The sequence below is a fragment of the Anopheles ziemanni genome, unplaced genomic scaffold (genome assembly GCF_943734765.1).
Source record: "Anopheles ziemanni unplaced genomic scaffold, idAnoZiCoDA_A2_x.2 scaffold_25_ctg1, whole genome shotgun sequence".
NCBI lineage: Eukaryota > Metazoa > Arthropoda > Insecta > Diptera > Culicidae > Anopheles > Anopheles ziemanni.
This window is the reverse complement of record NW_026690067.1, coordinates 384,982-525,550: the sequence shown is the minus strand read 5'-3', so window position 1 is coordinate 525,550 and position 140,569 is coordinate 384,982.

The window sequence follows — 140,569 nt, the reverse complement described above, 5'->3', positions numbered from 1 at the left end:
CGTTTCAATGTTGCTTCCATGTCATTGAAACTACCAAGGAAGTGCTTCGGAGTCGTTTCAAAGTTGCTTCCATGTCATTGAAACTACCAAGGAAGTGCTTCGGAGTCGTTTCAAAGTTGCTTCCATGTCATTGAAACTACCAAGGAAGTGCTTCGGAGTCGTTTCAAAGTTGCTTCTATGTCATTGAAACTACCTAGGAAGTGCTTCGAAGTCGTTTCAAAGTTGCTTCCATGTCATTGAAACTATCTAGGAAGTGCTTCGGAGTCGTTTCAAAGTTGCTTCCATGTCATTGAAACTACCAAGGAAGTGCTTCGGAGTCGTTTCAAAGTTGCTTCCATGTCATTGAAACTACCAAGGAAGTGCTTCGGAGTCGTTTCAAAGTTGCTTCCATGTCATTGAAACTACCAAGGAAGTGCTTCGGAGTCGTTTCAATGGTGCTTCCATGTCATTGAAACTACCAAGGAAGTGCTTCGGAGTCGTTTCAATGGTGCTTCCATGTCATTGAAACTACCAAGGAAGTGCTTCGGAGTCGTTTCAAAGTTGCTTCTATGTCATTGAAACTACCAAGGAAGTGCTTCGGAGTCGTTTCAAAGTTGCTTCTATGTCATTGAAACTACCAAGGAAGTGCTTCGGAGTCGTTTCAAAGTTGCTTCTATGTCATTGAAACTACCTAGGAAGTGCTTCGAAGTCGTTTCAAAGTTGCTTCCATGTCATTGAAACTACCAAGGACGTGCTTCGCAGTCGTTTCAAAGTTGCTTCCATGTCATTGAAACTACCTAGGAAGTGCTTTGGAGTCGTTTCAAAGTTGCTTCCATGTCATTAAAACTGCCAAGGAAGTGCTTCGGAGTCGTTTCAAAGTTGCTTCCATGTCATTGAAACTACCTAGGAAGTGCTTCGGAGTCGTTTCAAAGTTGCTTCTATGTCATTGAAACTACCTAGGAAGTGCTTCGGAGTCGTTTCAAAGTTGCTTCCATGTCATTGAAACTACCAAGGAAGTGCTTCGGAGTCGTTTCAATGTTGCTTCCATGTCATTGAAACTACCAAGGAAGTGCTTCGGAGTCGTTTCAATGTTGCTTCCATGTCATTGAAACTACCAAGGAAGTGCTTCGGAGTCGTTTCAAAGTTGCTTCCATGTCATTGAAACTACCAAGGACGTGCTTCGCAGTCGTTTCAAAGTTGCTTCCATGTCATTGAAACTACCAAGGAAGTGCTTCGGAGTCGTTTCAAAGTTGTTTCCATGTCATTGAAACTACCAAGGAAGTGCTTCGGAGTCGTTTCAAAGTTGCTTCTATGTCATTGAAACTATCTAGGAAGTACTTTGGAGTCGTTTCAAAGTTGCTTCTATGTCATTGAAACTATCTAGGAAGTGCTTCGGAGTCGTTTCAAAGTTGCTTCCATGTCATTGAAACTACCAAGGAAGTGTTCCGGAGTCGTTTCAAAGTTGCTTCGATGTCATTTAAAATACCAAGGAAGTGCTTCGGAGTCGTTTCAATGTTGCTTCCATGTCATTGAAACTACCAAGGAAGTGCTTCGGAGTCGTTTCAAAGTTGCTTCCATGTCATTGAAACAACCAAGGAAGTGCTTCGGAGTCGTTTCAAAGTTGCTTCCATGTCATTGAAACTACCAAGGAAGTGCTTCGGAGTCGTTTCAAAGTTGCTTCTATGTCATTGAAACTACCTAGGAAGTGCTTCGAAGTCGTTTCAAAGTTGCTTCCATGTCATTGAAACTATCTAGGAAGTGCTTCGGAGTCGTTTCAAAGTTGCTTCCATGTCATTGAAACTACCAAGGAAGTGCTTCGGAGTCGTTTCAAAGTTGCTTCCATGTCATTGAAACTACCAAGGAAGTGCTTCGGAGTCGTTTCAAAGTTGCTTCTATGTCATTGAAACTACCAAGGAAGTGCTTCGGAGTCGTTTCAAAGTTGCTTCCATGTCATTGAAACTACCAAGGAAGTGCTTCGGAGTCGTTTCAATGGTGCTTCCATGTCATTGAAACTACCAAGGAAGTGCTTCGGAGTCGTTTCAAAGTTGCTTCTATGTCATTGAAACTACCAAGGAAGTGCTTCGGAGTCGTTTCAAAGTTGCTTCCATGTCATTGAAACTACCAAGGAAGTGCTTCGGAGTCGTTTCAAAGTTGCTTCTATGTCATTGAAACTACCTAGGAAGTGCTTCGAAGTCGTTTCAAAGTTGCTTCCATGTCATTGAAACTATCTAGGAAGTGCTTCGGAGTCGTTTCAAAGTTGCTTCCATGTCATTGAAACTACCAAGGAAGTGCTTCGGAGTCGTTTCAAAGTTGCTTCCATGTCATTGAAACTACCAAGGAAGTGCTTCGGAGTCGTTTCAAAGTTGCTTCCATGTCATTGAAACTACCAAGGAAGTGCTTCGGAGTCGTTTCAAAGTTGCTTCTATGTCATTGAAACTACCTAGGAAGTGCTTCGAAGTCGTTTCAAAGTTGCTTCCATGTCATTGAAACTATCTAGGAAGTGCTTCGGAGTCGTTTCAAAGTTGCTTCCATGTCATTGAAACTACCAAGGAAGTGCTTCGGAGTCGTTTCAAAGTTGCTTCCATGTCATTGAAACTACCAAGGAAGTGCTTCGGAGTCGTTTCAAAGTTGCTTCCATGTCATTGAAACTACCAAGGAAGTGCTTCGGAGTCGTTTCAAAGTTGCTTCCATGTCATTGAAACTACCAAGGAAGTGCTTCGGAGTCGTTTCAACGTTGCTTCCATGTCATTGAAACTACCAAGGAAGTGCTTCGGAGTCGTTTCAAAGTTGCTTCTATGTCATTGAAACTACCAAGGAAGTGCCTCGGAGTCGTTTCAAAGTTGCTTCTATGTCATTGAAACTATCTAGGAAGTGCTTCGGAGTCGTTTCAAAGTTGCTTCCATGTCATTGAAACTACCAAGGAAGTGCTTCGGAGTCGTTTCAATGTTGCTTCCATGTCATTGAAACTATCTAGGAAGTGCTTCGGAGTCGTTTCAAAGTTGCTTCCATGTCATTGAAACTACCAAGGAAGTGCTTCGGAGTCGTTTCAAAGTTGCTTCTATGTCATTGAAACTACCAAGGAAGTGCTTCGGAGTCGTTTCAACGTTGCTTCCATGTCATTGAAACTACCAAGGAAGTGCTTCGGAGTCGTTTCAAAGTTGCTTCCATGTCATTGAAACTACCAAGGAAGTGCTTCGGAGTCGTTTCAATGGTGCTTCCATGTCATTGAAACTACCTAGGAAGTGCTTCGAAGTCGTTTCAAAGTTGCTTCCATGTCATTGAAACTACCAAGGAAGTGCTTCGGAGTCGTTTCAAAGTTGCTTCCATGTCATTGAAACTACCAAGGACGTGCTTCGCAGTCGTTTCAAAGTTGCTTCCATGTCATTGAAACTACCAAGGAAGTGCTTCGGAGTCGTTTCAAAGTTGCTTCTATGTCATTGAAACTACCTAGGAAGTGCTTCGGAGTCGTTTCAATGTTGCTTCTATGTCATTGAAACTATCTAGTAAGTGCTTCGGAGTCGTTTCAAAGTTGCTTCCATGTCATTGAAACTATCTAGGAAGTGCTTCGGAGTCGTTTCAAAGTTGCTTCCATGTCATTGAAACTACCAAGGAAGTGTTCCGGAGTCGTTTCAAAGTTGCTTCCATGTCATTGAAACTACCAAGGAAGTGTTCCGGAGTCGTTTCAAAGTTGCTTCTATGTCATTGAAACTACCAAGGAAGTGCTTCGGAGTCGTTTCAATGGTGCTTCCATGTCATTGAAACTACCTAGGAAGTGCTTCGAAGTCGTTTCAAAGTTGCTTCCATGTCATTGAAACTACCAAGGAAGTGCCTCGGAGTCGTTTCAAAGTTGCTTCTATGTCATTGAAACTATCTAGGAAGTGCTTCGGAGTCGTTTCAAAGTTGCTTCCATGTCATTGAAACTACCAAGGAAGTGCTTCGGAGTCGTTTCAATGTTGCTTCCATGTCATTGAAACTACCAAGGAAGTGCTTCGGAGTCGTTTGAAAGTAGCTTCCATGTCATTGAAACTACCAAGGAAGTGTTCCGGAGTCGTTTCAAAGTTGCTTCTATGTCATTGAAACTACCAAGGAAGTGCTTCGGAGTCGTTTCAATGTTGCTTCCATGTCATTGAAACTACCAAGGAAGTGCTTCGGAGTCGTTTCAACGTTGCTTCCATGTCATTGAAACTACCAAGGAAGTGCTTCGGAGTCGTTTCAATGTTGCTTCCATGTCATTGAAACTACCAAGGAAGTGCTTCGGAGTCGTTTCAATGTTGCTTCCATGTCATTGAAACTACCAAGGAAGTGCTTCGGAGTCGTTTCAAAGTTGCTTCCATGTCATTGAAACTACCTAGGAAGTGCTTCGAAGTCGTTTCAAAGTTGCTTCCATGTCATTGAAACTACCAAGGAAGTGCTTCGGAGTCGTTTCAAAGTTGCTTCTATGTCATTGAAACTATCTGGGAAGTGCTTCGGAGTCGTTTCAACGTTGCTTCCATGTCATTGAAACTACCTAGGAAGTGCTTCGGAGTCGTTTCAAAGTTGCTTCCATGTCATTGAAACTACCTAGGAAGTGCTTCGAAGTCGTTTCAAAGTTGCTTCCATGTCATTGAAACTACCAAGGAAGTGCTTCGGAGTCGTTTCAAAGTTGCTTCTATGTCATTGAAACTATCTAGGAAGTGCTTCGGAGTCGTTTCAAAGTTGCTTCCATGTCATTGAAACTACCAAGGAAGTGCTTCGGAGTCGTTTCAAAGTTGCTTCTATGTCATTGAAACTACCAAGGAAGTGCTTCGGAGTCGTTTCAACGTTGCTTCCATGTCATTGAAACTACCAAGGAAGTGCTTCGGAGTCGTTTCAAAGTTGCTTCCATGTCATTGAAACTACCTAGGAAGTGCTTCGGAGTCGTTTCAAAGTTGCTTCTATGTCATTGAAACTATCTAGGAAGTGCTTCGGAGTCGTTTCAAAGTTGCTTCCATGTCATTGAAACTACCAAGGAAGTGTTCCGGAGTCGTTTCAAAGTTGCTTCTATGTCATTGAAACTACCAAGGAAGTGCTTCGGAGTCGTTTCAAAGTTGCTTCCATGTCATTGAAACTACCAAGGAAGTGCTTCGGAGTCGTTTGAAAGTTGCTTTCATGTCATTGAAACTACCTAGGAAGTGCTTCGAAGTCGTTTCAAAGTTGCTTCCATGTCATTGAAACTACCAAGGAAGTGCTTCGGAGTCGTTTCAAAGTTGCTTCTATGTCATTGAAACTATCTAGGAAGTGCTTCGGAGTCGTTTCAACGTTGCTTCCATGTCATTGAAACTACCAAGGAAGTGCTTCGGAGTCGTTTCAAAGTTGCTTCTATGTCATTGAAACTATCTAGGAAGTGCTTCGGAGTCGTTTCAAAGTTGCTTCCATGTCATTGAAACTACCAAGGAAGTGCTTCGGAGTCGTTTCAATGTTGCTTCCATGTCATTGAAACTACCAAGGAAGTGCTTCGGAGTCGTTTCAAAGTTGCTTCCATGTCATTGAAACTACCAAGGAAGTGCTTCGGAGTCGTTTCAATGTTGCTTCCATGTCATTGAAACTATCTAGGAAGTGCTTCGGAGTCGTTTCAAAGTTGCTTCTATGTCATTGAAACTACCAAGGAAGTGCTTCGGAGTCGTTTCAACGTTGCTTCCATGTCATTGAAACTACCAAGGAAGTGCTTCGGAGTCGTTTCAATGTTGCTTCCATGTCATTGAAACTACCAAGGAAGTGCTTCGGAGTCGTTTCAATGTTGCTTCCATGTCATTGAAACTACCAAGGAAGTGCTTCGGAGTCGTTTGAAAGTTGCTTTCATGTCATTGAAACTACCTAGGAAGTGCTTCGAAGTCGTTTCAAAGTTGCTTCCATGTCATTGAAACTACCAAGGAAGTGCTTCGGAGTCGTTTCAAAGTTGCTTCTATGTCATTGAAACTATCTAGGAAGTGCTTCGGAGTCGTTTCAACGTTGCTTCCATGTCATTGAAACTACCTAGGAAGTGCTTCGGAGTCGTTTCAAAGTTGCTTCTATGTCATTGAAACTACCTAGGAAGTGCTTCGGAGTCGTTTCAAAGTTGCTTCTATGTCATTGAAACTATCTAGGAAGTGCTTCGGAGTCGTTTCAAAGTTGCTTCCATGTCATTGAAACTACCAAGGAAGTGCTTCGGAGTCGTTTCAATGTTGCTTCCATGTCATTGAAACTACCAAGGAAGTGCTTCGGAGTCGTTTCAAAGTTGCTTCCATGTCATTGAAACTACCAAGGACGTGCTTCGCAGTCGTTTCAAAGTTGCTTCCATGTCATTGAAACTACCAAGGAAGTGCTTCGGAGTCGTTTCAAAGTTGCTTCTATGTCATTGAAACTACCTAGGAAGTGCTTCGGAGTCGTTTCAAAGTTGCTTCCATGTCATTGAAACTACCAAGGAAGTGCTTCGGAGTCGTTTCAATGTTGCTTCCATGTCATTGAAACTACCAAGGAAGTGCTTCGGAGTCGTTTCAATGTTGCTTCCATGTCATTGAAACTACCAAGGAAGTGCTTCGGAGTCGTTTCAAAGTTGCTTCCATGTCATTGAAACTAGCAAGGACGTGCTTCGCAGTCGTTTCAAAGTTGCTTCCATGTCATTGAAACTACCAAGGAAGTGCTTCGGAGTCGTTTCAAAGTTGTTTCCATGTCATTGAAACTACCAAGGAAGTGCTTCGGAGTCGTTTCAAAGTTGCTTCTATGTCATTGAAACTATCTAGGAAGTACTTTGGAGTCGTTTCAAAGTTGCTTCTATGTCATTGAAACTATCTAGGAAGTGCTTCGGAGTCGTTTCAAAGTTGCTTCCATGTCATTGAAACTACCAAGGAAGTGTTCCGGAGTCGTTTCAAAGTTGCTTCTATGTCATTGAAACTACCAAGGAAGTGCTTCGGAGTCGTTTCAATGTTGCTTCCATGTCATTGAAACTACCAAAGAAGTGCTTCGGAGTCGTTTCAAAGTTGCTTCCATGTCATTGAAACTACCAAGGAAGTGCTTCGGAGTCGTTTCAAAGTTGCTTCCATGTCATTGAAACTACCAAGGAAGTGCTTCGGAGTCGTTTCAAAGTTGCTTCTATGTCATTGAAACTACCTAGGAAGTGCTTCGAAGTCGTTTCAAAGTTGCTTCCATGTCATTGAAACTATCTAGGAAGTGCTTCGGAGTCGTTTCAAAGTTGCTTCCATGTCATTGAAACTACCAAGGAAGTGCTTCGGAGTCGTTTCAAAGTTGCTTCCATGTCATTGAAACTACCAAGGAAGTGCTTCGGAGTCGTTTCAAAGTTGCTTCCATGTCATTGAAACTACCAAGGAAGTGCTTCGGAGTCGTTTCAAAGTTGCTTCTATGTCATTGAAACTACCTAGGAAGTGCTTCGGAGTCGTTTCAAAGTTGCTTCTATGTCATTGAAACTACCTAGGAAGTGCTTCGAAGTCGTTTCAAAGTTGCTTCCATGTCATTGAAACTACCAAGGAAGTGCTTCGGAGTCGTTTCAAAGTTGCTTCCATGTCATTGAAACTACCAAGGAAGTGCTTCGGAGTCGTTTCAAAGTTGCTTCCATGTCATTGAAACTACCAAGGAAGTGCTTCGGAGTCGTTTCAAAGTTGCTTCTATGTCATTGAAACTACCTAGGAAGTGCTTCGAAGTCGTTTCAAAGTTGCTTCCATGTCATTGAAACTATCTATGAAGTGCTTCGGAGTCGTTTCAAAGTTGCTTCCATGTCATTGAAACTACCAAGGAAGTGCTTCGGAGTCGTTTCAAAGTTGCTTCCATGTCATTGAAACTACCAAGGAAGTGCTTCGGAGTCGTTTCAAAGTTGCTTCCATGTCATTGAAACTACCAAGGAAGTGCTTCGGAGTCGTTTCAAAGTTGCTTCCATGTCATTGAAACTACCAAGGAAGTGTTCCGGAGTCGTTTCAAAGTTGCTTCTATGTCATTGAAACTACCAAGGAAGTGCTTCGGAGTCGTTTCAAAGTTGCTTCCATGTCATTGAAACTACCAAGGAAGTGCTTCGGAGTCGTTTCAAAGTTGCTTCCATGTCATTGAAACTACCAAGGAAGTGCTTCGGAGTCGCTTGAAAGTTGCTTCCATGTCATTGAAACTACCAAGGAAGTGCTTCGGAGTCGTTTCAAAGTTGCTTCTATGTCATTGAAACTACCTAGGAAGTGCTTCGAAGTCGTTTCAAAGTTGCTTCCATGTCATTGAAACTATCTATGAAGTGCTTCGGAGTCGTTTCAAAGTTGCTTCCATGTCATTGAAACTACCAAGGAAGTGCTTCGGAGTCGTTTCAAAGTTGCTTCCATGTCATTGAAACTACCAAGGAAGTGCTTCGGAGTCGTTTCAAAGTTGCTTCCATGTCATTGAAACTACCAAGGAAGTGCTTTGGAGTCGTTTCAAAGTTGCTTCCATGTCATTGAAATTGCCAAGGACGTGCTTCGCAGTCGTTTCAATGTTGCTTCCTTGTCATTGAAACTACCTAGGAAGTGCTTCGGAGTCGTTTCAAAGTTGCTTCCATGTCATTGAAACTACCAAGGAAGTGCTTCGGAGTCGTTTCAAAGTTGCTTTCATGTCATTGAAACTACCTAGGAAGTGCTTCGGAGTCGTTTCAAAGTTGCTTCCATGTCATTGAAACTACCAAGGAAGTGCTTCGGAGTCGTTTCAAAGTTGCTTCCATGTCATTGAAACTATCTAGGAAGTGCTTCGGAGTCGTTTCAAAGTTGCTTCCATGTCATTGAAACTACCTAGGAAGTGCTTCGGAGTCGTTTCAAAGTTGCTTCCATGTCATTGAAACTACCTAGGAAGTGCTTCGGAGTCGTTTCAAAGTTGCTTCCATGTCATTGAAACTACCTAGGAAGTGCTTCGGAGTCGTTTCAAAGTTGCTTCCATGTCATTGAAACTACCTAGGAAGTGCTTCGGAGTCGTTTCAAAGTTGCTTCCATGTCATTGAAACTAGCTAGGAAGTGCTTCGGAGTCGTTCCAAAGTTGCTTCCATGTCATTGAAACTACCAAGGAAGTGCTTCGGAGTCGTTTCAAAGTTGCTTCCATGTCATTGAAACTACCAAGGAAGTGCTTCGGAGTCGTTTCAATGTTGCTTCCATGTCATTGAAACTACCTAGGAAGTGCTTCGGAGTCGTTTCAAAGTTGCTTCCATGTCATTGAAACTACCAAGGAAGTGCTTCGGAGTCGTTTCAAAGTTGCTTCCATGTCATTGAAATTGCCAAGGACGTGCTTCGCAGTCGTTTCAATGTTGCTTCCTTGTCATTGAAACTACCTAGGAAGTGCTTCGGAGTCGTTTCAAAGTTGCTTCCATGTCATTGAAACTACCAAGGAAGTGCTTCGGAGTCGTTTCAAAGTTTCTTTCATGTCATTGAAACTACCTAGGAAGTGCTTCGGAGTCGTTTCAAAGTTGCTTCCATGTCATTGAAACTACCAAGGAAGTGCTTCGGAGTCGTTTCAAAGTTGCTTCCATGTCATTGAAACTATCTAGGAAGTGCTTCGCAGTCGTTTCAATGTTGCTTCCTTGTCATTGAAACTACCTAGGAAGTGCTTCGGAGTCGTTTCAAAGTTGCTTCCATGTCATTGAAACTACCTAGGAAGTGCTTCGGAGTCGTTTCAAAGTTGCTTCCATGTCATTGAAACTACCTAGGAAGTGCTTCGGAGTCGTTTCAAAGTTGCTTCCATGTCATTGAAACTACCTAGGAAGTGCTTCGGAGTCGTTTCAAAGTTGCTTCCATGTCATTGAAACTACCTAGGAAGTGCTTCGGAGTCGTTCCAAAGTTGCTTCCATGTCATTGAAACTACCAAGGAAGTGCTTCGGAGTCGTTTCAAAGTTGCTTCCATGTCATTGAAACTACCAAGGAAGTGCTTCGGAGTCGTTTCAATGTTGCTTCCATGTCATTGAAACTACCTAGGAAGTGCTTCGGAGTCGTTTCAAAGTTGCTTCCATGTCATTGAAACTACCAAGGAAGTGCTTCGGAGTCGTTTCAAAGTTGCTTCCATGTCATTGAAACTACCTAGGAAGTGCTTCGAAGTCGTTTAAATGTTGCTTCCATGTCATTGAAACTACCAAGGAAGTGCTTCGGAGTCGTTTCAAAGTTGCTTCCATGTCATTGAAACTACCTAGGAAGTGCTTCGGAGTCGTTCCAAAGTTGCTTCCATGTCATTGAAACTACCAAGGAAGTGCTTCGGAGTCGTTTCAAAGTTGCTTCCATGTCATTGAAGCTACCAAGGAAGTGCTTCGGAGTCGTTCCAAAGTTGCTTCCATGTCATTGAAACTACCAAGGAAGTGCTTCGGAGTCGTTCCAAAGTTGCTTTCATGTCATTGAAACTACCAAGGAAGTGCTTCGGAGTCGTTTCAATGTTGCTTCCATGTCATTGAAACTACCAAGGAAGTGCTTCGGAGTCGTTTCAATGTTGCTTCCATGTCATTGAAACTACCTAGGAAGTGCTTCGGAGTCGTTCCAAAGTTGCTTCCATGTCATTGAAACTACCAAGGAAGTGCTTCGGAGTCGTTTCAAAGTTGCTTCCATGTCATTGAAACTACCTAGGAAGTGCTTCGGAGTCGTTTCAAAGTTGCTTCCATGTCATTGAAACTACCAAGGAAGTGCTTCGGAGTCGTTTCAATGTTGCTTCCATGTCATTGAATCTACCAAGGAAGTGCTTCGGAGTCGCTTGAAAGTTGCTTCCATGTCATTGAAGCTACCAAGGAAGTGCTTCGGAGTCGTTCCAAAGTTGCTTCCATGTCATTGAAACTACCAAGGAAGTGCTTCGGAGTCGTTTCAATGTTGCTTCCATGTCATTGAAACTACCTAGGAAGTGCTTCGGAGTCGTTTCAAAGTTGCTTCCATGTCATTGAAACTACCAAGGAAGTGCTTCGGAGTCGTTTCAAAGTTGCTTCCATGTCATTGAAACTACCTAGGAAGTGCTTCGGAGTCGTTCCAAAGTTGCTTCCATGTCATTGAAACTACCAAGGAAGTGCTTCGGAGTCGTTTCAATGTTGCTTCCATGTCATTGAAGCTACCAAGGAAGTGCTTCGGAGTCGCTTGAAAGTTGCTTCCATGTCATTGAAGCTACCAAGGAAGTGCTTCGGAGTCGTTCCAAAGTTGCTTCCATGTCATTGAAACTACCAAGGAAGTGCTTCGGAGTCGTTTCAATGTTGCTTCCATGTCATTGAAACTACCTAGGAAGTGCTTCGGAGTCGTTTCAAAGTTGCTTCCATGTCATTGAAACTACCAAGGAAGTGCTTCGGAGTCGTTTCAAAGTTGCTTCCATGTCATTGAAACTACCTAGGAAGTGCTTCGGAGTCGTTTAAATGTTGCTTCCATGTCATTGAAGCTACCAAGGAAGTGCTTCGGAGTCGCTTGAAAGTTGCTTCCATGTCATTGAAGCTACCAAGGAAGTGCTTCGGAGTCGTTCCAAAGTTGCTTCCATGTCATTGAAACTACCAAGGAAGTGCTTCGGAGTCGTTCCAAAGTTGCTTCCATGTCATTGAAACTACCAAGGAAGTGCTTCGGAGTCGTTTCAATGTTGCTTCCATGTCATTGAAACTACCAAGGAAGTGCTTCGGAGTCGTTCCAAAGTTGCTTCCATGTCATTGAAACTACCAAGGAAGTGCTTCGGAGTCGTTTCAAAGTTGCTTCCATGTCATTGAAACTACCAAGGACGTGCTTCGCAGTCGTTTCAATGTTGCTTCCATGTCATTGAAACTACCTAGGAAGTGCTTCGAAGTCGTTTCAAAGTTGCTTCCATGTCATTGAAACTACCAAGGAAGTGCTTCGGAGTCGTTTCAAAGTTGCTTCCATGTCATTGAAACTACCTAGGAAGTGCTTCGGAGTCGTTTAAATGTTGCTTCCATGTCATTGAAGCTACCAAGGAAGTGCTTCGGAGTCGCTTGAAAGTTGCTTCCATGTCATTGAAGCTACCAAGGAAGTGCTTCGGAGTCGTTCCAAAGTTGCTTCCATGTCATTGAAACTACCAAGGAAGTGCTTCGGAGTCGTTTCAATGTTGCTTCCATGTCATTGAAACTACCAAGGAAGTGCTTCGGAGTCGTTTCAATGTTGCTTCCATGTCATTGAAACTACCAAGGAAGTGCTTCGGAGTCGTTTCAATGTTGCTTCCATGTCATTGAAACTACCTAGGAAGTGCTTCGGAGTCGTTCCAAAGTTGCTTCCATGTCATTGAAACTACCAAGGAAGTGCTTCGGAGTCGTTTAAATGTTGCTTCCATGTCATTGAAGCTACCAAGGAAGTGCTTCGGAGTCGTTCCAAAGTTGCTTCCATGTCATTGAAACTACCGAGGAAGTGCTTCGGAGTCGTTTCAATGTTGCTTCCATGTCATTGAAGCTACCAAGGAAGTGCTTCGGAGTCGTTTCAAAGTTGCTTCCATGTCATTGAAACTACCAAGGAAGTGCTTCGGAGTCGTTTCAATGTTGCTTCCATGTCATTGAAACTACCAAGGAAGTGCTTCGGAGTCGTTTCAAAGTTGCTTCCATGTCATTGAAACTACCAAGGAAGTGCTTCGGAGTCGTTTCAAAGTTGCTTCCATGTCATTGAAACTACCTAGGAAGTGCTTCGGAGTCGTTTAAATGTTGCTTCCATGTCATTGAAGCTACCAAGGAAGTGCTTCGGAGTCGTTTCAAAGTTGCTTCCATGTCATTGAAACTACCTAGGAAGTGCTTCGGAGTCGTTTCAATGTTGCTTCCATGTCATTGAAACTACCTAGGAAGTGCTTCGGAGTCGTTTCAAAGTTGCTTCCATGTCATTGAAACTACCAAGGAAGTGCTTCGGAGTCGTTTCAAAGTTGCTTCCATGTCATTGAAACTACCTAGGAAGTGCTTCGGAGTCGTTTAAATGTTGCTTCCATGTCATTGAAACTACCTAGGAAGTGCTTCGGAGTCGTTCCAAAGTTGCTTCCATGTCATTGAAACTACCTAGGAAGTGCTTCGGAGTCGTTTAAATGTTGCTTCCATGTCATTGAAACTACCAAGGAAGTGCTTCGGAGTCGTTTCAAAGTTGCTTCCATGTCATTGAAACTACCTAGGAAGTGCTTCGAAGTCGTTTCAAAGTTGCTTCCATGTCATTGAAACTACCTAGGAAGTGCTTCGGAGTCGTTTAAATGTTGCTTCCATGTCATTGAAGCTACCAAGGAAGTGCTTCGGAGTCGTTTCAAAGTTGCTTCCATGTCATTGAAACTACCAAGGAAGTGCTTCGGAGTCGTTTCAATGTTGCTTCCATGTCATTGAAACTACCTAGGAAGTGCTTCGGAGTCGTTTCAATGTTGCTTCCATGTCATTGAAACTACCTAGGAAGTGCTTCGGAGTCGTTCCAAAGTTGCTTCCATGTCATTGAAACTACCAAGGAAGTGCTTCGGAGTCGTTTCAATGTTGCTTCCATGTCATTGAAGCTACCAAGGAAGTGCTTCGGAGTCGCTTGAAAGTTGCTTCCATGTCATTGAAGCTACCAAGGAAGTGCTTCGGAGTCGTTCCAAAGTTGCTTCCATGTCATTGAAACTACCAAGGAAGTGCATCGGAGTCGTTTCAATGTTGCTTCCATGTCATTGAAACTACCTAGGAAGTGCTTCGGAGTCGTTTCAAAGTTGCTTACATGTCATTGAAACTACCAAGGAAGTGCTTCGGAGTCGTTTCAAAGTTGCTTCCATGTCATTGAAACTACCTAGGAAGTGCTTCGGAGTCGTTCCAAAGTTGCTTCCATGTCATTGAAACTACCAAGGAAGTGCTTCGGAGTCGTTTAAATGTTGCTTCCATGTCATTGAAGCTACCAAGGAAGTGCTTCGGAGTCGTTTCAAAGTTGCTTCCATGTCATTGAAACTACCAAGGAAGTGCTTCGGAGTCGTTTCAATGTTGCTTCCATGTCATTGAAACTACCTAGGAAGTGCTTCGGAGTCGTTTCAATGTTGCTTCCATGTCATTGAAACTACCTAGGAAGTGCTTCGGAGTCGTTCCAAAGTTGCTTCCATGTCATTGAAACTACCAAGGAAGTGCATCGGAGTCGTTTCAATGTTGCTTCCATGTCATTGAAACTACCTAGGAAGTGCTTCGGAGTCGTTTCAAAGTTGCTTCCATGTCATTGAAACTACCAAGGAAGTGCTTCGGAGTCGTTTCAAAGTTGCTTCCATGTCATTGAAACTACCTAGGAAGTGCTTCGGAGTCGTTCCAAAGTTGCTTCCATGTCATTGAAACTACCAAGGAAGTGCTTCGGAGTCGTTTAAATGTTGCTTCCATGTCATTGAAGCTACCAAGGAAGTGCTTCGGAGTCGTTTCAAAGTTGCTTCCATGTCATTGAAACTACCAAGGAAGTGCTTCGGAGTCGTTTCAAAGTTGCTTCCATGTCATTGAAGCTACCAAGGAAGTGCTTCGGAGGCGTTTCAAAGTTGCTTCCATGTCATTGAAACTACCTAGGAAGTGCTTCGGAGTCGTTTGAAAGTTGCTTCCTTGTCATTGAAACTACCTAGGAAATGCTTCGAAGTCGTTTGAAAGTTGCTTCCATGTCATTGAAAACACCTAGGAAGTGCTTCGGAGTCGTTTGAAAGTTGCTTCCATGTCATTGAAACTACCTAGGAAGTGCTTCGGAGTCATTTCAAAGTTGCTTCCATGTCATTGAAACTATCTAGGAAGTGCTTCGGAGTCGTTTCAAAGTTGCTTCCATGTCATTGAAACTATCTAGGAAGTGCTTCGGAGTCATTTCAAAGTTGCTTCCATGTCATTGAAACTATCTAGGAAGTGCTTTGGAGTCGTTTCAAAGTTGCTTCCATGTCATTGAAACTACCTAGGAAGTGCTTCGAAGTCGTTTGAAAGTTGCTTCCATGTCATTGAAACTATCTAGGAAGTGCTTTGGAGTCGTTTCAAAGTTGCTTCCATGTCATTGAAACTATCTAGGAAGTGCTTCGAAGTCGTTTCAAAGTTGCTTCCATGTCATTGAAACTATCTAGAAAGTGCTTCGGAGTCATTTCAAAGTTGCTTCCATGTCATTGAAACTACCTAGGAAGTGCTTCGAAGTCGTTTGAAAGTAGCTTCCATGTCATTGAAACTATCTAGGAAGTGCTTCGAAGTCGTTTCAAAGTTGCTTCCATGTCATTGAAACTACCTAGGAAGTGCTTCGGAGTCGTTTCAAAGTTGCTTCCATGTCATTGAAACTATCTAGGAAGTGCTTCGAAGTCGTTTCAAAGTTGCTTCCATGTCATTGAAACTATCTAGGAAGTGCTTCGAAGTCGTTTCAAAGTTGCTTCCATGTTATTGAAACTACCTAGGAAGTACTTCGGAGTCGTTTCAAAGTTGCTTCCATGTCATTGAAACTATCTAGGAAGTGCTTCGGAGTTGTTTCAAAGTTGCTTCCATGTCATTGAAACTATCTAGGAAGTGCTTCGAAGTCGTTTCAAAGTTGCTTCCATGTCATTGAAACTATCTAGGAAGTGCTTCGTAGTCGTTTGAAAGTTGCTTCCATGTCATTGAAACTATCTAGGAAGTGCTTCGAAGTCGTTTCAAAGTTGCTTCCATGTCATTGAAACTATCTAGGAAGTACTTCGGAGTCGTTTCAAAGTTGCTTCCATGTCATTGAAACTACCTAGGAAGTGCTTCGGAGTCGTTTCAAAGTTGCTTCCATGTCATTGAAACTATCTAGGAAGTGCTTCGAAGTCGTTTCAAAGTTGCTTCCATGTCATTGAAACTATCTAGGAAGTGCTTCGAAGTCGTTTCAAAGTTGCTTTCATGTCATTGAAACTATCTAGGAAGTGCTTCGGAGTCATTTCAAAGTTGCTTCCATGTCATTGAAACTATCTAGGAAGTGCTTTGGAGTCGTTTCAAAGTTGCTTCCATGTCATTGAAACTATCTAGGAAGTGCTTCGAAGTCGTTTCAAAGTTGCTTCCATGTTATTGAAACTACCTAGGAAGTACTTCGGAGTCGTTTCAAAGTTGCTTCCATGTCATTGAAACTATCTAGGAAGTGCTTCGGAGTCGTTTCAAAGTTGCTTCCATGTCATTGAAACTACCTAGGAAGTGCTTCGAAGTCGTTTCAAAGTTGCTTCCATGTCATTGAAACTATCTAGGAAGTGCTTCGTAGTCGTTTGAAAGTTGCTTCCATGTCATTGAAACTATCTAGGAAGTGCTTCGAAGTCGTTTCAAAGTTGCTTCCATGTCATTGAAACTATCTAGGAAGTACTTCGGAGTCGTTTCAAAGTTGCTTCCATGTCATTGAAACTACCTAGGAAGTGCTTCGGAGTCGTTTCAAAGTTGCTTCCATGTCATTGAAACTACCTAGGAAGTGCTTCGAAGTCGTTTCAAAGTTGCTTCCATGTCATTGAAACTATCTAGGAAGTGCTTCGTAGTCGTTTGAAAGTTGCTTCCATGTCATTGAAACTATCTAGGAAGTGCTTCGAAGTCGTTTCAAAGTTGCTTCCATGTCATTGAAACTATCTAGGAAGTACTTCGGAGTCGTTTCAAAGTTGCTTCCATGTCATTGAAACTACCTAGGAAGTGCTTCGGAGTCGTTTCAAAGTTGCTTCCATGTCATTGAAACTATCTAGGAAGTGCTTCGAAGTCGTTTCAAAGTTGCTTCCATGTCATTGAAACTATCTAGGAAGTGCTTCGAAGTCGTTTCAAAGTTGCTTTCATGTCATTGAAACTATCTAGGAAGTGCTTCGGAGTCATTTCAAAGTTGCTTCCATGTCATTGAAACTATCTAGAAAGTGCTTTGGAGTCGTTTCAAAGTTGCTTCCATGTCATTGAAACTATCTAGGAAGTGCTTCGAAGTCGTTTCAAAGTTGCTTCCATGTCATTGAAACTATCTAGGAAGTGCTTCGGAGTCATTTCAAAGTTGCTTCCATGTCATTGAAACTATCTAGGAAGTGCTTCGAAGTCGTTTGAAAGTAGCTTCCATGTCATTGAAACTATCTAGGAAGTGCTTCGGAGTCGTTTCAAAGTTGCTTCCATGTCATTGAAACTATCTAGGAAGTGCTTCGGAGTCATTTCAAAGTTGCTTCCATGTCATTGAAACTATCTAGGAAGTGCTTCGTAGTCGTTTGAAAGTTGCTTCCATGTCATTGAAACTATCTAGGAAGTGCTTCGGAGTCGTTTCAAAGTTGCTTCCATGTCATTGAAACTACCTAGGAAGTGCTTCGAAGTCGTTTCAAAGTTGCTTCCATGTCATTGAAACTATCTAGGAAGTGCTTCGTAGTCGTTTGAAAGTTGCTTCCATGTCATTGAAACTATCTAGGAAGTGCTTCGGAGTCGTTTCAAAGTTGCTTCCATGTCATTGAAACTATCTAGGAAGTGCTTCGGAGTCATTTCAAAGTTGCTTCCATGTCATTGAAACTATCTAGGAAGTGCTTCGGAGTCGTTTCAAAGTTGCTTCCATGTTATTGAAACTATCTAGGAAGTGCTTCGTAGTCGTTTCAAAGTTGCTTCCATGTCATTGAAACTATCTAGGAAGTGCTTCGGAGTCATTTCAAAGTTGCTTCCATGTCATTGAAACTATCTAGAAAGTGCTTCGGAGTCGTTTCAAAGTTGCTTCCATGTCATTGAAACTATCTAGGAAGTGCTTCGAAGTCGTTTCAAAGTTGCTTCCATGTCATTGAAACTACCTAGGAAGTGCTTCGGAGTCGTTTCAAAGTTGCTTCCATGTCATTGAAACTATCTAGGAAGTGCTTCGTAGTCGTTTGAAAGTTGCTTCCATGTCATTGAAACTATCTAGGAAGTGCTTCGGAGTCGTTTCAAAGTTGCTTCCATGTCATTGAAACTATCTAGGAAGTGCTTCGAAGTCGTTTCAAAGTTGCTTCCATGTCATTGAAACTATCTAGGAAGTGCTTCGAAGTCGTTTCAAAGTTGCTTCCATGTTATTGAAACTACCTAGGAAGTGCTTCGTAGTCGTTACAAAGTTGCTTCCATGTCATTGAAACTATCTAGGAAGTGCTTCGTAGTCGTTTCAAAGTTGCTTCCATGTTATTGAAACTACCTAGGAAGTGCTGCGGAGTCGTTTCAAAGTTGCTTCCATGTCATTGTAACTACCTGGAAAGTGCTTCGAAGTCGTTTGAAAGTAGCTTCCATGTCATTGAAACTATCTAGGAAGTGCTTCGGAGTCGTTTCAAAGTTGCTTCCATGTCATTGAAACTATCTAGGAAGTGCTTCGGAGTCATTTCAAAGTTGCTTCCATGTCATTGAAACTATCTAGGAAGTGCTTCGAAGTCGTTTCAAAGTTGCTTCCATGTTATTGAAACTACCTAGGAAGTGCTTCGTAGTCGTTACAAAGTTGCTTCCATGTCATTGAAACTATCTAGGAAGTGCTTCGTAGTCGTTTCAAAGTTGCTTCCATGTTATTGAAACTACCTAGGAAGTGCTGCGGAGTCGTTTCAAAGTTGCTTCCATGTCATTGTAACTACCTGGAAAGTGCTTCGAAGTCGTTTGAAAGTAGCTTCCATGTCATTGAAACTATCTAGGAAGTGCTTCGGAGTCGTTTCAAAGTTGCTTCCATGTCATTGAAACTATCTAGGAAGTGCTTCGGAGTCATTTCAAAGTTGCTTCCATGTCATTGAAACTATCTAGGAAGTGCTTCGGAGTCGTTTCAAAGTTGCTTCCATGTCATTGAAACTACCTAGGAAGTGCTTCGAAGTCGTTTGAAAGTAGCTTCCATGTCATTGAAACTACCTAGGAAGTGCTTCGAAGTCGTTTGAAAGTAGCTTCCATGTCATTGAAACTACCTAGGAAGTGCTTTGAAGTCGCTTGAAAGTTGCTTCCATGTCATTGAAACTACCTAGGAAGTGCTTCGAAGTCGTTTGAAAGTAGCTTCCAAGTCATTGAAACTACCTAGGAAGTGCTTCGAAGTCATTTGAAAGTAGCTTCCATGTCATTGAAACTACCTAGGAAGTGCTTCGAAGTCGTTTGAAAGTAGCTTCCATGTCATTGAAACTACCTAGGAAGTGCTTCGGAGTCGTTTGAAAATAGCTTCCATGTCATTGAAACTACCTAGGAAGTGCTTCGAAGTCGTTTGAAAGTAGCTTCCATGTCATTGAAACTACCTAGGAAGTGCTTCGGAGTCGTTTGAAAGTTGCTTCCATGTCATTGAAACTACCTAGGAAGTGCTTCGAAGTCATTTGAAAGTAGCTTCCATGTCATTGAAACTACCTAGGAAGTGCTTCGAAGTCGTTTGAAAGTAGCTTCCATGTCATTGAAACTACCTAGGAAGTGCTTCGAAGTCATTTGAAAGTTGCTTCCATGTCATTGAAACTACCTAGGAAGTGCTTCGGAGTCGTTTTAAAATAGCTTCCATGTCATTGAAACTACCTAGGAAGTGCTTCGGAGTCGTTTGAAAGTTGCTTCCATGTCATTGAAACTACCTAGGAAGTGCTTCGGAGTCGTTTCAAAGTTGCTTCCATGTCATTGAAACCACCTAGGAAGTGCTTCGGAGTCGTTTCAAAGTTGCTTCAATGTCATTGAAACCACCTAGGAAGTGCTTCGGAGTCGTTTCAAAGTTGCTTCCATGTCATTGAAACCACCTAGGAAGTGCTTCGGAGTCGTTTCAAAGTTGCTTCAATGTCATTGAAACCACCTAGGAAGTGCTTCGGAGTCGTTTCAAAGTTGCTTCCATGTCATTGAAACCACCTAGGAAGTGCTTCGGAGTCGTTTCAAAGTTGCTTCCATGTCATTGAAACTACCTAGGAAGTGCTTCGAAGTCGTTTGAAAGTAGCTTCCATGTCATTGAAACTACCTAGGAAGTGCTTCGGAGTCGTTTGAAAATAGCTTCCATGTCATTGAAACTACCTAGGAAGTGCTTCGGAGTCGTTTGAAAGTTGCTTTCATGTCATTGAAACTACCTAGGAAGTGCTTCGGAGTCGTTTCAAAGTTGCTTCCATGTCATTGAAACTATCTAGGAAGTGCTTCGGAGTCGTTTGAAAGTTGCTTCCATGTCATTAAAACTGCCAAGGAAGTGCTTCGGAGTCGTTTCAAAGTTGCTTCCATGTAATTGAAACTACCTAGGAAGTGCTTTGGAGTCGTTTCAAAGTTGCTTCCATGTCATTGAAACTACCTAGGAAGTGCTTCGAAGTCGTTTGAAAGTTGCTTACATGTCATTGAAACCACCTAGGAAGTGCTTCGGAGTCGTTTGAAAATAGCTTCCATGTCATTGAAACTACCTAGGAAGTGCTTCGAAGTCGTTTGAAAGTAGCTTCCATGTCATTGAAACTACCTAGGAAGTGCTTCGGAGTCGTTTGAAAGTTGCTTCCATGTCATTGAAACTACCTAGGAAGTGCTTCGGAGTCGTATCAAAGTTGCTTCCATGTCATTGAAACTACCTAGGAAGTGCTTCGGAGGCGTTTGAAAGTTGCTTCCATGTCATTGAAACTACCTAGGAAGTGCTTCGGAGTCGTTTGAAAGTTGCTTCCATGTCATTGAAACTACCTAGGAAGTGCTTCGGAGTCGTATCAAAGTTGCTTCCATGTCATTGAAACTACCTAGGAAGTGCTTCGGAGTCGTTTGAAAGTTGCTTCCATGTCATTGAAACTACCTAGGAAGTGCTTCGGAGTCGTTTCAAAGTTGCTTCCATGTCATTGAAACTATCTAGGAAGTGCTTCGGAGTCATTTCAAAGTTGCTTCCATGTCATTGAAACTATCTAGGAAGTGCTTCGGAGTCGTTTGAAAGTTGCTTTCATGTCATTGAAACTACCTAGGAAGTGCTTCGGAGTCGTTTGAAAGTTGCTTTCATGTCATTGAAACTACCTAGGAAGTGCTTCGAAGTCGCTTGAAAGTTGCTTCTATGTCATTGAAACTACCTAGGAAGTGCTTTGGAGTCGTTTCAAAGTTGCTTCCATGTCATTGAAACTACCTAGGAAGTGCTTCGAAGTCGTTTGAAAGTTGCTTACATGTCATTGAAACTACCTAGGAAGTGCTTCGAAGTCGTTTGAAAGTAGCTTCCATGTCATTGAAACTACCTAGGAAGTGCTTCGAAGTCATTTGAAAGTTGCTTCCATGTCATTGAAACTACCTAGGAAGTGCTTCGGAGTCGTTTTAAAATAGCTTCCATGTCATTGAAACTACCTAGGAAGTGCTTCGGAGTCGTTTGAAAGTTGCTTCCATGTCATTGAAACTACCTAGGAAGTGCTTCGGAGTCGTTTCAAAGTTGCTTCCATGTCATTGAAACCACCTAGGAAGTGCTTTGGAGTCGTTTCAAAGTTGCTTCCATGTCATTGAAACTACCTAGGAAGTGCTTCGAAGTCGTTTGAAAGTAGCTTCCATGTCATTGAAACTACCTAGGAAGTGCTTCGAAGTCATTTGAAAGTTGCTTCCATGTCATTGAAACTACCTAGGAAGTGCTTCGGAGTCGTTTTAAAATAGCTTCCATGTCATTGAAACTACCTAGGAAGTGCTTCGGAGTCGTTTGAAAGTTGCTTCCATGTCATTGAAACTACCTAGGAAGTGCTTCGGAGTCGTTTGAAAGTTGCTTCCATGTCATTGAAACTACCTAGGAAGTGCTTCGGAGTCGTTTCAAAGTTGCTTCAATGTCATTGAAACCACCTAGGAAGTGCTTCGGAGTCGTTTCAAAGTTGCTTCCATGTCATTGAAACCACCTAGGAAGTGCTTCGGAGTCGTTTCAAAGTTGCTTCAATGTCATTGAAACCACCTAGGAAGTGCTTCGGAGTCGTTTCAAAGTTGCTTCCATGTCATTGAAACCACCTAGGAAGTGCTTCGGAGTCGTTTCAAAGTTGCTTCCATGTCATTGAAACTACCTAGGAAGTGCTTCGAAGTCGTTTGAAAGTAGCTTCCATGTCATTGAAACTACCTAGGAAGTGCTTCGAAGTCGTTTGAAAGTAGCTTCCATGTCATTGAAACTACCTAGGAAGTGCTTCGGAGTCGTTTGAAAGTTGCTTCCATGTCATTGAAACTACCTAGGAAGTGCTTCGGAGTCGTTTGAAAGTTGCTTTCATGTCATTGAAACTACCTAGGAAGTGCTTCGGAGTCGTTTCAAAGTTGCTTCCATGTCATTGAAACTATCCAGGAAGTGCTTCGGAGTCGTTTGAAAGTTGCTTCCATGTCATTAAAACTGCCAAGGAAGTGCTTCGGAGTCGTTTCAAAGTTGCTTCCATGTCATTGAAACTACCTAGGAAGTGCTTTGGAGTCGTTTCAAAGTTGCTTCCATGTCATTGAAACTACCTAGGAAGTGCTTCGAAGTCGTTTGAAAGTTGCTTACATGTCATTGAAACCACCTAGGAAGTGCTTCGGAGTCGTTTGAAAATAGCTTCCATGTCATTGAAACTACCTAGGAAGTGCTTCGAAGTCGTTTGAAAGTAGCTTCCATGTCATTGAAACTACCTAGGAAGTGCTTCGGAGTCGTTTGAAAGTTGCTTCCATGTCATTGAAACTACCTAGGAAGTGCTTCGGAGTCGTTTGAAAGTTGCTTTCATGTCATTGAAACTACCTAGGAAGTGCTTCGAAGTCGTATGAAAGTAGCTCAAATGTCATTGAAACTACCTAGGAAGTGCTTCGGAGTCGTTTCAAAGTTGCTTCAATGTCATTGAAACCACCTAGGAAGTGCTTCGGAGTCGTTTGAAAGTTGCTTCCATGTCATTGAAACTACCTAGGAAGTGCTTCGGAGTCGTTTGAAAATAGCTTCCATGTCATTGAAACCACCTAGGAAGTGCTTCGGAGTCGTTTCAAAGTTGCTTCAATGTCATTGAAACCACCTAGGAAGTGCTTCGGAGTCGTTTCAAAGTTGCTTCCATGTCATTGAAACCACCTAGGAAGTGCTTCGGAGTCGTTTCAAAGTTGCTTCAATGTCATTGAAACCACCTAGGAAGTGCTTCGGAGTCGTTTCAAAGTTGCTTCCATGTCATTGAAACCACCTAGGAAGTGCTTCGGAGTCGTTTCAAAGTTGCTTCAATGTCATTGAAACCACCTAGGAAGTGCTTCGGAGTCGTTTCAAAGTTGCTTCCATGTCATTGAAACCACCTAGGAAGTGCTTCGGAGTCGTTTCAAAGTTGCTTCCATGTCATTGAAACTACCTAGGAAGTGCTTCGGAGTCGTTTGAAAGTTGCTTCCTTGTCATTGAAACTACCTAGGAAGTGCTTCGGAGTCGTTTCAAAGTTGCTTCCATGTCATTGAAACTACCAAGAAAGTGCTTCGGAGTCGTTTCAAAGTTGCTTCCATGTCATTGAAACCACCTAGGAAGTGCTTCGGAGTCGTTTCAAAGTTGCTTCAATGTCATTGAAACCACCTAGGAAGTGCTTCGGAGTCGTTTCAAAGTTGCTTCCATGTCATTGAAACCACCTAGGAAGTGCTTCGGAGTCGTTTCAAAGTTGCTTCAATGTCATTGAAACCACCTAGGAAGTGCTTCGGAGTCGTTTCAAAGTTGCTTCCATGTCATTGAAACCACCTAGGAAGTGCTTCGGAGTCGTTTCAAAGTTGCTTCCATGTCATTGAAACTACCTAGGAAGTGCTTCGAAGTCGTTTGAAAGTAGCTTCCATGTCATTGAATCTACCTAGGAAGTGCTTCGGAGTCGTTTGAAAGTTGCTTTCATGTCATTGAAACTACCTAGGAAGTGCTTCGGAGTCGTTTGAAAGTTGCTTCTATGTCATTGAAACTACCTAGGAAGTGCTTCGGAGTCGTTTCAAAGTTGCTTCCATGTCATTGAAACTACCAAGAAAGTGCTTCGGAGTCGTTTCAAAGTTGCTTCCATGTCATTGAAACCACCTAGGAAGTGCTTCGGAGTCGTTTCAAAGTTGCTTCAATGTCATTGAAACCAGCTAGGAAGTGCTTCGGAGTCGTTTCAAAGTTGCTTCCATGTCATTGAAACCACCTAGGAAGTGCTTCGGAGTCGTTTCAAAGTTGCTTCCATGTCATTGAAACTATCTAGGAAGTGCTTCGGAGTCGTTTGAAAGTTTCTTCCATGTCAATGAAACTACCAAGGAAGTGCTTCGAAATCGTTTGAAAACTGCTTCCATGTCATTGAAACTACCTAGGAAGTGCTTCGAAATCGTTTGAAAGTTGCTTCCATGTCATTAAAACTACCTAGGAAGTGCTTTGGAGTCGTTTCAAAGTTGCTTCCATGTCATTAAAACTGCCAAGGAAGTGCTTCGGAGTCGTTTCAAAGTTGCTTCCATGTCATTGAAACTACCTAGGAAGTGCTTCGGAGTCATTTGAAAGTTGCTTCTATGTCATTGAAACTACCTAGGAAGTGCTTTGGAGTCGTTTCAAAGTTGCTTCCATGTCATTAAAACTGCCAAGGAAGTGCTTCGGAGTCGTTTCAAAGTTGCTTCCATGTCATTGAAACTACCTAGGAAGTGCTTCGGAGTCATTTGAAAGTTGCTTCTATGTCATTGAAACTACCTAGGAAGTGCTTTGGAGTCGTTTCAAAGTTGCTTCCATGTCATTAAAACTGCCAAGGAAGTGCTTCGGAGTCGTTTCAAAGTTGCTTCCATGTCATTGAAACTACCTAGGAAGTGCTTCGGAGTCATTTGAAAGTTGCTTCTATGTCATTGAAACCAGCTAGGAAGTGCTTCGGAGTCGTTTCAAAGTTGCTTCCATGTTATTGAAACTACCTAGGAAGTGCTTCGGAATCGTTTCAAAGTTGCTTCCATGTCATTGAAACTACCAAGGAAGTGCTTCGAAGTCGTTTCAAAGTTGCTTCCATGTCATTGAAACTACCTAGGAAGTGCTTCGGAGTCGTTTCAGAGTTGCTTCCATGTCATTGAAACTATCTAGGAAGTGCTTCGGAGTCGTTTCAAAGTTGCTTCCATGTCATTGAAACTATCTAGGAAGTGCTTCGGAGGCGTTTCAAAGTTGCTTCCATGTTATTGAAACTACCTAGGAAGTGCTTCGGAGTCGTTTCAAAAATGCTTCCATGTCATTGAAACTACCTAGGAAGTGCTTATGAATCGTTTGAAAGTTGCTTCCATGTCATTGAAACTACCTAGGAAGTGCTTCGGAGTCATTTGAAAGTTGCTTCCATGTCATTGAAACTACCTAGGAAGTGCTTCGGAGTCGTTTCAAAGTTGCTTCCATGTCATTGAAACTATCTAGGAAGTGCTTCGGAGTCGTTTGAAAGTTGCTTCCATGTCATTGAAACTACCTAGGAAGTGCTTTGGAGTCGTTTCAAAGTTGCTTCCATGTCATTAAAACTGCCAAGGAAGTGCTTAGGAGTCGTTTCAAAGTTGCTTCCATGTCATTGAAACTATCTAGGAAGTGCTTATGAGTCGTTTGAAAGTTGCTTCCATGTCATTGAAACTACCTAGGAAGTGCTTCGAAGTCGTTTGAAAGTTGCTTCTATGTCATTGAAACTACCTAGGAAGTGCTTCGGAGGCGTTTCAAAGTTGCTTCCATGTTATTGAAACTACCTAGGAAGTGCTTCGGAGTCGTTTCAAAGTTGCTTCCATGTCATTGAAACTACCTAGGAAGTGCTTATGAGTCGTTTGAAAGTTGCTTCCATGTCATTGAAACTACCTAGGAAGTGCTTCGGAGTCATTTGAAAGTTGCTTCCATGTAATTGAAACTACCTAGGAAGTGCTTCGGAGTCGTTTCAAAGTTGCTTCCATGTCATTGAAACTATCTAGGAAGTGCTTCGGAGTCGTTTGAAAGTTGCTTCCATGTCATTGAAACTACCTAGGAAGTGCTTTGGAGTCGTTTCAAAGTTGCTTCCATGTCATTAAAACTGCCAAGGAAGTGCTTCGGAGTCGTTTCAAAGTTGCTTCCATGTCATTGAAACTATCTAGGAAGTGCTTATGAGTCGTTTGAAAGTTGCTTCCATGTCATTGAAACTACCTAGGAAGTGCTTCGAAGTCGTTTGAAAGTTGCTTCTATGTCATTGAAATTACCTAGGAAGTGCTTCGGAGTCGTTTGAAAGTTGCTTCCATGTCATTAAAACTGCCAAGGAAGTGCTTCGGAGTCGTTTCAAAGTTGCTTCCATGTCATTGAAACTACCAAGGAAGTGCTTCGGAGTCGTTTCAAAGTTGCTTCCATGTCATTGAAACTACCTAGGAAGTGCTTCGGAGTCGTTTCAAAGTTGCTTCCATGTCATTGAAACTACCTAGGAAGTGCTTCGGAGTCGTTTGAAAGTTGCTTCCACGTCATTGAAACTACCTAGAGAGTGCTTCGGAGTCGTTTGAAAGTTGCTTCCATGTCATTGAAACTACCTTGGAAGCGCTTCGGAGTCGTTTCAAAGTAGCTTCCATGTCATTGAAACTACCTAGGAAGTGCTCCGGAGTCGTTTCAAAGTTGCTTCCATGTCATTGAAACTCTCTAAGAAGTGCTTCGGAGTCGTTTCAAAGTTGCTTCCATGTCGTTGAAACTACCTAGGAAGTGCTTCGGAGTCGTTTGAAAGTTGCTTCCATGTCATTGAAACTATCTAGGAAGTGCTTCGGAGTCGTTTCAAAGTTGCTTCCATGTCATTAAAACTGCCAAGGAAGTGCTTCGGAGTCGTTTCAAAGTTGCTTCCATGTCATTGAAACTACCTAGGAAGTGCTTCGGAGTCGTTTGAAAGTTGCTTCCATGTCATTGAAACTACCTAGGAAGTGCTTCGGAGTCGTATCAAAGTTGCTTCCATGTCATTGAAACTACCTAGGAAGTGCTTCGGAGTCGTTTGAAAGTTGCTTCAATGTCATTAAAACTGCCAAGGAAGTGCTTCGGAGTCGTTTCAAAGTTGCTTCCATGTCATTGAAACTATCTAGGAAGTGCTTCGGAGTCGTTTGAAAGCTGCTTCCATGTCATTAAAACTGCCAAGGAAGTGCTTCGGAGTCGTTTCAAAGTTGCTTACATGTTATTGAAACTACCAAGGAAGTGCTTCGAAGTCGTTTTGAAGTTGCTTCCATGTCATTGAAACTACCTAGGAAGTGCTTCGGAGTCGTTTGAAAGTTGCTTCCATGTCATTGAAACTACCAAGGAAGTGCTTCGGAGTCGTTTCAAAGTTGCTTCCATGTCATTGAAACTATCTAGGAAGTGCTTCGGAGTCGTTTCAAAGTTGCTTACATGTTATTGAAACTACCAAGGAAGTGCTTCGGAGTCGTTTCAATGTTGCTTCCATGTCATTGAAACTACCTAGGAAGTGCTTCGGAGTCGTTTCAAAGTTGCTTCCATGTCATTGAAACTACCAAGTAAGTGCTTCGGAGTCGTTTCAAAGTTGCTTCCATATCATTGAAACTACCTAGGAAGTGCTTCGGAGTCGTTTCAAAGTTGCTTCCATGTCATTGAAACTACCTAGGAAGTGCTTCGGAGTCGCTTGAAAGTTGCTTCCATGTCATTGAAACTACCTAGGAAGTGCTTTGGAGTCGTTTCAAAGTTGCTTCCATGTCATTAAAACTGCCAAGGAAGTGCTTCGGAGTCGTTTCAAAGTTGCTTCCATGTCATTGAAACTACCTAGGAAGTGCTTCGGAGTCGTTTCAAAGTTGCTTCCATGTCATTGAAACTACCTAGGAAGTGCTTCGGAGTCGTTTCAAAGTTGCTTCCATGTCATTGAAACTATCTAGGAAGTGCTTCGGAGGCGTTTCAAAGTTGCTTCCATGTTATTGAAACTACCTAGGAAGTGCTTCGGAGTCGTTTGAAAGTTGCTTCCATGTCATTGAAACTACCTAGGAAGTGCTTTGGAGTCGTTTCAAAGTTGCTTCCATGTCATTGAAACTACCTAGGAAGTGCTTCGGAGTCGTTTCAAAGTTGCTTCAATGTCATTAAAACTGCCAAGGAAGTGCTTCGGAGTCGTTTCAAAGTTGCTTCCATGTCATTGAAACTACCAAGGAAGTGCTTCGGAGTCGTTTGAAAGTTGCTTCCATGTGCTTGAAACTACCAAGGAAGTGCTTTGGAGTCGTTTCAAAGTTGCTTCCATGTCATTAAAACTGCCAAGGAAGTGCTTCGGAGTCGTTTCAAAGTTGCTTCCATGTCATTGAAACTACCTAGGAAGTGCTTCGGAGTCGTTTCAAAGTTGCTTCCATGTCATTGAAACTACCAAGGAAGTGCTTCGGAGTCGTTTGAAAGTTGCTTCCATGTGCTTGAAACTACCAAGGAAGTGCTTCGGAGTCGTTTCAAAGTTGCTTCCATGTCATTGAAACTACCAAGGAAGTGCTTCGGAGTCGTTTGAAAGTTGCTTCCATGTGCTTGAAACTACCAAGGAAGTGCTTCGGAGTCGTTTCAATGTTGCTTCCATGTCATTGAAACTACCTAGGAAGTGCTTCGGAGTCGTTTCAAAGTTGCTTCCATGTCACTAAAACTGCCAAAAAAGTGCTTCGGAGTCGTTTGAAAGTTGCTTTCATGTCATTGAAACTACCTAGGAAGTGCTTCGGAGTCGTTTCAAAGTTGCTTCCATTTCATTAAAACTGCCAAGGAAGTGCTTCGGAGTCGTTTGAAAGTTGCTTTCATGTCATTGAAACTACCTAGGAAGTGCTTCGGAGTCGTTTCAAAGTTGCTTCCATTTCATTAAAACTGCCAAGGAAGTGCTTCGGAGTCGTTTCAAAGTTGCTTCCATGTTATTGAAACTACCTAGGAAGTGCTTCGGAGTCGTTTGAAAGTTGCTTCCATGTCATTGAAACTACCTAGGAAGTGCTTTGGAGTCGTTTCAAAGTTGCTTCCATGTCATTGAAACTACCTAGGAAGTGCTTTGGAGTCGTTTCAAAGTTGCTTCCATGTCATTGAAACTACCTAGGAAGTGCTTCGGAGTCGTTTCAAAGTTGCTTCAATGTCATTAAAACTGCCAAGGAAGTGCTTCGGAGTCGTTTGAAAGTTGCTTTCATGTCATTGAAACTACCTAGGAAGTGCTTCGGAGTCGTTTCAAAGTTGCTTCCATTTCATTAAAACTGCCAAGGAAGTGCTTCGGAGTCGTTTGAAAGTTGCTTTCATGTCATTGAAACTACCTAGGAAGTGCTTCGGAGTCGTTTGAAAGTTGCTTCCATGTCATTGAAACTACCTAGGAAGTGCTTCGGAGTCGCTTGAAAGTTGCTTCTATGTCATTGAAACTACCTAGGAAGTGCTTTGGAGTCGTTTCAAAGTTGCTTCCATGTCATTAAAACTGCCAAGGAAGTGCTTCGGAGTCGTTTCAAAGTTGCTTCCATGTCATTGAAACTACCTAGGAAGTGCTTCGGAGTCGTTTCAGAGTTGCTTCCATGTCATTGAAACTATCTAGGAAGTGCTCCGGAGTCGTTTCAAAGTTGCTTCCATGTTATTGAAACTACCTTGGAAGTGCTTCGGAGTCGTTTGAAAGTTGCTTCCATGTCATTGAAACTACCTAGGAAGTGCTTTGGAGTCGTTTCAAAGTTGCTTCCATGTCATTGAAACTACCTAGGAAGTGCTTCGGAGTCGTTTCAAAGTTGCTTCAATGTCATTAAAACTGCCAAAAAAGTGCTTCGGAGTCGTTTGAAAGTTGCTTTCATGTCATTGAAACTACCTAGGAAGTGCTTCGGAGTCGTTTCAAAGTTGCTTCCATTTCATTAAAACTGCCAAGGAAGTGCTTCGGAGTCGTTTGAAAGTTGCTTTCATGTTATTGAAACTACCTAGGAAGTGCTTCGGAGTCGTTTCAAAGTTGCTTCCATTTCATTAAAACTGCCAAGGAAGTGCTCCGGAGTCGTTTCAAAGTTGCTTCCATGTTATTGAAACTACCTAGGAAGTGCTTCGGAGTCGTTTGAAAGTTGCTTCCATGTCATTGAAACTACCTAGGAAGTGCTTTGGAGTCGTTTCAAAGTTGCTTCCATGTCATTGAAACTACCTAGGAAGTGCTTCGGAGTCGTTTCAAAGTTGCTTCAATGTCATTAAAACTGCCAAGGAAGTGCTCCGGAGTCGTTTCAAAGTTGCTTCCATGTCATTGAAACTCTCTAAGAAGTGCTTCGGAGTCGTTTCAAAGTTGCTTCCATGTCGTTGAAACTACCTAGGAAGTGCTTCGGAGTCGTTTGAAAGTTGCTTCCATGTCATTGAAACTATCTAGGAAGTGCTTCAGAGTCGTTTCAAAGTTGCTTCCATTTCATTAAAACTGCCAAGGAAGTGCTTCGGAGTCGTTTCAAAGTTGCTTCCATGTTATTGAAACTACCTAGGAAGTGCTTCGGAGTCGTTTGAAAGTTGCTTCCATGTCATTGAAACTACCTAGGAAGTGCTTTGGAGTCGTTTCAAAGTTGCTTCCATGTCATTGAAACTACCTAGGAAGTGCTTCGGAGTCGTTTCAAAGTTGCTTCAATGTCATTAAAACTGCCAAGGAAGTGCTCCGGAGTCGTTTCAAAGTTGCTTCCATGTCATTGAAACTCTCTAAGAAGTGCTTCGGAGTCGTTTCAAAGTTGCTTCCATGTCATTGAAACTACCTAGGAAGTGCTTCGGAGTCGTTTGAAAGTTGCTTCCATGTCATTGAAACTACCTAGGAAGTGCTTCGGAGTCGTATCAAAGTTGCTTCCATGTCATTGAAACTACCTAGGAAGTGCTTCGGAGTCGTTTGAAAGTTGCTTCAATGTCATTAAAACTGCCAAGGAAGTGCTTCGGAGTCGTTTCAAAGTTGCTTCCATGTCATTGAAACTATCTAGGAAGTGCTTCGGAGTCGTTTGAAAGCTGCTTCCATGTCATTAAAACTGCCAAGGAAGTGCTTCGGAGTCGTTTCCAAGTTGCTTACATGTTATTGAAACTACCAAGGAAGTGCTTCGAAGTCGTTTTGAAGTTGCTTCCATGTCATTGAAACTACCTAGGAAGTGCTTCGGAGTCGTTTGAAAGTTGCTTCCATGTCATTGAAACTATCTAGGAAGTGCTTCGGAGTCGTTTCAAAGTTGCTTCCATGTCATTGAAACTACCAAGGAAGTGCTTCGAAGTCGTTTCAAAGTTGCTTCCATGTCATTGAAACTACCAAGGAAGTGCTTCGGAGTCGTTTCAAAGTTGCTTCCATGTCATTGAAACTATCTAGGAAGTGCTTCGGAGTCGTTTCAAAGTTGCTTCCATGTCATTGAAACTACCTAGGAAGTGCTTTGGAGTCGCTTGAAAGTTGCTTCTATGTCATTGAAACTACCTAGGAAGTGCTTTGGAGTCGTTTCAAAGTTGCTTCCATGTCATTAAAACTGCCAAGGAAGTGCTTCGGAGTCGTTTCAAAGTTGCTTCCATGTCATTGAAACTACCTAGGAAGTGCTTCGGAGTCGTTTCAAAGTTGCTTCCATGTCATTGAAACTATCTAGGAAGTGCTTCGGAGTCGTTTGAAAGTTGCTTCCATGTCATTGAAACTACCTAGGAAGTGCTTCGGAGTCGCTTGAAAGTTGCTTCTATGTCATTGAAACTACCTAGGAAGTGCTTTGGAGTCGTTTCAAAGTTGCTTCCATGTCATTAAAACTGCCAAGGAAGTGCTTCGGAGTCGTTTCAAAGTTGCTTCCATGTCATTGAAACTACCTAGGAAGTGCTTCGGAGTCGTTTCAAAGTTGCTTCCATGTCATTGAAACTACCTAGGAAGTGCTTCGGAGTCGTTTCAAAGTTGCTTCCATGTCATTGAAACTACCTAGGAAGTGCTTCGGAGTCGCTTGAAAGTTGCTTCTATGTCATTGAAACTACCTAGGAAGTGCTTTGGAGTCGTTTCAAAGTTGCTTCCATGTCATTAAAACTGCCAAGGAAGTGCTTCGGAGTCGTTTCAAAGTTGCTTCCATGTCATTGAAACTACCTAGGAAGTGCTTCGGAGTCGTTTCAAAGTTGCTTCCATGTCATTGAAACTACCAAGGAAGTGCTTCGAAGTCGTTTCAAAGTTGCTTCCATGTCATTGAAACTACCTAGGAAGTGCTTCGGAGTCGTTTCAAAGTTGCTTCCATGTCATTGAAACTATCTAGGAAGTGCTTTGGAGTCGTTTCAAAGTTGCTTCCATGTCATTGAAACTACCTAGGAAGTGCTTCGAAGTCGCTTGAAAGTTGCTTCTATGTCATTGAAACTACCTAGGAAGTGCTTTGGAGTCGTTTCAAAGTTGCTTCCATGTCATTAAAACTGCCAAGGAAGTGCTTCGGAGTCGTTTCAAAGTTGCTTCCATGTCATTGAAACTACCTAGGAAGTGCTTCGGAGTCGTTTCAAAGTTGCTTCCATGTCATTGAAGCTACCTAGGAAGTGCTTCGGAGTCGTTTCAAAGTTGCTTCCATGTCATTGAAACTATCTAGGAAGTGCTTCGGAGTCGTTTGAAAGTTGCTTCCATGTCATTGAAACCACCTAGGAAGTGCTTCGGAGTCGTTTCAAAGTTGCTTCCATGTCATTGAAACTATCTAGGAAGTGCTTCGCAGTCGTTTCAAAGTTGCTTCCATGTCACGGAAACTACCAAGGAAGTGCTTCGGAGTCGTTTCAAAGTTGCTTCCATGTTATTGAAACCACCTAGGAAGTGCTTCGGAGTCGTTTCAAAGTTGCTTCCATGTCATTGAAACTACCTAGGAAGTGCTTCGGAGTCATTTCAAAGTTGCTTCCATGTCATTGAAACTATCTAGGAAGTGCTTCGGAGTCGTTTGAAAGTTGCTTCCATGTCATTGAAACTACCAAGGAAGTGCTTCGAAGTCGTTTCAAAGTTGCTTCCATGTCATTGAAACTACCTAGGAAGTGCTTCGGAGTCGTTTCAAAGTTGCTTCCATGTCATTGAAACTACCTAGGAAGTGCTTCGGAGTCATTTCAAAGTTGCTTCCATGTCATTGAAACTATCTAGGAAGTGCTTTGGAGTCGTTTCAAAGTTGCTTCCATGTCATTAAAACTGCCAAGGAAGTGCTTCGGAGTCGTTTCAAAGTTGCTTCCATGTTATTGAAACTACCTAGGAAGTGCTTCGGAGTCGTTTCAAAGTTGCTTCCATGTCATTGAAACTACCAAGGAAGTGCTTCGAAGTCGTTTCAAAGTTGCTTCCATGTCATTGAAACTACCTAGGAAGTGCTTCGGAGTCGTTTCAGAGTTGCTTCCATGTCATTGAAACTATCTAGGAAGTGCTTCGGAGTCGTTTCAAAGTTGCTTCCATGTCATTGAAACTATCTAGGAAGTGCTTCGGAGGCGTTTCAAAGTTGCTTCCATGTTATTGAAACTACCTAGGAAGTGCTTCGGAGTCGTTTCAAAGTTGCTTCCATGTCATTGAAACTATCTAGGAAGTGCTTCGGAGGCGTTTCAAAGTTGCTTCCATGTTATTGAAACTACCTAGGAAGTGCTTCGGAGTCGTTTGAAAGTTGCTTCCATGTCATTGAAACTACCTAGGAAGTGCTTCGGAGTCGTTTCAAAGTTGCTTCCATTTCATTAAAACTGCCAAAGAAGTGCTTCGGAGTCGTTTCAAAGTTGCTTCCATGTCATTGAAACTACCTAGGAAGTGCTTCGGAGTCGTTTGAAAGTTGCTTTCATGTCATTGAAACTACCTAGGAAGTGCTTCGGAGTCGTTTCAAAGTTGCTTCCATTTCATTAAAACTGCCAAGGAAGTGCTTCGGAGTCGTTTGAAAGTTGCTTTCATGTCATTGAAACTACCTAGGAAGTGCTTCGGAGTCGTTTCAAAGTTGCTTCCATGTCACTAAAACTGCCAAGGAAGTTCTTCGGAGTCGTTTGAAAGTTGCTTTCATGTCATTGAAACTACCTAGGAAGTGCTTCGGAGTCGTTTCAAAGTTGCTTCCATTTCATTAAAACTGCCAAGGAAGTGCTTCGGAGTCGTTTGAAAGTTGCTTTCATGTCATTGAAACTACCTAGGAAGTGCTTCGGAGTCGTTTCAAAGTTGCTTCCATTTCATTCAAACTGCCAAGAAAGTGCTTCGGAGTCGTTTCAAAGTTGCTTCCATGTCATTGAAACTACCTAGGAAGTGCTTCGGAGTCGTTTGAAAGTTGCTTCCATGTCATTGAAACTACCTAGGAAGTGCTTCGGAGTCGTATCAAAGTTGCTTCCATGTCATTGAAACTACCTAGGAAGTGCTTCGGAGTCGTTTGAAAGTTGCTTTCATGTCATTGAAACTACCTAGGAAGTGCTTCGGAGTCGTTTCAAAGTTGCTTCCATTTCATTCAAACTGCCAAGAAAGTGCTTCGGAGTCGTTTCAAAGTTGCTTCCATGTTATTGAAACTACCTAGGAAGTGCTTCGAAGTCGTTTCAAAGTTGCTTCCATGTCATTGAAACTACCTAGGAAGTGCTTCGGAGTCGTTTCAAAGTTGCTTCCATTTCATTAAAACTGCCAAGGAAGTGCTTCGGAGTCGTTTCAAAGTTGCTTCCATGTCATTGAAACTACCTAGGAAGTGCTTCGGAGTCGTTTGAAAGTTGCTTTCATGTCATTGAAACTACCTAGGAAGTGCTTCGGAGTCGTTTCAAAGTTGCTTCCATTTCATTAAAACTGCCAAGGAAGTGCTTCGGAGTCGTTTGAAAGTTGCTTTCATGTCATTGATACTACCTAGGAAGTGCTTCGGAGTCGTTTCAAAGTTGCTTCCATGTCACTAAAACTGCCAAGGAAGTGCTTCGGAGTCGTTTGAAAGTTGCTTTCATGTCATTGAAACTACCTAGGAAGTGCTTCGGAGTCGTTTCAAAGTTGCTTCCATTTCATTAAAACTGCCAAGGAAGTGCTTCGGAGTCGTTTGAAAGTTGCTTTCATGTCATTGAAACTACCTAGGAAGTGCTTCGGAGTCGTTTCAAAGTTGCTTCCATGTCATTGAAACTACCTAGGAAGTGCTTCGGAGTCGTTTGAAAGTTGCTTCCATGTCATTGAAACTACCTAGGAAGTGCTTCGGAGTCGTATCAAAGTTGCTTCCATGTCATTGAAACTACCTAGGAAGTGCTTCGGAGTCGTTTGAAAGTTGCTTCAATGTCATTGAAACTACCTAGGAAGTGCTTCGGAGTCGTATCAAAGTTGCTTCCATGTCATTGAAACTACCTAGGAAGTGCTTCGGAGTCGTTTGAAAGTTGCTTTCATGTCATTGAAACTACCTAGGAAGTGCTTCGGAGTCGTTTCAAAGTTGCTTCCATTTCATTCAAACTGCCAAGAAAGTGCTTCGGAGTCGTTTCAAAGTTGCTTTCATGTCATTGAAACTACCTAGGAAGTGCTTCGGAGTCGTTTCAAAGTTGCTTCCATGTCATTGAAACTACCTAGGAAGTGCTTCGGAGTCGTTTCAAAGTTGCTTCCATGTCATTGAAACTACCTAGGAAGTGCTTCGGAGTCGTTTGAAAGTTGCTTTCATGTCATTGAAACTACCTAGGAAGTGCTTCGGAGTCGTTTCAAAGTTGCTTCCATTTCATTAAAACTGCCAGGGAAGTGCTTCGGAGTCGTTTGAAAGTTGCTTTCATGTCATTGAAACTACCTAGGAAGTGCTTCGGAGTCGTTTCAAAGTTGCTTCCATTTCATTAAAACTGCCAAGGAAGTGCTTCGGAGTCGTTTCAAAGTTGCTTCCATGTCATTGAAACTACCTAGGAAGTGCTTCGGAGTCGTTTGAAAGTTGCTTTCATGTCATTGAAACTACCTAGGAAGTGCTTCGGAGTCGTTTCAAAGTTGCTTCCATTTCATTAAAACTGCCAAGGAAGTGCTTCGGAGTCGTTTGAAAGTTGCTTTCATGTCATTGAAACTACCTAGGAAGTGCTTCGGAGTCGTTTCAAAGTTGCTTCCATGTCACTAAAACTGCCAAGGAAGTGCTTCGGAGTCGTTTGAAAGTTGCTTTCATGTCATTGAAACTACCTAGGAAGTGCTTCGGAGTCGTTTGAAAGTTGCTTCCATGTCATTGAAACTACCTAGGAAGTGCTTCGGAGTCGTATCAAAGTTGCTTCCATTTCATTAAAACTGCCAAGAAAGTGCTTCGGAGTCGTTTCAAAGTTGCTTCCATGTCATTGAAACTACCTAGGAAGTGCTTCGGAGTCGTTTGAAAGTTGCTTCCATGTCATTGAAACTACCTAGGAAGTGCTTCGGAGTCGTATCAAAGTTGCTTCCATGTCATTGAAACTACCTAGGAAGTGCTTCGGAGTCGTTTGAAAGTTGCTTCAATGTCATTGAAACTACCTAGGAAGTGCTTCGGAGTCGTTTCAAAGTTGCTTCCATTTCATTAAAACTGTCAAGGAAGTGCTTCGGAGTCGTTTGAAAGTTGCTTTCATGTCATTGAAACTACCTAGGAAGTGCTTTGGAGTCGTTTCAAAGTTGCTTCCATGTCATTGAAACTACCTAGGAAGTGCTTCGGAGTCGTTTGAAAGTTGCTTTCATGTCATTGAAACTACCAAGGAAGTGCTTCGGAGTCGTTTCAAAGTTGCTTCCATGTCATTGAAACTACCTAGGAAGTGCTTCGGAGTCGTTTGAAAGTTGCTTTCATGTCATTGAAACTACCTAGGAAGTGCTTCGGAGTCGTTTCAAAGTTGCTTCCATTTCATTAAAACTGCCAAGGAAGTGCTTCGGAGTCGTTTGAAAGTTGCTTTCATGTCATTGAAACTACCTAGGAAGTGCTTTGGAGTCGTTTCAAAGTTGCTTCCATGTCATTGAAACTACCTAGGAAGTGCTTCGGAGTCGTTTGAAAGTTGCTTCCATGTCATTGAAACTACCTAGGAAGTGCTTCGGAGTCGTTTGAAAGTTGCTTCCATGTCATTGAAACTACCTAGGAAGTGCTTCGGAGTCGTTTGAAAGTTGCTTCCATGTCATTGAAACTACATAGGAAGTGCTTCGGAGTCGTTTGAAAGTTGCTTCCATGTCATTGAAACTACCTAGGAAGTGCTTCGGAGTCGTATCAAAGTTGCTTCCATGTCATTGAAACTATCTAGGAAGTGCTTCGGAGTCGTTTCAAAGTTGCTTCCATGTCATTGAAACTACCTAGGAAGTGCTTCGGAGTCGTTTGAAAGTTGCTTCCATGTCATTGAAACTACCTAGGAAGTGCTTCGGAGTCGTTTGAAAGTTGCTTCCATGTGATTGAAACTACCTAGGAAGTGCTTCGGAGTCGTTTGAAAGTTGCTTCCATGTCATTGAAACTACCTAGGAAGTGCTTCGGAGTCGTTTGAAAGTTGCTTCCATGTCATTGAAACTGCCAAGGAAGTGCTTCGGAGTCGTTTCAAAGTTGCTTCCATGTTATTGAAACTACCTAGGAAGTGCTTCGGAGTCGTTTCAAAGTTGCTTCCATGTCATTGAAACTACCAAGGAAGTGCTTCGAAGTCGTTTCAAAGTTGCTTCCATGTCATTGAAACTACCTAGGAAGTGCTTCGGAGTCGTTTGAAAGTTGCTTCCATGTCATTGAAACTACCTAGGAAGTGCTTCGGAGTCGTTTGAAAGTTGCTTCCATGTCATTGAAACTACCTAGGAAGTGCTTCGAAGTCGTTTCAAAGTTGCTTCCATGTCATTGAAACTACCAAGGAAGTGCTTCGGAGTCGTTTCAAAGTTGCTTCCATGTTATTGAAACTACCAAGGAAGTGCTTCGAAGTCGTTTCAAAGTTGCTTCCATGTCATTGAAACTACCTAGGAAGTGCTTCGGAGTCGTTTCAAAGTTGCTTCCATGTCATTGAAACTATCTAGGAAGTGCTTCGGAGTCGTTTCAAAGTTGCTTCCATGTCATTGAAACTATCTAGGAAGTGCTTCGAAGTCGTTTCAAAGTTGCTTCCATGTCATTGAAACTACCAAGGAAGTGCTTCGGAGTCGTTTGAAAGTTGCTTCCATGTCATTGAAACTACCTAGGAAGTGCTTCGGAGTCGTTTGAAAGTTGCTTCCATGTCATTGAAACTACCTAGGAAGTGCTTCGGAGTCGTTTGAAAGTTGCTTTCATGTCATTGAAACTACCTAGGAAGTGCTTCGGAGTCGTTTGAAAGTTGCTTCCATGTCATTGAAACTACCTAGGAAGTGCTTCGGAGTCGTATCAAAGTTGCTTCCATTTCATTAAAACTGCCAAGAAAGTGCTTCGGAGTCGTTTCAAAGTTGCTTCCATGTCATTGAAACTACCTAGGAAGTGCTTCGAAGTCGTTTCAAAGTTGCTTTCATGTCATTGAAACTACCTAGGAAGTGCTTCGAAGTCGTTTGAAAGTTGCTTTCATGTCATTGAAACTACCTAGGAAGTGCTTCGGAGTCGTTTCAAAGTTGCTTCCATGTCATTGAAACTACCTAGGAAGTGCTTCGGAGTCGTTTGAAAGTTGCTTCCATGTCATTGAAACTACCTAGGAAGTGCTTCGGAGTCGTTTGAAAGTTGCTTCCATGTCATTGAAACTACCTAGAAAGTGCTTCGGAGTCGTTTGAAAGTTGCTTTCATGTCATTGAAACTACCAAGGAAGTGCTTCGGAGTCGTTTCAAAGTTGCTTCCATGTCATTGAAACTACCTAGGAAGTGCTTCGGAGTCGTTTGAAAGTTGCTTCCATGTCATTGAAACTACCTAGGAAGTGCTTCGGAGTCGTTTGAAAGTTGCTTTCATGTCATTGAAACTACCTAGGAAGTGCTTCGGAGTCGTTTGAAAGTTGCTTCCATGTCATTGAAACAACCTAGGAAGTGCTTCGGAGTCGTATCAAAGTTGCTTCCATTTCATTAAAACTGCCAAGAAAGTGCTTCGGAGTCGTTTCAAAGTTGCTTCCATGTCTTTGAAACTACCTAGGAAGTGCTTCGAAGTCGTTTCAAAGTTGCTTTCATGTCATTGAAACTACCTAGGAAGTGCTTCGAAGTCGTTTGAAAGTTGCTTTCATGTCATTGAAACTACCTAGGAAGTGCTTCGGAGTCGTTTCAAAGTTGCTTCCATGTCATTGAAACTACCTAGGAAGTGCTTCGGAGTCGTTTGAAAGTTGCTTCCATGTCATTGAAACTACCTAGGAAGTGCTTCGGAGTCGTTTGAAAGTTGCTTCCATGTCATTGAAACTACCTAGGAAGTGCTTCGGAGTCGTTTGAAAGTTGCTTTCATGTCATTGAAACTACCAAGGAAGTGCTTCGGAGTCGTTTGAAAGTTGCTTCCATGTCATTGAAACTACCTAGGAAGTGCTTCGGAGTCGTTTGAAAGTTGCTTCCATGTCATTGAAACTACCTAGGAAGTGCTTCGGAGTCGTTTGAAAGTTGCTTTCATGTCATTGAAACTACCTAGGAAGTGCTTCGGAGTCGTTTCAAAGTTGCTTCCATTTCATTAAAACTGCCAAGGAAGTGCTTCGGAGTCGTTTGAAAGTTGCTTTCATGTCATTGAAACTACCTAGGAAGTGCTTTGGAGTCGTTTCAAAGTTGCTTCCATGTCATTGAAACTACCTAGGAAGTGCTTCGGACTCGTTTCAAAGTTGCTTCCATGTCATTGAAACTACCTAGGAAGTGCTTCGGAGTCGTTTGAAAGTTGCTTTCATGTCATTGAAACTACCTAGGAAGTGCTTCGGAGTCGTATCAAAGTTGCTTCCATTTCATTAAAACTGCCAAGAAAGTGCTTCGGAGTCGTTTCAAAGTTGCTTCCATGTTATTGAAACTACCAAGGAAGTGCTTCGAAGTCGTTTCAAAGTTGCTTCCATGTCATTGAAACTACCTAGGAAGTGCTTCGGAGTCGTTTCAAAGTTGCTTCCATGTCATTGAAACTATCTAGGAAGTGCTTCGGAGTCGTTTCAAAGTTGCTTCCATGTCATTGAAACTATCTAGGAAGTGCTTCGAAGTCGTTTCAAAGTTGCTTCCATGTCATTGAAACTACCAAGGAAGTGCTTCGGAGTCGTTTGAAAGTTGCTTCCATGTCATTGAAACTACCTAGGAAGTGCTTCGGAGTCGTTTGAAAGTTGCTTCCATGTCATTGAAACTACCTAGGAAGTGCTTCGGAGTCGTTTGAAAGTTGCTTTCATGTCATTGAAACTACCTAGGAAGTGCTTCGGAGTCGTTTGAAAGTTGCTTCCATGTCATTGAAACTACCTAGGAAGTGCTTCGGAGTCGTATCAAAGTTGCTTCCATTTCATTAAAACTGCCAAGAAAGTGCTTCGGAGTCGTTTCAAAGTTGCTTCCATGTCATTGAAACTACCTAGGAAGTGCTTCGAAGTCGTTTCAAAGTTGCTTTCATGTCATTGAAACTACCTAGGAAGTGCTTCGAAGTCGTTTGAAAGTTGCTTACATGTCATTGAAACTACCTAGGAAGTGCTTCGGAGTCGTATCAAAGTTGCTTCCATGTCATTGAAACTACCTAGGAAGTGCTTCGGAGTCGTTTGAAAGTTGCTTCCATGTCATTGAAACTACCTAGGAAGTGCTTCGGAGTCGTTTGAAAGTTGCTTCCATGTCATTGAAACTACCTAGGAAGTGCTTCGGAGTCGTTTGAAAGTTGCTTTCATGTCATTGAAACTACCTAGGAAGTGCTTCGGAGTCGTTTGAAAGTTGCTTCCATGTCATTGAAACTACCTAGGAAGTGCTTCGGAGTCGTTTGAAAGTTGCTTCCATGTCATTGAAACTACCTAGGAAGTGCTTCGGAGTCGTTTGAAAGTTGCTTTCATGTCATTGAAACTACCTAGGAAGTGCTTCGGAGTCGTTTCAAAGTTGCTTCCATTTCATTAAAACTGCCAAGGAAGTGCTTCGGAGTCGTTTGAAAGTTGCTTTCATGTCATTGAAACTACCTAGGAAGTGCTTTGGAGTCGTTTCAAAGTTGCTTCCATGTCATTGAAACTACCTAGGAAGTGCTTCGGACTCGTTTGAAAGTTGCTTCCATGTCATTGAAACTACCTAGGAAGTGCTTCGGAGTCGTTTGAAAGTTGCTTCCATGTCATTGAAACTACCTAGGAAGTGCTTCGGAGTCGTTTGAAAGTTGCTTCCATGTCATTGAAACTACATAGGAAGTGCTTCGGAGTCGTTTGAAAGTTGCTTCCATGTCATTGAAACTACCTAGGAAGTGCTTCGGAGTCGTATCAAAGTTGCTTCCATGTCATTGAAACTATCTAGGAAGTGCTTCGGAGTCGTTTCAAAGTTGCTTCCATGTCATTGAAACTACCTAGGAAGTGCTTCGGAGTCGTTTGAAAGTTGCTTCCATGTCATTGAAACTACCTAGGAAGTGCTTCGGAGTCGTTTGAAAGTTGCTTCCATGTGATTGAAACTACCTAGGAAGTGCTTCGGAGTCGTTTGAAAGTTGCTTCCATGTCATTGAAACTACCTAGGAAGTGCTTCGGAGTCGTTTGAAAGTTGCTTCCATGTCATTGAAACTGCCAAGGAAGTGCTTCGGAGTCGTTTCAAAGTTGCTTCCATGTTATTGAAACTACCTAGGAAGTGCTTCGGAGTCGTTTCAAAGTTGCTTCCATGTCATTGAAACTACCAAGGAAGTGCTTCGAAGTCGTTTCAAAGTTGCTTCCATGTTATTGAAACTACCAAGGAAGTGCTTGGGAGTCGTTTGAAAGTTGCTTCTATGTCATTGAAACTACCTAGGAAATGCTTCGGAGTCGTTTGAAAGTTGCTTCCATGTCATTGAAACTACCTAGGAAGTGCTTCGGAGTCGTTTGAAAGTTGCTTCCATGTCATTGAAACTACCTAGGAAGTGCTTCGAAGTCGTTTCAAAGTTGCTTTCATGTCATTGAAACTACCAAGGAAGTGCTTCGGAGTCGTTTGAAAGTTGCTTCCATGTCATTGAAACTACCTAGGAAGTGCTTCGGAGTCGTTTGAAAGTTGCTTCCATGTCATTGAAACTACCTAGGAAGTCCTTCGGAGTCGTTTCAAAGTTGCTTCCATGTTATTGAAACTACTTAGGAAGTGCTTCGGAGTCGTTTCAAAGTTGCTTCCATGTCATTGAAACTACCTAGGAAGTGCTTCGGAGTCGTTTCAAAGTTGCTTCCATGTCATTGAAACTACCTAGGAAGTGCTTCGGAGTCGTTTGAAAGTTGCTTCCATGTGATTGAAACTACCTAGGAAGTGCTTCGGAGTCGTTTGAAAGTTGCTTCCATGTCATTGAAACTACCTAGGAAGTGCTTCGGAGTCGTTTGAAAGTTGCTTCCATGTCATTGAAACTGCCAAGGAAGTGCTTCGGAGTCGTTTCAAAGTTGCTTCCATGTTATTGAAACTACCTAGGAAGTGCTTCGGAGTCGTTTGAAAGTTGCTTTCATGTCATTGAAACTACCTAGGAAGTGCTTCGGAGTCGTTTCAAAGTTGCTTCCATTTCATTAAAACTGCCAAGGAAGTGCTTCGGAGTCGTTTGAAAGTTGCTTTCATGTCATTGAAACTACCTAGGAAGTGCTTTGGAGTCGTTTCAAAGTTGCTTCCATGTCATTGAAACTACCTAGGAAGTGCTTCGGAGTCGTTTGAAAGTTGCTTCCATGTCATTGAAACTACCTAGGAAGTGCTTCGGAGTCGTTTGAAAGTTGCTTTCATGTCATTGAAACTACCTAGGAAGTGCTTCGGAGTCGTTTCAAAGTTGCTTCCATTTCATTAAAACTGCCAAGGAAGTGCTTCGGAGTCGTTTGAAAGTTGCTTTCATGTCATTGAAACTACCTAGGAAGTGCTTTGGAGTCGTTTCAAAGTTGCTTCCATGTCATTGAAACTACCTAGGAAGTGCTTCGGACTCGTTTGAAAGTTGCTTCCATGTCATTGAAACTACCTAGGAAGTGCTTCGGAGTCGTTTGAAAGTTGCTTCCATGTCATTGAAACTACCTAGGAAGTGCTTCGGAGTCGTTTGAAAGTTGCTTCCATGTCATTGAAACTACATAGGAAGTGCTTCGGAGTCGTTTGAAAGTTGCTTCCATGTCATTGAAACTATCTAGGAAGTGCTTCGGAGTCGTTTCAAAGTTGCTTCCATGTCATTGAAACTATCTAGGAAGTGCTTCGGAGTCGTTTCAAAGTTGCTTCCATGTCATTGAAACTACCTAGGAAGTGCTTCGGAGTCGTTTGAAAGTTGCTTCCATGTCATTGAAACTACCTAGGAAGTGCTTCGGAGTCGTTTGAAAGTTGCTTCCATGTGATTGAAACTACCTAGGAAGTGCTTCGGAGTCGTTTGAAAGTTGCTTCCATGTCATTGAAACTACCTAGGAAGTGCTTCGGAGTCGTTTGAAAGTTGCTTCCATGTCATTGAAACTGCCAAGGAAGTGCTTCGGAGTCGTTTCAAAGTTGCTTCCATGTTATTGAAACTACCTAGGAAGTGCTTCGAAGTCGTTTCAAAGTTGCTTCCATGTCATTGAAACTACCAAGGAAGTGCTTCGGAGTCGTTTCAAAGTTGCTTCCATGTTATTGAAACTACCAAGGAAGTGCTTGGGAGTCGTTTGAAAGTTGCTTCTATGTCATTGAAACTACCTAGGAAATGCTTCGGAGTCGTTTGAAAGTTGCTTCCATGTCATTGAAACTACCTAGGAAGTGCTTCGGAGTCGTTTGAAAGTTGCTTCCATGTCATTGAAACTACCTAGGAAGTGCTTCGAAGTCGTTTCAAAGTTGCTTTCATGTCATTGAAACTACCAAGGAAGTGCTTCGGAGTCGTTTGAAAGTTGCTTCCATGTCATTGAAACTACCTAGGAAGTGCTTCGGAGTCGTTTGAAAGTTGCTTCCATGTCATTGAAACTACCTAGGAAGTGCTTCGGAGTCGTTTCAAAGTTGCTTCCATGTTATTGAAACTACTTAGGAAGTGCTTCGGAGTCGTTTCAAAGTTGCTTCCATGTCATTGAAACTACCTAGGAAGTGCTTCGGAGTCGTTTGAAAGTTGCTTCCATGTCATTGAAACTACCTAGGAAGTGCTTCGGAGTCGTTTGAAAGTTGCTTCCATGTCATTGAAACTACCTAGGAAGTGCTTCGAAGTCGTTTCAAAGTTGCTTCCATGTCATTAAAACTGCCAAGGAAGTGCTTCGGAGTCGTTTCAAAGTTGCTTCCATGTCATTGAAACTACCTAGGAAGTGCTTCGGAGTCGTTTCAAAGTTGCTTCCATGTCATTGAAACTATCTAGGAAGTGCTTCGGAGTCGTTTGAAAGTTGCTTCCATGTCATTGAAACTACCTAGGAAGTGCTTCGGAGTCGTTTGAAAGTTGCTTCCATGTCATTGAAACTACCAAGGAAGTGCTTAGGAGTCGTTTCAAAGTTGCTTCCATGTCATTGAAACTACCAAGGAAGTGCTTCGAAGTCGTTTCAAAGTTGCTTCCATGTTATTGAAACTACCTAGGAAGTGCTTCGGAGTCGTTTCAAAGTTGCTTCCATGTCATTGAAACTACCTAGGAAGTGCTTCGGAGTCGTTTGAAAGTTGCTTCCATGTCATTGAAACTACCTAGGAAGTGCTTCGGAGTCGTTTGAAAGTTGCTTCCATGTCATTGAAACTACCTAGGAAGTGCTTCGAAGTCGTTTCAAAGTTGCTTCCATGTCATTAAAACTGCCAAGGAAGTGCTTCGGAGTCGTTTCAAAGTTGCTTCCATGTCATTGAAACTACCTAGGAAGTGCTTCGGAGTCGTTTCAAAGTTGCTTCCATGTCATTGAAACTATCTAGGAAGTGCTTCGGAGTCGTTTGAAAGTTGCTTCCATGTCATTGAAACTATCTAGGAAGTACTTCGGAGTCGTTTCAAAGTTGCTTCCATGTCATTGAAACTACCTAGGAAGTGCTTCGGAGTCGTTTCAAAGTTGCTTCCATGTCATTGAAACTATCTAGGAAGTGCTTCGAAGTCGTTTCAAAGTTGCTTCCATGTCATTGAAACTATCTAGGAAGTGCTTCGAAGTCGTTTCAAAGTTGCTTTCATGTCATTGAAACTATCTAGGAAGTGCTTCGGAGTCATTTCAAAGTTGCTTCCATGTCATTGAAACTATCTAGGAAGTGCTTTGGAGTCGTTTCAAAGTTGCTTCCATGTCATTGAAACTATCTAGGAAGTGCTTCGGAGTCGTTTGAAAGTTGCTTCCATGTCATTGAAACTACCTAGGAAGTGCTTCGGAGTCGTTTGAAAGTTGCTTCCATGTCATTGAAACTACCAAGGAAGTGCTTCGGAGTCGTTTCAAAGTTGCTTCCATGTCATTGAAACTACCAAGGAAGTGCTTCGAAGTCGTTTCAAAGTTGCTTCCATGTTATTGAAACTACTTAGGAAGTGCTTCGGAGTCGTTTCAAAGTTGCTTCCATGTCATTGAAACTACCTAGGAAGTGCTTCGGAGTCGTTTGAAAGTTGCTTCCATGTCATTGAAACTACCTAGGAAGTGCTTCGGAGTCGTTTGAAAGTTGCTTCCATGTCATTGAAACTACCTAGGAAGTGCTTCGAAGTCGTTTCAAAGTTGCTTCCATGTCATTAAAACTATCTAGGAAGTGCTTCGAAGTCGTTTCAAAGTTGCTTTCATGTCATTGAAACTATCTAGGAAGTGCTTCGGAGTCATTTCAAAGTTGCTTCCATGTCATTGAAACTACCTAGGAAGTGCTTCGGAGTCGTTTCAAAGTTGCTTCCATGTCATTGAAACTATCTAGGAAGTGCTTCGGAGTCGTTTGAAAGTTGCTTCCATGTCATTGAAACTACCTAGGAAGTGCTTCGGAGTCGTTTGAAAGTTGCTTCCATGTCATTGAAACTACCAAGGAAGTGCTTCGGAGTCGTTTCAAAGTTGCTTCCATGTCATTGAAACTACCAAGGAAGTGCTTCGAAGTCGTTTCAAAGTTGCTTTCATGTCATTGAAACTACCAAGGAAGTGCTTCGAAGTCGTTTCAAAGTTGCTTCCATGTCATTGAAACTATCTAGGAAGTGCTTCGAAGTCGTTTCAAAGTTGCTTTCATGTCATTGAAACTATCTAGGAAGTGCTTCGGAGTCATTTCAAAGTTGCTTCCATGTCATTGAAACTACCTAGGAAGTGCTTCGGAGTCGTTTCAAAGTTGCTTCCATGTCATTGAAACTATCTAGGAAGTGCTTCGGAGTCGTTTGAAAGTTGCTTCCATGTCATTGAAACTACCTAGGAAGTGCTTCGGAGTCGTTTGAAAGTTGCTTCCATGTCATTGAAACTACCAAGGAAGTGCTTCGGAGTCGTTTCAAAGTTGCTTCCATGTCATTGAAACTACCAAGGAAGTGCTTCGAAGTCGTTTCAAAGTTGCTTCCATGTTATTGAAACTACTTAGGAAGTGCTTCGGAGTCGTTTCAAAGTTGCTTCCATGTCATTGAAACTACCTAGGAAGTGCTTCGGAGTCGTTTGAAAGTTGCTTCCATGTCATTGAAACTACCTAGGAAGTGCTTCGGAGTCGTTTGAAAGTTGCTTCCATGTCATTGAAACTACCTAGGAAGTGCTTCGAAGTCGTTTCAAAGTTGCTTCCATGTCATTAAAACTGCCAAGGAAGTGCTTCGGAGTCGTTTCAAAGTTGCTTCCATGTCATTGAAACTACCTAGGAAGTGCTTCGGAGTCGTTTCAAAGTTGCTTCCATGTCATTGAAACTATCTAGGAAGTGCTTCGGAGTCGTTTGAAAGTTGCTTCCATGTCATTGAAACTACCTAGGAAGTGCTTCGGAGTCGTTTGAAAGTTGCTTCCATGTCATTGAAACTACCTAGGAAGTGCTTCGGAGTCGTTTGAAAGTTGCTTCCATGTCATTGAAACTACCAAGGAAGTGCTTCGGAGTCGTTTCAAAGTTGCTTCCATGTCATTGAAACTACCAAGGAAGTGCTTCGAAGTCGTTTCAAAGTTGCTTCCATGTTATTGAAACTACCTAGGAAGTGCTTCGAAGTCGTTTCAAAGTTGCTTCCATGTCATTGAAACTACCAAGGAAGTGCTTCGGAGTCGTTTCAAAGTTGCTTCCATGTTATTGAAACTACCAAGGAAGTGCTTGGGAGTCGTTTGAAAGTTGCTTCTATGTCATTGAAACTACCTAGGAAATGCTTCGGAGTCGTTTGAAAGTTGCTTCCATGTCATTGAAACTACCAAGGAAGTGCTTCGAAGTCGTTTCAAAGTTGCTTCCATGTCATTGAAACTACCTAGGAAGTGCTTCGGAGTCGTTTCAAAGTTGCTTCCATGTCATTAAAACTACCAAGGAAGTGCTTCGGAGTCGTTTCAAAGTTGCTTCCATGTCATTGAAACTATCTAGGAAGTGCTTCGGAGTCGTTTCAAAGTTGCTTCCATGTTATTGAAACTACCTAGGAAGTGCTTCGGAGTCGTTTCAAAGTTGCTTCCATGTCATTAAAACTGCCAAGGAAGTGCTTCGGAGTCGTTTCAAAGTTGCTTCCATGTTATTGAAACTACCTAGGAAGTGCTTCGGAGTCGTTTCAAAGTTGCTTCCATGTCATTGAAACTACCAAGGAAGTGCTTCGAAGTCGTTTCAAAGTTGCTTCCATGTCATTGAAACTACCTAGGAAGTGCTTCGGAGTCGTTTCAAAGTTGCTTCCATGTCATTGAAACTACCTAGGAAGTGCTTCGGAGTCGTTTGAAAGTTGCTTCCATGTCATTGAAACTACCAAGGAAGTGCTTCGGAGTCGTTTCAAAGTTGCTTCCATGTCATTGAAACTACCAAGGAAGTGCTTCGGAGTCGTTTCAAAGTTGCTTCCATGTCATTGAAACTATCTAGGAAGTGCTTCGGAGTCGTTTGAAAGTTGCTTCCATGTCATTGAAACTACCTAGGAAGTGCTTCGGAGTCGTTTGAAAGTTGCTTCCATGTCATTGAAACTACCTAGGAAGTGCTTCGGAGTCGTTTCAAAGTTGCTTCCATGTTATTGAAACTACCTAGGAAGTGCTTCGGAGTCGTTTCAAAGTTGCTTCCATGTCATTGAAACTATCTAGGAAGTGCTTCGGAGTCGTTTGAAAGTTGCTTCCATGTCATTGAAACTACCTAGTAAGTGCTTCGGAGTCGTTTGAAAGTTGCTTCCATGTCATTGAAACTACCAAGGAAGTGCTTCGGAGTCGTTTCAAAGTTGCTTCCATGTCATTGAAACTACCAAGGAAGTGCTTCGGAGTCGTTTCAAAGTTGCTTCCATGTCATTGAAACTACCTAGGAAGTGCTTCGGAGTCGTTTCAAAGTTGCTTCCATGTCATTAAAACTGCCAAGGAAGTGCTTCGGAGTCGTTTCAAAGTTGCTTCCATGTCATTGAAACTACCTAGAAAGTGCTTCGGAGTCGTATCAAAGTTGCTTCCATGTCATTGAAACTACCAAGGAAATGCTTCGGAGTCGTTTCAAAGTTGCTTCCATGTCATTGAAACTACCAAGGAAGTGCTTCGGAGCCGTTTCAAAGTTGCTTCCATGTCATTGAAACTACCTAGGAAGTGCTTCGGAGTCGTTTGAAAGTTGCTTCCATGTCATTGAAACTACCTAGGAAGTGCTTCGGAGTCGTTTCAAAGTTGCTTCCATGTCATTGAAACTATCTAGGAAGTGCTTCGGAGTCGTTTGAAAGTTGCTTCCATGTCATTGAAACTACCTAGGAAGTGCTTCGGAGTCGTTTGAAAGTTGCTTCCATGTCATTGAAACTACCTAGGAAGTGCTTCGGAGTCGTTTGAAAGTTGCTTCCATGTCATTGAAACTACCAAGAAAGTGCTTCGAAGTCGTTTCAAAGTTGCTTCCATGTCATTGAAACTACCTAGGAAGTGCTTCGGAGTCGTATCAAAGTTGCTTCCATGTCATTGAAACTACCTAGGAAGTGCTTCGGAGTCGTTTCAAAGTTGCTTCCATGTCATTGAAACTACCTAGGAAGTGCTTCGGAGTCGTTTCAAAGTTGCTTTTATGTCATTGAAACTACCTAGGAAGTGCTTCGGAGTCGTTTGAAAGTTGCTTCCATGTCATTGAAACTACCTAGGAAGTGCTTCGGAGTCGTTTGAAAGTTGCTTCCATGTCATTGAAACTACCTGGGAAGTGCTTCGGAGTCGTTTGAAAGTTGCTTCCATGTCATTGAAACTATCTAGGAAGTGCGTCGGAGTCGTTTGAAAGTTGCTTCCATGTCATTGAAACTATCTAGGAAGTGCTTCGGAGTCGTTTCAAAGTTGCTTCCATGTCATTGAAACTACCTAGGAAGTGCTTCGGAGTCGTTTCAAAGTTGCTTCCATGTCATTGAAACTACCTAGGAAGTGCTTCGGAGTCGTTTGAAAGTTGCTTCCATGTCATTGAAACTACCTAGGAAGTGCTTCGGAGTCGTTTGAAAGTTGCTTCCATGTCATTGAAACTACCTAGGAAGTGCTTCGGAGTCGTTTCAAAGTTGCTTCCATGTCATTGAAACTACCTAGGAAGTGCTTCGGAGTCGTTTCAAAGTTGCTTCCATGTCATTGAAACTACCTAGGAAGTGCTTCGGAGTCGTTTGAAAGTTGCTTCCATGTCATTGAAACTACCTAGGAAGTGCTTCGGAGTCGTTTCAAAGTTGCTTCCATGTCATTGAAACTACCTAGGAAGTGCTTCGAAGTCGTTTCAAAGTTGCTTCCATGTCATTGAAACTACCTAGGAAGTGCTTCGGAGTCGTTTGAAAGTTGCTTCCATGTCATTGAAACTATCTAGGAAGTGCTTCGGAGTCGTTTGAAAGTTGCTTCCATGTCATTGAAACTACCTAGGAAGTGCTTCGGAGTCGTTTCAAAGTTGCTTCCATGTTATTGAAACTACCTAGGAAGTGCTTCGGAGTCGTTTCAAAGTTGCTTCCATGTCATTGAAACTACCTAGGAAGTGCTTCGGAGTCGTTTCAAAGTTGCTTCCATGTCTTTAAAACTGCCAAGGAAGTGCTTCGGAGTCGTTTCAAAGTTGCTTCCATGTTATTGAAACTACCTAGGAAGTGCTTCGGAGTCGTTTCAAAGTTGCTTCCATGTCATTGAAACTATCTAGGAAGTGCTTCGAAGTCGTTTCAAAGTTGCTTCCATGTCATTGAAACTACCTAGGAAGTGCTTCGGAGTCGTTTCAAAGTTGCTTCCATGTCATTAAAACTGCCAAGGAAGTGCTTCGGAGTCGTTTCAAAGTTGCTTCCATGTTATTGAAACTACCTAGGAAGTGCTTCGGAGTCGTTTCAAAGTTGCTTCCATGTCATTGAAACTATCTAGGAAGTGCTTCGAAGTCGTTTCAAAGTTGCTTCCATGTCATTGAAACTACCTAGGAAGTGCTTCGGAGTCGTTTGAAAGTTGCTTCCATGTCATTGAAACTATCTAGGAAGTGCTTCGGAGTCGTTTCAAAGTTGCTTCCATGTCATTGAAACTACCTAGGAAGTGCTTCGGAGTCGTTTGAAAGTTGCTTCCATGTCATTGAAACTATCTAGGAAGTGCTTCGGAGTCGTTTGAAAGTTGCTTCCATGTCATTGAAACTATCTAGGAAGTGCTTCGGAGTCGTTTGAAAGTTGCTTCCATGTCATTAAAACTGCCAAGGAAGTGCTTCGGAGTCGTTTCAAAGTTGCTTCCATGTTATTGAAACTACCTAGGAAGTGCTTCGGAGTCGTTTCAAAGTTGCTTCCATGTCATTGAAACTATCTAGGAAGTGCTTCGAAGTCGGTTCAAAGTTGCTTCCATGTCATTGAAACTACCTAGGAAGTGCTTCGGAGTCGTTTGAAAGTTGCTTCCATGTCATTGAAACTATCTAGGAAGTGCTTTGGAGTCGTTTCAAAGTTGCTTCCATGTCATTGAAACTATCTAGGAAGTGCTTCGAAGTCGTTTCAAAGTTGCTTCCATGTCATTGAAACTACCTAGGAAGTGCTTCGGAGTCGTTTGAAAGTTGCTTCCATGTCATTGAAACTACCTAGGAAGTGCTTCGGAGTCGTTTCAAAGTTGCTTCCATGTCATTAAAACTGCCAAGGAAGTGCTTCGGAGTCGTTTCAAAGTTGCTTCCATGTTATTGAAACTACCTACGAAGTGCTTCGGAGTCGTTTCAAAGTTGCTTCCATGTCATTGAAACTACCAAGGAAGTGCTTCGAAGTCGTTTCAAAGTTGCTTCCATGTCATTGAAACTACCTAGGAAGTGCTTCGGAGTCGTTTGAAAGTTGCTTCCATGTCATTGAAACTATCTAGGAAGTGCTTCGGAGTCGTTTGAAAGTTGCTTCCATGTCATTGAAACTACCTAGGAAGTGCTTCGGAGTCGTTTCAAAGTTGCTTCCATGTTATTGAAACTACCTAGGAAGTGCTTCGGAGTCGTTTGAAAGTTGCTTCCATGTCATTGAAACTATCTAGGAAGTGCTTCGGAGTCGTTTCAAAGTTGCTTCCATGTTATTGAAACTACCTAGGAAGTGCTTCGGAGTCGTTTCAAAGTTGCTTCCATGTCATTGAAACTATCTAGGAAGTGCTTCGAAGTCGTTTCAAAGTTGCTTCCATGTCATTGAAACTACCTAGGAAGTGCTTCGGAGTCGTTTCAAAGTTGCTTCCATGTCATTAAAACTGCCAAGGAAGTGCTTCGGAGTCGTTTCAAAGTTGCTTCCATGTTATTGAAACTACCTAGGAAGTGCTTCGGAGTCGTTTCAAAGTTGCTTCCATGTCATTGAAACTATCTAGGAAGTGCTTCGAAGTCGTTTCAAAGTTGCTTCCATGTCATTGAAACTATCTAGGAAGTGCTTCGGAGTCGTTTCAAAGTTGCTTCCATGTTATTGAAACTACCTAGGAAGTGCTTCGGAGTCGTTTCAAAGTTGCTTCCATGTCATTGAAACAACCAAGGAAGTGCTTCGGAGTCGTTTCAAAGTTGCTTCCATGTCATTAAAACTGCCAAGGAAGTGCTTCGGAGTCGTTTCAAAGTTGCTTCCATGTTATTGAAACTACCTAGGAAGTGCTTCGGAGTCGTTTCAAAGTTGCTTCCATGTCATTGAAACTATCTAGGAAGTGCTTCGAAGTCGTTTCAAAGTTGCTTCCATGTCATTGAAACTACCTAGGAAGTGCTTCGGAGTCGTTTGAAAGTTGCTTCCATGTCATTGAAACTACCTAGGAAGTGCTTCGGAGTCGTTTGAAAGTTGCTTCCATGTCATTGAAACTACCTAGGAAGTGCTTCGGAGTCGTTTCAAAGTTGCTTCCATGTTATTGAAACTACCTAGGAAGTGCTTCGGAGTCGTTTCAAAGTTGCTTCCATGTCATTGAAACTACCAAGGAAGTGCTTCGGAGTCGTTTGAAAGTTGCTTCCATGTCATTGAAACTATCTAGGAAGTGCTTCGGAGTCGTTTGAAAGTTGCTTCCATGTCATTGAAACTATCTAGGAAGTGCTTCGGAGTCGTTTCAAAGTTGCTTCCATGTCATTGAAACTACCTAGGAAGTGCTTCGGAGTCGTATCAAAGTTGCTTCCATGTCATTGAAAATATCTAGGAAGTGCTTCGGAGTCGTTTGAAAGTTGCTTCCATGTCATTGAAACTATCTAGGAAGTGCTTCGGAGTCGTTTGAAAGTTGCTTCCATGTCATTGAAACTACCTAGGAAGTGCTTCGGAGTCGTTTCAAAGTTGCTTCCATGTCATTGAAACTATCTAGGAAGTGCTTCGGAGTCGTTTGAAAGTTGCTTCCATGTCATTGAAACTATCTAGGAAGTGCTTCGGAGTCGTTTGAAAGTTGCTTCCATGTCATTGAAACTACCTAGGAAGTGCTTCGGAGTCGTTTCAAAGTTGCTTCCATGTCATTGAAACTATCTAGGAAGTGCTTCGGAGTCGTTTGAAAGTTGCTTCCATGTCATTGAAACTATCTAGGAAGTGCTTCGGAGTCGTTTCAAAGTTGCTTCCATGTCATTAAAACTGCCAAGGAAGTGCTTCGGAGTCGTTTCAAAGTTGCTTCCATGTTATTGAAACTACCTAGGAAGTGCTTCGGAGTCGTTTCAAAGTTGCTTCCATGTCATTGAAACTACCAAGGAAGTGCTTCGGAGTCGTTTCAAAGTTGCTTCCATGTCATTGAAACTATCTAGGAAGTGCTTCGGAGTCGTTTGAAAGTTGCTTCCATGTCATTGAAACTACCTAGGAAGTGCTTCGGAGTCGTTTCAAAGTTGCTTCCATGTCATTAAAACTGCCAAGGAAGTGCTTCGGAGTCGTTTCAAAGTTGCTTCCATGTTATTGAAACTACCTAGGAAGTGCTTCGGAGTCGTTTCAAAGTTGCTTCCATGTTATTGAAACTACCTAGGAAGTGCTTCGGAGTCGTTTGAAAGTTGCTTCCATGTCATTGAAACTATCTAGGAAGTGCTTCGGAGTCGTTTGAAAGTTGCTTCCATGTCATTAAAACTGCCAAGGAAGTGCTTCGGAGTCGTTTCAAAGTTGCTTCCATGTTATTGAAACTACCTAGGAAGTGCTTCGGAGTCGTTTCAAAGTTGCTTCCATGTTATTGAAACTACCTAGGAAGTGCTTCGGAGTCGTTTGAAAGTTGCTTCCATGTCATTGAAACTATCTAGGAAGTGCTTCGGAGTCGTTTGAAAGTTGCTTCCATGTCATTAAAACTGCCAAGGAAGTGCTTCGGAGTCGTTTCAAAGTTGCTTCCATGTTATTGAAACTACCTAGGAAGTGCTTCGGAGTCGTTTCAAAGTTGCTTCCATGTCATTGAAACTATCTAGGAAGTGCTTCGAAGTCGTTTCAAAGTTGCTTCCATGTCATTGAAACTACCTAGGAAGTGCTTCGGAGTCGTTTGAAAGTTGCTTCCATGTCATTGAAACTATCTAGGAAGTGCTTCGGAGTCGTTTCAAAGTTGCTTCCATGTCATTGAAACTATCTAGGAAGTGCTTCGAAGTCGTTTCAAAGTTGCTTCCATGTTATTGAAACTACCTAGGAAGTGCTTCGGAGTCGTTTCAAAGTTGCTTCCATGTCATTGAAACTATCTAGGAAGTGCTTCGAAGTCGTTTCAAAGTTGCTTCCATGTCATTGAAACTACCTAGGAAGTGCTTCGGAGTCGTTTCAAAGTTGCTTCCATGTCATTAAAACTGCCAAGGAAGTGCTTCGGAGTCGTTTCAAAGTTGCTTCCATGTTATTGAAACTACCTAGGAAGTGCTTCGGAGTCGTTTCAAAGTTGCTTCCATGTCATTGAAACTATCTAGGAAGTGCTTCGAAGTCGTTTCAAAGTTGCTTCCATGTCATTGAAACTATCTAGGAAGTGCTTCGGAGTCGTTTCAAAGTTGCTTCCATGTTATTGAAACTACCTAGGAAGTGCTTCGGAGTCGTTTCAAAGTTGCTTCCATGTCATTGAAACTACCTAGGAAGTGCTTCGGAGTCGTTTGAAAGTTGCTTCCATGTCATTGAAACTACCTAGGAAGTGCTTCGGAGTCGTTTCAAAGTTGCTTCCATGTCATTAAAACTGCCAAGGAAGTGCTTCGGAGTCGTTTCAAAGTTGCTTCCATGTTATTGAAACTACCTACGAAGTGCTTCGGAGTCGTTTCAAAGTTGCTTCCATGTCATTGAAACTACCAAGGAAGTGCTTCGAAGTCGTTTCAAAGTTGCTTCCATGTCATTGAAACTACCTAGGAAGTGCTTCGGAGTCGTTTGAAAGTTGCTTCCATGTCATTGAAACTATCTAGGAAGTGCTTCGGAGTCGTTTGAAAGTTGCTTCCATGTCATTGAAACTACCTAGGAAGTGCTTCGGAGTCGTTTCAAAGTTGCTTCCATGTTATTGAAACTACCTAGGAAGTGCTTCGGAGTCGTTTGAAAGTTGCTTCCATGTCATTGAAACTATCTAGGAAGTGCTTCGGAGTCGTTTCAAAGTTGCTTCCATGTTATTGAAACTACCTAGGAAGTGCTTCGGAGTCGTTTCAAAGTTGCTTCCATGTCATTGAAACTATCTAGGAAGTGCTTCGAAGTCGTTTCAAAGTTGCTTCCATGTCATTGAAACTACCTAGGAAGTGCTTCGGAGTCGTTTCAAAGTTGCTTCCATGTCATTAAAACTGCCAAGGAAGTGCTTCGGAGTCGTTTCAAAGTTGCTTCCATGTTATTGAAACTACCTAGGAAGTGCTTCGGAGTCGTTTCAAAGTTGCTTCCATGTCATTGAAACTATCCAGGAAGTGCTTCGAAGTCGTTTCAAAGTTGCTTCCATGTCATTGAAACTATCTAGGAAGTGCTTCGGAGTCGTTTCAAAGTTGCTTCCATGTTATTGAAACTACCTAGGAAGTGCTTCGGAGTCGTTTCAAAGTTGCTTCCATGTCATTGAAACTACCTAGGAAGTGCTTCGGAGTCGTTTCAAAGTTGCTTCCATGTCATTAAAACTGCCAAGGAAGTGCTTCGGAGTCGTTTCAAAGTTGCTTCCATGTTATTGAAACTACCTAGGAAGTGCTTCGGAGTCGTTTCAAAGTTGCTTCCATGTCATTGAAACTATCTAGGAAGTGCTTCGAAGTCGTTTCAAAGTTGCTTCCATGTCATTGAAACTACCTAGGAAGTGCTTCGGAGTCGTTTGAAAGTTGCTTCCATGTCATTGAAACTACCTAGGAAGTGCTTCGGAGTCGTTTGAAAGTTGCTTCCATGTCATTGAAACTACCTAGGAAGTGCTTCGGAGTCGTTTCAAAGTTGCTTCCATGTTATTGAAACTACCTAGGAAGTGCTTCGGAGTCGTTTCAAAGTTGCTTCCATGTCATTGAAACTACCAAGGAAGTGCTTCGGAGTCGTTTGAAAGTTGCTTCCATGTCATTGAAACTATCTAGGAAGTGCTTCGGAGTCGTTTGAAAGTTGCTTCCATGTCATTGAAACTACCTAGGAAGTGCTTCGGAGTCGTTTCAAAGTTGCTTCCATGTCATTGAAACTACCTAGGAAGTGCTTCGGAGTCGTATCAAAGTTGCTTCCATGTCATTGAAAATATCTAGGAAGTGCTTCGGAGTCGTTTGAAAGTTGCTTCCATGTCATTGAAACTATCTAGGAAGTGCTTCGGAGTCGTTTGAAAGTTGCTTCCATGTCATTGAAACTACCTAGGAAGTGCTTCGGAGTCGTTTCAAAGTTGCTTCCATGTCATTGAAACTATCTAGGAAGTGCTTCGGAGTCGTTTGAAAGTTGCTTCCATGTCATTGAAACTATCTAGGAAGTGCTTCGGAGTCGTTTGAAAGTTGCTTCCATGTCATTGAAACTACCTAGGAAGTGCTTCGGAGTCGTTTCAAAGTTGCTTCCATGTCATTGAAACTATCTAGGAAGTGCTTCGGAGTCGTTTGAAAGTTGCTTCCATGTCATTGAAACTATCTAGGAAGTGCTTCGGAGTCGTTTCAAAGTTGCTTCCATGTCATTAAAACTGCCAAGGAAGTGCTTCGGAGTCGTTTCAAAGTTGCTTCCATGTTATTGAAACTACCTAGGAAGTGCTTCGGAGTCGTTTCAAAGTTGCTTCCATGTCATTGAAACTACCAAGGAAGTGCTTCGGAGTCGTTTCAAAGTTGCTTCCATGTCATTGAAACTATCTAGGAAGTGCTTCGGAGTCGTTTGAAAGTTGCTTCCATGTCATTGAAACTACCTAGGAAGTGCTTCGGAGTCGTTTCAAAGTTGCTTCCATGTCATTAAAACTGCCAAGGAAGTGCTTCGGAGTCGTTTCAAAGTTGCTTCCATGTTATTGAAACTACCTAGGAAGTGCTTCGGAGTCGTTTCAAAGTTGCTTCCATGTTATTGAAACTACCTAGGAAGTGCTTCGGAGTCGTATCAAAGTTGCTTCCATGTCATTGAAACTACCTAGGAAGTGCTTCGGAGTCGTTTCAAAGTTGCTTCCATGTCTTTAAAACTGCCAAGGAAGTGCTTCGGAGTCGTTTCAAAGTTGCTTCCATGTTATTGAAACTACCTAGGAAGTGCTTCGGAGTCGTTTCAAAGTTGCTTCCATGTCATTGAAACTATCTAGGAAGTGCTTCGAAGTCGTTTCAAAGTTGCTTCCATGTCATTGAAACTACCTAGGAAGTGCTTCGGAGTCGTTTGAAAGTTGCTTCCATCTCATTGAAACTATCTAGGAAGTGCTTCGGAGTCGTTTGAAAGTTGCTTCCATGTCATTGAAACTACCTAGGAAGTGCTTCGGAGTCGTTTCAAAGTTGCTTCCATGTCATTAAAACTGCCAAGGAAGTGCTTCGGAGTCGTTTCAAAGTTGCTTCCATGTTATTGAAACTACCTAGGAAGTGCTTCGGAGTCGTTTCAAAGTTGCTTCCATGTCATTGAAACTATCTAGGAAGTGCTTCGAAGTCGTTTCAAAGTTGCTTCCATGTCATTGAAACTACCTAGGAAGTGCTTCGGAGTCGTTTGAAAGTTGCTTCCATCTCATTGAAACTATCTAGGAAGTGCTTCGGAGTCGTTTGAAAGTTGCTTCCATGTCATTGAAACTACCTAGGAAGTGCTTCGGAGTCGTTTCAAAGTTGCTTCCATGTCTTTAAAACTGCCAAGGAAGTGCTTCGGAGTCGTTTCAAAGTTGCTTCCATGTCATTGAAACTACCTAGGAAGTGCTTCGGAGTCGTATCAAAGTTGCTTCCATGTCATTGAAAATATCTAGGAAGTGCTTCGGAGTCGTTTGAAAGTTGCTTCCATGTCATTGAAACTATCTAGGAAGTGCTTCGGAGTCGTTTGAAAGTTGCTTCCATGTCATTGAAACTACCTAGGAAGTGCTTCGGAGTCGTTTCAAAGTTGCTTCCATGTCATTGAAACTATCTAGGAAGTGCTTCGGAGTCGTTTGAAAGTTGCTTCCATGTCATTGAAACTATCTAGGAAGTGCTTCGGAGTCGTTTGAAAGTTGCTTCCATGTCATTGAAACTACCTAGGAAGTGCTTCGGAGTCGTTTCAAAGTTGCTTCCATGTCATTGAAACTATCTAGGAAGTGCTTCGGAGTCGTTTGAAAGTTGCTTCCATGTCATTGAAACTATCTAGGAAGTGCTTCGGAGTCGTTTCAAAGTTGCTTCCATGTCATTAAAACTGCCAAGGAAGTGCTTCGGAGTCGTTTCAAAGTTGCTTCCATGTTATTGAAACTACCTAGGAAGTGCTTCGGAGTCGTTTCAAAGTTGCTTCCATGTCATTGAAACTACCAAGGAAGTGCTTCGGAGTCGTTTCAAAGTTGCTTCCATGTCATTGAAACTATCTAGGAAGTGCTTCGGAGTCGTTTGAAAGTTGCTTCCATGTCATTGAAACTACCTAGGAAGTGCTTCGGAGTCGTTTCAAAGTTGCTTCCATGTCATTAAAACTGCCAAGGAAGTGCTTCGGAGTCGTTTCAAAGTTGCTTCCATGTTATTGAAACTACCTAGGAAGTGCTTCGGAGTCGTTTCAAAGTTGCTTCCATGTTAATGAAACTACCTAGGAAGTGCTTCGGAGTCGTATCAAAGTTGCTTCCATGTCATTGAAACTACCAAGGAAGTGCTTCGGAGTCGTTTCAAAGTTGCTTCTATGTCATTGAAACTATCTAGGAAGTGCTTCGGAGTCGTTTCAAAGTTGCTTCCATGTCATTGAAACTATCTAGGAAGTGCTTCGGAGTCGTTTGAAAGTTGCTTCCATGTCATTGAAACTACCTAGGAAGTGCTTCGGAGTCGTTTCAAAGTTGCTTCCATGTCATTAAAACTGCCAAGGAAGTGCTTCGGAGTCGTTTCAAAGTTGCTTCCATGTTATTGAAACTACCTAGGAAGTGCTTCGGAGTCGTTTCAAAGTTGCTTCCATGTTATTGAAACTACCTAGGAAGTGCTTCGGAGTCGTTTCAAAGTTGCTTCTATGTCATTGAAACTATCTAGGAAGTGCTTCGGAGTCGTTTCAAAGTTGCTTCCATGTCATTGAAACTATCTAGGAAGTGCTTCGGAGTCGTTTGAAAGTTGCTTCCATGTCATTGAAACTACCTAGGAAGTGCTTCGGAGTCGTTTGAAAGTTGCTTCCATGTCATTGAAACTACCTAGGAAGTGCTTCGGAGTCGTTTGAAAGTTGCTTCCATGTCATTGAAACTACCTAGGAAGTGCTTCGGAGTCGTTTCAAAGTTGCTTCCATGTTATTGAAACTACCTAGGAAGTGCTTCGGAGTCGTTTCAAAGTTGCTTCCATGTCATTGAAACTACCAAGGAAGTGCTTCGGAGTCGTTTGAAAGTTGCTTCCATGTCATTGAAACTATCTAGGAAGTGCTTCGGAGTCGTTTGAAAGTTGCTTCCATGTCATTGAAACTACCTAGGAAGTGCTTCGGAGTCGTTTCAAAGTTGCTTCCATGTCATTGAAACTACCTAGGAAGTGCTTCGGAGTCGTATCAAAGTTGCTTCCATGTCATTGAAAATATCTAGGAAGTGCTTCGGAGTCGTTTGAAAGTTGCTTCCATGTCATTGAAACTATCTAGGAAGTGCTTCGGAGTCGTTTGAAAGTTGCTTCCATGTCATTGAAACTACCTAGGAAGTGCTTCGGAGTCGTTTCAAAGTTGCTTCCATGTCATTGAAACTATCTAGGAAGTGCTTCGGAGTCGTTTGAAAGTTGCTTCCATGTCATTGAAACTATCTAGGAAGTGCTTCGGAGTCGTTTGAAAGTTGCTTCCATGTCATTGAAACTACCTAGGAAGTGCTTCGGAGTCGTTTCAAAGTTGCTTCCATGTCTTTAAAACTGCCAAGGAAGTGCTTCGGAGTCGTTTCAAAGTTGCTTCCATGTCATTGAAACTACCTAGGAAGTGCTTCGGAGTCGTTTCAAAGTTGCTTCCATGTTATTGAAACTACCTAGGAAGTGCTTCGGAGTCGTATCAAAGTTGCTTCCATGTCATTGAAACTACCAAGGAAGTGCTTCGGAGTCGTTTCAAAGTTGCTTCTATGTCATTGAAACTATCTAGGAAGTGCTTCGGAGTCGTTTCAAAGTTGCTTCCATGTCATTGAAACTATCTAGGAAGTGCTTCGGAGTCGTTTGAAAGTTGCTTCCATGTCATTGAAACTACCTAGGAAGTGCTTCGGAGTCGTTTCAAAGTTGCTTCCATGTCATTAAAACTGCCAAGGAAGTGCTTCGGAGTCGTTTCAAAGTTGCTTCCATGTTATTGAAACTACCTAGGAAGTGCTTCGGAGTCGTTTCAAAGTTGCTTCCATGTCATTGAAACTATCTAGGAAGTGCTTCGAAGTCGTTTCAAAGTTGCTTCCATGTCATTGAAACTACCTAGGAAGTGCTTCGGAGTCGTTTGAAAGTTGCTTCCATCTCATTGAAACTATCTAGGAAGTGCTTCGGAGTCGTTTCAAAGTTGCTTCCATGTCATTGAAACTATCTAGGAAGTGCTTCGGAGTCGTTTGAAAGTTGCTTCCATGTCATTGAAACTACCTAGGAAGTGCTTCGGAGTCGTTTCAAAGTTGCTTCCATGTCTTTAAAACTGCCAAGGAAGTGCTTCGGAGTCGTTTCAAAGTTGCTTCCATGTCATTGAAACTACCTAGGAAGTGCTTCGGAGTCGTATCAAAGTTGCTTCCATGTCATTGAAAATATCTAGGAAGTGCTTCGGAGTCGTTTGAAAGTTGCTTCCATGTCATTGAAACTATCTAGGAAGTGCTTCGGAGTCGTTTGAAAGTTGCTTCCATGTCATTGAAACTACCTAGGAAGTGCTTCGGAGTCGTTTCAAAGTTGCTTCCATGTCATTGAAACTATCTAGGAAGTGCTTCGGAGTCGTTTGAAAGTTGCTTCCATGTCATTGAAACTATCTAGGAAGTGCTTCGGAGTCGTTTGAAAGTTGCTTCCATGTCATTGAAACTACCTAGGAAGTGCTTCGGAGTCGTTTCAAAGTTGCTTCCATGTCATTGAAACTATCTAGGAAGTGCTTCGGAGTCGTTTGAAAGTTGCTTCCATGTCATTGAAACTATCTAGGAAGTGCTTCGGAGTCGTTTCAAAGTTGCTTCCATGTTATTGAAACTACCTAGGAAGTGCTTCGGAGTCGTTTCAAAGTTGCTTCCATGTTATTGAAACTACCTAGGAAGTGCTTCGGAGTCGTATCAAAGTTGCTTCCATGTCATTGAAACTACCAAGGAAGTGCTTCGGAGTCGTTTCAAAGTTGCTTCTATGTCATTGAAACTATCTAGGAAGTGCTTCGGAGTCGTTTCAAAGTTGCTTCCATGTCATTGAAACTATCTAGGAAGTGCTTCGGAGTCGTTTGAAAGTTGCTTCCATGTCATTGAAACTACCTAGGAAGTGCTTCGGAGTCGTTTCAAAGTTGCTTCCATGTCATTAAAACTGCCAAGGAAGTGCTTCGGAGTCGTTTCAAAGTTGCTTCCATGTTATTGAAACTACCTAGGAAGTGCTTCGGAGTCGTTTCAAAGTTGCTTCCATGTTATTGAAACTACCTAGGAAGTGCTTCGGAGTCGTTTCAAAGTTGCTTCTATGTCATTGAAACTATCTAGGAAGTGCTTCGGAGTCGTTTCAAAGTTGCTTCCATGTCATTGAAACTATCTAGGAAGTGCTTCGGAGTCGTTTGAAAGTTGCTTCCATGTCATTGAAACTACCTAGGAAGTGCTTCGGAGTCGTTTGAAAGTTGCTTCCATGTCATTGAAACTACCTAGGAAGTGCTTCGGAGTCGTTTGAAAGTTGCTTCCATGTCATTGAAACTACCTAGGAAGTGCTTCGGAGTCGTTTCAAAGTTGCTTCCATGTCTTTAAAACTGCCAAGGAAGTGCTTCGGAGTCGTTTCAAAGTTGCTTCCATGTCATTGAAACTACCTAGGAAGTGCTTCGGAGTCGTATCAAAGTTGCTTCCATGTCATTGAAAATATCTAGGAAGTGCTTCGGAGTCGTTTGAAAGTTGCTTCCATGTCATTGAAACTATCTAGGAAGTGCTTCGGAGTCGTTTCAAAGTTGCTTCCATGTCATTAAAACTGCCAAGGAAGTGCTTCGGAGTCGTTTCAAAGTTGCTTCCATGTTATTGAAACTACCTAGGAAGTGCTTCGGAGTCGTTTCAAAGTTGCTTCCATGTCATTGAAACTACCAAGGAAGTGCTTCGGAGTCGTTTCAAAGTTGCTTCCATGTCATTGAAACTATCTAGGAAGTGCTTCGGAGTCGTTTGAAAGTTGCTTCCATGTCATTGAAACTACCTAGGAAGTGCTTCGGAGTCGTTTCAAAGTTGCTTCCATGTCATTAAAACTGCCAAGGAAGTGCTTCGGAGTCGTTTCAAAGTTGCTTCCATGTTATTGAAACTACCTAGGAAGTGCTTCGGAGTCGTTTCAAAGTTGCTTCCATGTTATTGAAACTACCTAGGAAGTGCTTCGGAGTCGTATCAAAGTTGCTTCCATGTCATTGAAACTACCAAGGAAGTGCTTCGGAGTCGTTTCAAAGTTGCTTCTATGTCATTGAAACTATCTAGGAAGTGCTTCGGAGTCGTTTCAAAGTTGCTTCCATGTCATTGAAACTATCTAGGAAGTGCTTCGGAGTCGTTTGAAAGTTGCTTCCATGTCATTGAAACTACCTAGGAAGTGCTTCGGAGTCGTTTCAAAGTTGCTTCCATGTCATTAAAACTGCCAAGGAAGTGCTTCGGAGTCGTTTCAAAGTTGCTTCCATGTTATTGAAACTACCTAGGAAGTGCTTCGGAGTCGTTTCAAAGTTGCTTCCATGTTATTGAAACTACCTAGGAAGTGCTTCGGAGTCGTTTCAAAGTTGCTTCTATGTCATTGAAACTATCTAGGAAGTGCTTCGGAGTCGTTTCAAAGTTGCTTCCATGTCATTGAAACTATCTAGGAAGTGCTTCGGAGTCGTTTGAAAGTTGCTTCCATGTCATTGAAACTACCTAGGAAGTGCTTCGGAGTCGTTTGAAAGTTGCTTCCATGTCATTGAAACTACCTAGGAAGTGCTTCGGAGTCGTTTGAAAGTTGCTTCCATGTCATTGAAACTACCTAGGAAGTGCTTCGGAGTCGTTTCAAAGTTGCTTCCATGTTATTGAAACTACCTAGGAAGTGCTTCGGAGTCGTTTCAAAGTTGCTTCCATGTCATTGAAACTACCAAGGAAGTGCTTCGGAGTCGTTTGAAAGTTGCTTCCATGTCATTGAAACTATCTAGGAAGTGCTTCGGAGTCGTTTGAAAGTTGCTTCCATGTCATTGAAACTACCTAGGAAGTGCTTCGGAGTCGTTTCAAAGTTGCTTCCATGTCATTGAAACTACCTAGGAAGTGCTTCGGAGTCGTATCAAAGTTGCTTCCATGTCATTGAAAATATCTAGGAAGTGCTTCGGAGTCGTTTGAAAGTTGCTTCCGTGTCATTGAAACTATCTAGGAAGTGCTTCGGAGTCGTTTGAAAGTTGCTTCCATGTCATTGAAACTACCTAGGAAGTGCTTCGGAGTCGTTTCAAAGTTGCTTCCATGTCATTGAAACTATCTAGGAAGTGCTTCGGAGTCGTTTGAAAGTTGCTTCCATGTCATTGAAAATATCTAGGAAGTGCTTCGGAGTCGTTTGAAAGTTGCTTCCGTGTCATTGAAACTATCTAGGAAGTGCTTCGGAGTCGTTTGAAAGTTGCTTCCATGTCATTGAAACTATCTAGGAAGTGCTTCGGAGTCGTTTGAAAGTTGCTTCCATGTCATTGAAACTACCTAGGAAGTGCTTCGGAGTCGTTTCAAAGTTGCTTCCATGTCATTGAAACTATCTAGGAAGTGCTTCGGAGTCGTTTGAAAGTTGCTTCCATGTCATTGAAACTATCTAGGAAGTGCTTCGGAGTCGTTTCAAAGTTGCTTCCATGTCATTAAAACTGCCAAGGAAGTGCTTCGGAGTCGTTTCAAAGTTGCTTCCATGTCATTGAAACTATCTAGGAAGTGCTTCGGAGTCGTTTGAAAGTTGCTTCCATGTCATTGAAACTACCTAGGAAGTGCTTCGGAGTCGTTTCAAAGTTGCTTCCATGTCATTAAAACTGCCAAGGAAGTGCTTCGGAGTCGTTTCAAAGTTGCTTCCATGTTATTGAAACTACCTAGGAAGTGCTTCGGAGTCGTTTCAAAGTTGCTTCCATGTTATTGAAACTACCTAGGAAGTGCTTCGGAGTCGTATCAAAGTTGCTTCCATGTCATTGAAACTACCAAGGAAGTGCTTCGGAGTCGTTTCAAAGTTGCTTCTATGTCATTGAAACTATCTAGGAAGTGCTTCGGAGTCGTTTCAAAGTTGCTTCCATGTCATTGAAACTATCTAGGAAGTGCTTCGGAGTCGTTTGAAAGTTGCTTCCATGTCATTGAAACTACCTAGGAAGTGCTTCGGAGTCGTTTCAAAGTTGCTTCCATGTCATTAAAACTGCCAAGGAAGTGCTTCGGAGTCGTTTCAAAGTTGCTTCCATGTTATTGAAACTACCTAGGAAGTGCTTCGGAGTCGTTTCAAAGTTGCTTCCATGTCATTGAAACTACCTAGGAAGTGCTTCGGAGTCGTTTCAAAGTTGCTTCCATGTTATTGAAACTACCTAGGAAGTGCTTCGGAGTCGTTTCAAAGTTGCTTCCATGTCATTGAAACTACCAAGGAAGTGCTTCGGAGTCGTTTGAAAGTTGCTTCCATGTCATTGAAACTATCTAGGAAGTGCTTCGGAGTCGTTTGAAAGTTGCTTCCATGTCATTGAAACTACCTAGGAAGTGCTTCGGAGTCGTTTCAAAGTTGCTTCCATGTCATTGAAACTACCTAGGAAGTGCTTCGGAGTCGTATCAAAGTTGCTTCCATGTCATTGAAAATATCTAGGAAGTGCTTCGGAGTCGTTTGAAAGTTGCTTCCATGTCATTGAAACTATCTAGGAAGTGCTTCGGAGTCGTTTGAAAGTTGCTTCCATGTCATTGAAACTACCTAGGAAGTGCTTCGGAGTCGTTTCAAAGTTGCTTCCATGTCATTGAAACTATCTAGGAAGTGCTTCGGAGTCGTTTGAAAGTTGCTTCCATGTCATTGAAACTATCTAGGAAGTGCTTCGGAGTCGTTTCAAAGTTGCTTCCATGTCATTAAAACTGCCAAGGAAGTGCTTCGGAGTCGTTTCAAAGTTGCTTCCATGTTATTGAAACTACCTAGGAAGTGCTTCGGAGTCGTTTCAAAGTTGCTTCCATGTCATTGAAACTACCAAGGAAGTGCTTCGGAGTCGTTTCAAAGTTGCTTCTATGTCATTGAAACTATCTAGGAAGTGCTTCGGAGTCGTTTCAAAGTTGCTTCCATGTCATTGAAACTATCTAGGAAGTGCTTCGGAGTCGTTTGAAAGTTGCTTCCATGTCATTGAAACTACCTAGGAAATGCTTCGGAGTCGTTTCAAAGTTGCTTCCATGTCATTGAATCTACCTAGGAAGTGCTTCGGAGTCGTTTCAAAGTTGCTTCCATGTCATTGAAACTACCTAGGAAATGCTTCGGAGTCGTTTCAAAGTTGCTTCCATGTCATTGAAACTACCTAGGAAATGCTTCGGAGTCGTTTCAAAGTTGCTTCCATGTCATTGAATCTACCTAGGAAGTGCTTCGGAGTCGTTTGAAAGTTGCTTCCATATCATTGAAACTTACTAGGAAGTGCTTCGGAGTCGTTTCAAAGTTGCTTCCATGTCATTGAAAATACCAAGGAAGTGCTTCGGAGTCGTTTCAAAGTTGCTTCCATGTCATTGAAACTATCTAGGAAGTGCTTCGGAGTCGTTTCAAAGTTGCTTCCATGTCATTGAAACTACCTAGGAAATGCTTCGGAGTCGTTTCAAAGTTGCTTCCATGTCATTGAAACTACCTAGGAAATGCTTCGGAGTCGTTTCAAAGTTGCTTCCATGTCATTGAATCTACCTAGGAAGTGCTTCGGAGTCGTTTGAAAGTTGCTTCCATATCATTGAAACCAACTAGGAAGTGCTTCGGAGTCGTTTCAAAGTTGCTTCCATGTCATTGAAACTACCAAGGAAGTGCTTCGGAGTCGTTTCAAAGTTGCTTCCATGTCATTGAAACTATCTAGGAAGTGCTTCGGAGTCGTTTCAAAGTTGCTTCCATGTCATTGAAACTACCTAGGAAATGCTTCGGAGTCGTTTCAAAGTTGCTTCCATGTCATTGAAACTACCTGGGAAATGCTTCGGAGTCGTTTCAAAGTTGCTTCCATGTCATTGAATCTACCTAGGAAGTGCTTCGGAGTCGTTTGAAAGTTGCTTCCATATCATTGAAACCAACTAGGAAGTGCTTCGGAGTCGTTTCAAAGTTGCTTCCATGTCATTGAAACTACCAAGGAAGTGCTTCGGAGTCGTTTCAAAGTTGCTTCCATGTCATTGAAACCAACTAGGAAGTGCTTCGGAGTCGTTTCAAAGTTGCTTCCATGTCATTGAAACCAACTAGGAAGTGCTTCGGAGTCGTTTCAAAGTTGCTTCCATGTCATTGAAACTACCAAGGAAGTGCTTCGGAGTCGTTTCAAAGTTGCTTACATGTCATTGAAACTACCTAGCAAGTGCTTTGGAGTCGTTTCAAAGTTGCTTCCATGTCATTGAAACTACCTAGGAAATGCTTCGGAGTCGTTTCGAAGTTGCTTCCATGTCATTGAAACTACCAAGGAAATGCTTCGGAGTCGTTTCAAAGTTGCTTCCATGTCATTGAATCTACCTAGGAAGTGCTTCGGAGTCGTTTCAAAGTTGCTTCCATGTCATTGAAACTACCTAGGAAATGCTTCGGAGTCGTTTCAAAGTTGCTTCCATGTCATTGAAACTACCTAGGAAATGCTTCGGAGTCGTTTCAAAGTTGCTTCCATGTCATTGAATCTACCTAGGAAGTGCTTCGGAGTCGTTTCAAAGTTGCTTCCATGTCATTGAATCTACCTAGGAAGTGCTTCGGAGTCGTTTCAAAGTTGCTTCCATGTCATTGAAACTACCTAGGAAATGCTTCGGAGTCGTTTCAAAGTTGCTTCCATGTCATTGAAACTACCTAGGAAATGCTTCGGAGTCGTTTCAAAGTTGCTTCCATGTCATTGAATCTACCTAGGAAGTGCTTCGGAGTCGTTTGAAAGTTGCTTCCATATCATTGAAACCAACTAGGAAGTGCTTCGGAGTCGTTTCAAAGTTGCTTCCATGTCATTGAAACTACCAAGGAAGTGCTTCGGAGTCGTTTCAAAGTTGCTTCCATGTCATTGAAACCAACTAGGAAGTGCTTCGGAGTCGTTTCAAAGTTGCTTCCATGTCATTGAATCTACCTAGGAAATGCTTCGGAGTCGTTTCAAAGTTGCTTCCATGTCATTGAAACTACCTAGGAAATGCTTCGGAGTCGTTTCAAAGTTGCTTCCATGTCATTGAATCTACCTAGGAAGTGCTTCGGAGTCGTTTCAAAGTTGCTTCCATGTCATTGAAACTATCTAGGAAGTGCTTCGGAGTCGTTTCAAAGTTGCTTCCATGTCATTGAATCTACCTAGGAAGTGCTTCGGAGTCGTTTGAAAGTTGCTTCCATATTATTGAAACCAACTAGGAAGTGCTTCGGAGTCGTTTCAAAGTTGCTTCCATGTCATTGAAACTACCAAGGAAGTGCTTCGGAGTCGTTTCAAAGTTGCTTCCATGTCATTGAAACCAACTAGGAAGTGCTTCGGAGTCGTTTCAAAGTTGCTTCCATGTCATTGAAACCAACTAGGAAGTGCTTCGGAGTCGTTTCAAAGTTGCTTCCATGTCATTGAAACTACCAAGGAAGTGCTTCGGAGTCGTTTGAAAGTTGCTTCCATATCATTGAAACCAACTAGGAAGTGCTTCGGAGTCGTTTCAAAGTTGCTTCCATGTCATTGAAACTACCAAGGAAGTGCTTCGGAGTCGTTTCAAAGTTGCTTCCATGTCATTGAAACTACCAAGGAAGTGCTTCGGAGTCGTTTCAAAGTTGCTTCCATGTCATTGAAACTATCTAGGAAGTGCTTCGGAGTCGTTTCAAAGTTGCTTCCATGTCATTGAAACTACCTAGGAAATGCTTCGGAGTCGTTTCAAAGTTGCTTCCATGTCATTGAAACTACCTAGGAAATGCTTCGGAGTCGTTTCAAAGTTGCTTCCATGTCATTGAATCTACCTAGGAAGTGCTTCGGAGTCGTTTGAAAGTTGCTTCCATATTATTGAAACCAACTAGGAAGTGCTTCGGAGTCGTTTCAAAGTTGCTTCCATGTCATTGAAACTACCAAGGAAGTGCTTCGGAGTCGTTTCAAAGTTGCTTCCATGTCATTGAAACCAACTAGGAAGTGCTTCGGAGTCGTTTCAAAGTTGCTTCCATGTCATTGAAACCAACTAGGAAGTGCTTCGGAGTCGTTTCAAAGTTGCTTCCATGTCATTGAAACTACCAAGGAAGTGCTTCGGAGTCGTTTCAAAGTTGCTTCCATGTCATTGAAACTATCTAGGAAGTGCTTCGGAGTCGTTTCAAAGTTGCTTCCATGTCATTGAAACTACCTAGGAAATGCTTCGGAGTCGTTTCAAAGTTGCTTCCATGTCATTGAATCTACCTAGGAAGTGCTTCGGAGTCGTTTGAAAGTTGCTTCCATATCATTGAAACCAACTAGGAAGTGCTTCGGAGTCGTTTCAAAGTTGCTTCCATGTCATTGAAACTACCAAGGAAGTGCTTCGGAGTCGTTTCAAAGTTGCTTCCATGTCATTGAAACTATCTAGGAAGTGCTTCGGAGTCGTTTCAAAGTTGCTTCCATGTCATTGAAACCAACTAGGAAGTGCTTCGGAGTCGTTTCAAAGTTGCTTCCATGTCATTGAAACTACCTAGGAAATGCTTCGGAGTCGTTTGAAAGTTGCTTCCATGTCATTGAATCTACCAAGGAAGTGCTTCGGAGTCGTTTCAAAGTTGCTTCCATGTCATTGAAACTACCTAGGAAATGCTTCGGAGTCGTTTCAAAGTTGCTTCCATGTCATTGAATCTACCTAGGAAGTGCTTCGGAGTCGTTTGAAAGTTGCTTCCATATCATTGAAACCAACTAGGAAGTGCTTCGGAGTCGTTTCAAAGTTGCTTCCATGTCATTGAAACTACCAAGGAAGTGCTTCGAAGTCGTTTCAAAGTTGCTTCCATGTCATTGAAACTACCAAGGAAGTGCTTCGGAGTCGTTTCAAAGTTGCTTCCATGTCATTGAAACTACCTAGGAAGTGCTTCGAAGTTGTTTCAAAGTTGCTTCAATGTCATTGAAACTACCTAGGAAGTGCTTCGGAGTCGTTTGAAAGTTGCTTCCATGTCATTGAAACTACCTAGGAAGTGCTTCGCAGTCGTTTGAAAGTTGCTTCCATGTCAATGAAACTACCTAGGAAATGCTTCGGAGTCGTTTCAAAGTTGCTTCCATGTCATTGAAACTACCTAGGAAATGCTTCGGAGTCGTTTCAAAGTTGCTTCCATGTCATTGAATCTACCTAGGAAGTGCTTCGGAGTCGTTTGAAAGTTGCTTCCATATCATTGAAACCAACTAGGAAGTGCTTCGGAGTCGTTTCAAAGTTGCTTCCATGTCATTGAAACTACCTAGGAAGTGCTTATGAGTCGTTTCAAAGTTGCTTCCATGTCATTGAAACTACCTAGGAAGTGCTTCGGAGTCGTTTCAAAGTTGCTTCCATGTCATTGAAACTACCTAGGAAGTGCTTCGGAGTCGTTTCAAAGTTGCTTCCATGTCATTGAATCTACCTAGGAAGTGCTTCGGAGTCGTTTCAAAGTTGCTTCCATGTCATTGAAACTACCTAGGAAGTGCTTATGAGTCGTTTCAAAGTTGCTTCCATGTCATTGAAACTACCTAGGAAGTGCTTCGGAGTCGTTTGAAAGTTGCTTCCATGTCATTGAAACTACCTAGGAAGTGCTTCGAAGTTGTTTCAAAGTTGCTTCCATGTCATTGAAACTACCTAGGAAGTGCTTCGGAGTCGTTTCAAAGTTGCTTCCATGTCATTGAAACTACCTAGGAAGTGCTTCGGAGTCGTTTCAAAGTTGCTTCCATGTCATTGAAACTACCAAGGAAGTGCTTCGGAGTCGTTTCAAAGTTGCTTCCATGTCATTGAAACTATCTAGGAAGTGCTTCGGAGTCGTTTCAAAGTTGCTTCCATGTCATTGAAACTACCTAGGAAGTGCTTCGAAGTTGTTTCAAAGTTGCTTCCATGTCATTGAAACTACCTAGGAAGTGCTTATGAGTCGTTTCAAAGTTGCTTCCATGTCATTGAAACTACCTAGGAAGTGCTTCGGAGTCGTTTGAAAGTTGCTTCCATATCATTGAAACCAACTAGGAAGTGCTTCGGAGTCGTTTCAAAGTTGCTTCCATGTCATTGAAACTACCTAGGAAGTGCTTATGAGTCGTTTCAAAGTTGCTTCCATGTCATTGAAACTACCTAGGAAGTGCTTCGGAGTCGTTTGAAAGTTGCTTCCATATCATTGAAACCAACTAGGAAGTGCTTCGGAGTCGTTTCAAAGTTGCTTCCATGTCATTGAAACTACCTAGGAAGTGCTTCGGAGTCGTTTCAAAGTTGCTTCCATGTCATTGAAACTACCTAGGAAGTGCTTATGAGTCGTTTCAAAGTTGCTTCCATGTCATTGAAACTACCTAGGAAGTGCTTCGGAGTCGTTTGAAAGTTGCTTCCATGTCATTGAAACTACCTAGGAAGTGCTTCGAAGTTGTTTCAAAGTTGCTTCCATGTCATTGAAACTACCTAGGAAGTGCTTCGGAGTCGTTTCAAAGTTGCTTCCATGTCATTGAAACTACCTAGGAAGTGCTTCGGAGTCGTTTCAAAGTTGCTTCCATGTCATTGAAACTACCAAGGAAGTGCTTCGGAGTAGTTTCAAAGTTGCTTCCATGTCATTGAAACTATCTAGGAAGTGCTTCGGAGTCGTTTCAAAGTTGCTTCCATGTCATTGAAACTACCTAGGAAGTGCTTCGAAGTTGTTTCAAAGTTGCTTCCATGTCATTGAAACTACCTAGGAAGTGCTTCGGAGTCGTTTGAAAGTTGCTTCCATGTCATTGAAACTACCTAGGAAGTGCTTCGAAGTTGTTTCAAAGTTGCTTCCATGTCATTGAAACTACCTAGGAAGTGCTTCGGAGTCGTTTCAAAGTTGCTTCCATGTCATTGAAACTACCTAGGAAGTGCTTCGGAGTCGTTTCAAAGTTGCTTCCATGTCATTGAAACTACCTAGGAAGTGCTTCGGAGTCGTTTCAAAGTTGCTTCCATGTCATTGAAACTACCTAGGAAGTGCTTCGAAGTTGTTTCAAAGTTGCTTCCATGTCATTGAAACTACCTAGGAAGTGCTTCGGAGTCGTTTCAAAGTTGCTTCCATGTCATTGAAACTACCTAGGAAATGCTTCGGAGTCGTTTCAAAGTTGCTTCCATGTCATTGAATCTACCTAGGAAGTGCTTCGGAGTCGTTTCAAAGTTGCTTCCATGTCATTGAAACTACCTAGGAAGTGCTTCGAAGTTGTTTCAAAGTTGCTTCCATGTCATTGAAACTACCTAGGAAGTGCTTCGGAGTCGTTTGAAAGTTGCTTCCATGTCATTGAAACTACCTAGGAAGTGCTTCGGAGTCGTTTGAAAGTTGCTTCCATGTCATTGAAACTACCTAGGAAGTGCTTCGAAGTTGTTTCAAAGTTGCTTCCATGTCATTGAAACTACCTAGGAAGTGCTTCGGAGTCGTTTGAAAGTTGCTTCCATACCATTGAAACCAACTAGGAAGTGCTTCGGAGTCGTTTCAAAGTTGCTTCCATGTCATTGAAACTACCTAGGAAGTGCTTCGGAGTCGTTTCAAAGTTGCTTCCATGTCATTGAAACTACCAAGGAAGTGCTTCGGAGTCGTTTCAAAGTTGCTTCCATGTCATTGAAACTATCTAGGAAGTGCTTCGGAGTCGTTTCAAAGTTGCTTCCATGTCATTGAAACTACCTAGGAAGTGCTTCGAAGTTGTTTCAAAGTTGCTTCCATGTCATTGAAACTACCTAGGAAGTGCTTCGGAGTCGTTTGAAAGTTGCTTCCATGTCATTGAAACTACCTAGGAAGTGCTTCGAAGTTGTTTCAAAGTTGCTTCCATGTCATTGAAACTACCTAGGAAGTGCTTCGGAGTCGTTTCAAAGTTGCTTCCATGTCATTGAAACTACCTAGGAAGTGCTTATGAGTCGTTTCAAAGTTGCTTCCATGTCATTGAAACTACCTAGGAAGTGCTTCGGAGTCGTTTGAAAGTTGCTTCCATGTCATTGAAACTACCTAGGAAGTGCTTCGAAGTTGTTTCAAAGTTGCTTCCATGTCATTGAAACTACCTAGGAAGTGCTTCGGAGTCGTTTCAAAGTTGCTTCCATGTCATTGAAACTACCAAGGAAGTGCTTCGGAGTCGTTTCAAAGTTGCTTCCATGTCATTGAAACTACCAAGGAAGTGCTTCGAAGTCGTTTCAAAGTTGCTTCCATGTCATTGAAACTACCAAGGAAGTGCTTCGGAGTCGTTTCAAAGTTGCTTCCATGTCATTGAAACTATCTAGGAAGTGCTTCGGAGTCGTTTCAAAGTTGCTTCCATGTCATTGAAACTACCTAGGAAATGCTTCGGAGTCGTTTCAAAGTTGCTTCCATGTCATTGAAACTACCAAGGAAGTGCTTCGGAGTCGTTTCAAAGTTGCTTCCATGTCATTGAAACTATCTAGGAAGTGCTTCGGAGTCGTTTCAAAGTTGCTTCCATGTCATTGAAACTACCTAGGAAATGCTTCGGAGTCGTTTCAAAGTTGCTTCCATGTCATTGAATCTACCTAGGAAGTGCTTCGGAGTCGTTTGAAAGTTGCTTCCATATCATTGAAACCAACTAGGAAGTGCTTCGGAGTCGTTTCAAAGTTGCTTCAATGTCATTGAAACTACCTAGGAAGTGCTTCGGAGTCGTTTGAAAGTTGCTTCCATGTCATTGAAACTACCTAGGAAGTGCTTCGCAGTCGTTTGAAAGTTGCTTCCATGTCAATGAAACTACCTAGGAAATGCTTCGGAGTCGTTTCAAAGTTGCTTCCATGTCATTGAAACTACCTAGGAAGTGCTTCGAAGTTGTTTCAAAGTTGCTTCCATGTCATTGAAACTACCTAGGAAGTGCTTCGGAGTCGTTTCAAAGTTGCTTCCATGTCATTGAAACTACCTAGGAAATGCTTCGGAGTCGTTTCAAAGTTGCTTCCATGTCATTGAATCTACCTAGGAAGTGCTTCGGAGTCGTTTGAAAGTTGCTTCCATATCATTGAAACCAACTAGGAAGTGCTTCGGAGTCGTTTCAAAGTTGCTTCCATGTCATTGAAACTACCAAGGAAGTGCTTCGAAGTCGTTTCAAAGTTGCTTCCATGTCATTGAAACTACCTAGGAAATGCTTCGGAGTCGTTTCAAAGTTGCTTCCATGTCATTGAAACTACCTAGGAAATGCTTCGGAGTCGTTTCAAAGTTGCTTCCATGTCATTGAATCTACCTAGGAAGTGCTTCGGAGTCGTTTCAAAGTTGCTTCCATGTCATTGAAACTATCTAGGAAGTGCTTCGGAGTCGTTTCAAAGTTGCTTCCATGTCATTGAAACTACCTAGGAAATGCTTCGGAGTCGTTTCAAAGTTGCTTCCATGTCATTGAAACTACCTAGGAAATGCTTCGGAGTCGTTTCAAAGTTGCTTCCATGTCATTGAATCTACCTAGGAAGTGCTTCGGAGTCGTTTGAAAGTTGCTTCCATATCATTGAAACCAACTAGGAAGTGCTTCGGAGTCGTTTCAAAGTTGCTTCCATGTCATTGAAACTACCAAGGAAGTGCTTCGGAGTCGTTTCAAAGTTGCTTCCATGTCATTGAAACTACCTAGGAAGTGCTTCGCAGTCGTTTGAAAGTTGCTTCCATGTCATTGAATCTACCTAGGAAGTGCTTCGAAGTCGTTTCAAAGTTGCTTCCATGTCATTGAAACTACCAAGGAAGTGCTTCGGAGTCGTTTCAAAGTTGCTTCCATGTCATTGAAACTACCATGGAAGTGCTTCGGAGTCGTTTCAAAGTTGCTTCCATGTCATTGAAACTACCTAGGAAGTGCTTCGGAGTCGTTTCAAAGTTGCTTCCATGTCATTGAATCTACCTAGGAAGTGCTTCGGAGTCGTTTGAAAGTTGCTTCCATATCATTGAAACCAACTAGGAAGTGCTTCGGAGTCGTTTCAAAGTTGCTTCCATGTCATTGAAACTACCAAGGAAGTGCTTCGGAGTCGTTTCAAAGTTGCTTCCATGTCATTGAATCTATCTAGGAAGTGCTTCGGAGTCGTTTCAAAGTTGCTTCCATGTCATTGAAACTACCTAGGAAATGCTTCGGAGTCGTTTCAAAGTTGCTTCCATGTCATTGAAACTACCTAGGAAATGCTTCGGAGTCGTTTCAAAGTTGCTTCCATGTCATTGAATCTACCTAGGAAGTGCTTCGGAGTCGTTTGAAAGTTGCTTCCATATCATTGAAACCAACTAGGAAGTGCTTCGGAGTCGTTTCAAAGTTGCTTCCATGTCATTGAAACTACCTAGGAAATGCTTCGGAGTCGTTTCAAAGTTGCTTCCATGTCATTGAATCTACCTAGGAAGTGCTTCGGAGTCGTTTGAAAGTTGCTTCCATATCATTGAAACCAACTAGGAAGTGCTTCGGAGTCGTTTCAAAGTTGCTTCCATGTCATTGAAACTACCTAGGAAATGCTTCGGAGTCGTTTCAAAGTTGCTTCCATGTCATTGAATCTACCTAGGAAGTGCTTCGGAGTCGTTTGAAAGTTGCTTCCATATCATTGAAACCAACTAGGAAGTGCTTCGGAGTCGTTTCAAAGTTGCTTCCATGTCATTGAAACTACCAAGGAAGTGCTTCGGAGTCGTTTCAAAGTTGCTTCCATGTCATTGAAACTATCTAGGAAGTGCTTCGGAGTCGTTTCAAAGTTGCTTCCATGTCATTGAAACTACCTAGGAAATGCTTCGGAGTCGTTTCAAAGTTGCTTCCATGTCATTGAAACTACCTAGGAAATGCTTCGGAGTCGTTTCAAAGTTGCTTCCATGTCATTGAAACTACCTAGGAAATGCTTCGGAGTCGTTTCAAAGTTGCTTCCATGTCATTGAATCTACCTAGGAAGTGCTTCGGAGTCGTTTCAAAGTTGCTTCCATGTCATTGAAACTATCTAGGAAGTGCTTCGGAGTCGTTTCAAAGTTGCTTCCATGTCATTGAAACTACCTAGGAAATGCTTCGGAGTCGTTTCAAAGTTGCTTCCATGTCATTGAAACTACCTAGGAAATGCTTCGGAGTCGTTTCAAAGTTGCTTCCATGTCATTGAATCTACCTAGGAAGTGCTTCGGAGTCGTTTGAAAGTTGCTTCCATATCATTGAAACCAACTAGGAAGTGCTTCGGAGTCGTTTCAAAGTTGCTTCCATGTCATTGAAACTACCAAGGAAGTGCTTCGGAGTCGTTTCAAAGTTGCTTCCATGTCATTGAAACTATCTAGGAAGTGCTTCGGAGTCGTTTCAAAGTTGCTTCCATGTCATTGAAACTACCAAGGAAGTGCTTCGGAGTCGTTTCAAAGTTGCTTCCATGTCATTGAAACTACCAAGGAAGTGCTTCGGAGTCGTTTCAAAGTTGCTTCCATGTCATTGAAACTATCTAGGAAGTGCTTCGGAGTCGTTTCAAAGTTGCTTCCATGTCATTGAAACTACCTAGGAAATGCTTCGGAGTCGTTTCAAAGTTGCTTCCATGTCATTGAAACTACCTAGGAAATGCTTCGGAGTCGTTTCAAAGTTGCTTCCATGTCATTGAAACTATCTAGGAAGTGCTTCGGAGTCGTTTGAAAGTTGCTTCCATATCATTGAAACCAACTAGGAAGTGCTTCGGAGTCGTTTCAAAGTTGCTTCCATGTCATTGAAACTACCAAGGAAGTGCTTCGGAGTCGTTTCAAAGTTGCTTCCATGTCATTGAAACTATCTAGGAAGTGCTTCGGAGTCGTTTCAAAGTTGCTTCCATGTCATTGAAACTACCAAGGAAGTGCTTCGGAGTCGTTTCAAAGTTGCTTCCATGTCATTGAATCTACCTAGGAAGTGCTTCGGAGTCGTTTGAAAGTTGCTTCCATATCATTGAAACCAACTAGGAAGTGCTTCGGAGTCGTTTCAAAGTTGCTTCCATGTCATTGAAACTACCAAGGAAGTGCTTCGGAGTCGTTTCAAAGTTGCTTCCATGTCATTGAATCTATCTAGGAAGTGCTTCGGAGTCGTTTCAAAGTTGCTTCCATGTCATTGAAACTACCTAGGAAATGCTTCGGAGTCGTTTCAAAGTTGCTTCCATGTCATTGAAACTACCTAGGAAATGCTTCGGAGTCGTTTCAAAGTTGCTTCCATGTCATTGAATCTACCTAGGAAGTGCTTCGGAGTCGTTTCAAAGTTGCTTCCATGTCATTGAAACTATCTAGGAAGTGCTTCGGAGTCGTTTCAAAGTTGCTTCCATGTCATTGAAACTACCTAGGAAATGCTTCGGAGTCGTTTCAAAGTTGCTTCCATGTCATTGAAACTACCTAGGAAATGCTTCGGAGTCGTTTCAAAGTTGCTTCCATGTCATTGAATCTACCTAGGAAGTGCTTCGGAGTCGTTTGAAAGTTGCTTCCATATCATTGAAACCAACTAGGAAGTGCTTCGGAGTCGTTTCAAAGTTGCTTCCATGTCATTGAAACTACCAAGGAAGTGCTTCGGAGTCGTTTCAAAGTTGCTTCCATGTCATTGAAACTATCTAGGAAGTGCTTCGGAGTCGTTTCAAAGTTGCTTCCATGTCATTGAAACTACCTAGGAAATGCTTCGGAGTCGTTTCAAAGTTGCTTCCATGTCATTGAATCTACCTAGGAAGTGCTTCGGAGTCGTTTGAAAGTTGCTTCCATATCATTGAAACCAACTAGGAAGTGCTTCGGAGTCGTTTCAAAGTTGCTTCCATGTCATTGAAACTACCAAGGAAGTGCTTCGGAGTCGTTTCAAAGTTGCTTCCATGTCATTGAAACTACCTAGGAAATGCTTCGGAGTCGTTTCAAAGTTGCTTCCATGTCATTGAAACTACCTAGGAAATGCTTCGGAGTCGTTTCAAAGTTGCTTCCATGTCATTGAATCTACCTAGGAAGTGCTTCGGAGTCGTTTGAAAGTTGCTTCCATATCATTGAAACCAACTAGGAAGTGCTTCGGAGTCGTTTCAAAGTTGCTTCCATGTCATTGAAACTACCAAGGAAGTGCTTCGGAGTCGTTTCAAAGTTGCTTCCATGTCATTGAAACTATCTAGGAAGTGCTTCGGAGTCGTTTCAAAGTTGCTTCCATGTCATTGAAACTACCTAGGAAATGCTTCGGAGTCGTTTCAAAGTTGCTTCCATGTCATTGAAACTACCAAGGAAGTGCTTCGGAGTCGTTTCAAAGTTGCTTCCATGTCATTGAAACTATCTAGGAAGTGCTTCGGAGTCGTTTCAAAGTTGCTTCCATGTCATTGAAACTACCTAGGAAATGCTTCGGAGTCGTTTCAAAGTTGCTTCCATGTCATTGAATCTACCTAGGAAGTGCTTCGGAGTCGTTTGAAAGTTGCTTCCATATCATTGAAACCAACTAGGAAGTGCTTCGGAGTCGTTTCAAAGTTGCTTCCATGTCATTGAAACTACCAAGGAAGTGCTTCGGAGTCGTTTCAAAGTTGCTTCCATGTCATTGAAACTATCTAGGGAGTGCTTCGGAGTCGTTTCAAAGTTGCTTCCATGTCATTGAAACTACCTAGGAAATGCTTCGAAGTCGTTTCAAAGTTGCTTCCATGTCATTGAAACTACCTAGGAAATGCTTCGGAGTCGTTTCAAAGTTGCTTCCATGTCATTGAATCTACCTAGGAAGTGCTTCGGAGTCGTTTGAAAGTTGCTTCCATATCATTGAAACCAACTAGGAAGTGCTTCGGAGTCGTTTCAAAGTTGCTTCCATGTCATTGAAACTACCAAGGAAGTGCTTCGGAGTCGTTTCAAAGTTGCTTCCATGTCATTGAAACTACCTAGGAAGTGCTTCGCAGTCGTTTGAAAGTTGCTTCCATGTCATTGAATCTACCTAGGAAGTGCTTCGAAGTCGTTTCAAAGTTGCTTCCATGTCATTGAAACTACCAAGGAAGTGCTTCGGAGTCGTTTGAAAGTTGCTTCCATGTCATTGAAACTACCAAGGAAGTGCTTCGGAGTCGTTTCAAAGTTGCTTCCATGTCATTGAAACTATCTAGGAAGTGCTTCGGAGTCGTTTCAAAGTTGCTTCCATGTCATTGAAACTACCTAGGAAATGCTTCGGAGTCGTTTCAAAGTTGCTTCCATGTCATTGAAACTACCTAGGAAATGCTTCGGAGTCGTTTCAAAGTTGCTTCCATGTCATTGAATCTACCTAGGAAATGCTTCGGAGTCGTTTCAAAGTTGCTTCCATGTCATTGAATCTACCTAGGAAGTGCTTCGGAGTCGTTTGAAAGTTGCTTCCATGTCATTGAAACTACCTAGGAAATGCTTCGGAGTCGTTTCAAAGTTGCTTCCATGTCATTGAATCTACCTAGGAAATGCTTCGGAGTCGTTTCAAAGTTGCTTCCATGTCATTGAATCTACCTAGGAAGTGCTTCGGAGTCGTTTGAAAGTTGCTTCCATGTCATTGAAACTACCTAGGAAATGCTTCGGAGTCGTTTCAAAGTTGCTTCCATGTCATTGAAACTACCTAGGAAATGCTTCGGAGTCGTTTCAAAGTTGCTTCCATGTCATTGAAACTACCTAGGAAATGCTTCGGAGTCGTTTCAAAGTTGCTTCCATGTCATTGAAACTACCAAGGAAGTGCTTCGGAGTCGTTTCAAAGTTGCTTCCATGTCATTGAAACTATCTAGGAAGTGCTTCGGAGTCGTTTCAAAGTTGCTTCCATGTCATTGAAACTACCTAGGAAATGCTTCGGAGTCGTTTCAAAGTTGCTTCCATGTCATTGAAACTACCTAGGAAATGCTTCGGAGTCGTTTCAAAGTTGCTTCCATGTCATTGAAACTACCAAGGAAGTGCTTCGGAGTCGTTTCAAAGTTGCTTCCATGTCATTGAAACTATCTAGGAAGTGCTTCGGAGTCGTTTCAAAGTTGCTTCCATGTCATTGAAACTATCTAGGAAGTGCTTCGGAGTCGTTTCAAAGTTGCTTCCATGTCATTGAAACTACCTAGGAAATGCTTCGGAGTCGTTTCAAAGTTGCTTCCATGTCATTGAAACTATCTAGGAAGTGCTTCGGAGTCGTTTCAAAGTTGCTTCCATGTCATTGAAACTACCTAGGAAATGCTTCGGAGTCGTTTCAAAGTTGCTTCCATGTCATTGAATCTACCTAGGAAGTGCTTCGGAGTCGTTTGAAAGTTGCTTCCATATCATTGAAACCAACTAGGAAGTGCTTCGGAGTCGTTTCAAAGTTGCTTCCATGTCATTGAAACTACCAAGGAAGTGCTTCGGAGTCGTTTCAAAGTTGCTTCCATGTCATTGAAACTACCTAGGAAGTGCTTCGCAGTCGTTTGAAAGTTGCTTCCATGTCATTGAAACTACCTAGGAAATGCTTCGGAGTCGTTTCAAAGTTGCTTCCATGTCATTGAATCTACCTAGGAAGTGCTTCGGAGTCGTTTGAAAGTTGCTTCCATGTCATTGAAACTACCTAGGAAATGCTTCGGAGTCGTTTCAAAGTTGCTTCCATGTCATTGAAACTACCTAGGAAATGCTTCGGAGTCGTTTCAAAGTTGCTTCCATGTCATTGAAACTACCAAGGAAGTGCTTCGGAGTCGTTTCAAAGTTGCTTCCATGTCATTGAAACTATCTAGGAAGTGCTTCGGAGTCGTTTCAAAGTTGCTTCCATGTCATTGAAACTACCTAGGAAATGCTTCGGAGTCGTTTCAAAGTTGCTTCCATGTCATTGAAACTACCTAGGAAATGCTTCGGAGTCGTTTCAAAGTTGCTTCCATGTCATTGAAACTACCAAGGAAGTGCTTCGGAGTCGTTTCAAAGTTGCTTCCATGTCATTGAAACTATCTAGGAAGTGCTTCGGAGTCGTTTCAAAGTTGCTTCCATGTCATTGAAACTACCTAGGAAATGCTTCGGAGTCGTTTCAAAGTTGCTTCCATGTCATTGAAACTATCTAGGAAGTGCTTCGGAGTCGTTTCAAAGTTGCTTCCATGTCATTGAAACTATCTAGGAAGTGCTTCGGAGTCGTTTCAAAGTTGCTTCCATGTCATTGAAACTACCTAGGAAATGCTTCGGAGTCGTTTCAAAGTTGCTTCCATGTCATTGAATCTACCTAGGAAGTGCTTCGGAGTCGTTTGAAAGTTGCTTCCATATCATTGAAACCAACTAGGAAGTGCTTCGGAGTCGTTTCAAAGTTGCTTCCATGTCATTGAAACTACCAAGGAAGTGCTTCGGAGTCGTTTCAAAGTTGCTTCCATGTCATTGAAACTACCTAGGAAGTGCTTCGCAGTCGTTTGAAAGTTGCTTCCATGTCATTGAAACTACCTAGGAAATGCTTCGGAGTCGTTTCAAAGTTGCTTCCATGTCATTGAATCTACCTAGGAAGTGCTTCGGAGTCGTTTGAAAGTTGCTTCCATGTCATTGAAACTACCTAGGAAATGCTTCGGAGTCGTTTCAAAGTTGCTTCCATGTCATTGAAACTACCTAGGAAATGCTTCGGAGTCGTTTCAAAGTTGCTTCCATGTCATTGAAACTACCAAGGAAGTGCTTCGGAGTCGTTTCAAAGTTGCTTCCATGTCATTGAAACTATCTAGGAAATGCTTCGGAGTCGTTTCAAAGTTGCTTCCATGTCATTGAAACTACCTAGGAAATGCTTCGGAGTCGTTTCAAAGTTGCTTCCATGTCATTGAAACTACCTAGGAAATGCTTCGGAGTCGTTTCAAAGTTGCTTCCATGTCATTGAAACTACCAAGGAAGTGCTTCGGAGTCGTTTCAAAGTTGCTTCCATGTCATTGAAACTATCTAGGAAGTGCTTCGGAGTCGTTTCAAAGTTGCTTCCATGTCATTGAAACTACCTAGGAAATGCTTCGGAGTCGTTTCAAAGTTGCTTCCATGTCATTGAAACTACCTAGGAAATGCTTCGGAGTCGTTTCAAAGTTGCTTCCATGTCATTGAAACTACCAAGGAAGTGCTTCGGAGTCGTTTCAAAGTTGCTTCCATGTCATTGAATCTATCTAGGAAGTGCTTCGGAGTCGTTTCAAAGTTGCTTCCATGTCATTGAAACTATCTAGGAAGTGCTTCGGAGTCGTTTCAAAGTTGCTTCCATGTCATTGAAACTACCTAGTAAATGCTTCGGAGTCGTTTCAAAGTTGCTTCCATGTCATTGAAACTATCTAGGAAGTGCTTCGGAGTCGTTTCAAAGTTGCTTCCATGTCATTGAAACTATCTAGGAAGTGCTTCGGAGTCGTTTCAAAGTTGCTTCCATGTCATTGAAACTACCTAGGAAATGCTTCGGAGTCGTTTCAAAGTTGCTTCCATGTCATTGAATCTACCTAGGAAGTGCTTCGGAGTCGTTTGAAAGTTGCTTCCATATCATTGAAACCAACTAGGAAGTGCTTCGGAGTCGTTTCAAAGTTGCTTCCATGTCATTGAAACTACCAAGGAAGTGCTTCGGAGTCGTTTCAAAGTTGCTTCCATGTCATTGAAACTACCTAGGAAGTGCTTCGCAGTCGTTTGAAAGTTGCTTCCATGTCATTGAAACTACCTAGGAAATGCTTCGGAGTCGTTTCAAAGTTGCTTCCATGTCATTGAATCTACCTAGGAAGTGCTTCGGAGTCGTTTGAAAGTTGCTTCCATGTCATTGAAACTACCTAGGAAATGCTTCGGAGTCGTTTCAAAGTTGCTTCCATGTCATTGAAACTACCTAGGAAATGCTTCGGAGTCGTTTCAAAGTTGCTTCCATGTCATTGAAACTACCAAGGAAGTGCTTCGGAGTCGTTTCAAAGTTGCTTCCATGTCATTGAAACTATCTAGGAAGTGCTTCGGAGTCGTTTCAAAGTTGCTTCCATGTCATTGAAACTACCTAGGAAATGCTTCGGAGTCGTTTCAAAGTTGCTTCCATGTCATTGAAACTACCTAGGAAATGCTTCGGAGTCGTTTCAAAGTTGCTTCCATGTCATTGAATCTACCTAGGAAGTGCTTCGGAGTCGTTTGAAAGTTGCTTCCATGTCATTGAAACTACCTAGGAAATGCTTCGGAGTCGTTTCAAAGTTGCTTCCATGTCATTGAAACTACCAAGGAAGTGCTTCGGAGTCGTTTCAAAGTTGCTTCCATGTCATTGAAACTATCTAGGAAGTGCTTCGGAGTCGTTTCAAAGTTGCTTCCATGTCATTGAAACTACCTAGGAAATGCTTCGGAGTCGTTTCAAAGTTGCTTCCATGTCATTGAAACTATCTAGGAAGTGCTTCGGAGTCGTTTCAAAGTTGCTTCCATGTCATTGAAACTACCTAGGAAATGCTTCGGAGTCGTTTCAAAGTTGCTTCCATGTCATTGAAACTATCTAGGAAGTGCTTCGGAGTCGTTTCAAAGTTGCTTCCATGTCATTGAAACTACCTAGGAAGTGCTTCGGAGTCGTTTGAAAGTTGCTTCCATGTCATTGAAACTACCTAGGAAATGCTTCGGAGTCGTTTCAAAGTTGCTTCCATGTCATTGAATCTACCTAGGAAGTGCTTCGGAGTCGTTTGAAAGTTGCTTCCATATCATTGAAACCAACTAGGAAGTGCTTCGGAGTCGTTTCAAAGTTGCTTCCATGTCATTGAAACTACCAAGGAAGTGCTTCGGAGTCGTTTCAAAGTTGCTTCCATGTCATTGAAACTACCTAGGAAGTGCTTCGCAGTCGTTTGAAAGTTGCTTCCATGTCATTGAAACTATCTAGGAAGTGCTTCGGAGTCGTTTCAAAGTTGCTTCCATGTCATTGAAACTACCAAGGAAGTGCTTCGGAGTCGTTTGAAAGTTGCTTCCATATCATTGAAACCAACTAGGAAGTGCTTCGGAGTCGTTTCAAAGTTGCTTCCATGTCATTGAAACTACCAAGGAAGTGCTTCGGTGTCGTTTCAAAGTTGCTTCCATGTCATTGAAACTATCTAGGAAGTGCTTCGGAGTCGTTTCAAAGTTGCTTCCATGTCATTGAAACTACCTAGGAAGTGCTTCGGAGTCGTTTCAAAGTTGCTTCCATGTCATTGAAACTATCTAGGAAGTGCTTCGGAGTCGTTTCAAAGTTGCTTCCATGTCATTGAAACTACCTAGGAAGTGCTTCGGAGTCGTTTGAAAGTTGCTTCCATGTCATTGAAACTACCTAGGAAATGCTTCGGAGTCGTTTGAAAGTTGCTTCCATGTCATTGAAACTACCTAGGAAGTGCTTCGGAGTCGTTTCAAAGTTGCTTCCATGTCATTGAATCTACCAAGGAAATGCTTCGGAGTCGTTTCAAAGTTGCTTCCATGTCATTGAAACTACCAAGGAAGTGCTTCGGTGTCGTTTCAAAGTTGCTTCCATGTCATTGAAACTACCTAGGAAGTGCTTCGGAGTCGTTTCAAAGTTGCTTCCATGTCATTGAAACTATCTAGGAAGTGCTTCGGAGTCGTTTCAAAGTTGCTTCCATGTCATTGAAACTACCTAGGAAGTGCTTCGGAGTCGTTTGAAAGTTGCTTCCATGTCATTGAAACTACCTAGGAAATGCTTCGGAGTCGTTTCAAAGTTGCTTCCATGTCATTGAATCTACCTAGGAAGTGCTTCGGAGTCGTTTGAAAGTTGCTTCCATATCATTGAAACCAACTAGGAAGTGCTTCGGAGTCGTTTCAAAGTTGCTTCCATGTCATTGAAACTACCAAGGAAGTGCTTCGGAGTCGTTTCAAAGTTGCTTCCATGTCATTGAAACTACCTAGGAAGTGCTTCGCAGTCGTTTGAAAGTTGCTTCCATGTCATTGAAACTATCTAGGAAGTGCTTCGGAGTCGTTTCAAAGTTGCTTCCATGTCATTGAAACTACCTAGGAAGTGCTTCGGAGTCGTTTGAAAGTTGCTTCCATATCATTGAAACCAACTAGGAAGTGCTTCGGAGTCGTTTCAAAGTTGCTTCCATGTCATTGAAACTACCAAGGAAGTGCTTCGGAGTCGTTTCAAAGTTGCTTCCATGTCATTGAAACTACCAAGGAAGTGCTTCGGAGTCGTTTCAAAGTTGCTTCCATGTCATTGAATCTACCAAGGAAATGCTTCGGAGTCGTTTCAAAGTTGCTTCCATGTCATTGAAACTACCTAGGAAATGCTTCGGAGTCGTTTCAAAGTTGCTTCCATGTCATTGAAACTATCTAGGAAGTGCTTCGGAGTCGTTTCAAAGTTGCTTCCATGTCATTGAAACTACCTAGGAAGTGCTTCGGAGTCGTTTGAAAGTTGCTTCCATGTCATTGAAACTACCTAGGAAATGCTTCGGAGTCGTTTCAAAGTTGCTTCCATGTCATTGAATCTACCTAGGAAGTGCTTCGGAGTCGTTTGAAAGTTGCTTCCATATCATTGAAACCAACTAGGAAGTGCTTCGGAGTCGTTTCAAAGTTGCTTCCATGTCATTGAAACTACCAAGGAAGTGCTTCGGAGTCGTTTCAAAGTTGCTTCCATGTCATTGAAACTACCTAGGAAGTGCTTCGCAGTCGTTTGAAAGTTGCTTCCATGTCATTGAAACTATCTAGGAAGTGCTTCGGAGTCGTTTCAAAGTTGCTTCCATGTCATTGAAACTACCTAGGAAGTGCTTCGGAGTCGTTTGAAAGTTGCTTCCATATCATTGAAACCAACTAGGAAGTGCTTCGGAGTCGTTTCAAAGTTGCTTCCATGTCATTGAAACTACCAAGGAAGTGCTTCGGTGTCGTTTCAAAGTTGCTTCCATGTCATTGAAACTATCTAGGAAGTGCTTCGGAGTCGTTTCAAAGTTGCTTCCATGTCATTGAAACTACCAAGGAAGTGCTTCGGAGTCGTTTCAAAGTTGCTTCCATGTCATTGAATCTACCAAGGAAATGCTTCGGAGTCGTTTCAAAGTTGCTTCCATGTCATTGAAACTACCAAGGAAGTGCTTCGGTGTCGTTTCAAAGTTGCTTCCATGTCATTGAAACTACCAAGAAAGTGCTTCGGAGTCGTTTCAAAGTTGCTTCCATGTCATTGAAACTACCTAGGAAATGCTTCGGAGTCGTTTCAAAGTTGCTTCCATGTCATTGAAACTATCTAGGAAGTGCTTCGGAGTCGTTTCAAAGTTGCTTCCATGTCATTGAAACTACCAAGGAAGTGCTTCGGAGTCGTTTCAAAGTTGCTTCCATGTCATTGAAACTACCTAGGAAATGCTTCGGAGTCGTTTCAAAGTTGCTTCCATGTCATTGAATCTACCTAGGAAGTGCTTCGGAGTCGTTTCAAAGTTGCTTCCATGTCATTGAAACTACCTAGCAAGTGCTTCGGAGTCGTTTCAAAGTTGCTTCCATGTCATTGAAACTACCTAGCAAGTGCTTCGGAGTCGTTTCAAAGTTGCTTCCATGTCATTGAAACTACCTAGGAAGTGCTTCGAAGTCGTTTGAAAGATGCTTCCATGTCATTGAAACTACCTAGGAAGTGCTTCGAAGTCGTTTGAAAGTTGCTTCCATGCCATTGAAACTACCTTGGAAGTGCTTCGGAGTCGTTTGAAAGTTGCTTCCATATCATTGAAACCAACTAGGAAGTGCTTCGGAGTCGTTTCAAAGTTGCTTCCATGTCATTGAAACTACCAAGGAAGTGCTTCGGAGTCGTTTCAAAGTTGCTTCCATGTCATTGAAACTACCTAGGAAGTGCTTCGCAGTCGTTTGAAAGTTGCTTCCATGTCATTGAAACTACCTAGGAAGTGCTTCGGAGTCGTTTGAAAGTTGCTTCCATGTCATTGAAACTACCTAGGAAATGCTTCGGAGTCGTTTCAAAGTTGCTTCCATGTCATTGAAACTACCAAGGAAGTGCTTCGGAGTCGTTTCAAAGTTGCTTCCATGTCATTGAAACTACCTAGGAAATGCTTCGGAGTCGTTTCAAAGTTGCTTCCATGTCATTGAAACTATCTAGGAAGTGCTTCGGAGTCGTTTCAAAGTTGCTTCCATGTCATTGAAACTACCTAGGAAGTGCTTCGGAGTCGTTTGAAAGTTGCTTCCATGTCATTGAAACTACCTAGGAAATGCTTCGGAGTCGTTTCAAAGTTGCTTCCATGTCATTGAAACTACCAAGAAAGTGCTTCGGAGTCGTTTCAAAGTTGCTTCCATGTCATTGAAACTACCTAGGAAATGCTTCGGAGTCGTTTCAAAGTTGCTTCCATGTCATTGAAACTATCTAGGAAGTGCTTCGGAGTCGTTTCAAAGTTGCTTCCATGTCATTGAAACTACCAAGGAAGTGCTTCGGAGTCGTTTCAAAGTTGCTTCCATGTCATTGAAACTACCTAGGAAATGCTTCGGAGTCGTTTCAAAGTTGCTTCCATGTCATTGAATCTACCTAGGAAGTGCTTCGGAGTCGTTTCAAAGTTGCTTCCATGTCATTGAAACTACCTAGGAAATGCTTCGGAGTCGTTTCAAAGTTGCTTCCATGTCATTGAAACTACCTAGGAAGTGCTTCGGAGTCGTTTCAAAGTTGCTTCCATGTCATTGAAACTACCTAGGAAGTGCTTCGAAGTCGTTTGAAAGATGCTTCCATGTCATTGAAACTACCTAGGAAGTGCTTCGAAGTCGTTTGAAAGTTGCTTCCATGCCATTGAAACTACCTTGGAAGTGCTTCGGAGTCGTTTGAAAGTTGCTTCCATATCATTGAAACCAACTAGGAAGTGCTTCGGAGTCGTTTCAAAGTTGCTTCCATGTCATTGAAACTACCAAGGAAGTGCTTCGGAGTCGTTTCAAAGTTGCTTCCATGTCATTGAAACTACCTAGGAAATGCTTCGGAGTCGTTTCAAAGTTGCTTCCATGTCATTGAAACTACCAAGGAAGTGCTTCGGAGTCGTTTCAAAGTTGCTTCCATGTCATTGAAACTACCTAGGAAATGCTTCGGAGTCGTTTCAAAGTTGCTTCCATGTCATTGAAACTATCTAGGAAGTGCTTCGGAGTCGTTTCAAAGTTGCTTCCATGTCATTGAAACTACCTAGGAAGTGCTTCGGAGTCGTTTGAAAGTTGCTTCCATGTCATTGAAACTACCTAGGAAATGCTTCGGAGTCGTTTCAAAGTTGCTTCCATGTCATTGAAACTACCAAGGAAGTGCTTCGGAGTCGTTTCAAAGTTGCTTCCATGTCATTGAAACTATCTAGGAAGTGCTTCGGAGTCGTTTCAAAGTTGCTTCCATGTCATTGAAACTACCTAGGAAATGCTTCGGAGTCGTTTCAAAGTTGCTTCCATGTCATTGAAACTACCTAGGAAATGCTTCGGAGTCGTTTCGAAGTTGCTTCCATGTCATTGAAACTACCAAGGAAGTGCTTCGGAGTCGTTTCAAAGTTGCTTCCATGTCATTGAAACTATCTAGGAAGTGCTTCGGAGTCGTTTCAAAGTTGCTTCCATGTCATTGAAACTACCTAGGAAATGGTTCGGAGTCGTTTCAAAGTTGCTTCCATGTCATTGAAACTATCTAGGAAGTGCTTCGGAGTCGTTTCAAAGTTGCTTCCATGTCATTGAAACTACCTAGGAAGTGCTTCGCAGTCGTTTGAAAGTTGCTTCCATGTCATTGAAACTACCTAGGAAATGCTTCGGAGTCGTTTCAAAGTTGCTTCCATGTCATTGAAACTACCTAGGAAGTGCTTCGCAGTCGTTTCAAAGTTGCTTCCATGTCATTGAAACTACCTAGGAAATGCTTCGGAGTCGTTTCAAAGTTGCTTCCATGTCATTCAAACTACCTAGGAAGTGCTTCGGAGTCGTTTCAAAGTTGCTTCCATGTCATTGAAACTATCTAGGAAATGCTTCGGAGTCGTTTCAAAGTTGCTTCCATGTCATTGAAACTATCTAGGAAGTGCTTCGGAGTCGTTTCAAAGATGCTTCCATGTCATTGAAACTACCTAGGAAGTGCTTCGCAGTCGTTTGAAAGTTTCTTCCATGTCATTGAAACTACCTAGGAAATGCTTCGGAGTCGTTTGAAAGTTGCTTCCATATCATTGAAACCAACTAGGAAGTGCTTCGGAGTCGTTTCAAAGATGCTTCCATGTCATTGAAACTACCTAGGAAGTGCTTCGCAGTCGTTTGAAAGTTGCTTCCATGTCATTGAAACTACCAAGGAAGTGCTTCGGAGTCGTTTCAAAGATGCTTCCATGTCATTGAAACTACCTAGGAAGTGCTTCGCAGTCGTTTGAAAGTTGCTTCCATGTCATTGAAACTACCTAGGAAGTGCTTCGGAGTCGTTTGAAAGTTGCTTCCATGTCATTGAAACTATCTAGGAAGTGCTTCGGAGTCGTTTCAAAGTTGCTTCCATGTCATTGAAACTACCTAGGAAATGCTTCGGAGTCGTTTCAAAGTTGCTTCCATGTCATTGAAACTACCTAGGAAGTGCTTCGGAGTCGTTTGAAAGTTGCTTCCATGTCATTGAAACTACCTAGGAAATGCTTCGGAGTCGTTTCAAAGTTGCTTCCATGTCATTGAAACTATCTAGGAAGGGCTTCGGAGTCGTTTCAAAGTTGTTTCCATGTCATTGAAACTACCTAGGAAATGCTTCGGAGTCGTTTCAAAGTTGCTTCCATGTCATTGAATCTACCTAGGAAGTGCTTCGGAGTCGTTTGAAAGTTGCTTCCATATCATTGAAACCAACTAGGAAGTGCTTCGGAGTCGTTTCAAAGTTGCTTCCATGTCATTGAAACTACCAAGGAAGTGCTTCGGAGTCGTTTCAAAGTTGCTTCCATGTCATTGAAACTACCAAGGAAGTGCTTCGCAGTCGTTTCAAAGTTGCTTCCATGTCATTGAATCTACCTAGGAAGTGCTTCGGAGTCGTTTGAAAGTTGCTTCCATATCATTAAAACCAACTAGGAAGTGCTTCGGAGTCGTTTCAAAGTTGCTTCCATGTCATTGAAACTACCTAGGAAGTGCTTCGGAGTCGTTTCAAAGTTGCTTCCATGTCATTGAAACTACCAAGGAAGTGCTTCGGAGTCGTTTGAAAGTTGCTTCCATGTCATTGAAACTACCTAGGAAGTGCTTCGGAGTCGTTTGAAAGTTGCTTCCATATCATTAAAACCAACTAGGAAGTGCTTCGGAGTCGTTTCAAAGTTGCTTCCATGTCATTGAAACTATCTAGGAAGTGCTTCGGAGTCGTTTCAAAGTTGCTTCCATGTCATTGAAACTACCTAGGAAATGCTTCGGAGTCGTTTCAAAGTTGCTTCCATGTCATTGAAACTACCTAGGAAATGCTTCGGAGTCGTTTCAAAGTTGCTTCCATGTCATTGAATCTACCTAGGAAGTGCTTCGGAGTCGTTTGAAAGTTGCTTCCATATCATTGAAACCAACTAGGAAGTGCTTCGGAGTCGTTTCAAAGTTGCTTCCATGTCATTGAAACTACCAAGGAAGTGCTTCGGAGTCGTTTCAAAGTTGCTTCCATGTCATTGAAACTACCTAGGAAGTGCTTCGCAGTCGTTTGAAAGTTGCTTCCATGTCATTGAAACTACCTAGGAAATGCTTCGGAGTCGTTTCAAAGTTGCTTCCATGTCATTGAATCTACCTAGGAAGTGCTTCGGAGTCGTTTCAAAGTTGCTTCCATGTCATTGAAACTACCTAGGAAATGCTTCGGAGTCGTTTCAAAGTTGCTTCCATGTCATTGAAACTATCTAGGAAGTGCTTCGGAGTCGTTTCAAAGTTGCTTCCATGTCATTGAAACTACCTAGGAAATGCTTCGGAGTCGTTTCAAAGTTGCTTCCATGTCATTGAATCTACCTAGGAAATGCTTCGGAGTCGTTTCAAAGTTGCTTCCATATCATTGAAACCAACTAGGAAGTGCTTCGGAGTCGTTTCAAAGTTGCTTCCATGTCATTGAAACTACCTAGGAAATGCTTCGGAGTCGTTTCAAAGTTGCTTCCATGTCATTGAATCTACCTAGGAAGTGCTTCGGAGTCGTTTGAAAGTTGCTTCCATATCATTGAAACCAACTAGGAAGTGCTTCGGAGGCGTTTCAAAGTTGCTTCCATGTCATTGAAACTACCTAGGAAGTGCTTCGGAGTCGTTTCAAAGTTGCTTCCATGTCATTGAAACTACCTAGGAAGTGCTTCGGAGTCGTTTGAAAGTTGCTTCCATGTCATTGAAACTACCTAGGAAGTGCTTCGGAGTCGTTTGAAAGTTGCTTCCATATCATTGAAACCAACTAGGAAGTGCTTCGGAGTCGTTTCAAAGTTGCTTCCATGTCATTGAAACTATCTAGGAAGTGCTTCGGAGTCGTTTCAAAGTTGCTTCCATGTCATTGAAACTACCTAGGAAATGCTTCGGAGTCGTTTCAAAGTTGCTTCCATGTCATTGAAACTACCTAGGAAATGCTTCGGAGTCGTTTCAAAGTTGCTTCCATGTCATTGAATCTACCTAGGAAGTGCTTCGGAGTCGTTTGAAAGTTGCTTCCATATCATTGAAACCAACTAGGAAGTGCTTCGGAGTCGTTTCAAAGTTGCTTCCATGTCATTGAAACTACCAAGGAAGTGCTTCGGAGTCGTTTCAAAGTTGCTTCCATGTCATTGAAACTACCTAGGAAGTGCTTCGCAGTCGTTTGAAAGTTGCTTCCATGTCATTGAAACTACCTAGGAAATGCTTCGGAGTCGTTTCAAAGTTGCTTCCATGTCATTGAATCTACCTAGGAAGTGCTTCGGAGTCGTTTCAAAGTTGCTTCCATGTCATTGAAACTACCTAGGAAATGCTTCGGAGTCGTTTCAAAGTTGCTTCCATGTCATTGAAACTATCTAGGAAGTGCTTCGGAGTCGTTTCAAAGTTGCTTCCATGTCATTGAAACTACCTAGGAAATGCTTCGGAGTCGTTTCAAAGTTGCTTCCATGTCATTGAATCTACCTAGGAAATGCTTCGGAGTCGTTTGAAAGTTGCTTCCATATCATTGAAACCAACTAGGAAGTGCTTCGGAGTCGTTTCAAAGTTGCTTCCATGTCATTGAAACTACCAAGGAAGTGCTTCGGAGTCGTTTCAAAGTTGCTTCCATGTCATTGAAACTACCTAGGAAGTGCTTCGCAGTCGTTTGAAAGTTGCTTCCATGTCATTGAAACTACCTAGGAAGTGCTTCGAAGTCGTTTGAAAGTAGCTTCCATGTCAATGAAACTACCAAGGAAGTGCTTCGGAGTCGTTTCAAAGTTGCTTCCATGTCATTGAAACTACCTAGGAAATGCTTCGGAGTCGTTTCAAAGTTGCTTCCATGTCATTGAAACTACCTAGGAAATGCTTCGGAGTCGTTTCAAAGTTGCTTCCATGTCATTGAAACTACCTAGGAAGTGCTTCGGAGTCGTTTGAAAGTTGCTTCCATATCATTGAAACCAACTAGGAAGTGCTTCGGAGTCGTTTCAAAGTTGCTTCCATGTCATTGAAACTACCTAGGAAATGCTTCGGAGTCGTTTGAAAGTTGCTTCCATATCATTGAAACCAACTAGGAAGTGCTTCGGAGTCGTTTCAAAGTTGCTTCCATGTCATTGAAACTACCTAGGAAGTGCTTCGGAGTCGTTTGAAAGTTGCTTCCATATCATTGAAACCAACTAGGAAGTGCTTCGGAGTCGTTTCAAAGTTGCTTCCATGTCATTGAAACTATCTAGGAAGTGCTTCGGAGTCGTTTCAAAGTTGCTTCCATGTCATTGAATCTACCTAGGAAATGCTTCGGAGTCGTTTGAAAGTTGCTTCCATATCATTGAAACCAACTAGGAAGTGCTTCGGAGTCGTTTCAAAGTTGCTTCCATGTCATTGAAACTACCAAGGAAGTGCTTCGGAGTCGTTTCAAAGTTGCTTCCATGTCATTGAAACTACCTAGGAAGTGCTTCGCAGTCGTTTGAAAGTTGCTTCCATGTCATTGAAACTACCTAGGAAATGCTTCGGAGTCGTTTCAAAGTTGCTTCCATGTCATTGAAACTACCTAGGAAATGCTTCGGAGTCGTTTCAAAGTTGCTTCCATGTCATTGAAACTACCTAGGAAGTCCTTCGGAGTCGTTTGAAAGTTGCTTCCATATCATTGAAACCAACTAGGAAGTGCTTCGGAGTCGTTTCAAAGTTGCTTCCATGTCATTGAAACTATCTAGGAAGTGCTTCGGAGTCGTTTCAAAGTTGCTTCCATGTCATTGAAACTACCTAGGAAGTGCTTCGGAGTCGTTTGAAAGTTGCTTCCATGTCATTGAAACTACCTAGGAAGTGCTTCGGAGTCGTTTGAAAGTTGCTTCCATATCATTGAAACCAACTAGGAAGTGCTTCGGAGTCGTTTCAAAGTTGCTTCCATATCATTGAAACCAACTAGGAAGTGCTTCGGAGTCGTTTCAAAGTTGCTTCCATGTCATTGAAACTATCTAGGAAGTGCTTCGGAGTCGTTTCAAAGTTGCTTCCATGTCATTGAAACTACCTAGGAAATGCTTCGGAGTCGTTTCAAAGTTGCTTCCATGTCATTGAAACTACCTAGGAAATGCTTCGGAGTCGTTTGAAAGTTGCTTCCATATCATTGAAACCAACTAGGAAGTGCTTCGGAGTCGTTTCAAAGTTGCTTCCATGTCATTGAAACTACCTAGGAAATGCTTCGGAGTCGTTTCAAAGTTGCTTCCATGTCATTGAATCTACCTAGAAAGTGCTTCGGAGTCGTTTGAAAGTTGCTTCCATATCATTGAAACCAACTAGGAAGTGCTTCGGAGTCGTTTCAAAGTTGCTTCCATGTCATTGAAACTATCTAGGAAGTGCTTCGGAGTCGTTTCAAAGTTGCTTCCATGTCATTGAAACTACCTAGGAAGTGCTTCGGAGTCGTTTGAAAGTTGCTTCCATGTCATTGAAACTACCTAGGAAATGCTTCGGAGTCGTTTCAAAGTTGCTTCCATGTCATTGAAACTACCTAGGAAGTGCTTCGCAGTCGTTTGAAAATTGCTTCCATGTCATTGAAACTACCTAGGAAATGCTTCGGAGTCGTTTCAAAGTTGCTTCCATGTCATTGAAACTACCAAGGAAGTGCTTCGGAGTCGTTTCAAAGTTGCTTCCATGTCATTGAAACTATCTAGGAAGTGCTTCGGAGTCGTTTCAAAGTTGCTTCCATGTCATTGAAACTACCAAGGAAGTGCTTCGGAGTCGTTTCAAAGTTGCTTCCATGTCATTGAAACTACCTAGGAAATGCTTCGGAGTCGTTTCAAAGTTGCTTCCATGTCATTGAAACTATCTAGGAAGTGCTTCGGAGTCGTTTCAAAGTTGCTTCCATGTCATTGAAACTACCTAGGAAATGCTTCGGAGTCGTTTCAAAGTTTCTTCCATGTCATTGAATCTACCTAGGAAATGCTTCGGAGTCGTTTGAAAGTTGCTTCCATATCATTGAAACCAACTAGGAAGTGCTTCGGAGTTGTTTCAAAGTTGCTTCCATGTCATTGAAACTACCTAGGAAATGCTTCGGAGTCGTTTGAAAGTTGCTTCCATATCATTGAAACTACCTAGGAAATGCTTCGGAGTCGTTTCAAAGTTGCTTCCATGTCATTGAAACTATCTAGGAAGTGCTTCGGAGTCGTTTCAAAGTTGCTTCCATGTCATTGAAACTATCTAGGAAGTGCTTCGGAGTCGTTTCAAAGTTGCTTCCATGTCATTGAATCTACCTAGGAAGTGCTTCGGAGTCGTTTCAAAGTTGCTTCCATGTCATTGAAACTACCTAGGAAATGCTTCGGAGTCGTTTCAAAGTTGCTTCCATGTCATTGAATCTACCTAGGAAATGCTTCGGAGTCGTTTCAAAGTTGCTTCCATGTCATTGAAACTATCTAGGAAGTGCTTCGGAGTCGTTTCAAAGTTGCTTCCATGTCATTGAAACTACCTAGGAAATGCTTCGGAGTCGTTTCAAAGTTGCTTCCATGTCATTGAATCTACCTAGGAAATGCTTCGGAGTCGTTTGAAAGTTGCTTCCATATCATTGAAACCAACTAGGAAGTGCTTCGGAGTCGTTTCAAAGTTGCTTCCATGTCATTGAAACTACTCAGGAAATGCTTCGGAGTCGTTTCAAAGTTGCTTCCATGTCATTGAATCTACCTAGGAAGTGCTTCGGAGTCGTTTCAAAGTTGCTTCCATGTCATTGAAACTACCTAGGAAATGCTTCGGAGTCGTTTCAAAGTTGCTTCCATGTCATTGAATCTACCTAGGAAGTGCTTCGGAGTCGTTTCAAAGTTGCTTCCATGTCATTGAAACTATCTAGGAAGTGCTTCGGAGTCGTTTCAAAGTTGCTTCCATGTCATTGAATCTACCTAGGAAATGCTTCGGAGTCGTTTCAAAGTTGCTTCCATGTCATTGAAACTACCTAGAGAGTGCTTCGGAGTCGTTTCAAAGTTGCTTCCATGTCATTGAAACTACCTAGGAAATGCTTCGGAGTCGTTTCAAAGTTGCTTCCATGTCATTGAATCTACCTAGGAAGTGCTTCGGAGTCGTTTCAAAGTTGCTTCCATGTCATTGAAACTACCTAGGAAATGCTTCGGAGTCGTTTCAAAGTTGCTTCCATGTCATTGAATCTACCTAGGAAGTGCTTCGGAGTCGTTTCAAAGTTGCTTCCATGTCATTGAAACTATCTAGGAAGTGCTTCGGAGTCGTTTCAAAGTTGCTTCCATGTCATTGATTCTACCTAGGAAATGCTTCGGAGTCGTTTCAAAGTTGCTTCCATGTCATTGAAACTACCTAGGAAATGCTTCGGAGTCGTTTGAAAGTTGCTTCCATATCATTGAAACCAACTAGGAAGTGCTTCGGAGTCGTTTCAAAGTTGCTTCCATGTCATTGAAACTACCTAGGAAGTGCTTCGGAGTCGTTTGAAAGTTGCTTCCATATCATTGAAACCAACTAGGAAGTGCTTCGGAGTCGTTTCAAAGTTGCTTCCATGTCATTGAAACTACCAAGGAAGTGCTTCGGAGTCGTTTCAAAGTTGCTTCCATGTCATTGAAACTATCTAGGAAGTGCTTCGGAGTCGTTTGAAAGTTGCTTCCATGTCATTGAAACTACCTAGGAAATGCTTCGGAGTCGTTTCAAAGTTGCTTCCATGTCATTGAAACTACCTAGGAAATGCTTCGGAGTCGTTTCAAAGTTGCTTCCATGTCATTGAAACTACCAAGGAAGTGCTTCGGAGTCGTTTCAAAGTTGCTTCCATGTCATTGAAACTATCTAGGAAGTGCTTCGGAGTCGTTTGAAAGTTGCTTCCATGTCATTGAAACTACCTAGGAAATGCTTCGGAGTCGTTTCAAAGTTGCTTCCATGTCATTGATTCTACCTAGGAAATGCTTCGGAGTCGTTTCAAAGTTGCTTCCATGTCATTGAAACTACCTAGGAAATGCTTCGGAGTCGTTTGAAAGTTGCTTCCATATCATTGAAACCAACTAGGAAGTGCTTCGGAGTCGTTTCAAAGTTGCTTCCATGTCATTGAAACTACCTAGGAAGTGCTTCGGAGTCGTTTGAAAGTTGCTTCCATATCATTGAAACCAACTAGGAAGTGCTTCGGAGTCGTTTCAAAGTTGCTTCCATGTCATTGAAACTACCAAGGAAGTGCTTCGGAGTCGTTTCAAAGTTGCTTCCATGTCATTGAAACTATCTAGGAAGTGCTTCGGAGTCGTTTGAAAGTTGCTTCCATGTCATTGAAACTACCTAGGAAATGCTTCGGAGTCGTTTGAAAGTTGCTTCCATGTCATTGAAACTACCTAGGAAATGCTTCGGAGTCGTTTCAAAGTTGCTTCCATGTCATTGAAACTATCTAGGAAGTGCTTCGGAGTCGTTTCAAAGTTGCTTCCATGTCATTGAAACTACCTAGGAAATGCTTCGGAGTCGTTTCAAAGTTGCTTCCATGTCATTGAATCTACCTAGGAAATGCTTCGGAGTCGTTTGAAAGTTGCTTCCATATCATTGAAACCAACTAGGAAGTGCTTCGGAGTCGTTTCAAAGTTGCTTCCATGTCATTGAAACTACCTAGGAAGTGCTTCGGAGTCGTTTGAAAGTTGCTTCCATATCATTGAAACCAACTAGGAAGTGCTTCGGAGTCGTTTCAAAGTTGCTTCCATGTCATTGAAACTACCTAGGAAATGCTTCGGAGTCGTTTCAAAGTTGCTTCCATGTCATTGAATCTACCTAGGAAGTGCTTCGGAGTCGTTTCAAAGTTGCTTCCATGTCATTGAAACTATCTAGGAAGTGCTTCGGAGTCGTTTCAAAGTTGCTTCCATGTCATTGATTCTACCTAGGAAATGCTTCGGAGTCGTTTCAAAGTTGCTTCCATGTCATTGAAACTACCTAGGAAATGCTTCGGAGTCGTTTGAAAGTTGCTTCCATATCATTGAAACCAACTAGGAAGTGCTTCGGAGTCGTTTCAAAGTTGCTTCCATGTCATTGAAACTACCTAGGAAGTGCTTCGGAGTCGTTTGAAAGTTGCTTCCATATCATTGAAACCAACTAGGAAGTGCTTCGGAGTCGTTTCAAAGTTGCTTCCATGTCATTGAAACTACCAAGGAAGTGCTTCGGAGTCGTTTCAAAGTTGCTTCCATGTCATTGAAACTATCTAGGAAGTGCTTCGGAGTCGTTTGAAAGTTGCTTCCATGTCATTGAAACTACCTAGGAAATGCTTCGGAGTCGTTTCAAAGTTGCTTCCATGTCATTGAAACTACCTAGGAAATGCTTCGGAGTCGTTTCAAAGTTGCTTCCATGTCATTGAAACTACCAAGGAAGTGCTTCGGAGTCGTTTCAAAGTTGCTTCCATGTCATTGAATCTACCTAGGAAGTGCTTCGGAGTCGTTTCAAAGTTGCTTCCATGTCATTGAAACTATCTAGGAAGTGCTTCGGAGTCGTTTCAAAGTTGCTTCCATGTCATTGATTCTACCTAGGAAATGCTTCGGAGTCGTTTCAAAGTTGCTTCCATGTCATTGAAACTACCTAGGAAATGCTTCGGAGTCGTTTGAAAGTTGCTTCCATATCATTGAAACCAACTAGGAAGTGCTTCGGAGTCGTTTCAAAGTTGCTTCCATGTCATTGAAACTACCTAGGAAGTGCTTCGGAGTCGTTTGAAAGTTGCTTCCATATCATTGAAACCAACTAGGAAGTGCTTCGGAGTCGTTTCAAAGTTGCTTCCATGTCATTGAAACTACCAAGGAAGTGCTTCGGAGTCGTTTCAAAGTTGCTTCCATGTCATTGAAACTATCTAGGAAGTGCTTCGGAGTCGTTTGAAAGTTGCTTCCATGTCATTGAAACTACCTAGGAAATGCTTCGGAGTCGTTTCAAAGTTGCTTCCATGTCATTGAAACTACCTAGGAAATGCTTCGGAGTCGTTTCAAAGTTGCTTCCATGTCATTGAAACTACCAAGGAAGTGCTTCGGAGTCGTTTCAAAGTTGCTTCCATGTCATTGAAACTATCTAGGAAGTGCTTCGGAGTCGTTTGAAAGTTGCTTCCATGTCATTGAAACTACCTAGGAAATGCTTCGGAGTCGTTTCAAAGTTGCTTCCATGTCATTGAAACTACCAAGGAAGTGCTTCGGAGTCGTTTCAAAGTTGCTTCCATGTCATTGAAACTACCTAGGAAGTGCTTCGGAGTCGTTTGAAAGTTGCTTCCATATCATTGAAACCAACTAGGAAATGCTTCGGAGTCGTTTCAAAGTTGCTTCCATGTCATTGAAACTACCTAGGAAGTGCTTCGGAGTCGTTTGAAAGTTGCTTCCATGTCATTGAAACTACCTAGGAAATGCTTCGGAGTCGTTTGAAAGTTGCTTCCATGTCATTGAAACTACCTAGGAAATGCTTCGGAGTCGTTTCAAAGTTGCTTCCATGTCATTGAAACTACCTAGGAAATGCTTCGGAGTCGTTTCAAAGTTGCTTCCATGTCATTGAAACTACCTAGGAAGTGCTTCGCAGTCGTTTGAAAGTTGCTTCCATGTCATTGAAACTACCTAGGAAGTGCTTCGGAGTCGTTTGAAAGTTGCTTCCATATCATTGAAACCAACTAGGAAGTGCTTCGGAGTCGTTTCAAAGTTGCTTCCATGTCATTGAAACTACCTAGGAAATGCTTCGGAGTCGTTTCAAAGTTGCTTCCATGTCATTTAAACTATCTAGGAAGTGCTTCGGAGTCGTTTCAAAGTTGCTTCCATGTCATTGAATCTACCTAGGAAATGCTTCGGAGTCGTTTCAAAGTTGCTTCCATGTCATTGAAACTATCTAGGAAGTGCTTCGGAGTCGTTTCAAAGTTGCTTCCATGTCATTGAATCTACCTAGGAAATGCTTCGGAGTCGTTTCAAAGTTGCTTCCATGTCATTGAAACTACCAAGGAAGTGCTTCGGAGTCGTTTCAAAGTTGCTTCCATGTCATTGAAACTACCTAGGAAATGCTTCGGAGTCGTTTCAAAGTTGCTTCCATGTCATTGAAACTATCTAGGAAGTGCTTCGGAGTCGTTTCAAAGTTGCTTCCATGTCATTGAAACTACCTAGGAAGTGCTTCGCAGTCGTTTGAAAGTTGCTTCCATGTCATTGAAACTACCTAGGAAGTGCTTCGGAGTCGTTTGAAAGTTGCTTCCATATCATTGAAACCAACTAGGAAGTGCTTCGGAGTCGTTTCAAAGTTGCTTCCATGTCATTGAAACTACCTAGGAAGTGCTTCGGAGTCGTTTCAAAGTTGCTTCCATGTCATTGAAACTATCTAGGAAGTGCTTCGGAGTCGTTTGAAAGTTGCTTCCATATCATTGAAACCAACTAGGAAGTGCTTCGGAGTCGTTTCAAAGTTGCTTCCATGTCATTGAAACTACCTAGGAAGTGCTTCGGAGTCGTTTGAAAGTTGCTTCCATATCATTGAAACCAACTAGGAAGTGCTTCGGAGTCGTTTCAAAGTTGCTTCCATGTCATTGAAACTACCAAGGAAGTGCTTCGGAGTCGTTTCAAAGTTGCTTCCATGTCATTGAAACTACCTAGGAAGTGCTTCGGAGTCGTTTGAAAGTTGCTTCCATATCATTGAAACCAACTAGGAAGTGCTTCGGAGTCGTTTCAAAGTTGCTTCCATGTCATTGAAACTACCAAGGAAGTGCTTCGGAGTCGTTTCAAAGTTGCTTCCATGTCATTGAAACTACCTAGGAAATGCTTCGGAGTCGTTTCAAAGTTGCTTCCATGTCATTGAAACTACCTAGGAAGTGCTTCGGAGTCGTTTCAAAGTTGCTTCCATGTCATTGAAACTACCTAGGAAATGCTTCGGAGTCGTTTCAAAGTTGCTTCCATGTCATTGAAACTACCAAGGAAGTGCTTCGGAGTCGTTTCAAAGTTGCTTCCATGTCATTGAAACTACCTAGGAAATGCTTCGGAGTCGTTTCAAAGTTGCTTCCATGTCATTGAAACTATCTAGGAAGTGCTTCGGAGTCGTTTCAAAGTTGCTTCCATGTCATTGAAACTACCTAGGAAGTGCTTCGCAGTCGTTTGAAAGTTGCTTCCATGTCATTGAAACTACCTAGGAAGTGCTTCGGAGTCGTTTGAAAGTTGCTTCCATATCATTGAAACCAACTAGGAAGTGCTTCGGAGTCGTTTCAAAGTTGCTTCCATGTCATTGAAACTACCAAGGAAGTGCTTCGGAGTCGTTTCAAAGTTGCTTCCATGTCATTGAAACTATCTAGGAAGTGCTTCGGAGTCGTGTGTAAGTTGCTTCCATATCATTGAAACCAACTAGGAAGTGCTTCGGAGTCGTTTCAAAGTTGCTTCCATGTCATTGAAACTACCTAGGAAATGCTTCGGAGTCGTTTCAAAGTTGCTTCCATGTCATTGAAACTATCTAGGAAGTGCTTCGGAGTCGTTTCAAAGTTGCTTCCATGTCATTGAATCTACCTAGGAAATGCTTCGGAGTCGTTTCAAAGTTGCTTCCATGTCATTGAAACTATCTAGGAAGTGCTTCGGAGTCGTTTCAAAGTTGCTTCCATGTCATTGAAACTACCTAGGAAATGCTTCGGAGTCGTTTCAAAGTTGCTTCCATGTCATTGAATCTACCTAGGAAATGCTTCGGAGTCGTTTGAAAGTTGCTTCCATATCATTGAAACCAACTAGGAAGTGCTTCGGAGTCGTTTCAAAGTTGCTTCCATGTCATTGAAACTACCAAGGAAGTGCTTCGGAGTCGTTTCAAAGTTGCTTCCATGTCATTGAAACTATCTAGGAAGTGCTTCGGAGTCGTTTGAAAGTTGCTTCCATGTCATTGAAACTACCTAGGAAATGCTTCGGAGTCGTTTGAAAGTTGCTTCCATGTCATTGAAACTACCTAGGAAATGCTTCGGAGTCGTTTCAAAGTTGCTTCCATGTCATTGAAACTACCTAGGAAGTGCTTCGGAGTCGTTTCAAAGTTGCTTCCATGTCATTGAAACTACCTAGGAAATGCTTCGGAGTCGTTTCAAAGTTGCTTCCATGTCATTGAAACTACCAAGGAAGTGCTTCGGAGTCGTTTCAAAGTTGCTTCCATGTCATTGAAACTACCTAGGAAATGCTTCGGAGTCGTTTCAAAGTTGCTTCCATGTCATTGAAACTATCTAGGAAGTGCTTCGGAGTCGTTTCAAAGTTGCTTCCATGTCATTGAAACTACCTAGGAAGTGCTTCGCAGTCGTTTGAAAGTTGCTTCCATGTCATTGAAACTACCTAGGAAGTGCTTCGGAGTCGTTTGAAAGTTGCTTCCATATCATTGAAACCAACTAGGAAGTGCTTCGGAGTCGTTTCAAAGTTGCTTCCATGTCATTGAAACTACCAAGGAAGTGCTTCGGAGTCGTTTCAAAGTTGCTTCCATGTCATTGAAACTATCTAGGAAGTGCTTCGGAGTCGTTTGAAAGTTGCTTCCATATCATTGAAACCAACTAGGAAGTGCTTCGGAGTCGTTTCAAAGTTGCTTCCATGTCATTGAAACTACCTAGGAAGTGCTTCGGAGTCGTTTGAAAGTTGCTTCCATATCATTGAAACCAACTAGGAAGTGCTTCGGAGTCGTTTCAAAGTTGCTTCCATGTCATTGAAACTACCAAGGAAGTGCTTCGGAGTCGTTTCAAAGTTGCTTCCATGTCATTGAAACTACCTAGGAAGTGCTTCGGAGTCGTTTGAAAGTTGCTTCCATATCATTGAAACCAACTAGGAAGTGCTTCGGAGTCGTTTCAAAGTTGCTTCCATGTCATTGAAACTACCAAGGAAGTGCTTCGGAGTCGTTTCAAAGTTGCTTCCATGTCATTGAAACTATCTAGGAAGTGCTTCGGAGTCGTTTGAAAGTTGCTTCCATGTCATTGAAACTATCTAGGAAGTGCTTCGGAGTCGTTTGAAAGTTGCTTCCATGTCATTGAAACTACCTAGGAAATGCTTCGGAGTCGTTTCAAAGTTGCTTCCATGTCATTGAAACTACCTAGGAAGTGCTTCGGAGTCGTTTGAAAGTTGCTTCCATGTCATTGAAACTACCTAGGAAATGCTTCGGAGTCGTTTGAAAGTTGCTTCCATGTCATTGAAACTACCTAGGAAATGCTTCGGAGTCGTTTCAAAGTTGCTTCCATGTCATTGAAACTACCTAGGAAGTGCTTCGGAGTCGTTTCAAAGTTGCTTCCATGTCATTGAAACTACCTAGGAAATGCTTCGGAGTCGTTTCAAAGTTGCTTCCATGTCATTGAAACTACCAAGGAAGTGCTTCGGAGTCGTTTCAAAGTTGCTTCCATGTCATTGAAACTACCTAGGAAATGCTTCGGAGTCGTTTCAAAGTTGCTTCCATGTCATTGAAACTATCTAGGAAGTGCTTCGGAGTCGTTTCAAAGTTGCTTCCATGTCATTGAAACTACCTAGGAAGTGCTTCGCAGTCGTTTGAAAGTTGCTTCCATGTCATTGAAACTACCTAGGAAGTGCTTCGGAGTCGTTTGAAAGTTGCTTCCATATCATTGAAACCAACTAGGAAGTGCTTCGGAGTCGTTTCAAAGTTGCTTCCATGTCATTGAAACTACCAAGGAAGTGCTTCGGAGTCGTTTCAAAGTTGCTTCCATGTCATTGAAACTATCTAGGAAGTGCTTCGGAGTCGTTTGAAAGTTGCTTCCATATCATTGAAACCAACTAGGAAGTGCTTCGGAGTCGTTTCAAAGTTGCTTCCATGTCATTGAAACTACCTAGGAAATGCTTCGGAGTCGTTTCAAAGTTGCTTCCATGTCATTGAAACTATCTAGGAAGTGCTTCGGAGTCGTTTCAAAGTTGCTTCCATGTCATTGAATCTACCTAGGAAATGCTTCGGAGTCGTTTCAAAGTTGCTTCCATGTCATTGAAACTATCTAGGAAGTGCTTCGGAGTCGTTTCAAAGTTGCTTCCATGTCATTGAAACTACCTAGGAAATGCTTCGGAGTCGTTTCAAAGTTGCTTCCATGTCATTGAATCTACCTAGGAAATGCTTCGGAGTCGTTTGAAAGTTGCTTCCATATCATTGAAACCAACTAGGAAGTGCTTCGGAGTCGTTTCAAAGTTGCTTCCATGTCATTGAAACTACTTAGGAAATGCTTCGGAGTCGTTTCAAAGTTGCTTCCATGTCATTGAAACTATCTAGGAAGTGCTTCGGAGTCGTTTCAAAGTTGCTTCCATGTCATTGAATCTACCTAGGAAATGCTTCGGAGTCGTTTCAAAGTTGCTTCCATGTCATTGAAACTATCTAGGAAGTGCTTCGGAGTCGTTTCAAAGTTGCTTCCATGTCATTGAAACTACCTAGGAAATGCTTCGGAGTCGTTTCAAAGTTGCTTCCATGTCATTGAATCTACCTAGGAAATGCTTCGGAGTCGTTTGAAAGTTGCTTCCATATCATTGAAACCAACTAGGAAGTGCTTCGGAGTCGTTTCAAAGTTGCTTCCATGTCATTGAAACTACCTAGGAAATGCTTCGGAGTCGTTTCAAAGTTGCTTCCATGTCATTGAATCTACCTAGGAAGTGCTTCGGAGTCGTTTCAAAGTTGCTTCCATGTCATTGAAACTACCTAGGAAATGCTTCGGAGTCGTTTCAAAGTTGCTTCCATGTCATTGAATCTACCTAGGAAGTGCTTCGGAGTCGTTTCAAAGTTGCTTCCATGTCATTGAAACTATCTAGGAAGTGCTTCGGAGTCGTTTCAAAGTTGCTTCCATGTCATTGAATCTACCTAGGAAATGCTTCGGAGTCGTTTCAAAGTTGCTTCCATGTCATTGAAACTATCTAGGAAGTGCTTCGGAGTCGTTTCAAAGTTGCTTCCATGTCATTGAAACTACCTAGGAAGTGCTTCGCAGTCGTTTGAAAGTTGCTTCCATGTCATTGAAACTACCTAGGAAGTGCTTCGGAGTCGTTTGAAAGTTGCTTCCATATCATTGCAACCAACTAGGAAGTGCTTCGGAGTCGTTTCAAAGTTGCTTCCATGTCATTGAAACTACCAAGGAAGTGCTTCGGAGTCGTTTCAAAGTTGCTTCCATGTCATTGAAACTATCTAGGAAGTGCTTCGGAGTCGTTTGAAAGTTGCTTCCATGTCATTGAAACTACCTAGGAAATGCTTCGGAGTCGTTTCAAAGTTGCTTCCATGTCATTGAAACTACCTAGGAAGTGCTTCGGAGTCGTTTGAAAGTTGCTTCCATGTCATTGAAACTACCTAGGAAATGCTTCGGAGTCGTTTGAAAGTTGCTTCCATGTCATTGAAACTACCTAGGAAATGCTTCGGAGTCGTTTGAAAGTTGCTTCCATATCATTGAAACCAACTAGGAAGTGCTTCGGAGTCGTTTGAAAGTTGCTTCCATGTCATTGAAACTACCTAGGAAATGCTTCGGAGTCGTTTCAAAGTTGCTTCCATGTCATTGAAACTACCTAGGAAGTGCTTCGGAGTCGTTTGAAAGTTGCTTCCATGTCATTGAAACTACCTAGGAAATGCTTCGGAGTCGTTTCAAAGTTGCTTCCATGTCATTGAATCTACCTAGGAAGTGCTTCGGAGTCGTTTCAAAGTTGCTTCCATGTCATTGAAACTACCTAGGAAATGCTTCGGAGTCGTTTGAAAGTTGCTTCCATATCATTGAAACCAACTAGGAAGTGCTTCGGAGTCGTTTCAAAGTTGCTTCCATGTCATTGAAACTATCTAGGAAGTGCTTCGGAGTCGTTTCAAAGTTGCTTCCATGTCATTGAAACTACCTAGGAAATGCTTCGGAGTCGTTTCAAAGTTGCTTCCATGTCATTGAAACTATCTAGGAAGTGCTTCGGAGTCGTTTCAAAGTTGCTTCCATGTCATTGAAACTACCTAGGAAGTGCTTCGCAGTCGTTTGAAAGTTGCTTCCATGTCATTGAAACTACCTAGGAAGTGCTTCGGAGTCGTTTGAAAGTTGCTTCCATATCATTGCAACCAACTAGGAAGTGCTTCGGAGTCGTTTCAAAGTTGCTTCCATGTCATTGAAACTACCAAGGAAGTGCTTCGGAGTCGTTTCAAAGTTGCTTCCATGTCATTGAAACTATCTAGGAAGTGCTTCGGAGTCGTTTGAAAGTTGCTTCCATGTCATTGAAACTACCTAGGAAATGCTTCGGAGTCGTTTCAAAGTTGCTTCCATGTCATTGAAACTACCTAGGAAGTGCTTCGGAGTCGTTTGAAAGTTGCTTCCATGTCATTGAAACTACCTAGGAAATGCTTCGGAGTCGTTTGAAAGTTGCTTCCATGTCATTGAAACTACCTAGGAAATGCTTCGGAGTCGTTTCAAAGTTGCTTCCATGTCATTGAAACTACCTAGGAAGTGCTTCGGAGTCGTTTCAAAGTTGCTTCCATGTCATTGAAACTACCTAGGAAATGCTTCGGAGTCGTTTCAAAGTTGCTTCCATGTCATTGAAACTACCTAGGAAGTGCTTCGGAGTCGCTTCAAAGTTGCTTCCATGTCATTGAAACTACCTAGCAAGTGCTTCGGAGTCGTTTCAAAGTTGCTTCCATGTCATTGAAACTACCTAGGAAGTGCTTCGGAGTCGTTTCAAAGTTGCTTCCATGTCATTGAAACTACCTAGGAAGTGCTTCGGAGTCGTTTCAAAGTTGCTTCCATGTCATTGAAACTACCTAGGAAGTGCTTCGGAGTCGTTTCAAAGTTGCTTCCATGTCGTTGAAACTACCTAGGAAGTGCTTCGGAGTCGTTTCAAAGTTGCTTCCATGTCATTGAAACTACCTAAAAGTACCTACAGACTGTCGCCAAGGCCTGCCAAGACAAGACCAAGGCAACACTTGACAAGCTACTAGCAAGTGCCAAAAAATCTTGCCTTGGTCTTGCCCGTGTGTGAAAGCCCTCGGTAATACTCAGCAATCATTGGATTTGAAATTGCTGAGAAACCGTTGGTGATTTCGGAACAGTCGATTTGATTCATTTTCATTCATTCATAGTTGAACGACTTTAGTGCCTAATCTGTGCCAGGACACAAAATAACACAAAATTACACTACAAACAGCGTTTCACAACACAAAGCACTGCACTATTTTCGTAGACACATCCATTTCTGATGCACACGGATAGAAAACAGTTTGCTTTGATTGTTTCGTGAACAAGTTGTCAAGTGTTGGCGACAACATTTTCTCGACGAGCAACTTTTGGTTGCGCTAGCCATCACTAGTAGTCGCTGGTGTAGAATCGCTAGCGAGTAGCGCATTGGCGGTAAGTACTTGGCGCCAATATTGGCGTAGTCTGTAGGCGCTTTAAGAAGTGCTTTGGAGTCGTTTCAAAGTTGCTTCCATGTCATTGAAACTACCAAGGAAATGCTTTGGAGTCGTTTCAAAGTTGCTTCCATGTCATTGAAACTACCTAGGAAGTGCTTTGGAGTCGTTTCAAAGTTGCTTCCATGTCATTGAAACTACCTAAGAAGTGCTTCGGAGTCGTTTCAAAGTTGCTTCCATGTCATTGAAACTACCTAGAAAGTGCTTCGGAGTCGTTTCAAAGTTGCTTCCATGTCATTGAAACTACCTAGGAAGTGCTTCGGAGTCGTTTCAAAGTTGCTTCCATGTCATTGAAACTACCTAGAAAGTGCTTCGGAGTCGTTTCAAAGTTGCTTCCATGTCATTGAAACTACCTAGGAAGTGCTTCGGAGTCGTTTCAAAGTTGCTTCCATGTCATTGAAATTACCTAGGAAGTGCTTCGGAGTCGTTTCAAAGTTGCTTCCATGTCATTGAAACTACCTAGGAAGTGCTTCGGAGTCGTTTCAAAGTTGCTTCCATGTCATTGAAACTACCTAGGAAGTGCTTCGGAGTCGTTTCAAAGTTGCTTCCATGTCATTGAAACTACCTAGGAAGTGCTTCGGAGTCGTTTCAAAGTTGCTTCCTTGTCATTGAAACTACCTAGGAAGTGCTTTGGAGTCGTTTCAAAGTTGCTTCCATGTCATTGAAACTACCTAGGAAGTGCTTCGGAGTCGTTTCAAAGTTGCTTCCATGCCATTGAAACTACCAAGGAAGTGCTTCGGAGTCGTTTCAAAGTTGCTTCCATGTCATTGAAACCACCTAGGAAGTGCTTTGGAGTCGTTTCAAAGTTGCTTCCATGTCATTGAAACTACCTAGGAAGTGCTTCGGAGTCGTTTCAAAGTTGCTTCCATGTCGTTGAAACTACCTAGGAAGTGCTTCGGAGTCGTTTCAAAGTTGCTTCCATGTCATTGAAACTACCTAGGAAGTGCTTCGGAGTCGTTTCAAAGTTGCTTCCATGACATTGAAACTACCTAGGAAGTGCTTCGGAGTCGTTTCAAAGTTGCTTCCATGTCATTGAAACTACCTAAGAAGTGCTTTGGAGTCGTTTCAAAGTTGCTTCCATGTCATTGAAACTACTTAGAAAGTGCTTCGGAGTCGTTTCAAAGTTGCTTCCATGCCATTGAAACTACCAAGGAAGTGCTTCGGAGTCGTTTCAAAGTTGCTTCCATGTCATTGAAACTACCTAGGAAGTGCTTCGGAGTCGTTTCAAAGTTGCTTCCATGTCGTTGAAACTACCTAGGAAGTGCTTCGGAGTCGTTTCAAAGTTGCTTCCATGTCATTGAAACTACCTAGGAAGTGCTTCGGAGTCGTTTCAAAGTTGCTTCCATGTCATTGAAACCACCTAGGAAGTGCTTCGGAGTCGTTTCAAAGTTGCTTCCATGTCATTGAAACTACCTAGGAAGTGCTTCGGAGTCGTTTCAAAGTTGCTTCCATGTCATTGAAACCACCTAGGAAGTGCTTCGGAGTCGTTTCAAAGTTGCTTCCATGTCATTGAAACTACCTAAGAAGTGCTTTGGAGTCGTTTCAAAGTTGCTTCCATGTCATTGAAACTACCTAGGAAGTGCTTCGGAGTCGTTTCAAAGTTGCTTCCATGTCGTTGAAACTACCTAGGAAGTGCTTCGGAGTCGTTTCAAAGTTGCTTCCATGTCATTGAAACTACCTAGGAAGTGCTTCGGAGTCGTTTCAAAGTTGCTTCTTTGTCATTGAAACTACTAAGGAAGTGCTTCGGAGTCGTTTCAAAGTTGCTTCCATGTCATTGAAACTACCTAGGAAGTGCTTCGGAGTCGTTTCAAAGTTGCTTCCATGTCATTGAAACTACCAAGGAAGTGCTTCGGAGTCGTTTCAAAGTTGCTTCCATGTCTTTGAAACTACCTAGGAAGTGCTTTGGAGTCGTTTCAAAGTTGCTTCCATGTCATTGAAACTACCATGGAAGTGCTTCGGAGTCGTTTCAAAGTTGCTTCCATGTCGTTGAAACTACCTAGGAAGTGCTTCGGAGTCGTTTCAAAGTTGCTTCCATGTCATTGAAACTACCTAGGAAGTGCTTCGGAGTCGTTTCAAAGTTGCTTCCATGTCATTGAAACTACCTAAGAAGTGCTTTGGAGTCGTTTCAAAGTTGCTTCCATGTCATTGAAACTACTTAGAAAGTGCTTCGGAGTCGTTTCAAAGTTGCTTCCATGTCGTTGAAACTACCTAGGAAGTGCTTCGGAGTCGTTTCAAAGTTGCTTCCATGTCATTGAAACTACCTAGGAAGTGCTTCGGAGTCGTTTCAAAGTTGCTTCCATGTCGTTGAAACTACCTAGGAAGTGCTTCGGAGTCGTTTCAAAGTTGCTTCTTTGTCATTGAAACTACTAAGGAAGTGCTTCGGAGTCGTTTCAAAGTTGCTTCCATGTCATTGAAACTACCTAGGAAGTGCTTCGGAGTCGTTTCAAAGTTGCTTCCATGTCATTGAAACTACCTAGAAAGTGCTTCGGAGTCGTTTCAAAGTTGCTTCCATGTCATTGAAACTACCTAGGAAGTGCTTCGGAGTCGTTTCAAAGTTGCTTCCATGTCATTGAAACTACCTAGGAAGTGCTTCGGAGTCGTTTCAAAGTTGCTTCCATGTCTTTGAAACTACCTAGGAAGTGCTTCGGAGTCGTTTGAAAGTTGCTTCCATGTCATTGAAACTACCTAGGAAGTGCTTCGGAGTCGTTTCAAAGTTGCTTCCATGTCATTGAAACTACCAAGGAAGTGCTTCGGAGTCGTTTCAAAGTTGCTTCCATGTCATTAAAACTACCAAGGAAGTGCTTCGGAGTCGTTTCAAAGTTGCTTCTTTGTCATTGAAACTACCTAGGAAGTGCTTCGGAGTCGTTTCAAAGTTGCTTCCATGTCATTGAAACTACCAAGGAAGTGCTTCGGAGTCGTTTCAAAGTTGCTTCCATGTCATTAAAACTACCAAGGAAGTGCTTCGGAGTCGTTTCAAAGTTGCTTCCATGTCATTAAAACTACCAAGGAAGTGCTTCGGAGTCGTTTCAAAGTTGCTTCCATGTCTTTGAAACTACCTAGGAAGTGCTTCGGAGTCGTTTCAAAGTTGCTTCCATGTCATTGAAACAACCTAGGAAGTGCTTCGGAGTCGTTTGAAAGTTGCTTCCATGTCATTAAAACTACCAAGGAAGTGCTTCGGAGTCGTTTGAAAGTTGCTTCCATGTCATTAAAACTACCAAGGAAGTGCTTCGGAGTCGTTTCAAAGTTGCTTCCATGTCATTGAAACTACCTAGGAAGTGCTTCGGAGTCGTTTCAAAGTTGCTTCCATGTCATTGAAACTACCTAGGAAGTGCTTCGGAGTCGTTTCAAAGTTGCTTCCATGTCATTGAAACTGCCAAGGAAGTGCTTCGGAGTCATTTCAAAGTTGCTTCCATGTCATTGAAACTACCTAGGAAGTGCTTCGGAGTCGTTTCAAAGTTGCTTCCATGTCATTGAAACTACCAAGGAAGTGCTTCGGAGTCGTTTCAAAGTTGCTTCCATGTCATTGAAACTACCAAGGAAGTGCTTCGGAGTCGTTTGAAAGTTGCTTCCATGTCATTAAAACTACCAAGGAAGTGCTTCGGAGTCGTTTCAAAGTTGCTTCCATGTCATTGAAACTACCAAGGAAGTGCTTCGGAGTCGTTTCAAAGTTGCTTCCATGTCTTTGAAACTACCTAGGAAGTGCTTCGGAGTCGTTTCAAAGTTGCTTCCATGTCATTGAAACAACCTAGGAAGTGCTTCGGAGTCGTTTCAAAGTTGCTTCCATGTCATTGAAACAACCTAGGAAGTGCTTCGGAGTCGTTTCAAAGTTGCTTCCATGTCATTAAAACTACCAAGGAAGTGCTTCGGAGTCGCTTCAAAGTTGCTTCCATGTCATTAAAACTACCAAGGAAGTGCTTCGGAGTCGCTTCAAAGTTGCTTCCATGTCATTGAAACTACCAAGGAAGTGCTTCGGAGTCGTTTGAAAGTTGCTTCCATGTCATTGAAACTACCTAGGAAGTACTTCGGAGTCGTTTCAAAGTTGCTTCCATGTCATTGAAACTACCTAGGAAGTGCTTCGGAGTCGTTTGAAAGTTGCTTCCATGTCATTGAAACTACCTAGGAAGTGCTTCGGAGTCGTTTCAAAGTTGCTTCCATATCATTGAAACTACCAAGGAAGTGCTTCGAAGTCGTTTGAAAGTTGCTTCCATGTCATGAAAACTACCAAGGAAGTGCTTCGAAGTCGTTTGAAAGTTGCTTCCATGTCATTGAAACTACCAAGGAAGTGCTTCGGAGTCGTTTCAAAGTTGCTTCCATGTCATTGAAACTACCTAGGAAGTGCTTCGGAGTCGTTTCAAAGTTGCTTCCATGTCATTGAAACTACCTAGGAAGTGCTTCGGAGTCGTTTCAAAGTTGCTTCCATGTCATTGAAACTACCTAGGAAGTGCTTCGGAGTCGTTTCAAAGTTGCTTCCATGTAATTAAAACTACCAAGGAAGTGCTTCGGAGTCGTTTCAAAGTTGCTTCCATGTCATTGAAACAACCTAGGAAGTGCTTCGGAGTCGTTTCAAAGTTGCTTCCATGTCATTGAAACTACCTAGGAAGTGCTTCGGAGTCGTTTCAAAGTTGCTTCCATGTCATTGAAACTGCCAAGGAAGTGCTTCGGAGTCATTTCAAAGTTGCTTCCATGTCATTGAAACTACCTAGGAAGTGCTTCGGAGTCGTTTCAAAGTTGCTTCCATGTCATTGAAACTACCTAGGAAGTGCTTCGGAGTCGTTTCAAAGTTGCTTCCATGTAATTAAAACTACCAAGGAAGTGCTTCGGAGTCGTTTCAAAGTTGCTTCTTTGTCATTGAAACTACCTAGGAAGTGCTTCGGAGTCGTTTCAAAGTTGCTTCCATGTCATTAAAACTACCAAGAAAGTGCTTCGGAGTCGTTTCAAAGTTGCTTCCATGTCATTGAAACTACCAAGGAAGTGCTTCGGAGTCGTTTCAAAGTTGCTTCTTTGTCATTGAAACTACCTAGGAAGTGCTTCGGAGTCGTTTCAAAGTTGCTTCCATGTCATTGAAACTACCAAGGAAGTGCTTCGGAGTCGTTTCAAAGTTGCTTCCATGTCATTAAAACTACCTAGGAAGTGCTTCGGAGTCGTTTCAAAGTTGCTTCCATGTCATTAAAACTACCAAGAAAGTGCTTCGGAGTCGTTTCAAAGTTGCTTCCATGTCATTGAAACTACCAAGGAAGTGCTTCGGAGTCGTTTCAAAGTTGCTTCCATGTCGTTGAAACTACCAAGGAAGTGCTTCGGAGTCGTTTCAAAGTTGCTTCCATGTCATTGAAACTACCAAGGGAGTGCTTCGGAGTCGTTTCAAAGTTGCTTCCATGTCATTGAAACTACCAAGGAAGTGCTTCGGAGTCGTTTCAAAGTTGCTTCTTTGTCATTGAAACTACCAAGGAAGTGCTTCGGAGTCGTTTCAAAGTTGCTTCCATGTCATTAAAACTACCAAGGAAGTGCTTCGGAGTCGTTTCAAAGTTGCTTCTTTGTCATTGAAACTACCTAGGAAGTGCTTCGGAGTCGTTTCAAAGTTGCTTCCATGTCATTGAAACTACCAAGGAAGTGCTTCGGAGTCGTTTCAAAGTTGCTTCCATGTCATTGAAACTACCTAGGAAGTGCTTCGGAGTCGTTTCAAAGTTGCTTCCATGTCATTGAAACTACCCAGGAAGTGCTTCGGAGTCGTTTCAAAGTTGCTTCCATGTCATTGAAACTACCAAGGAAGTGCTTCGGAGTCGTTTCAAAGTTGCTTCCATGTCATTGAAACTGCCAAGGAAGTGCTTCGGAGTCATTTCAAAGTTGCTTCCATGTCATTGAAACTACCTAGGAAGTGCTTCGGAGTCGTTTCAAAGTTGCTTCCATGTCTTTGAAACTACCTAGGAAGTGCTTCGGAGTCGTTTGAAAGTTGCTTCTTTGTCATTGAAACTACCTAGGAAGTGCTTCGGAGTCATTTCAAAGTTGCTTCCATGTCATTGAAACTACCTAGGAAGTGCTTCGGAGTCGTTTCAAAGTTGCTTCCATGTCTTTGAAACTACCTAGGAAGTGCTTCGGAGTCGTTTGAAAGTTGCTTCCATGTCATTGAAACTACCTAGGAAGTGCTTCGGAGTCGTTTCAAAGTTGCTTCCATGTCATTGAAACTACCAAGGAAGTGCTTCGGAGTCGTTTCAAAGTTGCTTCTTTGTCATTGAAACTACCTAGGACGTGCTTCGGAGTCGTTTCAAAGTTGCTTCCATGTCATTGAAACTACCTAGGAAGTGCTTCGGAGTCGTTTCAAAGTTGCTTCCATTTCATTGAAACTACCAAGGAAGTGCTTCGGAGTCGTTTCAAAGTTGCTTCCATGTCATTAAAACTACCAAGGAAGTGCTTCGGAGTCGTTTAAAAGTTGCTTCCATGTCATTAAAACTACCAAGGAAGTGCTTCGGAGTCGTTTGAAAGTTGCTTCCATGTCATTAAAACTACCAAGGAAGTGCTTCGGAGTCGTTTCGAAGTTGCTTCCATGTCATTGAAACTACCTAGGAAGTGCTTCGGAGTCGTTTCAAAGTTGCTTCCATGTCATTAAAACTACCAAGGAAGTGCTTCGGAGTCGTTTCAAAGTTGCTTCTTTGTCATTGAAACTACCTAGGACGTGCTTCGGAGTCGTTTCAAAGTTGCTTCCATGTCATTGAAACTACCTAGGAAGTGCTTCGGAGTCGTTTCAAAGTTGCTTCCATGTCATTGAAACTACCAAGGAAGTGCTTCGGAGTCGTTTCAAAGTTGCTTCCATGTCATTAAAACTACCAAGGAAGTGCTTCGGAGTCGTTTCAAAGTTGCTTCCATGTCATTGAAACTGCCAAGGAAGTGCTTCGGAGTCATTTCAAAGTTGCTTCCATGTCATTGAAACTACCTAGGAAGTGCTTCGGAGTCGTTTCAAAGTTGCTTCCATGTCATTGAAACTACCTAGGAAGTGCTTCGGAGTCGTTTCAAAGTTGCTTCCATGTCATTAAAACTACCAAGGAAGTGCTTCGGAGTCGTTTCAAAGTTGCTTCTTTGTCATTGAAACTACCTAGGAAGTGCTTCGGAGTCGTTTCAAAGTTGCTTCCATGTCATTGAAACTACCTAGGAAGTGCTTCGGAGTCGTTTCAAAGTTGCTTCCATGTAATTAAAACTACCAAGGAAGTGCTTCGGAGTCGTTTCAAAGTTGCTTCTTTGTCATTGAAACTACCTAGGAAGTGCTTCGGAGTCGTTTCAAAGTTGCTTCCATGTCATTGAAACTACCCAGGAAGTGCTTCGGAGTCGTTTCAAAGTTGCTTCCATGTCATTGAAACTACCAAGGAAGTGCTTCGGAGTCGTTTCAAAGTTGCTTCCATGTCATTGAAACTGCCAAGGAAGTGCTTCGGAGTCATTTCAAAGTTGCTTCCATGTCATTGAAACTACCTAGGAAAAGCTTCGGAGTCGTTTCAAAGTTGCTTCCATGTCTTTGAAACTACCTAGGAAGTGCTTCGGAGTCGTTTGAAAGTTGCTTCTTTGTCATTGAAACTACCTAGGAAGTGCTTCGGAGTCATTTCAAAGTTGCTTCCATGTCATTGAAACTACCTAGGAAGTGCTTCGGAGTCGTTTCAAAGTTGCTTCCATGTCATTGAAACTACCTAGGAAGTGCTTCGGAGTCGTTTCAAAGTTGCTTCCATGTAATTAAAACTACCAAGGAAGTGCTTCGGAGTCGTTTCAAAGTTGCTTCTTTGTCATTGAAACTACCTAGGAAGTGCTTCGGAGTCGTTTCAAAGTTGCTTCCATGTCATTGAAACTACCCAGGAAGTGCTTCGGAGTCATTTCAAAGTTGCTTCCATGTCTTTGAAACTACCTAGGAAGTGCTTCGGAGTCGTTTGAAAGTTGCTTCCATGTCATTGAAACTACCTAGGAAGTGCTTCGGAGTCGTTTCAAAGTTGCTTCCATGTCATTGAAACTACCAAGGAAGTGCTTCGGAGTCGTTTCAAAGTTGCTTCTTTGTCATTGAAACTACCTAGGACGTGCTTCGGAGTCGTTTCAAAGTTGCTTCCATGTCATTGAAACTACCTAGGAAGTGCTTCGGAGTCGTTTCAAAGTTGCTTCCATTTCATTGAAACTACCAAGGAAGTGCTTCGGAGTCGTTTCAAAGTTGCTTCCATGTCATTAAAACTACCAAGGAAGTGCTTCGGAGTCGTTTAAAAGTTGCTTCCATGTCATTAAAACTACCAAAGAAGTGCTTCGGAGTCGTTTGAAAGTTGCTTCCATGTCATTAAAACTACCAAGGAAGTGCTTCGGAGTCGTTTCGAAGTTGCTTCCATGTCATTGAAACTACCTAGGAAGTGCTTCGGAGTCGTTTCAAAGTTGCTTCCATGTCATTAAAACTACCAAGGAAGTGCTTCGGAGTCGTTTCAAAGTTGCTTCTTTGTCATTGAAACTACCTAGGACGTGCTTCGGAGTCGTTTCAAAGTTGCTTCCATGTCATTGAAACTACCTAGGAAGTGCTTCGGAGTCGTTTCAAAGTTGCTTCCATGTCATTGAAACTACCAAGGAAGTGCTTCGGAGTCGTTTCAAAGTTGCTTCCATGTCATTAAAACTACCAAGGAAGTGCTTCGGAGTCGTTTCAAAGTTGCTTCCATGTCATTGAAACTGCCAAGGAAGTGCTTCGGAGTCATTTCAAAGTTGCTTCCATGTCATTGAAACTACCTAGGAAGTGCTTCGGAGTCGTTTCAAAGTTGCTTCCATGTCATTGAAACTACCTAGGAAGTGCTTCGGAGTCGTTTCAAAGTTGCTTCCATGTCATTAAAACTACCAAGGAAGTGCTTCGGAGTCGTTTCAAAGTTGCTTCTTTGTCATTGAAACTACCTAGGAAGTGCTTCGGAGTCGTTTCAAAGTTGCTTCCATGTCATTGAAACTACCTAGGAAGTGCTTCGGAGTCGTTTCAAAGTTGCTTCCATGTTATTGAAACTACCGAGGAAGTGCTTCGGAGTCGTTTCAAAGTTGCTTCTTTGTCATTGAAACTACCAAGGAAGTGCTTCGGAGTCGTTTCAAAGTTGCTTCCATGTCTTTGAAACTACCAAGGAAGTGCTTCGGAGTCGTTTCAAAGTTGCTTCCATGTCATTGAAACTACCAAGGAAGTGCTTCGGAGTCGTTTCAAAGTATCTTCCATGTCATTGAAACAACCTAGGAAGTGCTTCGGAGTCGTTTCAAAGTTGCTTCCATGTCATTGAAACTACCAAGGAAGTGCTTCGGAGTCGTTTCAAAGTTGCTTCCATGTCATTAAAACTACTAAGGAAGTGCTTCGGAGTCGTTTCAAAGTTGCTTCCATGTCATTGAAACTACCTAGGACGTGCTTCGGAGTCGTTTCAAAGTTGCTTCCATGTCATTGAAACTACCTAGGAAGTGCTTCGGAGTCGTTTCAAAGTTGCTTCCATGTCATTGAAACTACCAAGGAAGTGCTTCGGAGTCGTTTCAAAGTTGCTTCCATGTCATTAAAACTACCAAGGAAGTGCTTCGGAGTCGTTTAAAAGTTGCTTCCATGTCATTAAAACTACCAAGGAAGTGCTTCGGAGTCGTTTGAAAGTTGCTTCCATGTCATTAAAACTACCAAGGAAGTGCTTCGGAGTCGTTTCAAAGTTGCTTCCATGTCATTGAAACTGCCAAGGAAGTGCTTCGGAGTCATTTCAAAGTTGCTTCCATGTCATTGAAACTACCTAGGAAGTGCTTCGGAGTCGTTTCAAAGTTGCTTCCATGTCATTGAAACTACCTAGGAAGTGCTTCGGAGTCGTTTCAAAGTTGCTTCCATGTCATTAAAACTACCAAGGAAGTGCTTCGGAGTCGTTTCAAAGTTTCTTCCATGTCATTGAAACAACCTAGGAAGTGCTTCGGAGTCGTTTCAAAGTTGCTTCCATGTCATTGAAACTACCAAGGAAGTGCTTCGGAGTCGTTTGAAAGTTGCTTCCATGTCATTAAAACTACCAAGGAAGTGCTTCGGAGTCGTTTCAAAGTTGCTTCCATGTCATTAAAACTACCAAGGAAGTGCTTCGGAGTCGTTTCAAAGTTGCTTCCATGTCATTAAAACTACCAAGGAAGTGCTGCGGAGTCGTTTGAAAGATGCTTCCATGTCTTTGAAACTACCTAGGAAGTGCTTCGGAGTCGTTTGAAAGTTGCTTCCATGTCATTAAAACTACCAAGGAAGTGCTTCGGAGTCGTTTCAAAGTTGCTTCTTTGTCATTGAAACTACCAAGGAAGTGCTTCGGAGTCGTTTCAAAGTTGCTTCCATGTCATTGAAACTACCAAGGAAGTGCTTCGGAGTCGTTTCAAAGTTGCTTCCATGTCATTGAAACTACCTAGGCAGTGCTTCGGAGTCGTTTCAAAGTTGCTTCCATGTCATTGAAACTACCAAGGAAGTGCTTCGGAGTCGTTTCAAAGTTGCTTCCATGTCATTGAAACTACCAAGGAAGTGCTTCGGAGTCGTTTCAAAGTTGCTTCCATGTCATTGAAACTACCTAGGCAGTGCTTCGGAGTCGTTTCAAAGTTGCTTCCATGTCATTGAAACTACCAAGGAAGTGCTTCGGAGTCGTTTCAAAGTTGCTTCCATGTCATTGAAACTACCAAGGAAGTGCTTCGGAGTCGCTTCAAAGTTGCTTCCATGTCATTGAAACTACCAAGGAAGTTCTTCGGAGTCGTTTCAAAGTTGCTTCTTTGTCATTGAAACTACCAAGGAAGTGCTTCGGAGTCATTTCAAAGTTGCTTCCATGTCATTGAAACTACCTAGGAAGTGCTTCGGAGTCGTTTCAAAGTTGCTTCCATGTCATTAAAACTACCAAGGAAGTGCTTCGGAGTCGTTTCAAAGTTGCTTCCATGTCATTAAAACTACCAAGGAAGTGCTTCGGAGTCATTTCAAAGTTGCTTCCATGTCATTGAAACAACCTAGGAAGTGCTTCGGAGTCGTTTCAAAGTTGCTTCCATGTCATTAAAACTACCAAGGAATTGCTTCGGAGTCGTTTCAAAGTTGCTTCCATGTCATTGAAACTACCAAGGAAGTGCTTCGGAGTCGTTTCAAAGTTGCTTCCATGTCATTAAAACTACCAAGGAAGTGCTTCGGAGTCGCTTCAAAGTTGCTTCCATGTCATTGAAACTACCAAGGAAGTGCTTCGGAGTCGTTTCAAAGTTGCTTCTTTGTCATTGAAACTACCTAGGAAGTGCTTCGGAGTCGTTTCAAAGTTGCTTCCATGTCATTGAAACTACCTAGGAAGTGCTTCGGAGTCGTTTCAAAGTTGCTTCCATGTCATTGAAACTACCTAGGAAGTGCTTCGGAGTCGTTTCAAAGTTGCTTCCATGTCATTAAAACTACCAAGGAAGTGCTTCGGAGTCATTTCAAAGTTGCTTCCATGTCATTAAAACTACCAAGGAAGTGCTGCGGAGTCGTTTGAAAGATGCTTCCATGTCTTTGAAACTACCTAGGAAGTGCTTCGGAGTCGTTTCAAAGTTGCTTCCATGTCATTGAAACTACCTAGGAAGTGCTTCGGAGTCGTTTCAAAGTTGCTTCCATGTCATTAAAACTACCAAGGAAGTGCTTCGGAGTCGTTTCAAAGTTGCTTCCATGTCATTAAAACTACCAAGGAAGTGCTTCGGAGTCGTTTCAAAGTTGCTTCCATGTCATTAAAACTACCAAGGAAGTGCTGCGGAGTCGTTTGAAAGATGCTTCCATGTCTTTGAAACTACCTAGGAAGTGCTTCGGAGTCGTTTGAAAGTTGCTTCCATGTCATTAAAACTACCAAGGAAGTGCTTCGGAGTCGTTTCAAAGTTGCTTCTTTGTCATTAAAACTACCAAGGAATTGCTTCGGAGTCGTTTCAAAGTTGCTTCCATGTCATTGAAACTACCAAGGAAGTGCTTCGGAGTCGTTTCAAAGTTGCTTCCATGTCATTAAAACTACCAAGGAAGTGCTTCGGAGTCGCTTCAAAGTTGCTTCCATGTCATTGAAACTACCAAGGAAGTTCTTCGGAGTCGTTTCAAAGTTGCTTCTTTGTCATTGAAACTACCAAGGAAGTGCTTCGGAGTCATTTCAAAGTTGCTTCCATGTCATTGAAACTACCTAGGAAGTGCTTCGGAGTCGTTTCAAAGTTGCTTCCATGTCATTGAAACTACCTAGGAAGTGCTTCGGAGTCGTTTCAAAGTTGCTTCCATGTCATTAAAACTACCAAGGAAGTGCTTCGGAGTCATTTCAAAGTTGCTTCCATGTCATTGAAACTACCTAGGAAGTGCTTCGGAGTCGTTTCAAAGTTGCTTCCATGTCATTAAAACTACCAAGGAAGTGCTTCGGAGTCGTTTCAAAGTTGCTTCCATGTCATTGAAACTACCAAGGAAGTGCTTCGGAGTCGTTTCAAAGTTGCTTCCATGTCATTGAAACTACCAAGGAAGTGCTTCGGAGTCGTTTCAAAGTTGCTTCCATGTCATTGAAACTACCTAGGCAGTGCTTCGGAGTCGTTTCAAAGTTGCTTCCATGTCATTGAAACTACCAAGGAAGTGCTTCGGAGTCGTTTCAAAGTTGCTTCCATGTCATTAAAACTACCAAGGAAGTGCTTCGGAGTCGCTTCAAAGTTGCTTCCATGTCATTGAAACTACCAAGGAAGTGCTTCGGAGTCGTTTCAAAGTTGCTTCTTTGTCATTGAAACTACCAAGGAAGTGCTTCGGAGTCATTTCAAAGTTGCTTCTTTGTCATTGAAACTACCTAGAAAGTGCTTCGGAGTCGTTTCAAAGTTGCTTCCATGTCTGTCAATAATTTGCTGACAGATTATCGGTCAGCAAATTAATGACGTTCGATCGAGTGCAGTCGATGCCTGACGATCTGCTGACAAACGAGCATCAACTAAATGTAGAGGGCGTTGGCATGTCGAAGGAGAATAAAGTAACGAAGGAGAATAAAGTAACGAAAATTAGTCATTCGCGAACCGACACTTGCGGCAAGCAGACTAAATTTTTAGCCTTCCTAAAGTGCTTAAAAAATATCGACCGTGTCGCCTATTCCTTGTGCGAAATCCGAAACGCGAATCGACAACACTAAAAATTTACTGCCAACCAACTTCGTAGTTAATTGTGTCAAGAAAAGTGAGATCGCGCCCGCATTCGCCGCTGAATCCGGATTTCTACACTTTTCACGAAAAAATCCCACGCTTTGCTGCTAAAGCCAGGGAAGCCAGAAGGAAGATGTCGAACCCAAAGATGGCAATGGAGTCGACCGCCATCGAGGACATGTGCGGCTGGTGTTTCGCCATGCTGCACGAACGCGTGGCGCAGTGCGATGGTTGTAAAAAGTGGTTCCACTTCGAGTGCGTGGAACTGACCGAGGCCACGGTGACGGAAGAGTGGCAGTGCAAGAAGTGCGAGGGCGGAAGCGCCAGAATATCGAAGGAAGAGTTGACCTCCGGGGAGATCACCCGGGAAATCAACTCCCTACGGCGGCAGCTAAGGGAGCGGCAGGAGAAAGAGCATGCCAGCGACTGCGAGCTGCTCGAGGGACAGCGGAGAGAACGAGCTCGTGGACAGGAGCAGCTCGAGGTCGGGCTTAGCCGGGTGACTGCTGCGCAACGCGGAAGGACCTTAACGTACGCGAGCAAACTGGCGTCAAGCTCCACGATGCCCAGTTACTGGAGAAACGAGGCGAGCGCGAACGAACCCGAGCTGTCAAAAAGCCAGCTTGCTGCCCGCAACGTAGTATCCGGAAAGCTACCAACGTTCTCCGGTAACCCGGACGAGTGGTGCAGCTTTAAAAGCCGCTTCGACACGTCGACTCGGATGTGCGGTTTCACCGACGACGAGAATGTGATGAGGCTGCAGGAGTGCTTGACGGGACGAGCACTTAGAGCCGTGCAATGTCGACTTCATCAACCTCGTAACCTTATTGAGGTGATGGACACGCTGGAGAAGTTGTTCGGTCGACCCGAGGTGCTGATTAACAACATCTTGCAGCAGATCAGGGAGACACCGCCACCGAAGATGGAGCGCTTGCAGACCATCGTCGACTACGGTGTTGCAGTGGAAGAGCTGTGCGCCACCGTTAGAAATAGTGGTCTACACGAGCAACTTGTAAACGCGGCCCTTCTGCAAGAGCTTGTTGACCGCCTTCCCCCCCATCTACGACTGGACTGGGGCCTACACAGGCGCGCAATGCCGTCGACAGTGTCGCTTGAGAGTTTCGGGACATGGATGAATGCCATTACCGACGCGGCAATCCTCGTGACACCACCAGTCCAAGAAGCTCCCAAGCGTGCTGAGGTCCGTCGAGTGTACAGCCACCATGAGGGAACGGAGGATAACGATCGACCACGCTGTCTGGTATGCAATAAGGACGACTGCCCTGCCGGTCCTGACTGTGCGAAGTTTCTCGCCGCCACCGTAGACGAAAGATGGAACTGTCTGCGTCGCTGGCGCTTATGTCGCACCTGCTTGTGGAAGCATAACGGCCGCTGCCACGTTACACGGCCATGTGGAGAAGCGGGCTGCTCCGCCTACCACCACAAGCTCCTACACAACCCTACGCGACCGGACCGGCAAACCCAGTCTAACGTAGTGTCCAACCTTTCTCACGTAGTAGCAGGAAGCAAAACGCTACTTAAGTACGTTCCGGTAACCGTGTACGGGGCGGGGAAGTCCATTAACACCTACGCCCTATTGGATGACGGATCCGCGGTAACTCTAATGGACCAGGACCTGCTAGCGGAGCTAGGCGTGGAAGGCTACCCAAACCCCATATGCCTAAGCTGGACAGGAGAGCTTACCCGCGAAGAGCCAGCATCTCGCACCGTTTCCTTGGAGATATCGGCCGCCGACAATGCCGAGAAAACTTACGTCATGCGGAACGCTCATACGGTGGCGGACTTGGCACTTCGGCAACAAACCTTAGCTGTGGAGGAACTGACGGCAGCCTACGACTACCTCGGTGCAGCGGACGTCAAGGGCTACACGAAGGCGACTCCCCGTATATTGATCGGTATAGACAACCTGCATCTCATGACCACGCTTAAGACGATTGAAGGTTCGCCCGGACAACCGATAGCAGCCAAGACGCGTCTCGGATGGGTCATCTGCGGTACTCAGGGAACCCCGACGTCACTACAGCCTCACAGTGTCTACATGTGCACCTGCACAGAAGCCGACTCGCGGCTTGATGATACCCTGCGTAAGTACTTTCTAACGGACCATATATCATACGACAGCCCGGTAACGATACTCTCGAGGAGCGATGAACGAGCCCTGACCATACTCGAGTCGACCACACGCCTGATCGACGAACGTTACGAAACAAGCCTGCTTTGGAAATCCGACGATATCAGTCTGCCAGATAATCGGAAAATGGCGTTAAAACGACTCGAGTGCCTGGAAAGACGTATGAAGCGAGAACCGGATCTAGCCAACGCAGTCAACGAAAAACTGACGGAGCATCTCTCCAAAGGGTACGTAAGAAAACTGTTGCCAGAGGAACTGACCTCATGTTACGCTAGGAAATGGTACCTCCCGATCTTTCCCATCACGAATCCGAATAAACCGGGTAAGATGCGACTAGTATGGGACGCCGCGGCTACTCATCAGGGAACCTCTCTAAACGCAAATCTAATTTCCGGTCCTGATCTACTTACGGAGCTACCTGCCGTGCTACATAAGTTCCGCGAATTCAAATTCGCAATTACCGCAGACATCCGGGAAATGTATCATCAGGTTAAAATCAACGAAAAGGACATGCAGAGCCAGCGTTTTCTTTGGAGATGGGGCAACGCCGACAACGAACCCGAGGAATTTGTTATGACACGCATGACGTTCGGGGCGACGTGCTCTCCTGCGTCGGCACTGTTCGTGAAGAACCTGAATGCGGAGCGTTTTGCCACAGATTATCCTCGTGCTGTACAGTGCATCAAAGAGCAGCACTACGTAGATGATATGCTCGCCAGCACTGAACTAGAGGAGGAGGCACTGAAGCTAGCGCAAGAAGTAGAACTGATTCACGGGAAAGGTGGCTTTGCATTACATAATTGGCGCTCAAACTCGACACTCGTTAACATCCACTTCGGTTGCGATGTCGGCTACCTAAAAGAAATTAATTTCGATTCTTCAGTTAGTGTAGAAAAAATCCTCGGAATGTGGTGGAATTGGCATACGGACACCTTCCACTTCAAACTTACTCCAAAACGAGATCACGAACTCCTAGATGGTCAGCAAACGCCAACGAAGCGACAGGTACTCCGGATGCTGATGAGTATCTACGATCCCCTGGGCCTCATAGCAGGGTACCTTTGGTTCCTGAAAGTAATCCTTCAAGAGGTATGGCGAACTCGTGCCGGTTGGGACGTACCGATAAACGAAGATCTTGATAACTGGTGGAAGGAATGGTTGTCGGGTCTGCGCTATATGGAAAAAATAAGCATTCCGCGGTGCTATCGTCAATACGTTACCATCGATAGGTTAAAAGTGCAATTGCACGTATTTGTGGACGCGGGTAAAGACGGGTATGCGGCAGTAGCATACTTTCGCTTCGAAAACAACGGGACGACCGAAGTGTCCCTCGTAGGCGGAAAAGCGAAAGTAGCTCCACTTAAGTACGTTTCCGTGCCTCGTATGGAACTGCAAGCAGCCGTAGTCGGAGCTCGGTTAGCATCTCATATCCAGCGGTCGCATACCCAGTCTATAAGCGAATGCATACTATGGACCGACTCGCGTGATGTTATGTGTTGGCTGGACTCGGACCACAGAAGGTATAGCATCTTCGTAGCCCACCGAGTGTCGGAAATTCTGGAAAAATCGACGATCGACGACTGGCGGTGGGTGCCAACGCGGCATAACGTGGCAGACGAATGCACCAAGTGGGGAAATCTGCAACGCCATCTGACGAACAGCCGATGGTTCACAGGACCGGAGTTCTTAGGAAAACCTGCTACGGAGTGGCCACCTCTGCAAGCTACGCCAACGGAGACTGAAGAAGAAGCACGAATTTATATCGGTACGCATCATATCGCGCCGGCTCCACTAATCATGTTCGAACGCTTCCCTAGATGGAGAACGCTCTTGCGCGCCATGGGGTACGTCACTCGCTTCATCATGAATTGCCGAAGCAAGCAAAGTGGCAACACAGGACCACTAGTTCAAGAGGAGCTGCAAAAAGCCGAGCGGATAATACTTCGCGAAGTGCAACGGCAAGTATATCCGGCGGAGTACAATATGCTGCTAAAACCGCCAGGTCTATCCACAACAATTCGTCTACCCAAAACAAGTAAACTGTACAAACGCTCACCATACATCGACGAAGAGGGAATACTGCGAGTAAAGGGCAGAATAGATGCGTGTGAAATGGCTACTCCGGACATGAAGCGACCAATTATCCTCCCGAAAGTCAGCATCGTAACCGACCTCATAGTGCAGGAATATCATCGCCGCTTCCGTCACACTAATACTGAAACTGTTATAAACGAGATTCGGGCGAGATTTGACATCCCTGCGCTACGACGAGCTTGCAAACGGGCAAAAAATAATTGCTACTTCTGCCGAGTACGAGACGCGGCCCCATTAACGCCAATGATGAGTACACTTCCACCAGCGAGGCTTGCGGCGTTCGCTAGGCCATTCTCATACACCGGCATCGATTATTTCGGCCCATTCACTGTGTCAGTAGGCCGGAGAAGAACGGAGAAAAGGTGGGCTGTCCTCTTTACGTGCCTCACAATACGCGCTATCCACATAGAAGTAGCCTATTCGCTCTCCACCGACGCCTGTATTCTCGCGATCAGGAATTTCATTGTGCGCAAGGGCACTCCGATCGAAATATTTAGCGATCAGGGTACTAATCTCGTCGGAGCAAATAGGGAGCTGATCGAGGCTATGAAGAAAGTGGATAAGGAGAGGTTGATGGAAGAACTTGATATCCCGAACATGAAATGGTCGTTCAACCCGCCGTCGGCACCTCACTTCGGCGGGGCCTGGGAGAGGATGATACAAACAGTGAAGAAAACACTCGAGGGCATGCCCTTTCATCATCTACCTACCGACCCGATACTAAAGGGAATGCTGGTCGAAGCAGAGGGAATAATCAATGCCCGTCCCCTCACCCACGTACCCGTTGATCGCCAGGAAGAGGCACCACTCACACCAAATCACTTCCTTCTGGGTTCGTCGTCCGGGACAAAGCCCCTCCTTCCGCTGGATGACTCACCAATAGCCCTAAAAAACAATTGGAAGGCTACACAAATCTATGCGGATGTCCTGTGGAAACGATGGGTGAAGAGCTATCTACCGACGCTTACGCGAAGAACAAAGTGGTTTGAGCCAGTCGAGCCCATGAAGGTGGGCGACGCCGTTCTCATCGTGGACGAGAGCCTTCCGCGAAACTGCTGGCCACGCGGAATTGTAGAGAAGTTAACGATCTCACGAGACGGTGTGGTTAGAAAGGCAGTAGTGCTGACGGCGAAGGGAACGAGACTGGAGCGGCCGGCGGTCAAACTCGCCAAAATACAGATCGAACGAGAGGAGAGTACGTTGGAGGCAACGCACGGAGGGGAGTGTCAATAATTTGCTGACAGATTATCGGTCAGCAAATTAATGACGTTCGATCGAGTGCAGTCGATGCCTGACGATCTGCTGACAAACGAGCATCAACTAAATGTAGAGGGCGTTGGCATGTCGAAGGAGAATAAAGTAACGAAGGAGAATAAAGTAACGAAAATTAGTCATTCGCGAACCGACACTTGCGGCAAGCAGACTAAATTTTTAGCCTTCCTAAAGTGCTTAAAAAATATCGACCGTGTCGCCTATTCCTTGTGCGAAATCCGAAACGCGAATCGACAACAATGTCATTAAAACTACCAAGGAAGTGCTTCGGAGTCGTTTCAAAGTTGCTTCCATGTCATTGAAACTACCAAGGAAGTGCTTCGGAGTCGTTTCAAAGTTGCTTCCATGTCATTAAAACTACCAAGGAAGTGCTTCGGAGTCGTTTGAAAGTTGCTTCCATGTCATTAAAACTACCAAGGAAGTGCTTCGGAGTCGTTTCAAAGTTGCTTCCATGTCATTGAAACTACCTAGGAAGTGCTTCGGAGTCGTTTCAAAGTTGCTTCCATGTCATTGAAACTACCAAGGAAGTGCTTCGGAGTCGTTTCAAAGTTGCTTCCATGTCATTGAAACTACCTAGGCAGTGCTTCGGAGTCGTTTCAAAGTTGCTTCCATGTCATTGAAACTACCAAGGAAGTGCTTCGGAGTCGTTTCAAAGTTGCTTCTTTGTCATTGAAACTACCAAGGAAGTGCTTCGGAGTCGTTTCAAACTTGCTTCTTTGTCATTGAAACTACCAAGGAAGTGCTTCGGAGTCGTTTGAAAGTTGCTTCCATGTCATTGAAACTACCTAGGAAGTGCTTCGGAGTCGTTTCAAAGTTGCTTCCATGTCTTTGAAACCACCTAGGAAGTGCTTCGGAGTCGTTTGAAAGTTGCTTCCATGTCATTGAAACTACCTAGGAAGTGCTTCGGAGTCGTTTCAAAGTTGCTTCCATGTCATTAAAACTACCAAGGAAGTGCTTCGGAGTCGTTTCAAAGTTGCTTCCATGTCATTAAAACTACCAAGGAAGTGCTTCGGAGTCGTTTCAAAGTTGCTTCCATGTCATTGAAACTACCAAGGAAGTGCTTTGGAGTCGTTTCAAAGTTGCTTCCATGTCATTGAAACTACCTAGGAAGTGCTTTGGAGTCGTTTTAAAGTTGCTTCCATGTCATTGATACTACCTAGGAAGTGCTTTGAAGTCGTTTTAAAGTTGCTTCCATGCCATTGAAACTACCTAGGAAGTGCTTCGAAGTCGATTGAAAGTTGCTTCGATGTCATTGAAACTACCTAGGAAGTTCTTCGAAGTCGTTTTAAAGTTGCTTCCATGTCATTGAAACTACCTAGGAAGTGCTTCGAAGTCGTTCGAAAGTTGCTTCCATGTCATTGAAACTACCTAGGAAGTTCTTCGAAGTCGTTTGAAAGTTGCTTCCATGTCATTGAAACTAACTAGGAAGTGCTTCGAAGTCGTTCGAAAGTTGCTTCCATGTCATTGAAACTACCTAGGATGTGCTTCGAAGTCTTTCGAAAGTTGCTTCCATGTCATTGAAACTACCTAGGAAGTTTTTCGAAGTCGTTTGAAAGTTGCTTCCATGTCATTGAAACTAACTAGGAAGTGCTTCGAAGTCGTTTGAAAGTTGCTTCCATGTCATTGAAACTATCTAGGAAGTGCTTCGAAGTCGTTCGAAAGTTGCTTCCATGTCATTGAAACTACCTAGGAAGTTCTTCGAAGTCGTTTGAAAGTTGCTTCCATGTCATTGAAACTACCTAGGAAGTGCTTCGAAGTCGTTCGAAAGTTGCTTCCATGTCATTGAAACTACCTAGGAAGTGCTTCGAAGTCGTTCGAAAGTTGCTTCCATGTCATTGAAACTACCTAGGAAGTTCTTCGAAGTCGTTTGAAAGTTGCTTCCATGTCATTGAAACTACCAAGGAAGTTCTTCGAAGTCGTTTGAATGTTGCTTTCATGTCATTGAAACTACCAAGGAAGTGCTTCGAAGTCGTTTGAAAGTTGCTTCCATGTCATTGAAACTACCAAGGAAGTTCTTCGAAGTCGTTTGAAAGTTGCTTTCATGTCATTGAAACTACCAAGGAAGTGCTTCGAAGTCTTTCGAAAGTTGCTTCCATGTTATTGAAACTACCTAGGAAGTTCTTCGAAGTCGTTTGAAAGTTGCTTCCATGTCATTGAAACTACCTAGGAAGTTCTTCGAAGTCGTTTGAAAGTTGCTTCCATGTCATTGAAACTACCTAGGAAGTTCTCCGAAGTCGTTTGAAAGTTGCTTCCATGTCATTGAAACTACCAAGGAAGTTCTTCGAAGTCGTTTGAAAGTTGCTTTCATGTCATTGAAACTACCAAGGAAGTGCTTCGAAGTCTTTCGAAAGTTGCTTCCATGTCATTGAAACTATCTAGGAAGTGCTTCGGAGTCGTTTCAAAGTTGCTTCCATGTCATTGAAACTATCTAGGAAGTGCTTTGGAGTCGTTTTAAAGTTGCTTCCATGTCATTGAAACTACCTAGGAAGTGCTTTGGAGTCGTTTCAAAGTTGCTTCCATGTCATTGAAACTACCTAGGAAGTGCTTTGGAGTCGTTTTAAAGTTGCTTCCATGTCATTGATACTACCTAGGAAGTGCTTTGGAGTCGTTTTAAAGTTGCTTCCATGTCATTGAAACTACCTAGGAAGTTCTTTGGAGTCGTTTTAAAGTTGCTTCCATGTCATTGAAACTACCTAGGAAGTGCCTCGGAGTCGTTTCATAGTTGCTTCCATGTCATTGAAACTACCTAGGAAGTGCTTCGAAGTCGTTTGAAAGATTCTTCCATGTCATTGATACTACCAAGGAAGTGCTTCGAAATCTTTTGAAAGATGCTTCCATGTCATGGAAACTACCTAGGAAGTGTTCGAAATCTTTTGAAAGATGCTTCCATGTCATGGAAACTACCTAGGAAGTGTTCGAAGTCGTTTGAAAGTTGCTTTCATGTCATTGAAACTATCTAGGAAGTGCTTTGGAGTCGTTTTAAAGTTGCTTCCATGTCATTGAAGCTACCTAGGAAGTGCTTTGGAGTCGTTTTAAAGTTGCTTCCATGTCATTGATACTACCTAGGAAGTGCTTTGGAGTCGTTTTAAAGTTGCTTCCATGTCATTGAAACTACCTAGGAAGTGCTTCGAAGTCGTTTGAAAGATGCTTCCATGTCATTGAAACTACCTAGGAAGTGCTTCGAAGTCGTTTGAAAGTTGCTTCCATGCCATTGAAACTACCTAGGAAGTGCTTCGGAGTCGTTTCAAAGTTGCTGCCATGTCATTGAAACTACCTTGGAAGTGCTTCGGAGTCGTTTCAAAGTTGCTTCCATGTCATTGAAACTACCTAGGAAGTGCTTCGGAGTCGTTTCAAAGTTGCTTCCATGTCATTGAAACTACCTAGGAAGTGCTTCGAAGTCGTTTGAAAGATGCTTCCATGTCATTGAAACTACCTAGGAAGTGCTTCGGAGTCGTTTCAAAGTTGCTTCCATGTCATTGAAACTACCTAGGAAGTGCTTCGAAGTCGTTTGAAAGATGCTTCCATGTCATTGAAACTACCTAGGAAGTGCTTCGAAGTCGTTTGAAAGTTGCTTCCATGCCATTGAAACTACCTTGGAAGTGCTTCGGAGTCGTTTCAAAGTTGCTTCCATGTCATTAAAACTATCTAGGAAGTGCTTTGGAGTCGTTTGAAAGTTGCTTCCATGCCATTGAAACTACCTAGGAAGTGCTTTGGAGTCGTTTTAAAGTTGCTTCCATGTCATTGAAACTACCTAGGAAGTGCTTCGGAGTCGTTTCAAAGTTGCTGCCATGTCATTGAAACTACCAAGGAAGTGCTTCGAAGTCGTTTGAAAGATGCTTCCATGTCATTGAAACTACCTAGGAAGTGCTTCGAAGTCGTTTGAAAGATGCTTCCATGTCATTGAAACTACCTCGGAAGTGCTTCGAAGTCGTTTGAAAGTTGCTTCCATGCCATTGAAACTACCTTGGAAGTGCTTCGGAGTCGTTTCAAAGTTGCTTCCATGTCATTAAAACTATCTAGGAAGTGCTTCGAAGTCGTTTGAAAGATGCTTCCATGTCATTGAAACTACCTTGGAAGTGCTTCGGAGTCGTTTCAAAGTTGCTTCCATGTCATTGAAACTACCTAGGAAGTGCTTCGGAGTCGTTTCAAAGTTGCTTCCATGTCATTGAAACTACCTAGGAAGTGCTTCGAAGTCGTATGAAAGATGCTTCCATGTCATTGAAACTACCTAGGAAGTGCTTCGGAGTCGTTTCAAAGTTGCTTCCATGTCATTGAAACTACCTAGGAAGTGCTTCGAAGTCGTTTGAAAGATGCTTCCATGTCATTGAAACTACCTAGGAAGTGCTTCGAAGTCGTTTGAAAGTTGCTTCCATGCCATTGAAACTACCTTGGAAGTGCTTCGGAGTCGTTTCAAAGTTGCTTCCATGTCATTAAAACTATCTAGGAAGTGCTTTGGAGTCGTTTGAAAGTTGCTTCCATGCCATTGAAACTACCTAGGAAGTGCTTTGGAGTCGTTTTAAAGTTGCTTCCATGTCATTGAAACTACCTAGGAAGTGCTTCGGAGTCGTTTCAAAGTTGCTGCCATGTCATTGAAACTACCTAGGAAGTGCTTCGGTGTCGTTTGAAAGTTGCTTCCATGTCATTGAAACTACCAAGGAAGTGCTTCGAAGTCGTTTGAAAGATGCTTCCATGTCATTGAAACTACCTAGGAAGTGCTTCGAAGTCGTTTGAAAGATGCTTCCATGTCATTGAAACTACCTAGGAAGTGCTTCGAAGTCGTTTGAAAGATGCTTCCATGTCATTGAAACTACCTAGGAAGTGCTTCGAAGTCGTTTGAAAGATGCTTCCATGTCATTGAAACTACCTAGGAAGTGCTTCGAAGTCGTTTGAAAGATGCTTCCATGTCATTGAAACTACCTAGGAAGTGCTTCGAAGTCGTTTGAAAGTTGCTTCCATGCCATTGAAACTACCTAGGAAGTGCTTTGGAGTCGTTTTAAAGTTGCTTCCATGTCATTGAAACTACCTAGGAAGTGCTTCGGAGTCGTTTCAAAGTTGCTGCCATGTCATTGAAACTACCTAGGAAGTGCTTCGGAGTCGTTTCAAAGTTGCTTACATGTCATTGAAACTACCTAGGAAGTGCTTCGAAGTCGTTTGAAAGATGCTTCCATGTCATTGAAACTACCTAGGAAGTGCTTCGGAGTCGTTTCAAAGTTGCTTCCATGTCATTGAAACTACCTAGGAAGTGCTTCGAAGTCGTTTGAAAGATGCTTCCATGTCATTGAAACTACCTAGGAAGTGCTTCGAAGTCGTTTGAAAGTTGCTTCCATGACATTGAAACTACCTTGGAAGTGCTTCGGAGTCGTTTGAAAGTTGCTTCCATGTCATTAAAACTATCTAGGAAGTGCTTTGGAGTCGTTTGAAAGTTGCTTCCATGCCATTGAAACTACCTAGGAAGTGCTTTGGAGTCGTTTTAAAGTTGCTTCCATGTCATTGAAACTACCTAGGAAGTGCTTCGAAGTCGTTTGAAAGATGCTTCCATGTCATTGAAACTACCTAGGAAGTGCTTCGAAGTCGTTTGAAAGATGCTTCCATGTCATTGAAACTACCAAGGAAGTGCTTCGAAGTCGTTTGAAAGATGCTTCCATGTCATTGAAACTACCTAGGAAGTGCTTCGAAGTCGTTTGAAAGTTGCTTCCATGCCATTGAAACTACCTTGGAAGTGCTTCGGAGTCGTTTCAAAGTTGCTTCCATGTCATTAAAACTATCTAGGAAGTGCTTTGGAGTCGTTTGAAAGTTGCTTCCATGCCATTGAAACTACCTAGGAAGTGCTTTGGAGTCGTTTTAAAGTTGCTTCCATGTCATTGAAACTACCTAGGAAGTGCTTCGGAGTCGTTTCAAAGTTGCTGCCATGTCATTGAAACTACCTAGGAAGTGCTTCGGAGTCGTTTCAAAGTTGCTTCCATGTCATTGAAACTACCTAGGAAGTGCTTCGAAGTCGTTTGAAAGATGCTTCCATGTCATTGAAACTACCAAGGAAGTGCTTCGAAGTCGTTTGAAAGTTGCTTCCATGTCATTGAAACTACCTAGGAAGTGCTTCGAAGTCGTTTGAAAGTTGCTTCCATGCCATTGAAACTACCTAGGAAGTGCTTCGGAGTCGTTTCAAAGTTGCTGCCATGTCATTGAAACTACCTAGGAAGTGCTTCGGAGTCGTTTCAAAGTTGCTTCCATGTCATTGAAACTACCTAGGAAGTGCTTCGGAGTCGTTTCAAAGTTGCTTCCATGTCATTGAAACTACCTAGGAAGTGCTTCGAAGTCGTTTGAAAGATGCTTCCATGTCATTGAAACTACCTAGGAAGTGCTTCGAAGTCGTTTGAAAGATGCTGCCATGTCATTGAAACTACCTAGGAAGTGCTTTGGAGTCGTTTTAAAGTTGCTTCCATGCCATTGAAACTACCTTGGAAGTGCTTCGGAGTCGTTTCAAAGTTGCTTCCATGTCATTAAAACTATCTAGGAAGTGCTTTGGAGTCGTTTGAAAGTTGCTTCCATGCCATTGAAACTACCTAGGAAGTGCTTTGGAGTCGTTTTAAAGTTGCTTCCATGTCATTGAAACTACCAAGGAAGTGCTTCGAAGTCGTTTCAAAGTTGCTTCCATGTCATTGAAACTACCTAGGAAGTGCTTCGAAGTCGTTTGAAAGTTGCTTCCATGCCATTGAAACTACCTAGGAAGTGCTTCGAAGTCGTTTGAAAGATGCTTCCATGTCATTGAAACTACCTAGGAAGTGCTTCGGAGTCGTTTCAAAGTTGCTGCCATGTCATTGAAACTACCTAGGAAGTGCTTCGAAGTCGTTTGAAAGATGCTTCCATGTCATTGAAACTACCTAGGAAGTGCTTCGAAGTCGTTTGAAAGATGCTTCCATGTCATTGAAACTACCTAGGAAGTGCTTCGAAGTCGTTTGAAAGATGCTTCCATGTCATTGAAACTACCTAGGAAGTGCTTCGAAGTCGTTTGAAAGTTGCTTCCATGCCATTGAAACTACCTTGGAAGTGCTTCGGAGTCGTTTCAAAGTTGCTTCCATGTCATTAAAACTATCTAGGAAGTGCTTTGGAGTCGTTTGAAAGTTGCTTCCATGCCATTGAAACTACCTAGGAAGTGCTTTGGAGTCGTTTTAAAGTTGCTTCCATGTCATTGAAACTACCTAGGAAGTGCTTCGAAGTCGTTTGAAAGATGCTTCCATGTCATTTAAACTACCTAGGAAGTGCTTCGAAGTCGTTTGAAAGATGCTTCCATGTCATTGAAACTACCAAGGAAGTGCTTCGAAGTCGTTTGAAAGATGCTTCCATGTCATTGAAACTACCTAGGAAGTGCTTCGAAGTCGTTTGAAAGTTGCTTCCATGCCATTGAAACTACCTTGGAAGTGCTTCGGAGTCGTTTCAAAGTTGCTTCCATGTCATTAAAACTATCTAGGAAGTGCTTTGGAGTCGTTTGAAAGTTGCTTCCATGCCATTGAAACTACCTAGGAAGTGCTTTGGAGTCGTTTTAAAGTTGCTTCCATGCCATTGAAACTACCTTGGAAGTGCTTCGGAGTCGTTTCAAAGTTGCTGCCATGTCATTGAAACTACCTAGGAAGTGCTTCGGAGTCGTTTCAAAGTTGCTGCCATGTCATTGAAACTACCTAGGAAGTGCTTCGGAGGCGTTTCAAAGTTGCTTCCATGCCATTGAAACTACCTAGGAAGTGCTTCGAAGTCGTTTGAAAGTTGCTTCCATGTCATTGAAACTACCTAGGAAGTGCTTCGAAGTCGTTTGAAAGTTGCTTCCATGCCATTGAAACTACCTAGGAAGTGCTTCGGAGTCGTTTCAAAGTTGCTGCCATGTCATTGAAACTACCTAGGAAGTGCTTCGGAGTCGTTTCAAAGTTGCTTCCATGTCATTGAAACTACCTAGGAAGTGCTTCGGAGTCGTTTCAAAGTTGCTTCCATGTCATTGAAACTACCTAGGAAGTGCTTCGAAGTCGTTTGAAAGATGCTTCCATGTCATTGAAACTACCTAGGAAGTGCTTCGAAGTCGTTTGAAAGATGCTGCCATGTCATTGAAACTACCTAGGAAGTGCTTCGGAGTCGTTTCAAAGTTGCTTCCATGTCATTGAAACTACCTAGGAAGTGCTTCGAAGTCGTTTGAAAGATGCTTCCATGTCATTGAAACTACCTAGGAAGTGCTTCGAAGTCGTTTGAAAGTTGCTTCCATGCCATTGAAACTACCTTGGAAGTGCTTCGGAGTCGTTTCAAAGTTGCTTCCATGTCATTAAAACTATCTAGGAAGTGCTTTGGAGTCGTTTGAAAGTTGCTTCCATGCCATTGAAACTACCTAGGAAGTGCTTTGGAGTCGTTTTAAAGTTGCTTCCATGTCATTGAAACTACCTAGGAAGTGCTTCGGAGTCGTTTCAAAGTTGCTGCCATGTCATTGAAACTACCTAGGAAGTGCTTCGGTGTCGTTTGAAAGTTGCTTCCATGTCATTGAAACTACCAAGGAAGTGCTTCGAAGTCGTTTGAAAGATGCTTCCATGTCATTGAAACTACCTAGGAAGTGCTTCGAAGTCGTTTGAAAGATGCTTCCATGTCATTGAAACTACCTAGGAAGTGCTTCGAAGTCGTTTGAAAGATGCTTCCATGTCATTGAAACTACCTAGGAAGTGCTTCGAAGTCGTTTGAAAGATGCTTCCATGTCATTGAAACTACCTAGGAAGTGCTTCGAAGTCGTTTGAAAGATGCTTCCATGTCATTGAAACTACCTAGGAAGTGCTTCGAAGTCGTTTGAAAGTTGCTTCCATGCCATTGAAACTACCTAGGAAGTGCTTTGGAGTCGTTTTAAAGTTGCTTCCATGTCATTGAAACTACCTAGGAAGTGCTTCGGAGTCGTTTCAAAGTTGCTGCCATGTCATTGAAACTACCTAGGAAGTGCTTCGGAGTCGTTTCAAAGTTGCTTCCATGTCATTGAAACTACCTAGGAAGTGCTTCGAAGTCGTTTGAAAGATGCTTCCATGTCATTGAAACTACCTAGGAAGTGCTTCGGAGTCGTTTCAAAGTTGCTTCCATGTCATTGAAACTACCTAGGAAGTGCTTCGAAGTCGTTTGAAAGATGCTTCCATGTCATTGAAACTACCTAGGAAGTGCTTCGAAGTCGTTTGAAAGTTGCTTCCATGCCATTGAAACTACCTTGGAAGTGCTTCGGAGTCGTTTCAAAGTTGCTTCCATGTCATTAAAACTATCTAGGAAGTGCTTTGGAGTCGTTTCAAAGTTGCTGCCATGTCATTGAAACTACCTAGGAAGTGCTTCGGTGTCGTTTGAAAGTTGCTTCCATGTCATTGAAACTACCAAGGAAGTGCTTCGAAGTCGTTTGAAAGATGCTTCCATGTCATTGAAACTACCTAGGAAGTGCTTCGAAGTCGTTTGAAAGATGCTTCCATGTCATTGAAACTACCTAGGAAGTGCTTCGAAGTCGTTTGAAAGATGCTTCCATGTCATTGAAACTACCTAGGAAGTGCTTCGAAGTCGTTTGAAAGATGCTTCCATGTCATTGAAACTACCTAGGAAGTGCTTCGAAGTCGTTTGAAAGTTGCTTCCATGCCATTGAAACTACCTAGGAAGTGCTTTGGAGTCGTTTTAAAGTTGCTTCCATGTCATTGAAACTACCTAGGAAGTGCTTCGGAGTCGTTTCAAAGTTGCTGCCATGTCATTGAAACTACCTAGGAAGTGCTTCGGAGTCGTTTCAAAGTTGCTTCCATGTCATTGAAACTACCTAGGAAGTGCTTCGAAGTCGTTTGAAAGATGCTTCCATGTCATTGAAACTACCAAGGAAGTGCTTCGAAGTCGTTTGAAAGTTGCTTCCATGCCATTGAAACTACCTTGGAAGTGCTTCGGAGTCGTTTCAAAGTTGCTTCCATGTCATTAAAACTATCTAGGAAGTGCTTTGGAGTCGTTTGAAAGTTGCTTCCATGCCATTGAAACTACCTAGGAAGTGCTTTGGAGTCGTTTTAAAGTTGCTTCCATGTCATTGAAACTACCTAGGAAGTGCTTCGGAGTCGTTTCAAAGTTGCTGCCATGTCATTGAAACTACCTAGGAAGTGCTTCGGAGTCGTTTCAAAGTTGCTGCCATGTCATTGAAACTACCTAGGAAGTGCTTCGGAGGCGTTTCAAAGTTGCTTCCATGTCATTGAAACTACCTAGGAAGTGCTTCGAAGTCGTTTGAAAGATGCTTCCATGTCATTGAAACTACCTAGGAAGTGCTTCGAAGTCGTTTGAAAGTTGCTTCCATGCCATTGAAACTACCTAGGAAGTGCTTCGGAGTCGTTTCAAAGTTGCTGCCATGTCATTGAAACTACCTAGGAAGTGCTTCGGAGTCGTTTCAAAGTTGCTTCCATGTCATTGAAACTACCTAGGAAGTGCTTCGGAGTCGTTTCAAAGTTGCTTCCATGTCATTGAAACTATCTAGGAAGTGCTTCGGAGTCGTTTGAAAGTTGCTTCCATGTCATTGAAACTACCTAGGAAGTGCTTCGGAGTCGTTTAAAAGTTGCTTCCATGTCATTGAAACTACCTAGGAAGTGCTTCGGAGTCATTTGAAAGTTGCTTCTATGTCATTGAAACTACCTAGGAAGTGCTTCGAAGTCGTTTGAAAGATGCTGCCATGTCATTGAAACTACCTAGGAAGTGCTTCGGAGTCGTTTCAAAGTTGCTTCCATGTCATTGAAACTACCTAGGAAGTGCTTCGAAGTCGTTTGAAAGATGCTTCCATGTCATTGAAACTACCTAGGAAGTGCTTCGAAGTCGTTTGAAAGTTGCTTCCATGTCATTGAAACTACCTAGGAAGTGCTTCGGAGTCGTTTAAAAGTTGCTTCCATGTCATTGAAACTACCTAGGAAGTGCTTCGAAGTCGTTTGAAAGATGCTTCCATGTCATTGAAACTACCTAGGAAGTGCTTCGAAGTCGTTTGAAAGATGCTGCCATGTCATTGAAACTACCTAGGAAGTGCTTCGGAGTCGTTTCAAAGTTGCTTCCATGTCATTGAAACTACCTAGGAAGTGCTTCGAAGTCGTTTGAAAGATGCTTCCATGTCATTGAAACTACCAAGGAAGTGCTTCGAAGTCGTTTGAAAGTTGCTTCCATGCCATTGAAACTACCTAGGAAGTGCTTTGGAGTCGTTTTAAAGTTGCTTCCATGTCATTGAAACTACCTAGGAAGTGCTTCGGAGTCGTTTCAAAGTTGCTGCCATGTCATTGAAACTACCTAGGAAGTGCTTCGGAGTCGTTTCAAAGTTGCTGCCATGTCATTGAAACTACCTAGGAAGTGCTTCGGAGGCGTTTCAAAGTTGCTTCCATGTCATTGAAACTACCTAGGAAGTGCTTCGAAGTCGTTTGAAAGATGCTTCCATGTCATTGAAACTACCTAGGAAGTGCTTCGAAGTCGTTTGAAAGTTGCTTCCATGCCATTGAAACTACCTAGGAAGTGCTTCGGAGTCGTTTCAAAGTTGCTGCCATGTCATTGAAACTACCTAGGAAGTGCTTCGGAGTCGTTTCAAAGTTGCTTCCATGTCATTGAAACTACCTAGGAAGTGCTTCGGAGTCGTTTAAAAGTTGCTTCCATGTCATTGAAACTACCTAGGAAGTGCTTCGAAGTCGTTTGAAAGATGCTTCCATGTCATTGAAACTACCTAGGAAGTGCTTCGAAGTCGTTTGAAAGTTGCTTCCATGCCATTGAAACTACCTTGGAAGTGCTTCGGAGTCGTTTTAAAGTTGCTTCCATGTCATTGAAACTACCTAGGAAGTGCTTTGGAGTCGTTTCAAAGTTGCTTCCATGTCAATGAAACTACCTAGGAAGTGCTTCGGAGTCGTTTAAAAGTTGCTGCCATGTCATTGAAACTACCTAGGAAGTGCTTCGGAGTCGTTTCAAAGTTGCTTCCATGTCATTGAAACTACCTAGGAAGTGCTTCGAAGTCGTTTGAAAGATGCTTCCATGTCATTGAAACTACCTAGGAAGTGCTTCGAAGTCGTTTGAAAGTTGCTTCCATGCCATTGAAACTACCTTGGAAGTGCTTCGGAGTCGTTTCAAAGTTGCTTCCATGTCATTAAAACTATCTAGGAAGTGCTTTGGAGTCGTTTGAAAGTTGCTTCCATGCCATTGAAACTACCTAGGAAGTGCTTTGGAGTCGTTTTAAAGTTGCTTCCATGTCATTGAAACTACCTAGGAAGTGCTTCGGAGTCGTTTCAAAGTTGCTGCCATGTCATTGAAACTACCTAGGAAGTGCTTCGGAGTCGTTTCAAAGTTGCTGCCATGTCATTGAAACTACCTAGGAAGTGCTTCGGAGTCGTTTCAAAGTTGCTTCCATGTCATTGAAACTACCTAGGAAGTGCTTCGGAGTCGTTTCAAAGTTGCTTCCATGTCATTGAAACTATCTAGGAAGTGCTTCGGAGTCGTTTGAAAGTTGCTTCCATGTCATTGAAACTACCTAGGAAGTGCTTCGGAGTCGTTTAAAAGTTGCTTCCATGTCATTGAAACTACCTAGGAAGTGCTTCGAAGTCGTTTGAAAGATGCTTCCATGTCATTGAAACTACCTAGGAAGTGCTTCGAAGTCGTTTGAAAGATGCTGCCATGTCATTGAAACTACCTAGGAAGTGCTTCGGAGTCGTTTAAAAGTTGCTTCCATGTCATTGAAACTACCTAGGAAGTGCTTCGAAGTCGTTTGAAAGATGCTTCCATGTCATTGAAACTACCAAGGAAGTGCTTCGAAGTCGTTTGAAAGTTGCTTCCATGCCATTGAAACTACCTAGGAAGTGCTTCGGAGTCGTTTCAAAGTTGCTGCCATGTCATTGAAACTACCTAGGAAGTGCTTCGGAGTCGTTTCAAAGTTGCTTCCATGTCATTGAAACTACCTAGGAAGTGCTTCGGAGTCGTTTCAAAGTTGCTTCCATGTCATTGAAACTATCTAGGAAGTGCTTCGGAGTCGTTTGAAAGTTGCTTCCATGTCATTGAAACTACCTAGGAAGTGCTTCGGAGTCGTTTAAAAGTTGCTTCCATGTCATTGAAACTACCTAGGAAGTGCTTCGAAGTCGTTTGAAAGTTGCTTCCATGCCATTGAAACTACCTAGGAAGTGCTTCGGAGTCGTTTCAAAGTTGCTGCCATGTCATTGAAACTACCTAGGAAGTGCTTCGAAGTCGTTTCAAAGTTGCTTCCATGTCATTGAAACTACCTAGGAAGTGCTTCGAAGTCGTTTGAAAGATGCTTCCATGTCATTGAAACTACCTAGGAAGTGCTTCGAAGTCGTTTGAAAGTTGCTTCCATGCCATTGAAACTACCTAGGAAGTGCTTCGGAGTCGTTTCAAAGTTGCTGCCATGTCATTGAAACTACCTAGGAAGTGCTTCGGAGTCGTTTCAAAGTTGCTTCCATGTCATTGAAACTACCTAGGAAGTGCTTCGGAGTCGTTTCAAAGTTGCTTCCATGTCATTGAAACTATCTAGGAAGTGCTTCGGAGTCGTTTGAAAGTTGCTTCCATGTCATTGAAACTACCTAGGAAGTGCTTCGGAGTCGTTTAAAAGTTGCTTCCATGTCATTGAAACTACCTAGGAAGTGCTTCGAAGTCGTTTGAAAGATGCTTCCATGTCATTGAAACTACCTAGGAAGTGCTTCGAAGTCGTTTGAAAGATGCTGCCATGTCATTGAAACTACCTAGGAAGTGCTTCGGAGTCGTTTCAAAGTTGCTTCCATGTCATTGAAACTACCTAGGAAGTGCTTCGAAGTCGTTTGAAAGATGCTTCCATGTCATTGAAACTACCAAGGAAGTGCTTCGAAGTCGTTTGAAAGTTGCTTCCATGCCATTGAAACTACCTAGGAAGTGCTTTGGAGTCGTTTTAAAGTTGCTTCCATGTCATTGAAACTACCTAGGAAGTGCTTCGGAGTCGTTTCAAAGTTGCTGCCATGTCATTGAAACTACCTAGGAAGTGCTTCGGAGTCGTTTCAAAGTTGCTGCCATGTCATTGAAACTACCTAGGAAGTGCTTCGGAGGCGTTTCAAAGTTGCTTCCATGTCATTGAAACTACCTAGGAAGTGCTTCGAAGTCGTTTGAAAGATGCTGCCATGTCATTGAAACTACCTAGGAAGTGCTTCGGAGTCGTTTCAAAGTTGCTTCCATGTCATTGAAACTACCTAGGAAGTGCTTCGAAGTCGTTTGAAAGATGCTTCCATGTCATTGAAACTACCAAGGAAGTGCTTCGAAGTCGTTTGAAAGTTGCTTCCATGCCATTGAAACTACCTAGGAAGTGCTTCGGAGTCGTTTCAAAGTTGCTGCCATGTCATTGAAACTACCTAGGAAGTGCTTCGGAGTCGTTTCAAAGTTGCTTCCATGTCATTGAAACTACCTAGGAAGTGCTTCGGAGTCGTTTCAAAGTTGCTTCCATGTCATTGAAACTATCTAGGAAGTGCTTCGGAGTCGTTTGAAAGTTGCTTCCATGTCATTGAAACTACCTAGGAAGTGCTTCGGAGTCGTTTAAAAGTTGCTTCCATGTCATTGAAACTACCTAGGAAGTGCTTCGAAGTCGTTTGAAAGTTGCTTCCATGCCATTGAAACTACCTAGGAAGTGCTTCGGAGTCGTTTCAAAGTTGCTGCCATGTCATTGAAACTATCTAGGAAGTGCTTTGGAGTCGTTTGAAAGTTGCTTCCATGCCATTGAAACTACCTAGGAAGTGCTTCGAAGTCGTTTGAAAGTTGCTTCCATGCCATTGAAACTACCTAGGAAGTGCTTTGGAGTCGTTTCAAAGTTGCTTCCATGTCATTGAAACTATCTAGGAAGTGCTTCGGAGTCGTTTGAAAGTTGCTTCCATGTCATTGAAACTACCTAGGAAGTGCTTCGGAGTCGTTTAAAAGTTGCTTCCATGTCATTGAAACTACCTAGGAAGTGCTTCGAAGTCGTTTGAAAGATGCTTCCATGTCATTGAAACTACCTAGGAAGTGCTTCGAAGTCGTTTGAAAGATGCTGCCATGTCATTGAAACTACCTAGGAAGTGCTTCGGAGTCGTTTCAAAGTTGCTTCCATGTCATTGAAACTACCTAGGAAGTGCTTCGAAGTCGTTTGAAAGATGCTTCCATGTCATTGAAACTACCAAGGAAGTGCTTCGAAGTCGTTTGAAAGTTGCTTCCATGCCATTGAAACTACCTAGGAAGTGCTTTGGAGTCGTTTTAAAGTTGCTTCCATGTCATTGAAACTACCTAGGAAGTGCTTCGGAGTCGTTTCAAAGTTGCTGCCATGTCATTGAAACTACCTAGGAAGTGCTTCGGAGTCGTTTCAAAGTTGCTTCCATGTCATTGAAACTATCTAGGAAGTGCTTCGGAGTCGTTTGAAAGTTGCTTCCATGTCATTGAAACTACCTAGGAAGTGCTTCGGAGTCGTTTAAAAGTTGCTTCCATGTCATTGAAACTACCTAGGAAGTGCTTCGAAGTCGTTTGAAAGATGCTTCCATGTCATTGAAACTACCTAGGAAGTGCTTCGAAGTCGTTTGAAAGATGCTGCCATGTCATTGAAACTACCTAGGAAGTGCTTCGGAGTCGTTTCAAAGTTGCTTCCATGTCATTGAAACTACCTAGGAAGTGCTTCGAAGTCGTTTGAAAGATGCTTCCATGTCATTGAAACTACCAAGGAAGTGCTTCGAAGTCGTTTGAAAGTTGCTTCCATGCCATTGAAACTACCTAGGAAGTGCTTTGGAGTCGTTTTAAAGTTGCTTCCATGTCATTGAAACTACCTAGGAAGTGCTTCGGAGTCGTTTCAAAGTTGCTGCCATGTCATTGAAACTACCTAGGAAGTGCTTCGGAGTCGTTTCAAAGTTGCTGCCATGTCATTGAAACTACCTAGGAAGTGCTTCGGAGGCGTTTCAAAGTTGCTTCCATGTCATTGAAACTACCTAGGAAGTGCTTCGAAGTCGTTTGAAAGATGCTGCCATGTCATTGAAACTACCTAGGAAGTGCTTCGGAGTCGTTTCAAAGTTGCTTCCATGTCATTGAAACTACCTAGGAAGTGCTTCGAAGTCGTTTGAAAGATGCTTCCATGTCATTGAAACTACCAAGGAAGTGCTTCGAAGTCGTTTGAAAGTTGCTTCCATGCCATTGAAACTACCTAGGAAGTGCTTCGGAGTCGTTTCAAAGTTGCTGCCATGTCATTGAAACTACCTAGGAAGTGCTTCGGAGTCGTTTCAAAGTTGCTTCCATGTCATTGAAACTACCTAGGAAGTGCTTCGGAGTCGTTTCAAAGTTGCTTCCATGTCATTGAAACTATCTAGGAAGTGCTTCGGAGTCGTTTGAAAGTTGCTGCCATGTCATTGAAACTACCTAGGAAGTGCTTCGGAGTCGTTTAAAAGTTGCTTCCATGTCATTGAAACTACCTAGGAAGTGCTTCGAAGTCGTTTGAAAGTTGCTTCCATGCCATTGAAACTACCTAGGAAGTGCTTCGGAGTCGTTTCAAAGTTGCTGCCATGTCATTGAAACTATCTAGGAAGTGCTTTGGAGTCGTTTGAAAGTTGCTTCCATGCCATTGAAACTACCTAGGAAGTGCTTCGAAGTCGTTTGAAAGTTGCTTCCATGCCATTGAAACTACCTAGGAAGTGCTTCGGAGTCGTTTCAAAGTTGCTTCCATGTCATTGAAACTATCTAGGAAGTGCTTCGGAGTCGTTTGAAAGTTGCTTCCATGTCATTGAAACTACCTAGGAAGTGCTTCGGAGTCGTTTAAAAGTTGCTTCCATGTCATTGAAACTACCTAGGAAGTGCTTCGAAGTCGTTTGAAAGATGCTTCCATGTCATTGAAACTACCTAGGAAGTGCTTCGAAGTCGTTTGAAAGATGCTGCCATGTCATTGAAACTACCTAGGAAGTGCTTCGGAGTCGT